Below are 125,082 nucleotides of genomic sequence, written 5' to 3'. Positions count from 1 at the left end.
GAGAGACAGAGAACCCTCCCCCAGAGAGACAGACCCTCCCCCAGAGAGACAGAACCCTCCCCCAGAGAGACAGAACCCTCCCCCAGAGAGAGACAGAGAACCCTCCCCCAGAGAGACAGAACCCTCCCCCAGAGACAGACAGAGAACCCTCCCCCAGAGAGACAGAACCCTCCCCCAGAAAGAGACAGAGAACCCTCTCCCAGAGAGACACAGAACCCTCCCCCAGAGACAGAACCCTCCCCCAGAGAGAGACAGAGAACCCTCCCCCAGAGAGACAGAGAACCCTCCCCCAGAGAGAGACAGAGAACCTCCCCCAGAGAGAGACAGAGAACCTCCCCCAGAGAGAGACAGACCCCTCCCCCAGAGAGAGACAGACCCCTCCCCCAGAGAGAGACAGACCCTCCCCCAGAGAGACAGAACCCTCCCCCAGAGACACAGAACCCTCCCCCAGAGACACAGAACCCTCCCCCAGAGAGAGACAGAACCCTCCCCCAGAGAGACAGAGAACCCTCCCCCAGAGAGACAGACCCTCCCCCAGAGAGACAGAACCTTCCCCCAGAGAGACAGAACCCTCCCCCAGAGAGAGACAGAGAACCCTCCCCCAGAGAGACAGAACCCTCCCCCAGAGAGACAGAACCCTCCCCCAGAAAGAGACAGAGAACCCTCTCCCAGAGAGACACAGAACCCTCCCCCAGAGACAGAACTCTCCCCCAGAAAGAGACAGAGAACCCTCTCCCAGAGAGAGACAGACCCCTCCCCCAGAGAGAGACAGAGAACCTCCCCCAGAGAGAGACAGACCCCTCCCCCAGAGAGAGACAGAACCCTCCCCCAGAGAGACAGAACCCTCCCCCAGAGACACAGAACCCTCCCCCAGAGACACAGAACCCTCCCCCAGAGACACAGAACCCTCCCCCAGAGAGAGACACAGAACCCTCCCCCAGAGACACAGAACCCTCCCCCAGAGACACAGAACCCTCCCCCAGAGACACAGAACCCTCCCCCAGAGAGAGACACAGAACCCTCCCCCAGAGACACAGAACCCTCCCCCAGAGACAGAACCCTCCCCCAGAGAGACACAGAACCCTCCCCCAGAGACACAGAACCCTCCCCCAGAGACAGAGAACCCTCCCCCAGAGAGACACAGAACCCTCCCCCAGAGAGAGACAGAACCCTCCCCCAGAGAGAGACAGAGAACCTCCCCCAGAGAGAGACAGAGAACCCTCCCCCAGAGAGAGACAGACCCTCCCCCAGAGAGACAGAACCCTCCCCCAGAGAGAGACAGACCCTCCCCCAGAGAGACCCTCCCCCAGAGAGAGACAGAGAACCTCCCCCAGAGAGAGACAGAGAACCCTCCCCCAGAGAGAGACAGACCCCTCCCCCAGAGAGAGACAGACCCTCCCCCAGAGAGACAGAACCCTCGCCCATAGAGACAGAGAACCCTCCCCCAGAGAGAGACAGACCCCTCCCCCAGAGAGAGACAGACCCTCCCCCAGAGAGACAGAACCCTCCCCCAGAGATAGACAGACCCTCCCCCAGAGAGAGACAGACCCTCCCCCAGAGAGAGACAGAGAACCTCCCCCAGAGAGTGACAGAGAACCCTCCCCCAGAGAGAGACAGAGAACCCTCCCCCAGAGAGAGACAGACCCTCCCCCAGAGAGACAGAACCCTCCCCCAGAGAGAGACAGACCCTCCCCCAGAGAGACAGAACCCTCCCCCAGAGAGAGACAGGACTGAAGAGTTATTGTCGAGTTAAGCTGCGAGCTGGAAGGCTTTTTGATTGGCTGTGACATCCACCCAAGACTTTAACCAGAGGACCTTTACTTTGTTAAGAAAATCTACTTAAATATCAAAGTAAAAGTATGCGTTCAACATCATGACTTATTTCTGTATGAAGATCCATCCGTCTTTGATGCATTAACATCTATATGTTGAGCTATAAGGGTTAGTGGTCCTGATGGCTTCCTCTTTAACACATTCCCGCCCAAGCACGGAGATCTCCGTGTTTCGAGTCCATGCGTTGTGGACAGAGGCACGGATAAATCCGTGGGAAGTTGTTATTGCTTTTATTCCATTTTAATAACCTATTCAAGGTCGCCGAGCGGCACTGCAGATTTACCCTACTCTATGAATTCGACAAGGTGCAATACCGGCCAGATCCTCTTAGGGGCGCTATCGCGATAATGCAGTGTGCCCTGTGGCTGAACGGATCAGTATTTTTTTTTTCTTTCAATGGAGATTTCAGTAGCAGGATTCTGGATAAGATAAGATAAGATAAGATATTCCTTTATTGATCCCCTTGGGGAAATTCAGGCATCATGTGCATGTGCAGCATGTAGCTTGGATTACGTTTCGGATCACAGATTTCACCATGCAATAAGGGGATTTATCATCAGCCAATGGACATATCGATCTACCAGATGACGATCGATAACGGGGAAATGCTCGGGGGGGATCAGCCCGGACCACGGTAAGATCTTTTTCACGTAAATTACAGCCCGATCAGGCATTATTTTGATAGCCATCCAGGCGATCGGCCTATGTGGCTAGTTAGACGAACGCGGTTATTGGTAATCAATAATAATAAACGACATCCCCCGCCCCCCCCCCCCTTTCATGCATACATGCTTTGGGAGCGTGCCGATCATATGCAGTTTGAGTTATTTCTGTAGCATCTGTAAAACGGAAATGCCATTGGATATAATGTTAGTAGCTATTAGCCCTATATCTAGCCTTCCAGAAAATATACTAGTCCCAAATCCCGTATAACGCTTATATTCACGGCGCTCTAAAATGAGAACCTATTGATGAATAATTTTTTTCTTTAAGCCATTTTGAAGGGACGGTTTATGGACTCAATTGACAATGAGAATGGACAGATAGAAATACTATAAAGTATAGATTTAGCTGTACAAACAGCCCCACGTGTTGTTTACATTCCCCGGTCCTCTTGACATTAATTAGACTCAGCCCAATGGCCCCGAATGTGTTAAGTTCTAAGTAAAAAATATATATATATTTATATATATAATAAAGTCAGGATGTAACCTATGCTTTGAAAAATGGAGTTTATATGTACAAGGTCTCCTAATATGAAAATGGTCAAGTAAACCACAGAAGCCTAGGGCTGGGCGATATATCAAGTATACTCGATGTATCGCGGCTTGTTCTACATGAGATGTAGTAAATTACTATATCGTGAACATCGAGTATATGTTGTCACGTTGCGGCTGAGATGAGACTTGCTTTTGCGCAGAGCTGTCCTCTCATTTGATTATAGACACATGACCAGCGCGGACCTTAAATGACATGCAATTGTAATTTCATTAGACAGACCAGCGCGGACCTTTAATGACATGCAATTTAATTGACACAAGCAATGGGCTAACGTTAGCTGCTAACCAAGTTATCCATGATGACTATGCTAAGCTAACTAGCGTTAGCTGCTAATCCTGGAAAACGCTCAAAGCGGACTCCACAAGACTAGTTCCATTCGTGAGGAAAGGGGGTGGGTTATATTGACGACGCTTGACAACAGAAGTTTAAACATAACTTCATATTTATTGGTTATTCGTTTCTTTATATCATCCAGTTTCCATCTCCGTGTGTTAAACTCTTCCTGTTTACATTCGAGTGTGACATCATCACCTATGGCAGCTTAGACGATCAAAACGCAAACCTAGAACAAAACCTGAGGGGGGGGGGGCTGGCTCTCTCTCGCTCTCGCTCTCTCTCTCGCTCTCTCTCTACATTCTATGATTTAAAGTAGCCAAACGTTACAGTATAAATACTAACTGGATAGTTGATGATATAAAAACCACCATATGCTGTGATATATACAAAGATGCTTTAACTACTTATAATAAAACCATCCGCTTAGCAAGGAAAGACTACTTCTCTAAAATCATTACAGAAAACGCTGGAAACTCCAGAATCCTTTTTTCCACTATTAATATACTACTCAACACTGCCCCTACACCTCCTCAGTCATCAACGGTTAAGTGTGAAGAACTTGCACTATTCTTTAACAACAAAATAACCTTGATCAGGGCCAGCATTACTCATGATGGAAATAAAGCTGATTGCAGCAAACCACGCAATGTAACCATGAGAAGATTCACATGCATCACATTAGATGTACTCTGCAAAACTGTCTCAGAATGTAACTCCTCCACCTCAGACATTGACCCTATACCTACAGCCTTCTTCAAACGGGTGTTTAATAGTGTTTCAAGCCATGTGCTAGATATCATAAATACTTCCCTTAGAACTGGTATTTTCCCAGATGCCTTTAAAACAGCAGTTGTAAAGCCATTACTAAAAAAAACCTAACTTGGATAGTAATGTAATGGCAAATTAAATAAAATAAATTCCTTTCTTGAAGAAAACAACATCTTAGAAGAATTTCAGTCGGGATTCAGAAAATATCATAGCACTGAAACTGCCCTCACCAAAATAATCAGTGACCTCAGGCTAAACTCTGACGAGAATAAGATCTCCATCCTTATCCTGCTAGATCTCAGTCCAGCATTTGATACAATCGATCACGATATTCTAATCGATCGTCTTGAAAACCTTGTCGGTTTGTGCTAGGCTGGTTTAAAACATACATCAGAGGGAGGAAATTCTATGTTAAACTAGGAGATCACATGTCTGATATATACGACAACAACTATGGAGTTGCACAAGGGAGTTGCTTAGGTCCTTTACTCTTCTCCCTTTACATGTTACCGCTGGGTGATATCATCAGAGAACATAATGTAGATTTCCATAGCTATGCGGATGATACACAACTGTACATATCTGCTGAACCAAATGATACAGCGATTAGCTCCATTACAGACTGCTTACTGGCAATAAATAAATGGATGAGTAAGAACTTCCTGAAACTAAACGAGAACAAAACTGAAATTCAAATTATCGGCCCCAAAACTAAAACAGAAACGTTAATAAAGAACCTTGGAGGACTAACCCCTTGGATCAAATCTGAGGTCACTAGTCTCGGGGTTATCATAGATTCAGAACTGAACTTCAATTCTCATATTAGCAAAGTGACGAAAACATTGTTCTTCCATCTCAGAAATATAGCAAAAGTACGACCATTTATTAATCAGAACGATGCTGAGAAGCTAATTCATGCATTCATATCTAGCCGGTTAGACTACTGTAATGCACTTTTCACAGGTCTCCCTAAGAAAACCACAGAGAGGCTTCAGCTAATCCAAAACTCTGTAGCCCGACTGCTAACTAGAACCAAAAGGAGAGAGCACATTAGTCCAGTCTTAGCTGCTTTACACTGGCTTCCTGTGACATTTAGAATTGACTTTAAGGTCCTTCTCCTTACATACAAAGCTCTAAATGGATAGGGACCTAGCTACATCGCCAACACTCTAATAAATTACACGCCAGCAAGAACACTGCGATCATCAGCTGCTGGACTACTAGAGGCTCCCAGAAACAGTCAAAAGAGGATCGGTAATGCAGCCTTTATCAACTATGCCCCAAAACTGTGGAACAAACTATCCCAAAACATCAGGGAAGCCAACTCGCTAGACATCTTCAAAAGACAGCTTAAAACCTATCTCTTTGCTCAGGCATTTCAATGACCTGCACTATTCTTACCCTGCCTACTTTTATCCACTGCCTATCAAATTCATGTGTCGGTTCTATGCTAATTTTATCTCACTACCTCCTACTGTATGCACTGTAATTTTAAGAGAACTATTTTATCACACTTTTTACTTCTTACTGATGCACTGCTGTTGTATGTTAAATACCCTGTTGTATGTCCGTTCTATTTTATAATTTTTAGACTATTTTTAAACTGAATAATTTTAAACTATTTTTATTATTTGTATTACTGAAAACTGTAAACAGAGAGCCTATTGGGATGCTAGATCCTAATGTGAAACACTGTAATTTTAAGACTGAATCAAACTGTAAGCAGAGAGCCTGTTGGGATGCTAGATCCTAATGTGAAACACTGTGATTTACCATACCTTGCTATATTAAACTTAACTTAACTTAACTTAACTATATTCTTACCCTACCTACTTTCATACACTTCCAATGAAATTCATATGTCGGTTCTATGATGTTAGAGTGATGCTCTGTTGTGAGGAGAGGATGACTTTTGACCTATATCTTTTCCTCTGCTAGCAAAGTTGTTTAACATTCCAGTTACTATTATGCATCGAACATTGTACATATGTCTATACTGAACACTGTGACCTCATTTATTACTTCTAATTTACATGCTATACTATGTTATTTTATTTCATACTTATCTTGTCTTGCACAGTCTCTGGAGCATAACAGTAAGAAGCATTTTGTATAAAAGTATTCTGTACTTCTGTATGACAACTATTAAAGAAACTTGAAACTTGAAACTTGAGTTACATCGTGAACATCACCGCCTAGCCAAGGTTGATTCTCCTAACTGGGCCATTTTCATCATCATATCTGATGTATTATGTGTTAAGAGCGATGGAAACTCAAAGTACTAAGAGCGATACACTGCTCTGTTATTATATATTTTTCTTTATTGAACAATCTTATCACACTTTTTACTGTCCATTCTATCTTATTATTTTTAGCCTATTTTAAACTGAATCAAACCGCACTTTTTTACTCTAGCTAATCTATTCTATTTTATTATTTGTATTGCTGAAGAACTGTGATTTGCCTAACCTTGCTACCTCTCTATCTCTTTGTATTTACATTTAAAAATGTTATGCTCGCTTATGCCTGTATTTGTTACTGTTGTTGTATGTCCGTTCTATTTTATAATTTTTAGACTATTTTTAAACTGAATAATTTTAAACTATTTTATTATTTGTATTACTGAATGAAACTGTAAACAGAGAGCCTATTAGGATGCTAGATCCTAATGTGAAACACTGTGATTTACCATACCTTGCTATCTGTCTATCTTTTTTATGCTCGCTCATGCCTGTATTTTTTACTGTTGTGAAGCACTTTGAACTGCAACCTCTGTATGAAAAGTGCTATACAAATAAAGTTATTATTATTATTATTTAATTTCATTATCTGAAATATTCTAAAATCATTAAGTCTGCTATAAGCCATTATCCCTTTGTGTGTGATTATTATTTTCTCACAGTAGTGTATATATATATATTTGTGTGTGTGTGTTTGGCTAAAGTGGATAGAAAACACAGTACTGTGCAAAAGTCTTAGGCACCCAAGAGTTTTTATATAAATTGTCTTAGATGTAAATAATTTTTTTTATTGGTGTGTCAGTAGACTACTCTTAGTACATTTTCATAAAATTATTTTTTAAAGCATCTTCATGGTTTAATAATGCAAACATATGTTGCAGGGACTTATTATAATCATCATATTGGCGTGACTGTATGCATCAAAGGGTTAAATCAAGCATTTTTAAGTGCTTTAGAGGAAATGTCAAAATATCAATAATAATAATAATGCAGGACCTGTTCAAAGGTCTTTAATTGGCATGCAATTATCCTCAACGTTTTTTAGCGATTAGCACACACGGTTAGCACACACACACACCGGAACACACACGCATGCATTGTCTTTTTGTAGGATCGCCGATGCGATTCGTCTCTGCGATTAACCCATCCCGTCGTCCTTCCCCCCAAGGGCAGCCGGGAGCAGACAGGCGTCGGCGAGGGCCGCGCCAGGGGACCAATCCAAGTGCTCCTGCCCGTCTTCGTCAAGGACACCACAGCGTTAGCGATCTGTTGTTGTGCATGTTTTTCCATTGGGTTTTATCTTATCGGGGGGGAAACCCTTGCGAGCACGGGGAGAACATGCAAACTCCACACAGAAAGGCCTGGGAGATACCCCACCTGGGTACCTGGCATCATGGAAACCTGGTCCCCAAGCGGGAATCGAACCCTGGACCTTCTTGCTGTGAGGCGACAGTGTTAACCACTACACCACCGTGCCGCGATATATATCGTGTATCGTGATATGGCCAAAAAATATCGCGATATCATTTAGAGGCCATATTGCCCAGCCCTACAGAAGCTTCCTATACATACAAGTGCTGAACTTGAGTAGAAAGTCACTCTTGAAGACCAGTAACTTCAGTAGAAAGTAACTCGTGAAGACTAGTAACTTGAGTAGAAAGTCTAGTAACTTTCTACCATTTGAAACTTTACGGTCCGTATTTTCTTTTTTTAAATACTAACCTTCAAGCTGTCTTTTACTATTATGCACTTTGCTACTAAGTAAGTAAGTAAGTGAATGTGTATGCATGTGAATGAATGTTGGTGGTGGTCGGAGGGGCCGTAGGCGTTGATTATTCGCCACGCTTCCGTGAGTCTGCCTCAGGGCAGCTCTGGCTGCAATTGTAGCTTACCACCACCGGTATGACTGTGTATGAATGAATAATGGACTCTGTGAAGCGCTCTGGGTCAGTGAAGAGCGCTATATAAATCCAAGTCATTATTATTATTATTATTAGTAACTTGAGTAGAAAGTAACTCGTGAAGACTAGTAACTTGAGTAGAAAGTCTAGTAACTTTCTACCATTTGAAACTTTACGGTCCGTATTTTCTTTTTTTAAATACTAACCTTCAAGCTGTCTTTTACTATTATGCACTTTGCTACTAAGTAAGTAAGTAAGTAAGTAAGTAAGTAAGTAAGTAAGTAAGTAAGCAGGGAACAAAATAAGTACCAGCCAACCGCCAATGGCTGGTAAAAAATCTGCCTGGCTGGTAGTTTTTAAAATCTACCAGCCAAATGGCTGGTAAGTCAAAAAGTTAAGTTTGTTCCCTGAGAGCAGAGCTACACAGCAGTGCGCCTATTTTGCGAGCCGAAATAAGTCTGTGGTTTTTTCTTCTCACAACGGGTCAAATGCATCTAACATGCATTGCATCGTCGCCATTCCTTTATGCCCACATCGCCCGAAATGAACGTTATGTTAGCGTAAGCTAACAAGCTAATCCTGATCAGCGGCAGAGCCATAGAGAACAGCAGACAGTGTGGACTGGGGAAAGGGAAATGGGGGGGGGGGGGGGGGGGGGCACTCTCCCTTTCTCTGTGTGTGTGCGTGCGTTTGGAAAGACGATGAAGTCACTAGTCAGGACTCAGGAGAGGAGTATATTGTAGTAAACTGAGGATTACTGAGGATGCACAGATAATGTTGATATTCAAATATAAAAAGGTTTCGAGAGGAGTGGAAGTTTGAAGACAGACTAGACTACAATATGATGCGGGGGTGGTGAGTTGAAACAGTGTGTGTGTCCCCGACCCCACTTCTATGTTTCAATAAATTATTTGCATTTAAAACTATTAACGCTGACTCATTCCTTCAGTCCACTCAAAATTATGCTAATATTCCTTATGTTGTTTATGATATTAATTGAAAATAGCATATGAGAGTATTATATAGTAATAATAACACATGGCGATATACTAAAAAGCTATTTTAAATTTTTGGCTGGTAAAAAATCTGCCTGGCTGGTAGTTTTTAAAATCTACCAGCCAAATGGCTGGTAAGTCAAAAAGTTAATTTTGTTCCCTGTAAGTAAGTAAGTAAGTAAGTAAGTAAGTAAGTAAGTAAGTAAGTAAGTAAGTAAGTAAGTAAGTAAGTAAGTAAGTAAGTAAGTAAGTAAGTAAGTAAGTAAGTAAGTAAGTAAGTAAGTAAGTAAGTAAGTAAGTAAGTAAGTAAGTAAGTAAGTGCCAGAGTTGTACCCTTCCTTCCTGCTGACATGTCGTACAGAACTTGTAATTCACTTTGGATAAAAGCACTCAGCTAAATGACTGAATGTAAAATGTAAATGTGAAACATTTTGATGACGGCTGAGAGAAAAACAACATTGACGTTCTGTTACCCAAAACCACTGTGGTTTGGTTCAGCTGTTTCTGTCCTTATTTGGTCATTGTTTCAAGAATATCTTCTTGGCCAGAGCTGAGTGACTCAATGAGGCAGAGTGTACACTTGGTTCATGGTTGGTGAGTGAGTGTACACTTCAGCAGCTTACTTGTTCCCTCTGAAGTAGTACGTCTGTCCGGTCGGAGTGTAGAAGAGTGCGGCGTCTATCCTGTCTTTGGGAAGCCCCGCCCCCATCTCCTTTAAGTTCTTAGGGTAGCCAACGTCCAGGATGGATTCACTAAACACCCAGTATCTGTCCCCTTAGAGAGAGAGAGAGAGAGAGAGAGAGAGAGAGAGAGAGAGAGAGAGAGAGAGAGAGAGAGAGAGAGAGAGAGAGAGAGAGAGAGAGAGAGAGAGAGAGAGAGAGAGAGAGAGAGAGAGAGAGAGAGAGAGAGAGAGAGAGAGAGAGAGAGAGAGAGAGAGAGAGAGAGAGAGAGAGAGAAAGAGAGAGAGAGAGACAGGGTGGTAGAGAGAGAGAGAGAGAGAGAGAGAGAGAGAGAGAGAGAGAGAGAGAGAGAGAGAGAGAGAGAGAGAGAGAGAGACAGAGACAGGGTGGTAGAGAGACAGGGCGGTAGAGAGAGATACAGAGACAGAGAGAGAGAGAGACAGGGTGGTAGAGAGACAGGGTGGTAGAGAGAAAGAGAGAGAGACAGGGCGGTAGAGAGAGACAGAGACAGAGAGAGAGGGAGAGAGATGAGTTTTTTTTTTTTTTAATTTATCCACTTTTTCTCCTCTTTTTCAATTTTTTCTCCGATCCCAATTTTAGCCGTGCCAATTCTCCCCTCCCCTGTCTTGAACGTTGCTCGCATGTGCCCCCCACTGGCCGGTTTGTAGGGAGGATAGAAGCCTTGCATCACATGTCCCCTCCGATACATGTGTAGGCAGCCAGTCGCATCTTTTCACCTGCCAGCGCGGACTCTCAGTGGCGAGGTGTAACCTGTGGGAGGCTCACACTGCCCCTGCCATTTTCCTGTCTCTGCTGTGCAGGCGCCCCAACCGACCTGTAGGAGTCGCTGTTTATAACGTCCAGATTACCACCCATCGACTTCCCACCCGCTAACTCTGCCAATTGAGTCAGTTTGACGGCCGGCCCAAGCCGGAGGCAACGCCGACAGCCGGATTCGATACCAGTGTCTCGTGCGTTGGTGACGAGCGCAATGTCCGCTGCGCCACCCAGTAAACAATGGATTGAGTTGGAGAGAGATGAGGGTTTTATTACATTTAGTAAACAATGGATTGAGTTGTTAAAGGAAGACGCCAACTCGTCTTATCCAGAGTCAGACAAGAAGATAGATACCAATTTCCTCTGCGTTCAGTAGAAAGCTATCCAGCTGCAAGCTAGCCTAGCTTAGCACAAATGAATGGAAGCAGATACAGACCACTAGCCTAGCTTAAAACTCCGGGAGAGGTGTTAGGCTAGCTAGCGGCCGGATATCTTCCTACAGAACGCACAGAGAGGAAATTGGTATCCGTCTTGTTGTCTGATGCTGTGAATGTTGGCCTGCCCCTTTTAACCCTTTCACTACCACACTACCAAAGGGTTAACCTTCTGTAGTGTGGTAGTGAAAGGGTTAAGGGAGATAAGCGAGACAGAAGGTGACCGAAGGTGGATCAAGAGTCATGAATGCATTTTCAGCTAAATGAAAACCGCTCCAGACACCAGACGGAGCTCGTGGCGACGGCTGTCTGCACGCAGTGAGCGTGTTCGGTCCAGACAGCACAGCTAGTCTCACCTTTGAAGAAGGCGAACTTCCCGTCGTCCTGTTCGAAAGCGGCGTTGATGTGCGTGGGCAGGCCCCTCCAGAAGTGTCCAATCGGCATGGGGTATCCGTCCAGCACCTGGTTGTTACGCACTCGCCAGAACCACTTGTCCTACAGAGGGGAACAGAACGACAGATCCGTCGGTGTTACATCTATACATCATCAAGGTTACTTAACCCTTTCCTGTTAGGGATGAAACATGTTATTGTTTTCTGTCTCAGTGGGACCCAGGCTCAATGAAACACATCACAAAGATATTACTACTGTTGTCATGTGACCCAGGCTCTGTGTGGCCAAGTTCAGCTCCAACTCCATAGTGAAGTTTGCGGACGACACGGTGGTGGTGGGGCTGATCTCTGACAACGACGAGAAGGCCTACCGGGAGGAGGTTGATGCACTGGCATCAGGACAACAGCCTGCTCCTGAACATTGGTAAAACCAAGGAACTGATCGTGGATTTTTTTTTTGCAGGGTGAGCAGCTTTAAGTACCTGGGGGTCCACATCTCAGAAGACCTGACATGGACAACACACATAGACTCAGTCGTAAAGAAGGCGAAGCAGCGCCTCTACCACCTGAGACAGTTAAGGAAGTTCAGAGTATCGGGGAAGATACTCCAGTCCTTCTACTCAGGAGCTGTAGAGAGCATCTTGACTGGAAACATCACTGCCTGGTATGGGAACAGCACGGCACAGGACAAGAAGGCCCTACAGAGAGTGGTGCGCTCAGCTGAGCGTACTACGGGTATTGCGCTAATACAGGCCTGTACAGTGCGACATATATATCGCATGTGCGACACTGACGTCAGTCTGTGCGATGAATGAATTGACTTTAGTAGCACTGGTGCGATGGCCCGTGGCGCAAGCAAAAAAAAAGAAAGTGTGACGGTAAATTGAATGGACCACAGCGCCACGCTATCCACTTGGTACTTGTAGTCTCGTGCGATTAAAAACAATGTCCCGTCTCGCGTAGAGTCCATAATCAAACACCAAATCCCATAATCCCTAGCGAACAATATCCCCGCGACTAAATTGCGAGCTCAATGTACACTGACTGGGTGACTTCGACAAGATGAAGCGCTTTTTTAAGGTATTAAATCCAACAAAAGAAGTACAAGATCAAAACCCCAAACGAGCCCGAGAGGGACCACCGTTAATAGAAACGAGACAAAAGGAGGAGATTAACAAGATGTACAGATATAACGCAGAGTGGGAAAATGATTTTCCGTGGATATTTTTTAATGAGGAAGCGCAGCTATTATTCTTCTGTCACTGGTGCCGGGAGACTCCGGAAAAGATCCGATCAGAGAATCCCTATGTCGCGGGTAACAATATCCTAAAAAGGGATAACATTAATAAACACAATACGTCCCATCGACACGTTCTTGCCCGGGATGCCTTCAACGCTAAATAAACTCCTGAGCGGGCCGGCACCCTCTTGCACTCGCTGACTAAACACGACCAGAGCGGATGATGCTGATCTCCGTGAGGTAAAGTTTAAGATGAATGTGACATATTGCATCGCCAAGGAAGAAATGCTGTTCACTAAATTTAAGCCGCTAATTTTACTCTGTAAAAAGAACTCCATCGTATGGCTACTTAAAATTCCCCTCCGGGATCAATAAAGTATTAATTATCTATCTATCAATCAATCTATCTATCTAATAACGAGACAATATGCAAATAAGGTAATAATAATAATAATAATTCATTTAATTTATAAAGCCCTTTTCATTCATGCAGAGTTCCTTGTACTTAGTTCTGATTAATGCAATAGTGTGTGTGTGTGTGTGTGTGTGTGTGGATCTGAAAAAGTGGCCAGCAGACATGATGCTGGAACTGTGACACGTGTGCAGTGCACACACACGCACACACGAATAATTATAATAATAATAATACATTTATTTATTTGGTTCCACAAATATGTACAGGTGTTTGTATGCATTATATCTATTTGTTATGTTGGTTTATAGGTGTTTCTAGGTTGGTTTCTAGCTTTCCCTGTAATCTGAGTCCACACCAGCGCTGCCTGGTCTCGGACTGCTTCATATCGGTTATATGGTTATGTCCTTGTTCTTTTTGTTTTACATTATGGGCAAATAAAGAAAGAATTTGTCTAAAAGCATTTCTTGTTAAAGTTTGGATTTTGTGTGCCCTGTATGCAAGTTTCATGTCCCTTGCCAGTCACATACCTATTTAAGTAATGAACTGCACTACTTGTGGTTGTTTTTAGAGATTTTAGAGACGTTTTATACTCGTGCTACAAGATTTTGGCCTGTGCTACAAAATTATCAACCTCTGTAGCACCAGTGCTATGTGCAAAAAAAGTTAACGTACAGCCCTGCACTAATAATAATAATAATAATAATAATAATAATAATAATAATAATAATAATAATAATAATAATAATAATAATAATAATAATAATAATAATAATAATAATAATAATAATCATAATAATAATAATAATAATAATAATAATAATAATAATATTAATAATAATAATAGATCAGATTTATATAGCGCCTTTCATAGAACTTCACAATCAGGACAAAAAATAGGGCTAGGGAAATAGGGGGGGGAAAAGGGGGATGAGGGAAGGTAAGGGATAATGGACCTAATCTAATCTAAACTAACTGATGGGGAAAAGCCTTGGTGAAGAGGTGTGTTTTTAGAGCAGATTTGAAGGTGTCCAGGGTTGGGGCGTTGTGGATTTCGGGGGGGAGAGAGTTCCAGAGGGTAGGGGACGCCACGCTGAAGGCTCTGTCCCCAAAAGTCCGTAACCTGGTGCAAGGGATGAGAGGAGACCTAGATCAGAGGATCGTAGGTTCCGGGATGGAGTGTGCTGGTGGAGGAGATCAGACAGGTATCGGGGGGCGAGGGCATGGAGGGACTTGTAGGTGAGGAGCAGGAGTTTGAAGGTGATGCAGAACTTGACTGGGAGCCAGTGGAGGTGGATGAGGGTGGGGGTGATGTGCTGCCAGGGCTTGGTGTGAGTGAGAACCCTGGCAGCTGAGTTCTGAACATACTGGAGCCTGTCCAGGGCTTTGCTGGGTACCCCGAACAGGACTCCGTTACAGTAGTCCAACCGGGAGGTGATGAATGAGTGGATCAGGGTCTCAGCCACAGAGTCTGAGAGTGAGGGTCGGAGATGGGAGATGTTTTTGAGGTACTACTACCACCCCTGCAGGTCTTATATAACAAGAGGTGCAAATCCAGAGCCTGCAGAATAATGAAAGAGAAAGGCAAACGCCTGCGCACACCAGCAACTAGGACAGAGAGACTTCGGCTCAGCTTCTTCCCCCAGGCCATCAGTCTTGAACACTGAACTCTCCACACACAAGCACACATGAGCACACACACAACACACACACTGTATACGCTCACACACTAACAGTCACTTTAGCATGAACACACACACACACATGCTGCACATGCTCACACTCAACGGTCACTTTACACAATGAAAAGGTCACTTTAAAAAATTAAAAAGAACGGGAGTGGTTCTTGTATAGTAAATAGATGGATATAGCAAGATAGCATATAGTATAGTATAGCATTGTATAGTAGTGTACATAAGACCCAGTGCCTCATCCATAGCTAACATTGTATTGCACTATCGCAGGACCTTAGCATGTCTTACCATGCTTTTTGTAAACTTTATGTACATTATACCTGTTATGTCTTATTCTTATTACTTGTATTATTGCACAAATGTCTTATTCTCATTCCTATTCTTATTAATGTATTATTGCACAATCGCTGCAGGCATGACCTCCCGCATTTCACTGTATGCTTGTATGCCGTGACAAATACAAATCTTGACTCTTGACTTGACTTGACTCATTGAAACACATCACAAAGATATTACTACTGTTGTCATGTGACCCAGGTTCATTGACATATCACAAACATATTGCTATTACTACTGTTGTCATGTGATCCAGATTCATTGAAACATATCACAAACATATTGCTACTGTTGTCATGTGATCCAGATTTTTTATATTATATTGTATTTGTATCTATACTTTAAGTGTACCTACCTATAGTGTATATAGGACTGTGAAGCTATGCATCAGCGACGACACTTTAGGATAGCCACGTTAGCGTGAGCTAACGTTAGATGGAAAGCCAATGTAACGTTACTGCCAGTAACTTACTGGTGAAAAAGTGATTTACCTTGGAATACTCATTTGCCAACTTGCTGTACTTTGCTTGCAGGTCTGCAGCCATTATTGCTGGATTATGAATAGATGAACTTAAAGATAAACGTTAAACGTTAAAGATAAAACTAGCTTTTCAGCTAGCGCTTCAGCTAATGCTAATAACACCAGCAAGCCCCGCTCTGCCGGGACGATGGCATTTAAGAAAGTATCTGCTGTTAAAATGACAAATGGCTCAGCATTCAATACCATAGTCCCCTCCAAACTCATAGCCAAGCTCAGGGACCTGGGCTTGAACTATGACCTGTGCCAGTGGGTCTTGGACTTCCTGACGGGCAGACCCCAGGTGGTAAGAGCCGGCAACTGCACCTCCTCATCCATCACGCTCAACATAGGGGCCCCCCAGGGCTGTGTTCTGAGCCCCCTCCTCTACTCCCTGTACACACATGACTGCGTAGCACAGCGGAACAACAACACCATCATCAAATTTGCTGATGACAAATTTGTGGTGGGCCTGATCTCTGCCAACGACGAAAGGGCCTACCTGGAAGAGGTAGAGAACCTGTCACAGTGGTGTCAGGAGAACTGCCTCTCCCTGAACGTCAGCAAAACAAAAGAGATGATTGTGGACTTCAGGAGGTCGGGGGTCAAGGACTACAGCCCCCTCAGCATCGACGGGGCACCGGTTGAGAGAGTGAACAGTTTCAAGTACCTCGGAGCCCACATATCCGAGGACTTGACATGGACCACACACATTGACAGTGTTGTGAAGAAGGCACGACAACACCTCTACTTCCTCAGGCGCTTAAGGAAGTTCCAAGTCAGTCAGAAGATCCTTAGGAACTTCTACTCATGTACAATAGAGAGCATCCTGACCGGCAACATCACCTCCTGGTTTGGGAATAGCACTGCACAAGACCGTAGCAGACTACAAAGAGTGACACGTTCAGCCGAACGCACAATTGGAGGGGGGCTTCCCACCCTCCAGAACATTTACAACAAGCGGTGCAAGGGGAAGGCTAAGAGAATTATTAAGGACTCGAGCCACCCGAACAACTGCCTCTTTGAACTGCTGCGGTCAGGCAAGCGATACCGGAGTCTTAAGGCGAGCACAGAAAGACTCAGAAGAAGCTTCTATCCCCAGGCCATCAGGCTGCTAAACGAACAATAATCGCTAAACGAACAATAATCACTATGCAACAACCATCAAATGCACACAGCACACACACCCACACGCACACACTCACTCAAACAAACAACACACTGCAGCACCCACTCTCCACACTTTAGATCACACAAACACACTTACACTTTATATTTATTGATAAAGGATTTGCACTACAACTCGTACACCTACTGTGAATTGTACCTAAATTGCACCTCGTCCCATTTCTCCATTTCTGCCTTGCACTATATAGTATTGTATATTAGTACACTGCACAGTATTGTATATTGTATGGTAACTACGTCTATTCTGCATCGAACATTGTACATATGTCTAAACTGAACACTGTGACCTCTTTTTTTCTACTTCTAATTTTACTATGTTTTTATTTCATACTTATCTTGTCTTGCACAGTCTCTGGAGCGCAACAGTAAGAAGCATTTTGTACAAAAGTATTCTGTACTTCTGTATGACAACTATTAAAGAAACTTGAAACTTGAAACTTGGCATTGACACTTTAATTCACGGTCGATTAAAAACACGTTTGTTTTATAATGCTGACTCTCAGCAGGAGGATACCGCACCTGTTGTTGATATATTGAATGAATTAATGAATTTATTCACACACACACACGATACATTACATGTGAGTATCCTCATGTGATAACAATGTCGCAAATTGTGTGCATGTGCCAGGTCTCCCAAGAAGCTATTTAAAGCTTTTGGAGGGAACCTGAACACAGATACAAACAGAATATAAACAACAAAACAATAAACAAAAAACAAAACAAAACAAAAACAATACAACGTGGGTAGGTTTACACACCTACCTACTAACTGACATATAACAGAGATACATAATACAGACAATTGTATTCCTACGTTATAATTTTAATTAGAGCTATGATTTAAGCAGTTCCTCTTTCAGTGATTTTTTAAAGGTTTTAAAGGTTTTAGTAATTTTTTGATTTTCGTCAAGCTTGTTCCAGATCTGTGGACCCCTGCATGCTATGCTTAGGCTAGCACAATTGAGCCTTCTCCTCTTGCCAAATATAAGATGCTTATTTCTTGTGTTGTGGATGTGCAGTGGTTGGCAGACTGGGACAAGCTCAGACAGTCTGTGATTCATGTTGTTGACAACTTGATACATAATTGATGCATTTTGATGAATGTTAAATTCAGCAAGCCTCAGGAGACCAAAGCGATGGAACAGAGGCTTTGAGGGCGCTCTATACCCGGACCATGACAGCACTCGTAGTACCCTCTTTTGTAAGCTTTCTAGTTTCTTGAGATGGCTGGGGTATGTGTTGCACCATATGACATTACAGTAATTAATGAGGGGTTCATACAGGGTTTTGTATAAAGTGAGAAGGGCAGGCAAGGGAAGAAAATGACGTAATTTGGAGAATAAGCCAACATATTTGGACAGTTTAGTTTGTAGATATTTTATGTGGCATTTGAAGTTGAGTGACTCATCGGTGATGACCCCCAGGAATTTTGTGGACACCACTCTTGACAGCTCCTTTCCATTTATTTTTATGCACATGTGATGTGTGCGCATCCAATTTGAGTGAAAGACAATAATAATAATATTACGTCATATGGGATCGGAGGCTGGACTTTCGGCGTACTCGCCGATACCAGAATTTTAGGCAGTATCGGAGGCATTTCCGATACTGGTATCGGTATCGGAACAACTCTAATTGAAACACATCACAAACATGATATACCGTTGTCATAGTGGGACAACGGTAGTAATATTTCAGTTCAAGTATGCACAACACAATTTACCATATTTATCGTCAGGCCATAAGTCTTCGATGTGCTTACCTTGAAGACAAACATTTCACCTCTGAGGATGGCGATGGTGTCAAAATGTCCCTCACAGATGTTGGGGCCATATGTGGGGGGTCTGTCGTCGGGGGGCTGGGTGGGCTCGGGGTGGTAGGGGGTCTGCGTCACGGGGGGAGGGTGCGGCCCACCGGAGTGAGACCCTGTGGGACAGGTGGAGGTTAGAAACATGGTGGATCAATCAATCAATCAATCAAATTTATTTATATAGCACATTTAGACATGACACTTGTCAACCAAAGTGCTTCACATAGCTAAGAACAAAGAAAAGTGCTAAAGTATAGAATAAACAGAAAATAAAAACAACCAACGGATAGACAAGGAAACAAAACAACACGTCAACAAGCAAGGCAAGAGTCAAAGTGAGTCAGGGAAGGCGCCAGGCAGTATATCCAGTTGATTACTTATATTAAGACAAGACTTTTTTGTATTACAAGTTTTCTGAAATTGTATGTTTAAATATGCAAATGAGGCATGATCTACTTAAATATGCACTAATTTGCATATAATTCCAGCTATGGAAACTATCAAATACATTTCCCAACACTTCCCTTTCCTTTCCAGACCTGCATATGAATCAAATAAAATCCAATGTATTTGTAAAGCCCGAAATCACAAGGTAATGCCCCCATGGGCTGTACAAGTCTTCTTGAACAAGTGAAGAAGAAACATCACAATAAATCAAGAACAAAAAGAACACCATGAAATCCAAATGTGCGACACTCCCAGACATTCCCAGACGAAGATGAGGAACAACTCACTAAAAACTAGGGCTGACCTTCGTTTTATTTTTTTGGAATTCGAAGCTTCGGCGCCGATTCGATTTTAATTCGAAGCTTCGAAATTATATATATATATTTTTGTATATACTTTTTTTTTTTATGTTGTGGGACTTGTTCAACTTTGTCAGTGCTGTAAAGTTTAAACCTTTTTTAACACTATGGTCACCAAAAACGCCATACCACGTTATTCCCCGCCATGCTCATTCTGCCAAAGACGCTGTACCACGTCTTTGATATCAATATTTCAAAAATCTGTGATCGAAATCATATTTCTCCCCCGGAGACTTGAGATCTACTGTTGATCCCCTCTCAACTCTCCAACGGTTCAAGAGCGCCATCTGGTGGCCGATCGGCGGATCGCCCAGAGCGGAAACAGGAAATGGAAGCTGGTGCTCATTTCAATTCGGTCCGATCACTCGCTAATAGTCCCAGGACTCGAGCTAGACACAACGGATAGCAATCCGTTACCAATAACTCGATAAACAACATGATTTGGACGTATATACTATTATACAACCTGGAAATGGATCGCATATTTCTACATCCCATAATAGGAATATTTCTGCTCCACGCTCATCGCCCAACGCTATGAGGAAGCTACGGTAAGATTCAGCGTTTTTTTTAACGTGTTCGATATAAACTGCTCTGATGATCATATCACCCACACTAGATGAATCATCTAACGTTGGCCACGGAATTATAAACGACCCCCCCCCCATCCGGTCAACATCAGATGATCAGTAGTAACTTCTAGAAGCACGTCCATTTGAAATGTTCTATCTCGCGCAGATTGCTATCAAACTGTATTTGATCATCAATATAATGCTTTTAGGTCTATAAATCACGTTCTGGAGAAAGCTGCAGAAAACGATAAAAACATACTTATACTTTAGACCATATTTTAGTATGAATATGTGAATGAAAAAGTATAACGTTGCTACACCCTGAACAATAGATACTTGATGTTGAATGGGCCATAGTAATGTCAATTTAGCAATACAATTTAAAAAGTTATAGCCCTGCAAAGAAGGGGAACTTCTCCATAGACAAATAGAGCTGGCGGAGGATGGTATATTAAGAATATAAGCCTGGTGACCAAAGTGTTAATCTTAGACCAACTAAACACTTTGCTTTCATGAAATATTGTAAGCCGTCATTTGAGGCTTTATAAAAGCAGCACAATGAACACAAATCTGTCAGTGCCTTGTCCGACCTCATCTTAAATAACAAACAGCATTGCTTGTTGTAATTAACAAAGAGAGGCAGAGATGATTTTGCACAAAAAAAATTTAAACACTTTTTTTATATATATATATATATTTTTTTACATAATCACATTTTCTTTTCATATTCGAATCCCATGCCCATCGAACGAAGCTTCGGAGCTTCGAAATATTTAAGACAGCCCTACTAAAAACCTAGCAAAAGGAAAGAAGCACCACAGGCGACGTGGAGGAGATAAACCTCAGATGGGATGTTCAAAGGGGGATCCCCCAACAGGATGTCGTGATAATATAGTGTTGCTACGGATGATAGATGGATGGAGAATAAAACAGGCGAATAGTTGGTATGTATATACATATACATGTAATAAAACACATATATGTACATGCAATAGCAACTGAGGTACATAAGAACATTTGTGAAAAAGGATATAGGTTGCTATGGTAACCCACCATAGTCGATATAGGTTGCTATGGTAACCCACCATACAGTTGATATAGGTTGTGGGACCCTCTCGAAAACGAGATACTGTATCTCAATGTGGTTATCCCAATAAAATAATTTCAATATAACCCACCATACAGCTGCTGAATCCCGCGCCGGTCGTCGTTGGGCAGCACGAAGTTCTCTGTGTCCATCCACTGGTAGAAGGGAGCCATGATGGCCGACGGGTCGCTGGAGTGCTCCAGGCCCAGGGCGTGGCCCAGCTCGTGCACGGACACCAGGAACACGTCGTTACCTGAGGGGGCACGGTGTCATCGTCAACGGTGCGTGACATCATCATGTCTGAGCGACGGCTCGCCGCGTCGTTACCGTAGTGACCGGGTCGATTCCAGATCAAAGGGATCCGATCGACGTTATCATTTTGATTTTAGAATCGGTTGGAACGAGGACAGCGTTGACACATCCACATACGATTACCTGGAAAAATGACATCGTTTAACCTTCTGTAGTGTGGTAGTGAAAGGGTTAACCTTCTGAAGTGTGGTAGTGAAAGGGTTAACCTTCTGTATTTTCACAGTGAAAGGGTTAACCTTATTTTTCTGTTTCTTTTCTGGCTTAAACATCTAGCCCAGGGACTACAACTGAAAACTAGCAACCCTGCTAATGTTGGCATATTTAGTTTTTTTTTATTATTTGTATTCATTTATAAATGTATAACTGTTGATTGATATGCACTGTCCCTGATCAAATAAACAGAGTAAACTAAACTAAACTTGGTAGTGTGGTAGTGAAAGGGTTAATGGTTGAGTCTATGTGGTCTTTCACCACTTCCCCTCTAGCATCTTATTCAAAGTGTATATTTACAATAGATTGAGCACTGTGTTATTATAGAGCCATCAGAAGCTATTGTAACACACTGGGGACACGTTATGTCTCTTTATAGTCTGTCAGTTTTGGGCAAATATGGGGTCAAGGCTGCAAATGATGATTAACATTTGAGCCAATGTTTTTCTGTTCATTTAGGGTCCAATAAAGAAAAAAATGCAACGAGCCCAAAAAAATTGGTAGGCGAAGTCTCTGAAACGGCCACGCCCACTTTTTAGACCTGCAATTCTGTATCTAAGCTCCTGAAAGTCGCACAGAGTTGGGAATGACACATTTATATTAGTGTTATGAACAAACATATGCCCTAAAACCTTTACTTTTTGAGATATTCATGAAAAACCTTTTTTTTATCTCTGAATTGATCAGCGCCCAAGCCACTTCAGCCAAATCTGCTCATGAAGGCCATGCAGTTAGTTTGGGCCAAAGTTCTAAATCTACTCATGGGGCATACTAGTGTTTAGGTTTAGGTTGAGGCTTTGTTAGAAGATGAGGACCCCAACAACCACCTGCGGAAACTGTGCTCCACTTGACGAAGAGTTCCTCCCCATCGGTAGTCCATCTTCGGCCTATTTATGAATCGTTTTCAAATAAATGCTAGATTATCGATAGTATATGTGTACTTATGCACGCTATAGAAGCGGGCTGAAAAATCGATTATCTTATTTCCTGATCAGCTACACACACTCACAGCCACACACACACATATGGGACACGTTGATATATAGGTGAAAACAGCTCTGATTATCCCAATACTGGTCAAATAGATTCCTTACCTCAGATCAGATGTTCTCCAAAAAGATTATTCCAATTCCTGATCGCCATTCCAAATATCGATCGCGTTTATTGATCCAACGCTGGGTGGTCGAAAGACATATTCCACACTGTTCTGATGGTGGGCAATGACTGGGGTCATCTCCGGTTACTTGCCTGACAAGTAAAATGTGGAATCCGGACTCTTTTTTCCCCATGCGTTTCATTCAATCCAATCCAATGGGGTGCAGTACCATCCGGAGAGACGATAGGGGGCGGTATTTTCCCTGTTCGAGCTCAGACAGATCCCCACTGGTAACATGAGGCTATATTGATGAAATATGAATGGAAATCGCTAATAAAAAAAATAACGATTGGCACTCAACGGTTGGCATGAACTAACGACATTTCCCGTCATTGGCACTGAAAGTGTTAAGGCGAGACAAACCAGGTGAATAGGCAAATATACTTTTTTTTGTTGATTTTGAGATTTTGTTATACTGTTACGTTCTGGACACCAACTGAGGTCGGTGACCACCCACATTCCTGGCATATGTCACTGGGCTTGTCACCTGTCCTTTCCCTGTCAATTAGTGCTGTCACTTAGGGGTGGTTCCTGATTGGCTGTCACGGGGGTGTGTGTGGAATGTTGGTATTTGGTGTCTATGTAACCTACCTGTCTTCTGCTTGTTCATTGTCAGGTCTTCACTAATTGCGTTCGGGGAAAACGCGGACGGTTCAACTCTGGACCTCCAATAAGCTCCTATTTACCTTATTTCCTGCCTGTGCTATTTAGCATTTATCTCTCTTAGAAATTACTCTTGTGTTCTTACTATTAAAGTCGAACCTGTTCAAGACTAAACACTCTCCGTCTCTGTGAGTGCCTTCACCCATTGGAACTCACCTACCTCCATTCCTGACAGAAGACCTGACCATCAGACCATCAGAGTTCCATGGAGGCAATCATGGAGATGCTCCAGGCGCAGAGGGCGGCCCAGGAGCGGATGGAAGAACATCAACAGCTGGTCAGCGCCGAGTTAGTCCGACTCAACGGGATCGTCGGCTCATCCCAAGCGGTGGCGCAGTCGGCGTTGGCCACAGCCCGACAAGCCCAAGAAGGAGTGGCTGGAGTTCAGTCGGCGACGGGAGAAGCAGCGGTCCACGCAGAGGAGAGTCGGGGGGTGTTCGGGGTCCAGGAACGGTCCCACGAGCCACGACTGCAGGCGCCCGCTCGCTATGATGGATCACCAGATGGATGTCGGGAATTCATCACCCAGTGTCTACTCGTTTTCCGGCTGCAACCACGATCATTTCCATCGGAGATAGCACAGGTAGCGTATATTATCACGCTACTCACCGGTCAAGCTCTCTCCTGGGCTACGGCGGAATTAGAGGCGGGAGCGATAATCTGCGACAGTCTGGACGCCTTTACCCGGGAGTTGAGAAGAGTATTCGATACTTCCCGGGTACTCTCGATCTTCGAGGCTGGCGATTGTCTTCTCGACTGCCGGCAGGGCCTCCGCACGGTCGCAGCTTACGCTATCAATTTTCGGATCTTGGCTCGGGAGACAGCTTGGTCGGAGAACGTCTGCCTGGTTCTGTTCGTCAGGGGACTCTCAGCGCGGATGCGAGATGCGCTCTCCGCGCGTGAGATCCCCGAGCAGCTGGAAGTGCTGATCAACACCGCCATCAAGATGGACAATCGGCACCAGGAGAGGGAGAAGGAGCGTGTCAACAACACCCAGGTATGTTTTCCTTCTTCTCCTGGTGATGATACATCCATGCATTATACGAGTGGGCCACTGGGTGATGAATCCATGCAGCTTGGAGCGCTGTCGCTCTCGGACGACGAGAGGCAGCGCTTCATCAAAGAGCGACGCTGTTTCCGGTGCGGTCGCACCGGTCACCGCTTCGGCAGCTGTCGGGTCCAGGCTGTATCAGCTCGGTGCCAGTCGGGAATAGAAGGTGCGCCGTCAGGCTTCGAGAAAGCGCCAGCAGGTGGGCTCATTCCTGCCAAGCCCACTGATTCACGTACATTTTTTGAGGTGGCGATCAACTGTGGGGGTGACATTAGGGGAACTAAGGCTCTCATTGACTCAGGGGCGGCGGGCAATTTTATTCACGTGGGATTGGTGAAGGAGTGGGGAACCCCAGTGGAGGATTTAGGGGTTCCCTTACCGGGTTACGCCCTGGATGGTCGGCCCCTGGGCAGTGGGAGCGTCACCCAGCGCACGGTTCCATTACACATCCGGGTGGCGGGTGGGGAGTGGGAATGGGTTACATTTTTTGTCATCTTTTCCCCCTATTCTGTCATGGTGTTGGGTCATCCCTGGTTGTCGTCACGTGTTCATATTATTAATTGGAGCACGGGCGAACTCTCAACGGCGGCCGACGTCAAGTCGATCGTCAGCGGGAGTTTACCCAAACCCTTGTCTTCCCCCCCTCTTCCCTTTTGTCTCCTCCCTCTTTCTCCAGGATAGTGGGGAGTGTGGCAGATTCTGATCTACCCTCTAATCCCGATTTGATAGGGGTGCCTGAGATCTATTGGGACCTGGCGGACGTTTTTAGCAAAACGCGTGCTAAAGCACTTCCGCCTCATAGATCATACGACTGTCCCATTAATCTTCTACCCGGTACCTCCCCGCCTCGCGGGCGAATGTTCTCTCTCTCATGCCCCGAAACCTTGGCCATGAACACCTACATAGAGGAGGCATTGCTTGCGGGGCACATACGCCCGTCCACTTCCCCTGCCGGCGCTGGCTTCTTCTTTGTTGATAAGAAAGATGGGGATCAGCGCCCGTGCATTGATTATAGGGGATTGAATGACGTTTCCATCAAGAACCGATATCCTTTACCTCTCATGGACACGGCCTTTGAGTGCTTACAGGGGGCACAGGTCTTTTCTAAACTTGACTTACGTAATGCATACAATCTGGTCAGGATTAGAGAAGGAGACGAGTGGAAGACTGCATTTAACACACCCAATGGGCACTATGAGTATTTGGTCATGCCCTTTGGTTTGGCTAATGCTCCGGCAGTCTTCCAAGCCCTAGTTAACGACGTGCTGCGAGACTTGATTGGGGTGTCGGTGTTTGTTTACTTAGATGATATTCTGATTCTTTCTCGCGATATGGTGCAACACCAACTGCACGTTCGGGAGGTGCTAGACCGTCTCCTCAAGCATCAACTATTCGTTAAGGCTGAGAAGTGTGTGTTTCACACTGACACCGTGTCCTTCCTGGGCTTTGTGTTGACAAAGGGCGATCTGCGCATGGATCCAGCCAAGGTGAGTGCAGTTTTGGACTGGCCACGGCCTTCGTCGCTCAAGGGGTTACAACGTTTTTTGGGCTTTGCAAATTTTTACAGGCGCTTTATTCGCAACTTTAGCGCCTTAGCCAATCCATTAACAGCTCTCACTAAGTCCTCTCTCCCTGGCTTTGAATGGTCGCCTAGGGCAGAGTCGGCCTTCTGCGATCTTAAACGTCGATTTACATCCGCTCCTGTATTGATCCGCCATGACGCAGAGGTTCCGTTCATTGTGGAGGTGGATGCCTCTGACATCGCGGTGGGGGGGGGTGCTCTCTCAGAGATGCTTAAAGGATGGGAAAGTGCACCCGTGTGCTATTTTCTCTCGCCGTCTGTCACCAGCCGAGCGTAATTACGACGTGGGTAATCGGGAGTTATTGGCGATCAAATTGGCACTGGAGGAGTGGAGACATTGGTTAGAGGGGGCGACACATCCTTTCATTGTTTGGACTGATCATAAGAACTTGGCTTACATCCAAGGGGCTAAACGCCTTAACGCTCGCCAGGCCAGGTGGACGTTGTTCTTCACACGATTTCAATTTACCATCTCCTATAGACCCGGCTCCAAGAATATCAAACCTGACGCTTTGTCGTGCCAGTTTGATCTTCCTGGTCGGGAGGAGCAGCCCCATCCCATTATTCCACCGGCCTTGATTTTGGCACCCGTGTCTTGGGGCATAGAGAGGGTGGTAAGGTCGGCGCTAACGCGGGAGCCCGATCCGGGTGGGGGTCCTCCGGGACGGTCGTATGTTCCCAAGGCGGCGCGCTCACGCTTGCTACAGTGGGCACATGCGTCATCCCTCACCAGCCACCCAGGGGCAACCAGGACCCTGGAATTTATCCGTAGGAGGTTCTGGTGGCCGACAGTGGAGGGGGATACGCGTTCCTTTGTGGCGGCCTGTCCGGTGTGCGCACGTAGTAAGACCTCTCGACGGGCACCGGCGGGTCTCCTCCGACCACTTCCTATTCCTAAACGACCCTGGTCACACATATCTCTGGACTTTATTTCTGGTCTTCCCCTTTCGGACGGGTTCACCACCATTTTGGTGGTGGTGGATATGTTCTCTAAGGTGGCTCACTTTGTCCCTCTCCCCAAGCTTCCATCGGCCCGGGAGACTGCTGATTTAGTTATACAGCATGTCTTTCGGGTCCACGGGCTGCCAGTGGATATCGTGTCGGACCGGGGTCCTCAGTTCGCCTCCAGGTTCTGGAAGGCGTTTGCCGCCGGCCTCTGCGCCTCTGTCAGTCTGTCGTCTGGGTTCCATCCGCAGTCGAACGGGCAGACGGAGCGGGTCAACCAGGATTTGGAGGGGGTCTTGAGATGTTATGTTGCCGGTAGTCCGGCAATGTGGAGTAGGAGGTTGGCTTGGGCTGAGTACACGCATAATACCCTTCTCTCCTCTTCTACCGGTATGTCTCCCTTTCAGTGCCAGTATGGTTTTCAACCTCCTCTGTTTCCCGAGCAGGAGCAGGAGGCGGAGGTGCCCTCGGCCCAGGCACATGTGGCTCGCTGTCGCAGGACGTGGAAACAGGTTCGGAAGGCGCTACAGAAGGTTTCGGTTAGTACCCAACGGCAAGCTAACCGTAAGCGTCGTCCGGCTCCAGTTTACCATCCAGGGCAGCGGGTTTGGCTTTCCACCCGGGATCTCCCTCTCCGGGTGGAATCCAAGAAGCTGGCTCCTCGCTTTATAGGACCATTTAAAGTGATTCATCGGGTTAATCCAGTGGCTTACAAGCTACGACTTCCGAGCTCTATGAGGGTTCATCCGACGTTTCATGTGTCCCTGTTGAAGCCATTCCTCTCATCGCCCTTGGCCCCGCCACTGCCTATGGTTCCTCCGCCCTGGTTTATTGGCGGTCAACCCATTTACACGGTGCGGAGGATACTGGGTTGTAGGCGGAGGGGTAGGGGGTTTCAGTTCTTGGTGGATTGGGAGGGGTACGGGATAGAAGAGCGTTCTTGGGTGCCTCAAAGGGATATTTTAGATCCCAGCCTGATCGTTGATTTCCGGCGGCTGAATCCCGAGGCCCCTAGGTGAACGTCTGGTGCCGTTCGTCGGGGGAGGGTACTGTTACGTTCTGGACACCGACTGAGGTCGGTGACCACCCACATTCCTGGCATATGTCACTGGGCTTGTCACCTGTCCTTTCCCTGTCAATTAGTGCTGTCACTTAGGGGTGGTTCCTGATTGGCTGTCACAGGGGTGTGTGTGGAATGTTGGTATTTGGTGTCTATGTAACCTACCTGTCTTCTGCTTGTTCATTGTCAGGTCTTCACTAATTGCGTTCGGGGAAAACGCGGACGGTTCAACTCTGGACCTCCAATAAGCTCCTATTTACCTTATTTCCTGCCTGTGCTATTTAGCATTTATCTCTCTTAGAAATTACTCTTGTGTTCTTACTATTAAAGTCGAACCTGTTCAAGAGTAAACACTCTACCGTCTCTGTGATTGCCTTCACCCATTGGAACTCACCTACCTCCATTCCTGACAATTTTGCTTCCTAAACATGTCTTCTATGAAACTAGTGACAATAAAACGTCAATAACACACATTTAGTTGTTTATTTTACTTCATTCTGCCTTATTGCATCCATAAATGTGCACATATTTAACACATACACCGCCATCCACGCTTTAAAGCGTTATTGCCCGCCATGCTTTGACCGCCAGATCTCGCTGTACAGCGTTATTGAGATCAATATTTCATTTTCTCGCCATGGCATTCATAATTCATATATACACCTCCGACGCTGCAGCTGGACCCTAAAAGTGAAGGCAACGACGGCTCAATACCGCCGCCTGGTGGATGGTCGGGCGAGTTACACTCGGAACAACAGGAAGTGGCTGCTGTGCGTCAATTAAATTCATCCGGCCGTCAGACATTGTTGCAAGGCTCCCGACAGACACTATGTACATAATGGATCGCTTTATAAACTTAACACTTTGGCTGCCATGGGTTAAATTAATGATATACCATAGATTGCCAGCGCTATTTGTCTATGGAGAAAGTCCCCTTCTTTGCAGGGCTATAACTTTTTAAATTCTATTGCTACATTGCCATTATTAGGGCCCATTCAAAGTCCTATATGTATTGTTCATTGTGTAGCAACGTTAAACTTTTTCATTCACATATTCATAGTAAAGTATGGTCTAATGTATAAGTATGTTTTCATCTCTTTCTGCAGCTTTCTCCAGAACGTGATATATAGCCCCAAATGCATTATATTGATGATGAAATACAGTTTGATGGCAATCAGCGCGATATAAAAAATTCCAACTAGACGTACTTCTAGAAGTTACTACACGTCATCTGATGTTGACCGGATGGGCGAGGGGGCGTTTATAATTCCGTGGGCAGCGTTATACCAATCATCTAATGTGGGTCAAATGTTGATAAAAGCAGTTAGTATCGAAGATGGTAACGTTACACGCTGAAACTCACCCCAGTCTCCGCGCGCCGTTGGGCGATCATCGTCGAGCAGAAATTTTATCATTATGGGATATATTATTACCCGGTCCATCTCCAGCTTGTATAATGGTATATACGTCCAAATCATGTTGTTTATCGAGTTATTGGCAATCGATCGCTATGTAGAGTGACGAGCTAGAGTGCCGGAACCTATCCCGAGTGGCCGGAAGCAATACAGACATCTAGCACAACCTCCACTGTGCTTCCTGTTAAGCGGTTGCGCGATCGGCCACCAGATGGCGCTCCTGAACCGCCAGAGAGCTCAGTGGGTCCTGCTGGTGGTTCTCAGACCAGCGGAGGGACATTATGGATCAGATCGCAGATTTTTGAAATATTGATATAAAGACGACTTACAGCGTCCCCCGGCAACTTTAGCATCGCCAGCAAAGACGTTGTAAATCGTTTTTAGGCAGTCAAAGTGTTAATAATCTATATGATTTCGGCGTTTATTGCGACATACAAACCGGAAATGGACCTAGGCGATCGATGTCCTATACTTGGGATATTTCACCGCCAGTCTCTTTGACGCACGGTAAGAGGACACTAACGTTATTTTCAGCCCAATTGTTTATTCATTTCACTGCAAACCATCTGATCAATATATCACCCATACTACATAGAGCCGTTACTGATGATCAGGGAATTATAAACGACCCCCCACCCCCTTTCCTCCACGCATGATGAATCATAACGTATACGATCATATACAGTTGAATTTTTTTATATAGCGTGTATCGGGAATAAACGCAATCGATAATCTATATTATGCGTTTAGGCCTATAACTCACGTTCTAGGAATTACTGCAAAAAACGATAAAAACATACTTATATTCTAGAAGGTATTTTTGTATGAATGTATGAATGAAAAAGTATAACGTTCCTACATCCTGAACGATAGATAATCGATATTGAATGGGCCATAGTAATGTCGATATAGCAATACAATTTAAAAAGTTATAGCCCTGCAAAGAAGGTACACATCTCCATAGGCTTACAGTGGTGGCAGACTAGGTATATTGATGGGTATAACCAATGGCAGGGAATGTGTTAATGGGGAAGTGCCTCATTTGCATATATAAACATAAAATTCAGAAAACTTGCAATATATGTTTTCTTAGTTTATATGTACATAACAAACTGGGAAAGTTTCATAGTGATATCTATTCAAATAGTTTTTGCCTATTAGGGGGTACTACACTGTTACTACACTGTTTGTAGCCTGTGTGTAGTTCTGTTCAGTTCAATAACATCATTATTATTATTATTATTCAGTTATCAGGCATGTGTTTAGGTTGTCAATTACTAATGATTTGATTAGGTATTGTGTTTCAAAAAAAAATTATGGCATTTTACATTACAGAACTTTGAAGGCGTTTTCCCAAGAATGAGTTTTTATGCGTTTTTCTTACACACAAGGGTAGACATGTACCATTCCATAGCACCTACACACACCATACTTTCCACATTTCTTCCTATATATACCCTGCATCTTTTTACAAAGGGGTTTGTTGATATATCATTCATAGCCTGATTTATAGTACATTTAGACCAAAAAACATGACGAAAATAGATTTTCTTATGACTGTAGTCAGCATTTCCTGATTCATGGGATGATAAAAAGACATCACAATCCCTTCACTGTGTTATGTGTCAACATAATGAAACCATTTTTTTTTTTTTTATCTGGCATCATCCAATGTTGGTCATATGCAAATTAGTGCATATTTAAGTTCAAGTTCAAGTTCAAGTTTCTTTAATAGTTGTCATACAGAAGTACAGAATACTTTTATACAAAATGCTTCTTACTGTTACACTCCAGAGACTGTGCAAGACAAGATAAGTATGAAATAATATAACATAGTATAGCATGTAAATTAGAAGTAAAAAAAAAGAGGTCACAGTGTTCAGTATAGACATATGTACAATGTTCGATGCAGAATAGACGTAACTGAGTTACCATATAATATACAATACTATGCAGTGTACTAATATACAATACTATATAGTGCAAGGCAGAAATGGGATGAGGTGCAATTTAGGTACAATTTACAGTAGGTGTACGAGTTGTAGTGCAAATCCTTTATCAATAAATATAAAGTGTGTTTGTGTGATCTAAAGTGTGGAGAGTGGGTGCTGCAGTGTGTTGTTTGTTTAAGTGAGTGTGTGCGTGTGTGCTGTGTGCATTTGATGGTTGTTGCATAGTGTTTATTGTTCGTTTAGCAGCCTGATGGCCTGGGGATAGAGGTAATGAGGTAATGCCTATTTTGCATATATAAACATAAAATCTCAGAAAACTTGCAATAAATTTTTTCTAAGTTGTTATGTACATAACAAACTGGGAAAGTTTCATAGTGATATCTATTCAAATATTTTTTTTGCCTATTCACCTGGGGTGTCTCACCTTAACTGAGTGCTTGAACAGCTGGAATCTGAGTCCATCTATACTTGCACAGTCGTACAGTCCAGCCTTGTTGTACCAGCTCATTACCCAGGGTTCAATAACTTCTATGCTGTTCTTAACAGTCTCGATACTAGGGCAGCAACTTAGTCCTCTCAATGCAGCAGTGAGCTCTGTCAACTTACTGTGGTTCATCCAGGCTTTGAATTGAGCATTCTTTGAGTGGCCAAAGAAGGCACTCACAGAATCACAGCCGCTGAAAGAATGGAACACAGGCATGGCATCAGCCACATCTCCACCAAGCTTCTTGTGTGCTTCTGTGATTGAGTAGAACTGGCGTTTGTCCGGAACAGCAAAGTCGACGATAAGTTGCAAATCACAATAACATACTGACAGGAACTTTGTAGTGAACCTTAGTAGGATGACAACTACATCGGAGTCGACTGTTCTAACCGTAACTGACTTCATCCCATTGTTTAGCATGTCCATCACCTGGCAAATGATTGTCAGTTGTCAGCCTCCTCAAGCATCTCTATGTGGTCATAAAGCTGGATCTCAAAGTTTTCGCCAAAGTTTGCAAGGATCTTCCTGCCATAGGTGATGCTGAACTCCTTGCTCCAGTTCCATGCATGTTCCTTAGCAATCCTGGCGAACATTAAATTCAGGGCTACCTTGTTGTCTTGATTAGACAGAAAACCTTCAAAGAATTGCTTAGATTCCGGCATGGTGTCATTCTCGCTGAAGGCCATCTGTGAACTACCTGCTGACCCCCGATTCTTCCTAGTTGCAGTCTTAATGCTCATAGTCTGGTAGAGGACAGCCACAATGTCAATACGATTTGCTCCCTTCTCATGACCAATCTTGGCAATGCTGTTCAACACTTTTTTATCCACTTTTTCTCCCCATTTTTCTATTTTTCTCCCATCCCAATTTCGTATTTCCAATTCTTCCCTCCCCTGTCTTGAACGTTGCTAGACTATGCCTCCCACTGGTCGGCTGTAGTGAGGATAGAAGCCTTGCATCACGTGTCACCTCCGGTACACGAGGAGGCAGCCTGTCGCATCTTTTCACCGCAACAGCTCGAATTCTCAGTGGCGAGGAGTAATGCGTGGGAGGCTCACGCTGCCCCCGATACTTCCTGTTTCTGCCATACCGGCGTCACCCAACCGACCTGTAGGAGTCGCTGTCCACAACGTCCAATCCCCACCCACCGGCTTTCCCACCCTCTAACACTGCCAATTGTGTTAGTATGACGGCCGGCCAAGCCGGTAGCAACACCGAGAGCTGGGCTCGATACCAGCATCTCCTGCGTTAGTGGCGAGCGCCTTGCCCACTGCACCACTCAGCCGCCCCACTGTTCAACACCTTGATGACAAAGCCCCGGAATGTCATGCCTTTGGTGAGAGACTTCGCCAGGATTCGTACTTGCACAGATAGATCTATCACAAGTCCCTCTGAGGCTGTAGATTGAACTTGTGCTCCGATGTCCTTCAGGATTTGAGACTTTTGGCTGTGATAAATGTCTTCATCCTTTGTTGACAGGGCTTCTGGTAAACCTGTGATTGAAATGAATAGTTTTACCAAAACTAAATTAGCACTGTCAAATCAATTCACTTATAAAATGAATAATTGAACTTCACTGTATCGAGAATCGGGTAAGACGAAAGTTGCCTGCGTCTAAAACATTGAATAACTTTGAAATTATATCAACTAGATTTACCTGTGAATTCACCACCAAAGAGCCTCCTTGTCTCTTCTCTTGATCTGCAGGCCTCCTTCAGCTTTGCAAAGGTTCCTTTAGGTGGCTTGATTGCAGGGCTAGCAAGCTGGACTTTAGCACCTGAACTTGGGAGTTTCAGGGCATTTCAGGAGATTTTCGCACTAACATCCTTCTGAGCATAATACAAATCACTCCTGCACAAACTGGTCATGCTGTGTTTTGCCAACTGTAAAAACAAGGCTGGCATCTTTAGTTACCACATCTGGGAAGGGAATGGATGAGTTCAACCTCATGAACTGAGCTTGGTTGAAGGGGTTGGTAAGGATCCCCTGGTACACCTTGAGAGTGTGGCTTAAAAACGTTTCCTTGAAGGAGTCCAGCATTTCTTTGTGTCCGTGTGCTAGATCTTGACCTTCGACCTCAGCTAGGTAGCGCTGGATTTCGGGTAGGGCAAGTTCGAGTTTCCTGAAGAATTCCTGATCTTCCCGATTGATGATATCGACATATCCAGTGTCAGACTTGATGACCTTTATATTATGCTCCTGCTTTTGATCACATGCAATCTTCTAAAATCGGTTACCCCTGGTGTTTACTGCGAAAGAGCCTGATAGAAATTCCTTGAACAACTCTGGGTGTCTCCATTTTAGCTCTTTGAGATCCTGAAGAAACACTGATGTCCATCTGGCATAGTGTGTATGATCAAGTGCAAAGTAAAGAGGAATGAGCTGCTCAAGTGCACTGATTTTTCACAAATATCTGAAAAAGTAAAGGTTTTAGAGTATATGTTTGTTCATAACACTAATATAAATGTGGTGTTTCCGCAACTTGAGCCCAAAATCAACTCTCTGCGACCTTCAGGAGCCGAGATACAAAATTCCAGGCCTAAAAAGTGGGCGTGGCCGTTTCAGGAACTTCGCCTAGCAAATATTTTGGGCTCCTTGCATTTTTTTTGTTTATCAGGCCCTAAAGGAACAGAAAAACATTGGCTCAAATGTTAATCCTTTTTTGCAGCCATTCTGCCTAAACTGACCAGACTATTATTGATACATAACATTACGAGATGTATCAGTTAATAGTGTTGTATGTATAACCTATTATGCTGCATTATAAGTACCTATGTATGATGTATTCTAGGTGTACTGTGTGTATGTAATGTTTTACCCAATTATCTATTTTTATATTTTTAGGTTACGAACACTAACAATCACATGATCTCTCATGTGTCCAAATCGGATGACGTCATCTGAAGGTCATGTGATGTTTTTGTCTCTTAACTGCTGACACAATGTGCTCCAAGACCTGGTTTCCCTTATAAATAAACCACTTACACATTTCTTCAACATCAACAAAGCCCTCAGGCCTCAGGACACTCGTTTACAAAAACACACCAACACACGTCTGGGCCTGTTGTTTCTTTCTGGGTTTAACCCTTTCACTACCACACTACAGAAGGTTAACCCTTTCACTACCACACTACAGAAGGTTAACCCTTTCACTACCACACTACAGAAGGTTAACCCTTTCACTACCACACTACAGAAGGTTAACCCTTTCACTACCACACTACAGAAGGTTAACCCTTTCACTACCACACTACAGAAGGTTAACCCTTTCACTACCACACTACAGACGGTTAACCTCATCTAGTCTCATCTCACTTAATCTAGTCTCATTCCAACTCATAGACTCATCTCACCTCATTTAGTCTCATCTAGTCTTATCTCATCTAGTCTCATCTAGTCTCATCTCACCTCATCTAGCCTCATCTAGTCTCATCTAGTCTTATCTAGTCTCATCTCACCTCATCTAGTCTCATCTCACCTCATCTAGTCTCATCTCACCTCATCTAGCCTCATCTAGTCTCATCTAGTCTCATCTAGTCTCATCTCACCTCATCTAGTCTCATCTAGTCTCATCTCACCTCATCTAGTCTCATCTAGTCTCATCTAGTCTCATCTAGTCTTATCTAGTCTCATCTCACCTCATCTAGTCTCATCTCACCTCATCTAGTCTCATCTAGTCTCATCTAGTCTCATCTCACCTCATCTAGTCTCATCTAGTCTCATCTCACCTCATCTAGTCTCATCTAGTCTTATCTAGTCTCATCTAGTCTCATCTCACCTCATCTAGTCTCATCTAGTCTTATCTAGTCTCATCTAGTCTCATCTCACCTCATCTAGTCTCATCTAGTCTTATCTAGTCTCATCTAGTCTCATTTCACCTCATCTAGTCTCATCTAGTCTCATCTAGTCTCACCTAGTCTCATCTAGTCTCATCTAGTCTCATCTAGTCTCATCTAGTCTCATCTAGTCTCATCTAGTCTCACCTAGTCTCATCTAGTCTCATCTAGTCTCATCTAGTCTCACCTAGTCTCATCTAGTCTCATCTAGTCTCATCTAGTCTCATCTCACCTCATCTAGTCTCATCTAGTCTCATCTAGTCTCATCTAGTCTCACCTAGTCTCATCTCACCTCATCTAGTCTCATCTAGTCTCATCTAGTCTCATCTCACCTCATCTAGTCTCATCTAGTCTCATCTAGTCTCATCTCACCTCATCTAGTCTCATCTAGTCTCATCTAGTCTCATCTAGTCTCACCTAGTCTCATCTAGTCTCATCTAGTCTCATCTAGTCTCATCTCACCTCATCTAGTCTCATCTAGTCTCATCTAGTCTCATCTAGTCTCACTTCATCTCATGTCATAATAACCTGGCCTCATCTCAGCAGATCTATTCTCATCTCACTTTATATCAGTTAATCTCCCAACAACAACAACAACAACAACAGCAGCGCCCCACTCACCGGACAGATCCGTGTTCCCGATGGTCCAGGGCTCGGCCGCGTCGAAGTGGGTGTCCCCCCCGAGGCCGTTGCCAGGGAAGTAGGCGTGTGCCAGGAAGCCCCCCTCGCCGTCGAAGGGGCTACTGTCCCCGTGGAACCCCTCAGAGAAGAACAGCATGATGTCAGCGAACTCCTCCACCTTGTCCCGTATGTGGCTGTAGGGGATCTCCCGGAAGCGCAGGGGCGTGACGCTCTCCCACACCTTGAAGGCCTTCCTGATGGCCTCGTGAGTCTCATACTCGCCCACCTTAGGGGTGTAGTTCTGGATGCTGAGGGAGAGAGAGAGAGAGAGAGAGAGAGAGAGAGAGAGAGAGAGAGAGAGAGAGAGAGAGATGAACAATGGATTTTATTATGTTAACCCTTTCACTACCACACTGTAGAAGGTTAACCTTTTACTACCACACTACAGAAGGTTAACCTTTTACTACCACACTACAGAAGGTTAACCTTTCACTACCACACTACAGAAGGTTAACCTTTCACTACCACACTACAGAAGGTTAACCCTTTCACTATCACACTACAGAAGGTTAACCTTTCACTACCACACTACAGACGGTTAACCTTTCACTACCACACTACAGAAGGTTAACCTTTCACTACCACACTACAGAAGGTTAACCTTTCACTACCACACTACAGAAGGTTAACCTTTCACTACCACACTACAGAAGGTTAACCTTTTACTACCACACTACAGAAGGTTAACCTTTCACTACCACACTACAGAAGGTTAACCTTTCACTACCACACTACAGAAGGTTAACCCTTTCACTACCACACTACAGAAGGTTAACCTTTCACTACCACACTACAGAAGGTTAACCTTTCACTAACACACTACAGAAGGTTAACCTTTCACTAACACACTACAGAAGGTTAACCTTTCACTACCACACTACAGAAGGTTAACCTTTTACTACCACACTACAGAAGGTTAACCTTTTACTACCACACTACAGATGGTTAACCTTTCACTACAGTACCACACTACAGATGGTTAACCCTTTCACTGTCACATGACAAAGGGTTAACCCTTCCACTACCTTCTGTAGTGTGGTAGTGAAAGGGTTAACTCTTTGTAGTGTGGTAGTGAAAGGGTTAACTCTTTGTAGTGTGGTAGTTAACGGTTAACTCATTAATTTACCCATGTCACTGTGCACAAAGCCGCTCTCCCTCCCTCTCTCTCCCTCCCACTCCCTATCTCTCTCCCTCTCTCTCTCTCCCTACCTCTCTTTCTCTCCCTCCCTCTCTCCCACCCTCTCTCCCTCCCTCCCTCTCTCTCCCTCCCCCTCCATCTCCCTCCCTCCCTCTCCCTCTCTCTCCCTCCCTCTCTCCCTCCCTCTCTCTCTCCCTCCATCTCCCTCTCTCTCTCTCCCTCCCTCTCTCTCTCTCTCTCCCTCCCTCTCTCCCTCCCTCTCTCTCTCCCTCCATCTCCCTCTCTCTCTCTCTCCCTCCCTCTCTCCCTCTCTCCCTCCCTCTCTCTCTCTCCCTCCCTCTCTCTCCCTCCCTCCCTCTCCCGCTGACTCACGAGAAGGTAACGTCTCTCTTGTTCCACTTCAGGCCCTGGATGGCGTAGCGTTTCTTCCTCAGGTTGCTCTTCAGCTCAGCGCCAAACTTGTCCGGCACCCCGCAGCGCGGCCTCTTCATGGCCCTGCGGAGACAAGGCACGCTCCGTCACAACAGGTGAAGAAAACACTGTCTGGGCCCCGTCTGGGACCCGTCTAGGCCCCGTCTAGGACCCGTCTGGGCCCCGTCTGGGACCCGTCTGGGCCCCGTCTGGGCCCCGTCTAGGACCCGTCTGGGACCCGTCTGGGATATTAGCGGACACTAAAAATGTGAAACTAAGTTTGCAGTGATAAAAATATGCCGACTGTGATTCGTGTTTCAAAGAACATGGTTTTTCCGTTACAGCAAAATGTAATTATCAGTAACCTATAATTATAAAATGTTCATAACGGTAAAGTATAATTGTTTATAAGATAAGATAAGATATTCCTTTATTGATCCCCTTGGGGAAATTCAAGCATCATAGCAGCATGGGGGAGGAGGAGGGTAGGTACAGGTAGAAGACATGATACAGGTCATAGAATTATAGTACAGTGGAGAAGTAAAAAAAATTATAATAATAAAATATTTGAAAAAAAAAATAGGCAGTGTAAACAATATAACAATATAATTTACTCTGGACATGCGCATATGGGCAAGTAGGCATAGGCAGTGTAAAAAGGTCAATGTGCAAGATGAGGGTATGTATGCCCTCTCAGTTATATTTGCCCTACAATAAATATAGTTACAATATATATATATCATCTAATAACTAATATCTAATCTAATATATTATAATCTAAAAATGCTAAATGTTAAAAATGCTAAATATATGCTCTGATGAAGTAAGTATACAGTATTCACATACGGTGCAGTATGCTAATCTAATCTATATATAATCTAAAAAAGGGCTCTCACTCGATGGTGTTGGTGTCGATGGAGCCAGTGATGGTGAGGCCGTAGAAGCGCTGCATGGCGGAGATGGCGGAGGTGATGGAGTGGGGTGAGCGCATGGCGTGGGTCCTCATGTCACCGGGGGGCAGGTAGCCGTACTGCTGCAGCCACGACTGAGAGAGGAGAAACAAACACACGTGCAGGGTTCAAGTTTGCTTTTATTTGTCACGTATAACCCTTTGTCGTGTGGCAGTGAAAGGGTTAACCATCTGTAGTGTGTTAGTGAAAGGGTTAACATTCTGTAGTGCAGTTGTGAAAGGGTTAACCCTTTTATCGTGTGGCAGTGAAAGGGTTAACCTGTTGTATTGTCGCAGTGAAAGGGTTAACCCTTTGGTAGTGTGGTAGTGAAAGGGTTAAATGTACATTACAGTGAAATGCTTGGTTCTGTATGAGCCCCCTGAGAATGTGCTTCATACAGTAAAAAAAAGTAAGTAAAAGAGGAATAAGTCCCAACACTATACAAATTAGGGATGCCCCGATCACGCTTTTTGCCACCGATACCGATCACCGATCGTCTTGAGCCATATCGGCCGATACCGATCCGATATCGATCGTTTTTGATAAAAAAATATATATATATATATTTTATATACTATTTTTATTTTATTTTTTATAAAATATATATATTATATAATCATACTTGTAGTTGTATTATCTGCAAGACATCGCCACCACGCAACAAGTCAAAATGCTCGCTATCTGCAAACAGCTCCCCTGTCTGTGTGTACTCGAGTAGCCCCCAGCTACGACCAGGATTCTACGGAGCTGCAGCTGGACCCTATTGATCACATTCAACATGCCCTCAGCTCGAATACGCATCGAATCAGTGTTATAAGACATTGATATCAGGAGCTATCTGTAGCTACTGCTAGCCGGCTAGATAACGTTAAAGTGGAGATGAAGCAGTGCGATAAATACATATTCATAGCATCACATTAGTATTTAGATAAGCCACAGAAGAAATCACGTTATAAAAATAAGCAGTTTCTAAGAAAAAACGATTTGTTGTGTGCATTTCTGAAGCATTTAGCATTATGGGCGCGGCCATTTTGTTGCTGACGTCATGCCACTGGTTGGGTGTATACACTGCTGGTACACTGCCTATAGTGAATGGGTCAGTCAGTAAATAAAATGTTGCCTACAAAACAACGGGACCGCTGTGGTTCTGTTTGTATTGCTCCTGGCTGTTCAAACTAATTTTACCATGTGAGAGAGAGGAAAGTTGGTTAATTTCCACAAACTACCAGTGAAAAAAACAGTGTTGTTGGCATGTTGGCTCGGGCTGGCTGCACTCAGGCGGCGCGACCAGCCTGTTGGACAGGGAAGGAGGATCTGCAGAGAACACTTCATTGCCTCGGATTATGTTGTTGGGGTGGGATGTTTGTCCAGAAGACCACTAATCAGCTGAAGCCGGACGCGGTTCCCTCGGTCTTCGACAGACAGACCGGCGTTAGCTCTCGGGAGCGATCGCTAGCTAGTTGGCACCAGCCGGGGACTGGTGTTAGCTCTCGGGAGCGATGGCTAGCTAGTTAGCACCAGCCGGCGACCGGCGTTAGCAACCGGAGCGTCGCGGAGCATTCAGCCTGCTGGCTACCTAGACCCACTTCAACCAGCGTCGCGGAGCATTCAGCCTGCTGGCTACACAGCTTGTCTGTGCTGGAGCCTCTGCAAGCTAACGGTAGCTGGCTACACAGCTTGTCGGTGTGCTGGAGCCTCTGCAAGCTAACGGTAGCTGGCTACACAGCTTGTCGGTGTGCTGGAGCCTCTGCAAGCTAACGGTAGCTGGCTCCAGGCTCCAGCACACCGACAAGCTGTGTAGCCAGCAGGCTGAATGCTCCGCGACGCTGGTTGAAGTGGGTCTAGGTAGCCAGCAGGCTGAATGCTCCGCGACGCTCCGGTTGCTAACGCCGGTCGCCGGCTGGTGCTAACTAGCTAGCCATCGCTCCCGAGAGCTAACGCCGGTCCCCGGCTGGTGCCAACTAGCTAGCGATCGCTCCCGAGAGCTAACGCCGGTCTGTCTGTCGAAGACCGAGGGAACCGCGTCCGGCTTCAGCTGATTTGTGGTCTTCTGGACAAACATCCCACCCCAACAACATAATCCGAGGCAATGAAGTGTTCTCTGCAGATCCTCCTTCCCTGTCCAACAGGCTGGTCGCGCCGCCTGAGTGCAGCCAGCCCGAGCCAACATGCCAACAACACTGTTTTTTTCACTGGTAGTTTGTGGAAATTAACCAACTTTCCTCTCTCTCACATGGTAAAATTAGTTTGAACAGCCAGGAGCAATACAAACAGAACCACCGCGGTCCCGTTGTTTTGTAGGCAACATTTTATTTACTGACTGACCCATTCACTATAGGCAGTGTATACACCCAACCAGTGGCATGACGTCAGCAACAAAATGGCGGCGCCCATGTTGAAAACAGGGATATTATATTTGATTTTTCAGACAAATAAGATAGATTTCACATTTGATTATAGAACCCTGTCTTACACAAGGTACACAACAAACAAACTAGGATCACATTGCTCACTGCTTCATTTCCACTGACAACGCCACAGTGAACTATTTCGTTTAATGGGACGTTTCGTTTTGAACAGTGAGCTAACGTGAGCTAACGTGAGCTAACGTGAGCTAACTTGAGCTATCATGCACTACTAGACTTGCTGGAGCATTTGTTGATATCAGGAGCTATCAGTAGCTAGCCGGCTATATACCGTTAACAATGCCTCATGTATTAAACTAAAAGTGAATAGTTGACTGGGTCATTTTGTAACGGTAGCTAACGTTAGCTCACAGAGGTCCTAGACTAGACTAGACCTGTGTTACAGAACTCAGCAAGTGAGATCTCCGCTAAGAATTGGATCATGTTTTTCGATCGATTTTGACGATCGGCGAAAATAAAGCATTATCACCGATCACCGATCGCATATTTATACTGATTATAGGCCGATAACGATCGGTGGCCGATCGATCGGGGAATCCCTAATACAAATATACAATATACAAACTAAAGTACAACCTAAGGGTGCTTTCACACTAGGCATCCGGGGCCGCTTTCGAACACAATTGCCCCAAAAGTCATGTAGTGTGAACGCTGCGTTCCGTCCCCGGGAACGGATAACCGTTCCGTGGCCGGGATCACTTGAAAAGGTGGTCTGGGGAACGATTCAGGCGTCCCCGGGCATGGAACGGGCGCGGAACGATTCAAGTGTGGACACAACTGTACCAAAACACAAAAGAGGCTTGCTGTAACAAGTGCTTCTGTCTGAGTTTAAGGAGGATAATGCCAACCTGCTTGCCTAGAATAGAGTTGTATTCATACTTCAATTTAAAAATATTATTTAGGTCCGTTTGGGATTATTAGAGTCTGTAAACCTGCTCCAACGAGGGAAGCTGTGTTTCAATTTCAGCCAAGCGCTTACGTCTTTCTCTCTTTTCAGAGGCTCAACAGACTCCCACAATGTAGCGTCAGAGACATCACCGGTATCATTCGTTTCCATAAATGCTTTCTCAGAGAGCAAAGAAGGGTTGAAGCGCCAGCTATAGCGCGTCTGTGGCAGTGCCAGCTTTACCAACATCGGGGTGTTGCTCCCTCAAGTGTGCTCTGGAACGAAACGAGATTGCTAGTGTGAAAGCTGGCCAGCGGGGGAGTGGGGAGGGGGGACTATCGTTCTCGGGAATGTAACGGAACGGAGGCAACCGTTCCTAATGTGAAAACGCCCTGTACAATGAAGTAAAAAGTACAAAGAAGTAAAAATGCTGACAATTAGGTACAAAATGCAGACAATGAGGTACAAAAACTATTTTTTTAAAGGCAAGATGCTAAATGCTAAATCAGGTAATTCATATATAATATTCATAACAGAATAAGGTTGAGACCATCTGCACTTCAACTGGTAGTTAAGTATTTCATATTGAAAAAGAAACAGGCTCTAACACTGGAGACCACGGTAGAAAGCAAGTACGTGGAAAAGAGAGTTGAATAACACGTCATATCTTGATGGATTGCCTCTTATGTAACAGAATCATGCTTGTCAAATCATACGTGTCAAAAGGAATGATTCAGTATAAAATGGATAGACTAAGCCTGGCAGTTGCGTATCTAGGTGATATGGTTATCTCTGCAAACAGGTGACTGCAATAAAGATCCAATTCCACATAGACGGAGAAAACAAGCTCTTAAATCTCCGTTTCTCTCTTGTGTCTCTTGGGCCTAACAAAAATAATGGTTGGTTTCAGGTTGCCGACCGACCCTGCCGATTTAGGTGCGACCCAATATATTTTATGAGTTTTAAAAAAAAATTATATATTAAAAAAAAAAAAACATAATTTTTTTTTTTTTTTTTAGAATAAAGTTTCATAGAAATCTTAGTCAAACATTTAGTATTATGGATATTAAACATGCTGGCAGAGTACATGCATCCATGTTGTTGTGAACATTTTAACCCTTTCACTGCCACACGACAGCCGGTTAACCCTTTCACTGTGACAATACAGAAGGTTAGCCCTTTACTATCACACAACCGACGGCGATGCTCCATCATTAGCATCATTAGCTCCGCGGATGCGGAGCTAATGATGCTAATGATGGAGCATCGCCGTCGGTTGTGTGATAGTAAAGGGCTAACCTTCTGTCTTGTCACAGTGAAAGGGTTAACCGGCTGTCGTGTGGCAGTGAAAGGGTTAAAATAAAGAAATTCCCTATCCATAGTCGCCGTGGGAAAGAATAAAAAAAAATAAAAATAAAAATAAATTCCCTACCTACCCATGGCCAAACTGACAACCAACCTGAAACCAACTATTATTTTTGTTAGGCCCTAAACACAAAGCTATTCAGCTAGCGACAGAGTGCAGAGACTACAACTGAATGAAGTTAAAAGGTCAAGCGCACATAACTGGGCCGAACTGAAGCCAAACTGAAGCCAAAATGAAGCCAAACTGAAGCCAAAATGAAGCCAAACTGAAAACAAACTGAAGTCAAAATGGCTTCCAACAAAGACGGCTCATGTTTCACAATAGCCCTTCCAGGCAGGATTTGAACAGGAAGATTCCTTCAGTAGGTCACAGATGAACTCTACATCGTGTCTACAGTGACGTTATCCAGTGCCAGTAGCTACAGTATCTATTTGGGTGTCATTGTTGTACACAGTTTCATGCCTACGATCTTCTAGCTCGTTCCAAACAATGAGTTTGAAGCATTTGAAGACTTATGGCAAAGGTCTCGTCCACCGTCCTCAGATCCTTTCGTCTAGACGGGTTCTAAGTGTTGACCTTACTTCCCCCTTGGAAACCCGTCCGACTGTGGTGGTGAGGGTTTAACATCTGGCTCGGAGCCACTGGTCTGCTTCCATATTCCTCCCACACGGTTTCTTGCTCACCTCCTTCAACCAGGATTCCCGAACAACACACACTACTGTGAGACGAGTGAAAGCAGAGAGACCGCTTTGATATTCTCTTTCATACACATGCCGACTTGAACACGCGCAATGAGCCGCGCACACACACACACACAGGACGTGTTTTATGGCTTGGAAACACAATGCACTTGACTCATTGTTAATGTTACAGGGCGGCTCTCTTTAAAGGAACACGGCAACATTTTGGGAAATTAGCTTACCGTCTTCTCCAGAGAGAGACAAGAAGATAGATACCAGTTTCCTCTCTGTGCGTTCAGTAGAAAAGCTATCTGGCTGCATGTTAGCCTAGCTTAGCACAATGAATGGAAGCGGACATGGCCGGTTAGCCTTCAAGAGAGGTGTTAGTTGGACAATGCCTAGGCTAACCGGCACTGTCCGCTTCCATTCATTGTGCTAAGCTAGGCTAACGTGCAGCCAGATAGCTTTCTACTGAACACACAGAGAGGAAACTGGTATCCATCTTCTTGTCTCTCTCTGGAGAAGACGGTAAGCTGATTTCCCAAAATGTTGGCGTGTTCCTTTAACACAAATCCTTTCCAGGTAAAAAAAAATAAAATAACCGCTGGGATGAAGAGAGCGTCATATTTATTTTATATAGTATAATATCTACACCCTGTTCCATCTGCACTGCACACTTTTTTAGAACTGTATAGTCATCTTGCTGTTATTTTATCTTATTTATTTTTACTCTATGCTAGTTTTATTTGATATCATATTGGATGCTGCTGCGGTCGAGGAACCACAACAAAGTGAATTTCACTCTTTTTTGCTGTAAGGTACTGAATGACGTGACGATAAAGGAACCTGAACCTGAACCTGAAGGAGGATGGTGTCTCTGCTCTGTCCGTGAGCGCTGCTTGACGCGTGTGTTATTTACTGTTTATTTGGTTGCCGGGCGGAGGAGGGAAGAAGATCACAGACGTAGTTTGAGTAGTACAATTTGAACTCTTCACACTTTACGTCAACAAATACCAAACCCGTACATATTATTATTATATGTGCTACAATGGCGCAGGAGACATTTTAAAGTTTATGTTTAGCTTCTTCAGATGTATACAGATGGGAGTGTAATGGGGACGTGTGTGAGAGAGGGGGAGGGAGAGAGGGAGGGAGAGAGAGAGGGAGGGGAGAGAGAGAGAGGGAGGGAGAGAGAGAGAGAGAGGGGGGAGAGAGAGGGAGGGAGAGAGAGGGAGAGAGGGAGGGAGAGAGAGAGAGAGAGAGAGAGAGAGAGAGAGAGAGAGAGAGAGAGAGAGAGAGAGAGAGAGAGAGAGAGAGAGAGAGAGAGAGAGAGAGAAAGGGAGAGAAAGGGAGAGAGAAAGGGAGAGAGAAAGGGAGAAGGAGAGAGGGGAGAGAGAGAGAAAGAGAGGGAGGGAGAGAGGGAGAGGAGGGAGAGAGAGAGGGAGGGAGAGGGAGAGAGGGAGAGAGAAGGAGGGAGAGGGAGAGAGAAAGAGCGGGAGGGAGAGGGAGAGAGGGAGGGAGAGGGAGAGAGGGAGGGAGAGAGAGGGAGGGAGGGAGAGAGAGAGAGAGAGAGAGAGAGAGAGAGAGGGAGAGAGAGAGAGAGAGAGAGAGGAGGGAGAGAGAGAGGGAGGGAGAGAGAGAGGAGGGAGAGAGAGAGGGAGGGAGAGAGAGAGAGGAGGGAGAGAGAGAGAGAGAGAGAGGAGGGAGAGAGAGAGGGAGGGAGAGAGAGAGGGAGGGGAGAGAGAGAGGGAGGGAGTGTCACGGGGTGAGACTGCAGGGTGTTCAGTAAACCCAGTGTCTCCAGCCAGAAGAGCCTGCAGCATCCGTTCGGTCATTTCATTGGGAATTTCTTCTTGATCCTCCCAAACCTCAAATTCAACCCCCCCCCCCCCCCCCCCCCATCTCTCTCTTATGGAAAACCCAAGGGTTGGGGGGAAATGAACCACACCGAGAAGCACAGTAAAGTGGCTCAATCATTATTACTGTACATACAACACTGTCATCATTATTACTGTACATACAGCACTGTCATCATTTTACTGTACATACAGCACTGTCATCATTATTACTGTACATACAACACTGTCATCATTATTACTGTACATACAACACTGTCATCATTATTATGTACATACAACACTGTCATCATTTACTGTACATACAACACTGTCATCATTATTACTGTACATACAACACTGTCATCATTATTCAACACTGTCATCTTATTACTGTACATACAACACTGTCATCATTATTCAACAGTGTCATCATTATTACTGTACATACAACACTGTCATCATTATTACTGTACATACAACAATGTCATCATTATTACATGTACATACAACACTGTCATCAATTATTACTGTACATACAACACTGTCATCATTATTACTGTACATACAGCACTGTCATCATTATTACTGTACATACAACACTGTCATCATTATTACTGTACATACAACACTGTCATCATTATTACTGTACATACAACACTGTCATCATTATTACTGTACATACAACACTGTCATCATTATTACTGTACATACAGCACTGTCATCATTATTACTGTACATACAACACTGTCATCATTATTACTGTACATACAACACTGTCATCATTATTACTGTACATACAGCACTGTCATCATTATTACTGTACATACAGCACTGTCATCATTATTACTGTACATACAACACTGTCATCATTATTACTGTACATACAACACTGTCATCATTATTACTGTACATACAACACTGTCATCATTATTACTGTACATACAACACTGTCATCATTATTCAACACTGTCATCATTATTACTGTACATACAACACTGTCATCATTATTCAACAGTGTCATCATTATTACTGTACATACAACACTGTCATCATTATTACTGTACATACAACAATGTCATCATTATTTACTGTACATACAACACTGTCATCATTATTACTGTACATACAACACTGTCATCATTATTACTGTACATACAGCACTGTCATCATTATTACTGTACATACAACACTGTCATCATTATTACTGTACATACAACACTGTCATCATTATTACTGTACATACAACACTGTCATCATTATTACTGTACATACAGCACTGTCATCATTATTACTGTACATACAACACTGTCATCATTATTACTGTACATACAACACTGTCATCATTATTACTGTACATACAGCACTGTCATCATTATTACTGTACATACAACACTGTCATCATTATTACTGTACATACAACAGTGGCATCATTATTACTGTACATACAACACTGTCTCATTATTACTGTACATACAACACTGTCATCATTATTACTGTACATACAACACTGTCATCATTATTACTGTACATACAACACTGTCATCATTATTACTGTACATACAACACTGTCATCATTATTACTGTACATACAACACTGTCATCATTATTACTGTACATACAACACTGTCATCATTATTACTGTACATACAACACTGTCATCATTATTACTGTACATAAACCTGTCATCATTATTACTGTACATACAACACTGTCATCATTATTACTGTACATACAACACTGTCATCATTATTACTGTACATACAGCACTGTCATCATTATTACTGTACATACAACACTGTACTCTTACTTACTGTACATACAACACTGTCATCATATTACTGTACATACAACACTGTCCTCATTATTACTGTACATACAGCACTGTCATCATTATTACTGTACATACAGCACTGTCATCATTATTACTGTACATACAACACTGTCATCATATTACTGTACATACAACAGTGTCATCATTATTACTGTACGTACAACACTGTCATCATTATTACTGTCATACAACACTGTCATCATTATTACTGTACATACAGCACTGTCATCATTATTACTGTACGTACAACAGTGTCATCATTATTACTGTACGTACAACAGTGTCATCATTATTACTGTACATACAACAGTGTCATCATTATTACTGTACATACAACAGTGTCATCATTATTACTGTACATACAACACTGTCATCATTTATTACTGTACATACAACACTGTCATCATTATTACTGTACATACAACACTGTCATCATTATTACTGTACATACAGCACTGTCATCATTATTACTGTACATACAACTCTGTCATCATTATTACTGTACATACAGCACTGTCATCATTATTACTGTACATACAGCACTGTCCATCATTATTACTGTACATACAACACTGTCATCATTATTACTGTACATACAACACTGTCATCATTATTACTGTACATACAACACTGTCATCATTATTACTGTACATACAACACTGTCATCATTATTACTGTACATACAACACTGTCATCATTATTACTGTACATACAGCACTGTCATCATTATTACTGTACATACAACACTGTCATCATTATTACTGTACATACAACACTGTCATCATTATTACTGTACAACAACAGTGTCATCATTATTACTGTACATACAACACTGTCATCATATTACTGTACATACAACACTGTCATCATTATTACTGTACATACAATACTGTGTCATCATTATTACTGTACATACAACACTGTCATCATTATTACTGTACATACAACACTGTCCATCATTATTACTGTACATACAACACTGTCATCATTATTACTGTACATACAACACTGTCATCATTATTACTGTACATACAACACTGTCAGCATTATTACTGTACATACAACACTGTCATCATTATTACTGTACATACAACACTGTCATCATTATTACTGTACATACAACACTGTCATCATTATTACTGTACATACAGCACTGTCATCATTATTACTGTACATACAACACTGTCATCATTATTACTGTACATACAACACTGTCATCATTATTACTGTACATACAACACTGTCATCATTATTACTGTACATACAACACTGTCATCATTATTACTGTACATACAACACTGTCATCATTATTACTGTACATACAGCACTGTCATCATTAATTACTGTACATACAACACTGTCATCATTATTACTGTACATACAACACTGTCATCATTATTACTGTACATACAACACTGTCATCATTATTACTGTACATACAACACTGTCATCAATATTACTGTACATACAACAGTGTCATCATTATTACTGTACGGATACAACACTGTCATCATTATTACTGTACATACAAAAGTGTCATCATTATTACTGTACGTACAACACTGTCATCATTATTACTGTACATAGTCAGCTTGGACTCATTATTACTGTACATACAAAAGTGTCAGCTTGTACTCCGTCCATAAGACTCAGCTATAATGAACATGTGTCCTTTTTGTACTCTCTCGTTTAGCGGTGTTGCTGATGCTGTTTCTGCAGTTTTTTTGTTTTGTTTGTGCGATGTGTCAAACTTCAGGACTATAAAACATACATGTACTTTTTCCACTGATACACACACACACTGTAAAAAAGAAAACTGTAAAAGAACTGTAAATGTCTGGCAGCAACGGTTGCCAAATACTTTACTATCAAATGACAGTCAAATCAAATACATTTACAGATTACAACCTTTATTTAATGGTTAATATTTTGATAAAAAGGTAATTTACTGTATTTTTATGGCATTTACACTTAAAGTAGAAAAACAAAAGTAATCTGTAAAATATTATTTAATTTTTTAATTAATTTCCTGTGAATTATTATAATTAGTTTACAGTGCAGGGTGCGTTTGTATCAATGCAAATGTAAGTAAGCGTGCTCTTTGCTTCCACACTATCTCTGAACACGGCGCATGGCTGTAGACTCAGCTACACTCTGACTGAAGCTCCTTGATGCTCCTCCAGGCGTCCCCTCATGTTGGAGCGGAACAGCAGGGAATGGTTTATGAGGCCCTCTCTCTCTCTCTCGCTCTCCCACCTCACTCTCTCTCTCACCCCCCCCCCTGTCTCCCTCTCTCTCTCTCTCTCTCTCCCACCTCACTCTCTCTATCACCCCCCCCTCTCTCTTTCTCTCTCTCCCTCTCTCTCTCTCTCTCTCTCTCCCCCCTCTCTCTCTCCCCCCCCCTCTCTCTCTCTCCCCCCCTCTCTCAATTCAATTCAATTCAATTCAAATGGGCTTTATTGACATGGGAAACATACGTTTACATTGCCAAAGCCAAACAAAACAAAACAATCAAACAGAGAAAACAAAATAAATCAGTACATTACAGAAGGAATTTATTGTACAGTCTTTATGGTGGTTGCATTCCATTGGATGTCCGTTTCTTGTCACAGCAGCTCACAAATCTTGCTGCTGTGTTAGCACATTCTTTTATTTCTCCCAGTAGGTATGGGATTTTTGAGTTATTGTCCATGTTTTCAAAGTCTCTTTGGGTGTTTGCAATTTGTGGGAAGTATATGTCTCTGATGTCTTGGTATAGTGGGCAGGTTGTTAAGAAGTGGAGCTCGGTTTCCACCTCATCTTGTGTGCAGTGGGTGCATAGTCTGTCTTCGCTTGGGAGCCAGGTCTGCCTATGGCGGCCTTTCTTGATGGCTAGGCTGTGCTCGCTGAGTCTGTACCTAGTCAAGGATCTTCTTAGTTTTGGGTCAGTCACAGTGCTCAGGTATTCTGCTACTGTGTACTCTCTGTTTAGGGCCAAATAGCATTTCAATTTGCTCTGGTTTTGGGTTGTTTCTTTCCAATGTGTCAGATAGTTTTCTTTTTGTTTTCTTATAATTTGATTTAGTCCAGTGTGGTTTCTGTCTGGTGGCTCTGCTTGTGTTTGTGAGCAGAGTCCCAGAACCATCTGGCTGAGTGGGCATCTATCGAGGGTCTCTCTGTGGGTGAGGGCTATGTTGTGGAGTGTGTCTGGGTCACTTTCTTTTAGGTGATTGTGGAATTTGAATGCTCTTTTTTTTAATTTTGATGATTAGTGGGTATCTTCCTAGTTCTGCTCTGCATGCATTATTTGGTGTTTTCTGTTGGGTGCGGAGAATGGATTTGCAAAATTCTGCATGTCTCAATTGGGTGTTTGTCCCATTTGGTGAAGTCTTGGTTTGCAAGTGGGCCCCAGACTTCACAACCATATAGGGAAATCGGTTCTATGACGGAGTCTAATATTTTGAGCCAGATTTTGATTGGAATGTCTAACTTGATGTTCCTTTTTATGGCATAAATTCTTGCTTTGTCTCTCAGGTCGTTTACAGCTTGGTTGAAGTTCCCTGTAGAACTGATGTTTAGGCCGAGATAGGTGTAGTTTTTTGTGGTTTCTAGGGAAATTGTGTCTAGGAGGAATTTGTGTTTTTGTTGTTGTAGGCTGGGCCTTTTTTGGAATATCATAATTTTAGTTTTGTTTAGGTTTACTGTCAGTGCCCATGTCTGGGAGAATTTGTGCAGAAGGTCAAGGTGCTGTTGTAGCTAGGGATGGGTACCAAATTCGGTACTTTTGAGGTACCGAACCGAAACACGTCGGTACTACCGAGTATCGATTCAAGTGAGATACACACAAAAAAAAAAAAAAAAAATAAAAATTCATGTCAACGTTCACACGCACAATATATGCTTACCTAGGATTTTACTTGATTCAACAACAAAGCAGTCGGAGCAATGGCAAGCCGAAAACTGTCGAAATTGTAGTTATTTGAAGTTTGGATTTTTTTTCACGACTGAGGTAGGTAAATTAAATTTCTTGAGACTAAAGTACAGAAAAAAGGTACCGTTGGGTACCGGTATCGATTCACAGGTACCGGTACCGTATCGGTTCAAATGTGAAAGGTACCCATCCCTAGTTGTAGCCCTTCTTTTGTTGGGGACAGCAGCACCAGGTCATCTGCAAACAGTAGGCATTTGACTTCTGTGTTTGCTAGGGGGATGCCAGGTGCTGCAATTTGTTCCAATGTTTTTGCCAGTTCATTTATGTATATGTTGAAGAGGGTTGGACTCAAACTGCACCCCTGTCTAACCCCGCGGTGTTGAGGGAAGAAGTCTGTGTGTTTTTCCTCAATCCTCACAGCACATGTGTTGTTGGTGTACATTGACTTTATGAGGTTGTAGGTTTTCCCTCCAATGCCACTATCTAACAGTTTGTACAGCAGACCCTCGTGCCAAATTGAGTCAAATGCTTTTTGGAAGTCAACGAAACAGGAGTATACTTTGCTTTTATTTTTATTTATTTGGTTGTCGATTAGGGTGCGGAGGGTGAGAATGTGGTCTGTTGTACGGTGATTTGGTAGGAAGCCAATCTGTGATTTGCTCAAGGTATTGTTGTTTGTGAGGAAATGTATGAGTCTGTGGTTAATGATCATACAGAGGATTTGTCCAAGGTTGCTGTTGACACTCTTTCTCTCTCTCTCTCTCTCTCTCTCTCTCTCTCTCTCTCTCTCTCTCTCTCTCTCTCTCTCTCTCTCTCTCTCTCTCTCTCTCTCAGGGAGGACCTACAGGTCTGTGTTTTGTGTTTAGTGTTTAGACTTCCCCCCTGAGTGAGTCCCTTCTGGCTGGGAGTCACCTGGCGCTCCACTGGTCACATACAGACTCACTGTTAAAGACAGTGTAGGAGAACCATCCACATGAGAGAGAGAGAGAGAGAGAGAGAGAGAGAGAGAGAGAGAGAGAGAGAGAGAGAGAGAGAGAGAGAGAGAGAGAGAGAGAGAGAGAGAGAGAGAGAGAGAGAGAGAGAGGTGGGGGGAAAGGGGTAGAGGGAAAGAGAAAGAGAGAGAATGAGAGGTAGAAAGGGGTAGAGAGAGAAAGAGAGAGAGAGAGAGAGAGAGAAAGAGAGGGAGAGAGAACGGGTAGAGAAAGAGTGAGCTGGGTTGTGAGAGATAGAGAAAAGGAGAATGAGAGAATGAGATATAGAGAAAGAAAGAGAAAAGGAGAGAAAGGTGTAGAGAGGGAAAGAGAGAGTGAGAGGGGTAGAGAGATAGAGAGGGAAAGAGAGAGTGAGAGAGAAAGAACAGGGATAGGAGGTCATAATAATCATGAATGATGAATGACTTAGTTGGGCGTCGTGTCCACCGGGGACGTTTTTTTCAAGACGGACCGCTTTGAAAAGCAAAAAGAAAAAGCTCAGAGCGGTTTCCTGAGTCTCGCGACTGCCACGGCTCCACCACTTGCTCGATGTTGATTGGTCGGTCGAAAAAAGTTACCTTGATGAGCGCGCTCCTCTCCAAAAGTTGAACTAGTTTCAACTTTAGGCGCTGGGAGCGCTCCGCCCAAAAACGCTGGCCGCAGAGAGCGCTAAAACGCGAGGCGCGGCGCTGGGAAAAGGATTGCGCCTGTCGCGTCTGTAGCATAGAAATTAATGACAGAAAGGAGCTGACAACTCATAAAACGTCCCCGGTCGACACGGGCCCTTACTTGTGATTACTTGGCAAGTTTGGTTTAGTAAAAAAATAAAAGAGGCATTACTGATCCAGAAAGGTGAGTTCGCTGTCATGCTTTGAAACATGTTAGACAATGAACATAGAAAGGATAGTCTCTCCGTCTCTCCTGTCCAGCTTAAGCCTTTCACTACCACACTACAGGTTAACACTTTCACTGCGACAATACAGAAGGTTAACCCTTTCACTACCACACTACCACATGGTTAACCCTTTCACTGCGACAATACAGAAGGTTAACCCTTTCACTGCCACATGGCAAAGCGTTAACCCTTTCACTACCACACTACAGAAGGTTAACCCTTTCACTAACCGTCTGTAGTGTGGTAGTGAAAAGGTTAACCTTCTGTAGTGTGGTAGTGAAAGGGTTAAGTTATTGAGTTAAAAACGTTACTCTATCTCCCTCGTTTATTTCAGTTGCTAGATCCTAACTTTGCCCTCAGCCCAGTCAAAAGACTTTTGTTGAGTGACAATAAACTCCTGTTTCAACTGTAAGGGCCCCCCGCGCCTCCTCCAAGGTGACTTGACAAGGTCTTATTCACTCCTGGGCTCTGCTATTTTCCACTACAGTAATTGGTTGTGTAACGAAAGCAGTGGTAAAAAAGAGGAAACGGTTTTTATTCATAGGGGAATGAGAAGAGTTGGCAAAGTCAAACCTAGGACAGGTTTTGAAGTGCACTCACAGAACTGGCTATTCCCATTCAAGTCATGAAAAGAGATGATTGTGGACTTCAGGAGGTCGGGGGTCAAGGACTACAGCCCCCTCAGCATCGACGGGGCACCGGTTGAGAGAGTGAACAGTTTTAAGTACCTCGGAGCCCACATATCCGAGGATTTGACATGGACCACACACATTGACAGTGTTGTGAAGAAGGCACGACAACGCCTCTACTTCCTCAGGCGCCTAAGGAAGTTCCAAGTCAGTCAGAAGATCCTTAGGAACTTCTACTCATGTACAATAGAGAGCATCCTGACTGGCAACATCACCTCCTGGTTTGGGAATAGCACCGCACAAGACCGTAGCAGACTACAAAGAGTGACACGTTCAGCCGAACGCACAATTGGAGGGGGGCTTCCCACCCTCCAGAACATTTACAACAAGCGGTGCAGGGGGAAGGCTAAGAGAATTATTAAGGACTCGAGCCACCCGAACAACTGCCTCTTTGAACTGCTGCGGCCAGGCAAGCGATACCGGAGTCTTAAGGCGAGCACAGAAAGACTCAGAAGGGGGTGCTCCAGTAGCACACCATGTTACCGCGCTCGCGCGGGACTCCGTGCTGCGTCACGGATCTGGTTGACTCCGAGTTCGATTCCCGGACTCGCCGTCATTTGCCGAATGTCTCCCCCTGCTCTCTCTCCCGTTTCACCCTGCAACTGTCGGTCATGCTTGACCAGGAAAGCGATAAACGCTAAAAAATAAAGTAAAAATAAAAAATAAAGACTCAGAAGAAGCTTCTATCCCCAGGCCATCAGGCTGCTAAACGAACAATAAACACTATGCAACAACCATCAAATGCACACAGCACACACACCCACACGCACACACTCACTTAAACAAACAACACACTGCAGCACCCACTCTCCACACTTTAGATCACACAAACACACTTATATTTATTGATAAAGGATTTGCACTACAACTCGTACACCTACTGTAAATTGTACCTAAATTGCACCTCATCCCATTTCTGCCTTGCACTGCATAGTATTGTATATTATATGGTAACTCAGTTACGTCTATTCTGCATCGAACATTGTACATATGTCTATACTGAACACTGTGACCTCATTTTTTTTTTTTACTTCTAATTTACATGCTATACTATGCTATTTTATTTCATACTTATCTTATCTTATCTTGTCTTGCACAGTCTCTGGAGCGTAACAGTAAGAAGCATTTTGTATAAAAGTATTCTGTACTTCTGTATGACAACTATTAAAGAAACTTGAAACTTGAAACTTGAATGCCATGCCAGAATCCATGCTCCTGCTTTGGCTTTCTCCACTGCCAACTGACCTGTGCTGGTTTTAGCTACTTGTCTGGGGAAGGTAGCAAAGGTACTATCCATGCTGCTATGCTATACTGCAGCCTGTTGATTGGTCAATAGAAATCCCACCATCCCGCCCTCATTGTTCACCAGCACCAAACGCCATCAGGGATTAAAGCAAAAAAATATCTTCTGACTGAACTTTTTTTCAGGCCAAGTCATATTCTTATTTTAACCTCCACTGTATTTATTTTTTTTAATATCGTTAGCGTTTTAAGGGAGCCTACTTGTAGAGCCTATTGTCCTGACTGTGACTATAGACCCTACTGTTGTGGTTGTTGTGCCAGGCAGGGAGGCTGTGTGCTGGAGAGCGTGAATGCAAGTCTTGTGGCTAGCTTCTGATTGATGGCGAGCTAGCACCCTTTTCCCATTACTTTGAACCATGAACTAAAAAGCTTGTTATCATACAAACAAGGGACTAAACACGTTTCGCAATTATGCCACAACAATGTGGAACGCCCTACCCACAGCCGTAAAAAAATTTGAATCCTCAGTGTTTCCCACAGGATTTAGTGAGACTGTGGTGGTGGGTGAACCTCGGCCCCTCTAGGGGGGGGCTAGATGAACTTTGTGCTCAAAACACAAAATCGACTAGACACTAGAGGATACATTTGAGCCATCAAAGAAATTAAGCAAAAGTGGTTACCTGTGTTGAACTAGTTATTTTTTTAGAAAATAAAAGAATAGACTGGATTACTATTACTACTACTACCACTGCCAATACTACTGATACATCCCTATTGGCAAACTTTATATTAAAAAAAAAATTAAAAGATTTAATTTTTTTTAATATAAATCAAAGTATTATATAAATATAATCAAATTGACGGAAATTCGTCTCAAGACGGAACGCTTTAATGCCTGCGCCATTTTTAAATGCCACAACAGCAGTAAACTTATCTTTTTCCATGTAAACAGTTTGCTAAAATTCGGACAACATTTTAGGCGAGAACTAAGATATGAAATTGCCGGATCTTAATTCATATTTGATCTGCAACTCCTAGGTTGACAGTTTGATCTGAATTCCGTGATCCACGTTCAAATACAACACAAAACTAAATGTAGAGGAGGCGCAAATGCGTACAAAGTCGATTTAAAGACGCGATGGGAGGTAAACTGGCACAGCTTCGCTCTAGGCTACGTGAACGGCATTCAGTCGAATTGGAGATATTTCAACTTGAGTGAGAAATTTGCCAGGCAGCATGGAACAAATATAGGTATATATTAATGCTATGAATGTTCTGTAGCATATATAGATATTGAATATTACTTTTAGAAATGGTCTGGTGTGGGGGCGGTCAGGTGGCGTAGCGGAGATTGCGTTCGTCACCAACACCGGAGATGCTGGATTCGCCTGTTCGAATCCAGCTCACAGCTCCGCCGTTGTCACCAGCTTGGCTGGCCGTTCACACTAATACAATTGGCTGTATTAGAGGGTGGGAAAGCTGGCGGGGTGGGTCCGGGTCGTTGTAAACAGCGACTCCTAAGGTTCGGTCGGGGCGCCTGATAAGCGCAGATAGGATCTAAGGGGGGTAGTGTGATCCTTCCACACGTTACACCCTCTCAGTGAGAGTCCGCGCTGCCAGGTGAAAAGAAGCGGTTGATTGGCTAGACGTGTGTCGGAGGAACCACGTGATAGCCTCCACTCTCCCAGACCGACTGTGGGGGGTAAGTGCGCAGCGACCAGGAAGGGGATTGGGAATTGGCATAACGACTAACATTGGGATGGGAGAAAATCGGAGGAAAAAGGAGGGGGGAAAAATATCAATAAAAAATAAAAATAAAAAATTGTCTGGTGTTTGTAATGTCACTGGACTCTTAAATCATTGTAAGTATTTGTATTTCACTTAAATAAAATCTCCTGGTTATGATTCTCTCCTTCCTTGGAGACTCGCTGCCAGTGGTCCTGTAGAATAGTCTAGTGAGGAAGTTCTCTCAAGCAGTCTTGTTTGGCCAAACAGCGAACATTATAAATACTTTGCCTATAAACACTTCTAACACAATCTTGATATAACTAAGACATTTGCTTAAAAAAAACATTGTTTTCCTGCATAGATCACTAGATGTATCGACTTATACAAGTTTCACGTAAACTCCAGGGAAGCCCTGAGCAGATGGGGTTATCTTAGTGGCCCCAACCACATGCTACGAAATTAAACTTTCAATTCACCTTTATTTTCTATTTTATCTTAGGGTTAAGGTTAGGGTTAAAGGAACAACATTTTGTTCCCTCTCAAGACCAGTTTCCTCTCTGTGCGTTCAGTAGAAAGCTATCTGGCTGCACGTTAGCCTAGCTTAGCACAATGAATGGAAACGGACATGGCCGGTTAGCCTTCGGGAGAGGTGTTAGTTGGACAATGCCTAGGCTAACCGGCCATGTCCACTTCCATTCATTGTGCTAAACTAGGCTAACATGCAGCCAGATAGCTTTCTACTGAACGCACAGAGAGGAAACTGGTATCTATCTTCTTGTCTCTCTCTGGAGAAGACGGTAAGCCAATTTACCAAAATGTTGGCGTGTTCCTAAGGTAAGAGTTAAGGTTCATAAACAACTTTTCAGGTGGAAATTAGGATGAATTCCAGCATCGCAAAAAGCATCACTTTGGTAAACAATCCAGTGGCAGATGGGATGAATCTGAATAACTCACTTTAACACACTTTATATTTATCTATTATTAAAAAGATTTGCACTACATTCATACCTCATTTGCACCTTACCCAAGTTTTGTACCACATCTCATTTCTGCATTGTACCTCACTGTTACTCATTTTACTCTGTGTTGTATATGTATATGTTATATATGTATATTGACTTTACTTACTTTTACTTACTTCTTAATTATTATATATATTTTTTTTTACTTACTTTATTTTTTACTGTATGTAGCACACTCCCAGGGGCTCTTTCAGAAATAAGCATATCATATAAAGTATTCTGTATTTTGTTGTGACATATAATAAACAAACTTGAACTTGAACATTCCAACTTCCATGCACTGTGTCCACATATGAATAGGGATGGGAATTTATAGGATTTTATCGATACGATTCCATTATCGATTCTGCTTATCGATTCGATTCTTTATCGATTCCCTTATCGATACCTGATCAATTTATGATTTAAACAAATAAATTGGAAATGCAACAGAACTACATTTACATTTACATTTAGTCATTTAGCTGACGCTTTTATCCAAAGCGACTTACAAGTTCTGTACGACAAGCCATCAGGAAGGGCACAACTCTATCAGCTGAGCAACAATGTTCATCAAAGTGTTGAGTGCTACAGTGTAGGTTAGTTTATTAGGACAAGTGCATGACAGTACGGTTAGTTAGGGTTAGATATATATTTTTTTATTCAGATAATGGTTGAAGAAGTGCGTCTTTAGTCGACGGCGAAAGATTGGACGTGATTCGGCTGTCCTAACTGGGGTGGGTAGTTCATTCCACCATTGTGGGGCAAGGACTGAGAATAGGCAACTTCTCTTTGATGACCCTCCCGGAGCTTGGATATGGTAGGTCTGAGGCGGCCAGAAGATGCAGAGCGTAGGGGTCTAAGCTGGTTAGAATAACAACATGCAACTTGACATTTCTGATTGTCATTTATTGTTGAGCCCCCATGTCAGAAAAATACAAAAACTGTAAAAAATAGAACATTAACTATAGCCTACACACTTAAATAAAATAATGTATTTGAGATTCTCTTTAAATGTATTATTTTTTTTTTTTATTCTTAAACTAATTTAATCTATTGAATAACAGGTCGTTATTCCTCTGACTTCTGTCTCTCTCACTCACACACACACACACACACACACACACACACACACACACACACACACACACACACACACACACACACACACACACACACACACACACACACACACACACACACACACACACACACACACACACACACACACACACACACACACACACACACACACACACACACACACACACACACACACACACACACACACACACCCTGAACTAAATCAATGACTAGGTTCTAAAGCATTCAAGTAGAGCTGCCGCGATAACCGCATTACCGCGGTATCGCTGTTGCATCACGCTCACCGCAGAGTTAGGCTGAATACCGCGTCACCGCTGTTTTTTATCATAATAATAAAGTTGGCTTGCGGCTTGCGGCTCTGCAGATATACCCTACTCGGTTCCAAGCGACCCTATTGGGTAGAAGTGGTACCAGAAAAGGCATGTGAAACATTGCAGACCACTGACTGGTCAGAAGAGAGACGCGTCACACTTTGTAGCCTCTGAACGAAAACAGAACGCCGCGCCGCCATCTTTACTGCCTCGCTAAGGATGCATTTCATTCAGGATTTGTTTGCGACAGAACCAAGTGCAATAAACAAAAAAGAATGGATTCACTGTGTATTCTGCCTTATTTATTGATGAAACAAAACCGACATCAACCCAATTTACCACCGAGCGGAGAGTTTAGTGTCACAACAAGATCGCTGATGTGTTAAGTTTGTTGTTGTTATTAGCCTAATGCTACCGTCAGCCGATATACACGAGAGGTAACGTTAAACCCGGGTTTGCTTGGTAGAATACACAATGAGAGGTAACGTTAGCTTTGGCAGAATAGACGCAACGAGAGTCTGGTTAATGTTGTTATTGATTGATTGATTGATTGATTGAAACTGTGTTAAACTCTGGCTTGCTGCAAGCCCTCGGACATCTATGCCCACGGAGCTTTCAGTGTACACAAGCGGCGCCGCCTGCGTCCCCACACGGAGACAAACGGAGTAGTACCTGGCTGCAGTGGAAAAGGAACGAAGTACCAGGTGCCTAAAGCGGGTCGAGTCGAGTAGGTACTATGCAGTGGAAAAGCGCCATTAGACTAGAGGCAGGCTATAAGAGTAGACTACTAAAAAAAAAAAAATGCATTCAAACTTTTTTTTTTTTTTGTGCGCACTGTGCGGTAATACCGCGGCGGTAGAAAATATTTCGCAAATTCGTGCGGTAAGGAAAATATCAATACCGCGGCAGCTCTACATTCAAGTAGTTTTCACTGCACATAGAAGTAGCCAAACAGCGGGAGCATTTCGGGAGCATATTACCAAAAGCTAGAGCCATATGGAATCCGCGATCACGGAATCGCGGACGGAATCGCGGAATTGAGCAATAAAAATGGAATCCACTATAATTTTTTTTTTTTTTTACTTTTTTTTTATGTTGTGGGACTTGTACAGCACTTTGTTCAACTTTGTCAGTGCTGTAAAGTTTAAACCTTTTAAAATCTTAGACAAACAACACTTTGCTTTCATGAAATATTATAAGCCGTCATTTGAGGCTTTATAAAAGCAGCACAATGAACACAAATCTGTCAGTGCCGAGTCCGACCTCATCTTAAATAACAAACAGCATTGCTTGTTGTAGTTAACAAAGAGAGGCAGAGTTGATTTTGCAAAAATATATATAATTTTTTTTTTCAAATTTTATTTTCATATTCGAATCCCATGCCCATCGAACGAAGCTTCGAAGCTTCAAAGTATTTAAGACGGCCCTATTAAATGGACTGTTATATCTTATTAAATTGTGGACATTTATTCATTCCCACTTATTAGACACTATTTCTGATGGTAAAATTAGCGTACAAAGCAAAATACAGAATTCTGAAATATTAAAACGGAAAAAACGGAATTTGGAAAAAAATAAAATGGAATTTGGAAAAAAAATTAACGGATTTCATATGGCTCTACCAAAACCCAGGCAATTTCGAGCCCTTAAGGAATCAAATAGAGTCTGCCATGGCTACATGCTAACGTTATTGCGCAACTGTAGGAAAAACCTGGCAGCGATAAGGGAATCGAAAGTCACGGGAGCCACACGGTTCCAGGCATCGGCCAATTAGGAACCGGTTTTCGATTCCCATCCCTACATATGAACCTATGTTCATTCCCTTGTAAACATGATCACAATTCTACGAGTGTACTACTCCAACTGCCGAAGGGCTCTACGCTAACCCTTTTCCTAAGGAGCACATGTGCTCCTAAATGAAAAAATTTAGGAGCACACAAAGAAATTTAGGAGCACCCAAAAATATTTAGGAGCAGTGAAAATATTTCAAGTAACAGAGTTAATTTTTTTTTCAAAAATAAATGTATATTTGTACTGTGCGTGCATGTGTGTAAATTAGCTCTTGCTACAACCCTGCATGTTTACATTTTGTATTTTGTACTTGATGTTCATTAACATGTGCTGTCCCTATCAAATAAACTATCAAATCAAACTACTGCTACAAAAGGTTCAGTCACTTAACTTTAGCTTTTGCCCCTTTTATGCATACAATGCTTATGTTTTGGCTGTGTTGCTCTTCTAGAAAAATAATCCTTTCAGGGTTGCCTATTGAAATACTGTACACCTCCAGTACAGAAACATTGTTTATGAGTTTGCGTGTCAGGTAGACCATTGATTGACAGTCGAGTCTGCCAATTACATCACACCGCTTGCACCCCTATTGCCCATCTCTGCTGTTGATAACGCTAGCCAAGTTATTATACACACAGATACACAGTGGGCCAGTGACTTTGGTGTAGGGGTGTAACAATGCATCGATCCTAAGGGGGAAATTCAACTGCATCGATTTGAAAATGTTAGAATAGATTATCGCAATTTTAATGTGTACACGTTATGTTATTGTCATGTCCATTACAGCCAACACACCGGCATACGCTACTGCATCAACGTTATGATTAACAAAGCAAGGCATTCGTTTTATTGCATTAACGTTATATTACTATTGCTATCGATAAATCTAGGTGTTCTAAAATCTATTGCTATTGGTAAGAGAGAGACTATAATAAGTTAGTGTCTCGGAAAACGAGAGCCCTGATCGCAATGGCAGAGTTTCAGGAAGTAAACAAGCTAAATGAAAGCTTCCGATTAGTCATTTGCTTTATTTCCCATGAAACCAGTCACTTCACTCTACTGTGATTGGACCGTTGGCTTGAGTGCAATGTGGGACTTGTAGTTTTTTAACGATTCTCAGCGGAGAAATAAAAAGTACGACTTAGGCTGTCATCAGCAGTTCGCACACTGTGTGCGTAATAGATTTTTGAGGTTCGCACACACATATTTTTAGGGGCATATGCTAGCAATATGGTCGCACTGTAGAGCCCTGACTGGGGTTCTCAAAACCGCCGTTAGCACAAGTGTCATTGTTCTTCCATCGACTCAGAGTCAAACGAAGTGGTAAAAATCTATTCGTTAACTTACACCCAGTAAGTGAATGGAAGATCGACAAGAACAAAACAACAGCGGTCGGCGGTTGCTATGTACTTTGTGCGTTTGAGTCGGTGCGAGCGAGCACACGATTGCATAGGATGAGAGAGAGAGAGAAGGATAGCATTTCAGAACAGAAAAAGAGTCAGTTGTTCCGTTTGGTGTGGGCCAATGGAAAATAACTCCGGTCAACAGCGAAGGAAGTCCCACTGAGGATCACACACACACACACACACACACACTGCTCCTCGTTACTAATCCACTGTCCCAAGAGTTACACCATTATGTCAAATATCATAAAACATGGAATTATTATTGCTCTCAGTTTACTTGTAATAACTCCTAATGGTTTAGAGCTGGTGGTGTGTTTTTGTATGTATAGCTTAGGGGTGTAACGGTACACAAAAACCACGGTACGGTACGTACCTCGGTTTTGAAGTCACGGTTCGGTACGGGTTTTCGGTACAGTGGGGGAAAGTTTGGCTTTCCATGTTCCACTCTGGGGTGATGTAGTGTGCAGTAACTAATTGTACTTGTAGGGCTATCAACGAATATTCTATATTGAAATGAATAATCGACTTGTAAAAAAAATATATATAATTAATTATATTAGATTGTGAAAAAAAACAGCCCCCGGTGGGCGGTCAACATACCGTTGTATTAGTTTGTTACACAGATGTTCGGTACGGTACGGTACACAACTACACACTGAAACGGTTCGGTACGGATACGTGTACCTTTACACCCCTATAGCTACATGTGAGCATCTGTTTCTGCATGTGTGTTCTTGTATGTGTACGTGTGAGCATCTGTTTCTGCATGTGTGTTCTTGTATGTGTACGTGTGAGCATCTGTTTCTGCATGTGTGTTCTTGTATGTGTACGTGTGAGCATGTGTTTCTGCATGTGTGTTCTTGTATGTGTACGTGTGAGCATCTGTTTCTGCATGTGTGTTCTTGTATGTGTACGTGTGAGCATCTGTTTCTGCATGTGTGTTCTTGTATGTGTACGTGTGAGCATCTGTTTCTGCATGTGTGTTCTTGTATGTGTACGTGTGAGCATCTGTTTCTGCATGTGTGTTCTTGTATGTGTACGTGTGAGCATCTGTTTCTGCATGTGTGTTCTTGTATGTGTAAGTGTGAGCATGTGTTTCTGCATGTGTGTTCTTGTATGTGTACGTGTGATCATCTGTTTCTGCATGTGTGTTCTTGTATGTGTACGTGTGAGCATGTGTTTCTGCATCTGCATGTGTTCACTGTGATTCGGTTTAGAGCTGAGCTTGTTCCTTTGCTGTAGATAATCTGCAACATACCAGTTTCTTTCATCTATAAAGATTTTTTACAATAGACCGTTCCAGGGGCCTTATGGGCCAGGAATCTCTGAAAGGCATATGTATGGAAATATAACTGTGTGCGTGTGTGTGTGTGTGTTCCCTAGCTGCTGCCTATGAAAACAACCCTCTCTATCCGACCGAGATGAGATCGAGCAGCAACAGGAGGTGAGATTCCAAAAACACATGTCACTGCACAAAGTCATCTGAGCGATAATCCAATTTCTTCGACACAAATCTTAACGACGAGACTTGGTCCGTGGTAAAAAAGATCTTTGCATGAATGAATACCTTCTCGTTTTTGGTGAAACTAGTCAAATGTGTCACTTCCTTTGTGAACAGGAAATGAGGTAATTGCTATAATGTATTATCTTATTTCCTGCAACACCTCCCGTGTTTGCTCAGGGGGGGTCTGGGTTCGGACCACCAAGGTGACGGATGTGGCTTTGTTTGAATACTACGTATGCTTCCTTCCTTCTGTCCTTCCTTCCTTCCCTCCTCCCTCCCTCCCTCCCTCTAGCCTGGGCCGATAAAAACAGACTCTTGCTTGACAACAGAAAGAAGAGCGAGTCTGATGAGTTTCTTTGATGTAGCCGGCCTGGACCAGTACCAAGCATCTTAACCCTTTCACAACCACACTACAGAAGGTTAACCTTTTACTACCACACTACAGACGGTTAACCTTCTGTAGTGTGGTAGTGAAAGGGTTAACCGTCTGTAGTGTGGTAGTGAAAGGGTTAACCTTATGTAGTGTGGTAGTGAAAGGGTTAACCTTCTGTAGTGTGGTAGTAAAAGGGTTAACCGTCTGTAGTGTGGTAGTGAAAGGGTTAACCGTCTGTAGTGTGGTAGTGAAAGGTTAACCGTCTGTAGTGTGGTAGTGAAAGGGTTAACCTTCTGTAGTGTGGTTGTGAAAGGGTTAACCTTCTGTAGCGTGGTTGTGAAAGGGTTAACTGTCTGTAGTGTGGTAGTGAAAGGGTTAACCTTCCGTAGTGTGGTTGTGAAAGGGTTAACCTTCTGTAGTGTGGTAGTGAAAGGGTTTACCCTGTCGTGTGGCAGTGAAAGGGTTAACCTTCCGTATTGTCGCAGTGAAAGGGTTAACCATTTGGTAGTGTTGTAGTGAAAGGGTTAAAGACAGTAGCTGATCTGAGACCAGATTGGCTCATTGGTATATATGGTTATGTTATGTGACCTGAACACTGATCCGAGGACCTGTTTTTCTTTATGAGACATCTGGTCGAGGTTCTCTCTTTCCCACGGATCTGACCTGGGATCAGTGTTTTATAGACAGTTTCAATGGACCCGGGTTTATCTTCTGTCAGTTATTGATATTAGTAAGCACTGCGAGGGGAAACACACGTCGGGTCCATTTAACCCTTTCACTAACCACACTACCAAAGGGTTAACCTTCTTTCACAACCACACTACAGAAGGTTAACCCTTTCACTACCACACTAGAGAAAGTTAACCCTTTCACTGCCACACGACAAAGGGTTAACCCTTTCACAACCACACTACAGAAGGTTAACCCTTTCAAGTTCAAGTTCAAGTTCCTTTTATTGCCACACGGCCAGGCCGGTGGAATTCGAGCACAGTGCAGGTGGTAGCTGCGACATGGAACATAACATAACATAAACATAACATAACATACATAACATAACAGCAGGGGGTAAAATTAGGAGGAGTTGGAGTTAAGTAATTGTATGGCCTTGGGGAAGAAACTGTTGTTGAACCAAACTGTGCGGCTGCCCAGTGACCTGAACCTCCTACCAGAGGGGAGGAGTTGGAAGAGGTGATGAGCTGGGTGCAGGGGGTCACTGATGATTTTGTGTGCGCGTGTGATGGTGTGATGTTTGTGTATGGAGTCCATGGTGGGGAGTGTGCAGTTAACGATTTTGGATGCCCTTATGATGATCCTGTCTAGTCTGTGTAGTGTGTGTTTGGGTGTGTTGCCGTACCATACAGTGATGGAGAGTGAAATGATGTTTTGTATTATGGCTGTGTAGAATTGAATCATTAAAGTCTTCCTAACCTTGTACTTCTTGAGTTGTCTCAAGTGGAATAATCTTTGATTGGCTGTTTTAAGTAGATGAGTGGTGTGATGATCTCAATTGAGTTTATTGCTGATGTGTGTTCCTAAGTATTTAAATGTGTCTGTGGCTGAAATGGGTTGGTTATTGATGAGCATGGGTGTTTTAGTGGGTGTGATTTTCCGAAAGTCAATGATGAGTTCAACGGTCTTGCTTTCGTTGAGTATAAGGTTGTGTTCTCTGCACCATGTTAGTGTCCGCTCCACCTCCAGCCGGTAGTCATCCTCCTTGTTGTTGGAGATCAGCCCTAGGATGGTGGTGTCGTCCGCGTATTTGAGGGTTTTGACTGAGGGGGATGCTGATCGGAGGTTGTTAGTGTAGAGGGAAAAAAGCCACGGGGAGAGAACACACCCCTGTGGTACCCCAATGTTGGTGGTCAGAGGGAGAGAGGTGAGCTTGTTGTAGCGGACTACCTGTTTGCTGTGACAATACAGAAGGTTAACCCTTTCACTCCCACACGACAAATTGTTAAACTGTTTTGAAACCAATCAATCCCTGTGCTTCGCGGCACCGGACTGCAGACTGTTAGCTAGCATGACTCTAGCTCGCTGCACCGGCGACACCCTGCAGTTTAACTGTTCGGGACGGTTGGACGGGTACGAAGCTACACAAGGAGGCCTATCCATGTTTAGTTAGATCTGTGCGATGGACCTCTCTGTGCCTGTGCATGAGAACGCTGTGATCTACATCCTGTCCCGTTTAGGGATGCCCCCCGGACCCCGGTTCTAAACGGGAACCGGTACTGAATTAGAAAAAACCGGAGTATTAATAAGCTCCGACGTTATCGGTACTGCTATCGATACTCGAGAAAGTATTATTATTATGAGTTTTTTTTTAAACGTTGCAAACTATCTCTCCTCTCTCTGTCTCTGCACGAGAAGCGAGCCGTAGCAAGCCATTACACACACTTGTCGCGAGCCGCTCACACTCACACATACACGGGTAGGGACTGGAGGTGCCTGTCCGTGGCTAGCTACGTTAGCTACGGAGCTAATAGTCAGTTTCAGTGTTGCTGGATGGTACACTCTAACGTTAACGTTATGCCGAGTTCATACTACACTACACGTATGAACTCGACATAGCGTTAACGTTACTCCGTTTCCATGAAGTGTTTAATTAGCAGCAATCTGTTGTTGAAAATTTAACGTTAACGTGGCTAGCTACGTTAGCTACGGAGCTAATAGAGTGTACCATCCAGCAACAACGTTAACGTTATGCCGACTCGCCGAGTTCATACTACACTACACTTATGAACTCGACATAGCGATAACGTTAATCCGTTTCCATGAAGTGTTTAATTAGCAGCAATCTGTTCTGTTGTTGAACATTTAACGTTAACGTGGCTAGCTACGTTAGCTACGGAGCTAATAGAGTGTACCATCCAGCAACACTGAAACTGACTAACGTTAACGTTATGCCGACTCGCCGAGTTCATACTACACTACACGTATGAACTCGACATAGCGTTAACGTTACTCAGTTTCCATGAAGTGTTTAATTAGCAACAATCTGTTCCGTTGTTGAAAATTTAACGTTAAGGTAGGTATCCGATGCACTTCCAGCGTGGACAGGAAAACGTAGTGAAATTGTTGTAGTAATTTTGTAGTCTTATTAACTAAAAGATTTTAACAAAATAAAAAGCAGCAGCACTATTGCATAACTGAGTCATGTTTTCTATGTATTTCTTTCTTTAGGGGAGTAGGACATTTGTTTCACAGTTTTAGCACGATGTTTTATAGATGGCCAGGTTAAACACAGGTTTTTGTTTTTTAAGAGGGGGGGGGTTTGATTTGATTGAAGTTTATTTCAAATATGCAACACAACAAACAAATATCAAGTACAGATATAGCCTTATTAAGCCGTTCAAATAATAATTTATAATTTTTTTTTTTATTTAAATATATTTAAATAATAATCTAAAAGAACCGATAAGAGTATCGATAAAGTACCGAACCGTTAAGCAGTATCGATAGGAGTAGTAGTATCGATAAAATCCTAACGATACCCATCCCTAGTCCCGTTCAAAAGGGCTAATGGCTTCACTCACTGACAAACTGACCAAGTTGCATCATCACCGCCACCATCACCACAATGCCTCTTATTCTCCTCCTCTCTCTGACAGACAGCCCCCCCCCCCCCCCCCTCATTTCCGGTCTCCCGCTCATCTCAGTCCCATTTCCTTCTGCCCACTCCCGTCTTTGTACTAGATGACCTCCACAAGGTCTTTAAATTAATGTGTGTGTGTGTCTCTGAGCCTGTACTGCTATATACATGCATGCTTGTAAAATGCATGTGTCTGTGACTCCGTAGGTTGTCACGGTCAGCTGGTCGCTGACACATCAAGGTGTTTTTAGGGCGAGGAGGAACCCCCCCCCCGCAGCCACTTCCTGTCTCTACCGCAGATCACAGGATATGACACGCCTACCCCTGGCCTGACAACCCCAGGACTGTGTCCTGCTTCAGACTCCCTACCTCATCCTCCCTAACCGGAATCCACACTGACCATTACACTTAGACACGACCACTCACCCCCATTCAAACGCGCTGTTCATTTGAAGTACAAACACACTCAATAGCTGACTTGAGCTTTAGTCAAATCTCCGATGTGACTCCCTTGAGTCGAGTAAATAAAAGGACAGGATGCCTTTGGGTGGTCGGGTTGTTCAAACTATGTACAAACTAAACATGGGTTTATAGAACTATGCGCACAGATGATGGTGTAGCATGATGGTGGTAAGACCAATGCTTTGCTTACCTGGGATTGAATCCCACCACCACTTTCTCTCTTGTGTCTCCCCTATTGTCTCCCTCTCAGCCTTCCTGTCTCAATAAGGAACCTTCTCTCCTGTGTGTCTCCTACTCTGTCTCCCTCTCAGCCTTCCTACTGTCTCAATAAATAACCTTCTCTCCTGTGCCTCCCGTATTGTCTCTTTGAGTATTCCTACTGTCTCAACAAAGAACTTTCTCTCCTGTGTCTCTCCTACTCTGTCTCCCTCTCAGCCTTCCTACTGTCTCAACAAAGAACTTTCTCTCCTGTGTCTCTCCTACTCTGTCTCCCTCTCAGCCTTCCTACTGTCTCAATAAAGAACCATCGCTCCTGTGTCTCCCCTACTCTGTCTCCCTCTCAGCCTTCCTACTGTCTCAATAAATAACCTTCTCTCCTGTGTCTCTCCTACTCTGTCTCTCTGTCTCAATAAAGAACCTTCTCTCCTGTGTCTCCCCTACTCTGTCTCTCTCTCAGCCTTCCTACTGTCTCAATAAATAACCATCTCTCCTGTGTCTCTCCTACTCTGTCTCTCTGTCTTCCTACTGTCTCAATAAAGAACCTTCACTCCTGTGTCTCCCCTACTCTGACTGTCTCCCTCTCAGCCTTCCTACTGTCTCAACAAAGAACCTTCTCTCTCCTGTATCTCCTACTCTGTCTATCAGCCTTCCTACTGTCTCAAAAAAGAACCTTCTCTCCTACTCTGTCTCCCTCTCAGCCTTCCTACTGTCTCAATAAAGAACCTTCTCTCCTACTCTGTCTCCCTCTCAGCCTTCCTACTGTCTCAATAAAGAACCGTCTCTCCTGTGTCTCCCCTACTCTGTCTCCCTCTCAGCCTTCCTACTGTCTCAATAAAGAACCGTCTCTCCTGTGTCTCCCCCCTACTCTGTCTCCTTCTCAGCCTTCCTACTGTCTCAATAAAGAACCACTCTCTTTTAGGATAAGAAAAAAAGCAATTAAACTAACGCAATAGCTAAATCATTCCAGTCTAATTCTATGGCTGCTTCAGTGGGGCCTTCTCTGAGAAAGACGATAGTCTTTCCACTTAAGTTGTCTAATCTAGGTCAGTGAAGGGCTGTTTTTCCGTTCCCATTGGCGCATCTGGAAATACGATTTGGAATCCATAGGCAAAATAAAACACTATGTGACCCACCAAAACTATTAGATATCTATGTGTTGATCTCTCTCTCTCTCTCTCTCTCTCTCTCTCTCTCTCTCTCTCTCTCTCTCTGTCCTTCACACACAAAATAGAGACTGAAAACCATTTCACCAACAAAGACTCAACTACATTTCAATGGCACTCTCTCCTTTTTATAGTTTTGCCTTGTATTTTTATTGTGTATTTTTTTTTTTATCTAAACGTTGCAGCATGTACTCCAGTCTAATTGTAGCTTTCATATAAGTTCAACCAGGGGGGAAAAACATGGCATACACACACAGTGTAATGATGCTAGTTTATGCAGAGCTCAGCAAGTCTGTGTGTGTGTGTGGGGGGGGGGTCACAGCACAGTAATTTCCTGCAACATAAACAAAGGCCTCCCTCTGATTGGTCAGATTGTCTGGGTTTAGCAGGAGTGGTTAATCAACTGACGACTAGACTCATGGTCATGGAGCACCGATCCCACCAACTTACCTTCCAATGGTGTTCACAGTGGAATATAATAGATTTGATTTAACAGGGGCATCCTAGACGTCACCTCAGCTAGTTTATATGACTACTGCCATTTCATTTTCGTTTCATTTCGCTTTTCAGAACGCTGCGTATTGGCAGGCAAGTAAGAGTTAAGTTAGACGTCGTTTTGTCTCGTCTACTATATACATGTAGTACAATGCCAAAGCAGTAGGTGGCGATGTAGTTCATACATGAAGGCCATTTTCAACCAATCAGAAAGGTTGAACGAGACACTCCACATCCTGCTCAAAATCTCAAAAGCCACCATCTTTATACCTTGCATGAGCCATTTAGCCACATAGCATTTATTTTTCAGCAAGAAATAAAGTGGAATAAACAAAAAACGGATACATTCACTGTGTGTTCTGCCTCATTTGTTGATGATTTGTTGATGAAACAAAACTAACATCAACACAATTGACCAGCAAGAGCGGAGTTTAGTCTCACAAAAATATCACCACTAGCCACAGTGGCTAGTGAGCCAAAAAGTTAATGTCAAGCCCTGAATACATGTATGCACTTCAGTATCACATTACAAGAGAGATCACAGGGTTCATGTATCTTAACTCTATATAGCCATATAACCTCTAGGAGTCGGTAGGTAATTTAACAGCATGTTGGATTGTGGTATTCTTCTATAGAGTGATTATGAGTATAATAAGCAATTAATACACAACACTATTGTGTTTTTAATACATTAAATGCTTATATTTTGATCAAAATGAATACATTATGTAAACATGATTATTGTATACATATTCATTACTGTCCCGCAATTTCTAAAAATGTCCCGCAAAATCGACACGCTGTCCTGCATTTGGATCATATGGATTTGGTCACCCTAGTGTGTGTGTGTGTGTGTGTGTGTGTGTGTGTGTGTGTGTGTGTGTGTGTGTCTCTGAAAGACCAGAGACAGAGAAGTCAGAGGAATAACGACCTGTTGAATGCAACTACGGTTCAATAGATTAAATTAGTTTAAGATATTGAACTGTAGTTACATTCAACAGGTCGTTATTCAATAGATTAAATTAGTTTAAGAATAAAAAAATTCAGAAAATAAATAAATTTTAAGAGAATCTCAAATACATTATTTACATTTACATTAAATTTTTACAGTTTTTCTGACATGGGGGCTCAACAATAAATGACAATCAGAAATGTCAAGTTGCATGTTGTTATTCTAACCAGCTTAGTTCTGTTGCGTTTCCAATTTATGTATTTAAATTTATCAGGAATCGATAAGGGAATCGAAAAAGAATTGGATCGATAAGCAGAATCGATAATGGAATCGTATCGATAAAATCGTATCAATTCCCATCCCTAGTCTCTACTGCGCATGGGCATTGGGCAGAACGGTTCCGTATCCGGCTCGCGCAAATTACATGGCACCATTGTCTGCCAGTTTCCAAAACGAAAACACCTTTTCAGCGTTCCCGCTAGGGAAACGTGTTTTCCTGCCAAAACGGCGTTTCTTTTTAACATGCAAACGTATTCATTCAGCAACAAAAACAAAAACCCCAGTGTAACCATGGCCTGAGATGCAACAGAACCCTTCACACTGACCCCCCCCCCCCCCCCCCCCCCAGCCATAACTCAGGACAGATGTCAACAATTACATATTAGCATCCCTTCGAAAATAATTCTGGCCGCAGCTCTGAAATCCGCCCATCCTCACAGAAATAACCCTTGTCTCCGTCTTGACCACAATAGGCATTTCTAACCGTTCAGACTTCAGACTCTCTTGTTCGGCTGCTTTTTTTGCCCTCTCAGCATTTTTCACAGTTTTCAGAGGGCGATCATCATTATGCCAAGCTTCCTCTAACCTCTCAAAACCCGCCCCGACTGGTTTTTTTGGGGGGGGGGGGGGGGGGGGGCAACAAAAGGTCTGGCACATGATTTACAACACATGATGTAAATTATCGTATTTCATTAGGGCCGTACTACTAGGCTATAAAATAACCATTGTTATATTTCTAGTATTGTTAATTAATATGCCATGTTCTGAACAATTCGATGAAAGGTTATCCACATTTTACAGTATTCGTCATGAAAATGGCAATGCCAATAATAATAATGATAATTCTCGAACATGCCCGTTGTTTTCACATTTGGACCTTGCAGACTTGTTGGGATCTCACCTCCGGCTTCATCTCGCGCTGCGTCTGCGTCCCTCCCTGCGCGCGCGGCTCCCATGGCAGCAGTAACAGCAGCGCGAGCGTTTTCAAACCAAGTGCCATTCCTTGACAACGACACCCCTTCGAAAGTAATTAAATGGACACGGTTTCTCACTTAACACTTAACTCTCACCCTTGACGTTGCTATTTGTGTCAAAACATCTGGAGAAATCCTATAAACGAATTATCCGGGACCGGGATGAGTTCGACCAAACACTGATTTGGACACACAAAAAACGCCTCCAAAAGTTACAAATCTCTGTCTCTGCGATGTAGATAGAATCGTTTAAACATCAGCTGGTATTTGTTAAATTAAGTATGTGCAGTGTGTCCTTGTTTCATCGAATTTTAACCAAAGTAGGCTATCAAACATGAATCGAGGAGGAAGTAAAATAAAAAATAAATAAAAAGTTCTGCAGATGTGCGTGTATTTATTTTTCTCCTCTCTTGTGTCCAAAAAGCTCACTCTTCGCTCCAAATGGTGACTGTTTTAAACCAGACCCGTCGCCCTCAGCCTCGCTATCTCTTGCTATCCTCCCTTTCCTTGTTTTGATCCCCCTCTTCTCTCCCCTCTTGCCCCGCTGCAGACGTGGTAGGTTGAAGACTCCCTGGAGGCCTGGGCTGTAGGAAAATAGAGGCTCCAAACCTCCCCTTTTCCCACTTTAGCCCATCCCTCTACAACACGGAGGGGTAGAATCAACTTGGTGACCTTGGCATTAGGTTGGGCACGGCTGGCGTTTACCCGTTCTTATGACCTGTAGTCTGAATAGGCTGAAGCTGAAGCTATTGATTATTATAGGTAATTACAAGGTTATGAAAGCTGAATGCTGTACAGGCTATGCAAAAGTATACCTGTAGCTTAGTTACCACAATGGTCCAAAGTAATGGTGATAATGGGGGACCCTGATGTAAACAAGACAAACGTCTTTCTCTGGTCTGCATCCCCTTAACAATTGTTTGTATTGAGCTGTACTGTATTGTACGTTTGTACCCATTCTGCAATCTGTTAAATAAAGTTTTCATTCATTCATAGTAAACACTTTCACACAGAGTTTAGACTTTTTTTTGTCTTGAATTATTTTGATAGTCTACTATTTATTTTTTATATACACCATTTACATACACTATGACTTCACCCACACAAACAAACATTAATATAACATTTTCAATAATGTGACGCTTTTTCCTTGCTTTAAGAGTGTAATAAATGCATAACGAAGCGAGTCCTGTTTACATTGTAAATGTCATGAGCAACACTACCGCCCAAGAGCCGGCAGGATCAGTTTAGGATTATCCTCCTAACAATTTAATGCCTGAAAAAACGTCATTAATTGACTTCCCCCAACTGTTTCTAAGTGACAGAAATTATGATATAACAATTATGAAGAATTGAAAATGGTATGATGAATTGAAAATGGGGGACCCTGATGTAAACAAGACGAAAGTATTTCTCTGGTCTGCATCCCATTAACAATTGTGTGTATTGAGCTGTACTGTATTGTACCCATTCTGCAATCTGTTAATACAATTTTCAATCAATCAATCAAAAACAGAAAGCACTTCTGCGCATGCAGATTTCTTTGTGAATTACAGGGAAATTGCGCCCTCTAGTGGGCACACACTGCACATGCACATCAGAACATTGATTGATTGATTGAAAAGTTTATTAACAGATTGCAGAATGGGTACAGTACAGTACAGCTCAATACATACAATTGTTACGGGAATGCAGACCAGAGAAAGACTTTCGTCTTGTTTACATCAGGGTCCCCCATTTTCAATTCATCATAACATGACACACACGACATACAGATAGACAGTACTGCTACATCTATACATTTATGACATACCAGATTTGCAAATACAGTACTGTTTGTGATACAAAAAGTGTCCAGAAAAAGAGTGTATATACATTGGAGGAGGTTGGGTAGGTGGGGTGGGGGGGCTGTACATTGGAGGTGGGGGGGGGGTTGGGTAGGGGGGGGGGGCACTGTACACTGGAATACTGACAAAGCCATGCTTGGTCATTTACTGTACAACTGGGTTAGGACATTTGTAGGGGCCAGTTTCGAATTGCAGTCTCCCGTAGGTGTTCTTTGAGAGTGTTTTTGAAAGTGGGTAGTGATTCACATTCCTTTACAGCTTTGGGTAGGGTGTTCCACATTGATGTGGAATAATTGCTAAACGGGTTTAGTCCCTTGTTTGAGCCGAATCTGGGTTTGACATGATTTGTGGAGCTCCCTCTGGTGTTGTGATCGTGGTATTCACTGACCTTTGGGAAGTATTTTGACAGAGGAAGTACAATCCTAGTTTACGCTTTTCTCCCTGGCCTTTGATCAGTTAGCCTGCCACCTGTTCTACGTTTGCTGTTACTCTGGACTTTCTGTATCTATTTTATTACTTCTTGTCTCTTTTTATATTGCACCTTGCTCTTGTTTCTTAGTGTACTATAATTATTTACTGTAATTTAGTGTATTTTATTTGTTACTGTACTGTACGTGTTCATTTTTTTCTTGTGTTCTACCTGTAAAGCACTTAGGGTGGCTTTTAGTTATTGTAAACATGCTATATAAATAAAGCTGACTTGACTTGACGTTGGCTATGGATCACTTTACCTTGCACATGGCCATTTCCATTTACCATCGAATCGCAAAACCCGATCCTGGTTCCATCCTGTGAAAGTGTGGGAAATGGACCGATAGCTCTTTTACCGCTGTTGTAGTTCACAAGGCTCCGTCTGAGGTCTCCGATATTTACGATGTCAAACTCTGTTGCCTTTTTCTTTTCTTTTTTAAACAGTTGTCCGATTATCAATAAACCAAACACACTCTGTGTTGCTTGTAGAGTAGACCACATTGCGTTTACATTTTACTATTTACATCCAGAAAAACAGATCCATGACGTGAGGTTCTTAATTAACTGTATCTGCCATATCCCATATAATAATAATAATAACTTTATTTGTATAGCACTTTTCATACAGAGGTTGCAGTTCAAAGTGCTTCACAACAGTAAAAAATACAGGCATAAGCGAGCATGAAAAGATAGACAGGTAGAATCACAGTGTTTCACATTAGGATCTAGCATCCCAATAGGCTCTCCGCTTACAGTTTTCAGTAACACAAATAGTAAAAATAGTTTAAAATGATTCAGTTTAAAAATAGTAAAAAAAATTATAAAATAGAACGGACATAAAAAATACAGGCATGAGCGAGCATAGCAAGATATGGCAAATCATAGTGTTTCACATTAGGATCTAGCATCCTAATAGGCTCTCTATTCCAGGGGTTCCCAAACTTTTCAGGCCGGGGCCGAGAAAATAAGGCGTCAGAGAACCGCGGCCCAATGCACATCGTCTGGCTTTTTTTTTTTTTTTTTTGTCATGCGACAGATTTTTTAAGCCAAATATCACTTCAATCCTATTAAGTTAGTTCAAGTTAGTTATTCATTTTTATGTGCTATTTATGAGAGGGCTAACTTGTTGCAAAATAATAATGATAATAATAATAGCCTCATTAAAATACTATTGTTTATTCGGTTGTTTTCAGCGTTTTATGTGCATAATCTGTTATTTAGTTTGAAATGTTTGTTGAAATAAGTAGATTTTTCGTTTTTGTTTATTTATTAATTTAATATAAAACCATATAGTCACATTTTAGAATACAATAGAATATAATTTTAGAATACAACTAGAAACACTGTCCTGGCCTGCTTCTAAGTTCAGTGGCCTGACAAAAAAAATTTAAATAAAAAAATAAAAAATAAAAAAATAAAAAAAATGTTTTTATTTTTATTTTTTTTAAATCATCTCGCGGCCCATCCGTGGCTGCTCGCGGCCCACCTTTGGGTCGCGACCCCGACTTTGGGAACCACTGCTCTATTCAGTAATACTCCTGTAATTCCCAACATACTTCTGTAACTTTAGTGATACTAGATCACAGGGACTCGAACCCACACAGGGACTCGAACCCACACTGTAACTTTAGTGATACTAGATCACTGTAACTTTAGTGATACTAGATCACAGGGACTCGAACCCACACTGTAACTTTAGTGATACTAGATCACAGGGACTCGAACCCACACTGTAACTTTAGTGATACTAGATCACAGGGACTCGAACCCACACTGTAACTTTAGTGATACTAGATCACAGGGACTCAAACCCACACTGTAACTTTAGTGATATTAGATCACAGGGACACAAACCCATACTAAATAGTGGGACTTATTGCACAGTGTTTCACATTTGGATCTAGCAAATAATAAAAATAGTTTAAAATGATTCAGTTTAAAAATAGTCATCAGTAAGAAGTAAAAAGTGCAATAACCGACGGACATAAAAAATACAGGCATGAGCGAGCATAGCAAGATATGGCAAATCACAGTGTTTCACATTAGGATCTAGCATCCTAATAGGCTCTCTATTCAGTAATACTCCTGTAATTCATGAACAAATAATCACAGTGTTTCACATTTGGATCTAGCAAATAATAAGAATAGTTTAAAATGATTCAGTTTAAAAATAGTCATCAGTAAGAAGTAAAAAGTGCAATAACCGACACATGAATTTGATAGGCAGTGTAAAAGAGTAGGCAGGGTAAGAATAAATACAAGTTGTGTCAGGATATCCCTGATGTTTCCTCTTGCCACTAGGTGGTAGCAGATATCTATCAGTGAAATGCCTGAGCAAAGAGATAGGTTTTAAGCTGTCTTTTAAAGATGTCTAGCGAGTTGGCTTCCCTGATGTTTTGGGGTAGTTTGTTCCATAGTTTTGGGGCATAGTTGATAAAGGCTGCATTACCGATCCTCTTTTGACTGCTTCTGGGAGCCTCTAGTAGTCCAGCAGCTGATGATCGCAGTGTTCTAGCTGGTGTGTAATTTATTAGAGTATTGGCGATGTAGCTAGGTCCCTGTCCATTTAGAGCTTTGTATGTAAGGAGAAGGACCTTAAAGTCAATTCTAAATGTCACAGGAAGCCAGTGTAAAGCAGCTAAGACTGGACTAATGTGCTCTCTCCTTTTGGTTCTAGTTAGCAGTCGGGCTGCAGAGTTTTGGATTAGCTGAAGCCTCTCTGTGGTTTTCTTAGGGAGACCTGTGAAAAGTGCATTACAGTAGTCTAACCGGCTAGATATGAATGCATGAATTAGCTTCTCAGCATCGTTCTGATTAATAAATGGTCGTACTTTTGCTATATTTCTGAGATGGAAGAACGATGTTTTCGTCACTTTGCTAATATGAGAATTGAAGTTCAATTCTGAATCTATGATAACCCCAAGACTAGTGACCTCAGATTTGATCCAAGGGGTTAGTCCCACCAGGTTCTTTATTAATGTTTCTTTTTTAGTTTTGGAGCCGATAATTAGAATTTCAGTTTTGTTCTCGTTTAGTTTCAGGAAGTTCTTACTCATCCATTTATTTATTGCCAGTAAGCAGTCTGTAATGGAGCTAATCGCTGTATCATTTGGTTCAGCAGATATGTACAGTTGTGTATCATCCGCATAGCTATGGAAATCTACATTATGTTCTCTGATGATATCACCCAGCGGTAACATGTAAAGGGAGAAGAGTAAAGGACCTAAGCAACTCCCTTGTGCAACTCCATAGTTGTTGTCGTATATATCAGACATGTGATCTCCTAGTTTAACATAGAATTTCCTCCCTCTGATGTATGTTTTAAACCAGCCCAGCACATGGTCTGAGAAACCGACATGGTTTTCAAGACGATCGATTAGAATATCGTGATCGATTGTATCAAATGCTGCACTGAGATCTAGCAGGATAAGGATGGAGATCTTATTCTCGTCAGAGTTTAGCCTGAGGTCACTGATTATTTTGGTGAGGGCAGTTTCAGTGCTATGATATTTTCTGAATCCTGACTGAAATTCTTCTAAGATGTTGTTTTCTTCAAGAAAGGAATTTATTTGAACTGAAACTATCTTTTCAAGTACTTTACTAATGAATGGTAGGTTGGATATTGGACGATAATTTGCCATTTCATTACTATCCAAGTTAGGTTTTTTTAGTAATGGCTTTACAACTGCTGTTTTAAAGGCATCCGGGAAAATACCAGTCCTAAGGGAAGTGTTTATGATATCTAGCACATGGCTTGAAACACTATTAAATACCCGTTTGAAGAAAGCTGTAGGTATAGGGTCAATGTCTGAGGTGGAGGAGTTACATTCTGAGACAGTTTTGCAGAGTACATCTAATGTGATGCATGTGAAACTTCTCATGGTTACATTGCACGGTTTGCTGCAATCAACTTTATTTCCATCATGAGTAATGCTGGCCCTGATCAAGGTTATTTTGTTGTTAAAGAATAGTGCAAGTTCTTCACACTTAACCGTTGATGACTGAGGAGGTGTAGGGGCAGTGTTGAGTAGTACATTAATAGTGGAAAAGAGGATTCTGGAGTTTCCAGCATTTTCTGTAATGATTTTAGAGAAGTAATCTGTCCTTGCTAAGCGGATGGTTTTATTATAAGCAGTTAAAGCATCTTTGTATATATCACAGCATATGGTGGTTTTTGTTTTTCTCCATTTTCGCTCCGCTGCACGACATTTCCTTTTTTCTTTGTTGACCGTATTATAGTTCAACCAGGGCGAGGCTCTAGTTTTCTTCTTTTTCGTTTTTAATGGGGCGACAGAATTTAATATAGATGACATTGCATCATTGAGATTTTCTACCATTTCATTTAGAGAGCTGTCATGATTGTGTGGTTCATGTAGTCTGATAAGATCAATGAACTTTGATTCAGCTTTGTCGTTTAGGAGCCTCTTTTTAACTATGATTTCTTTTTTTGTTTTAGTAAGGGTTATTTGAGTATCAAAAAATATACAGTGATGGTCGGAGAGAGGTAATTCAGTTATTGAGATATTTGTTATGCTTAGCCCAGTTGTTGTCAGTGGCGTCGCGTGGGTAAAATAACAGGGGAAGACAAAAAAAAATTATTAAAAAAAAAATTATTCAATATTTTTATTAATAATTTTTTTTTTTTCTTTTCTTTTTTAAAGTCAAGCAGTCACCATGTACACTACAGTATGGCTCGGCGGCCAGTCAAACGTTATTTTTATTTATTTAACAGATTGCAGAATGGGTACAATACAGTACGGCTCAATACACATTTACGATGAATTGAAAATGGGGGACTGAATGAATGAATGAATGAAAACTTTATTTAACAGATTGCAGAATGGGTACAATACAGTACGGCTCAATACATACAATATGGGATGTAAACAAGACGAAAGTCTTTCTCTGGTCTGCATCCCCTTAACAATTGTATGTATTGAGCTGTACTGTACTGTACCCATTCTGCAATCTGTTAATAAAGTTTTCATTCATTCACACACAATTGTATAAGGGGATGCAGACCAGAGAAAGACGTTTGTCTTGTTTACATCAGGGTCATTAATACTGCTGGAGCATTGGTTAATTTTTGGTCCGATTTTTCCTTGCGCGATTTTGCGCGCCGCGTGGGAGCAAATTCGAGACACATATTCGGTTGCAAAAAGGTGTCCCACGGTCTCCTCTATGGCCGTGAATATTTTCACGCGGATCGGAATCACGGCGCGCCCGTGGGACACTTTTCCGTTTCGGCGAGTTTATTCCACGCTTTCTGTTTTCCTTTTCTAAGCATTTTAGGGGCTACATGTGAATCAGTAAAAGTTGCGGGACGCCCAGATGTTTCCACGATAGAAAGCTCGCGTGGATCCCATAATAGGCTCACTTAATACAGCGTTTTTAAAATCACGCGACATTTTCAGGGTCGCGAGCCGACCTTTTCCCCTCGTTTTCGATGATGGAAGTGATTTAGGAAAAGCTTCGGCACGCCGAGAGGTCCCCGTGGATTTAATCTCGCGAGGATCGGGGCAATATTCGGCCCGTGGGAACAGTTACGGGTTAATACAATGTTCAGAGTGCAGAGGGGAAAATATGGCACCTGCCCCGCCTCCAGGTGGAATATTATGCTGAACGTCTTCCTCCCAGCTCCGTTTTAAACTTTTAGGGTGTGGCCAGTGGCAGTCAGCTCGAATCTGATTGGCTAGGATCGGATTTGGAGTTTGGACTCACTCTATAATGCTGGAAGCCTGGAGAAAGAGACCTACCCACTGCTTCTCTCCTATACTAGCTGCAGTAGTGAGCACAGTCTGACAGTGTGTTAGAGGGAGTGAGAAGGAGAAGAGGGAGACATTAAAAAAAAAATAAAAAAAAAACACAGATGCACAGATGAAAATGAATGTAAACTATATTAAAAAAAAATTATATTTTTTTTTTTTTTTTTTTCATATTTCATATTTCATAATTTGATATGAAATGTATAGGGAGGCATGGCTTCCGTTGGCTTCCACAAGGATTCGCCACTGGTTGTTGTTATAACTAAGTCTAGTGTATTCCCAAGCCGGTGAGTTGCATTTGTTATATGCTGTATTAGGTCAAAGCTATCCAGTAGATTTTTTAGTTCCATAGTTTTGGAGTCTGTTTTCTTATTAAAATGGATGTTCAGGTCTCCATTTAGGATCACCTTATCATATCCGGTAACACATAGTGAGATCAGTTCAGAGAGCTCCTGTATAAATATTGGTGAGTGTCTAGGCGGGCGGTATATTGTGACAATAATAGTTGATTCTGTTTTTAGTTCAATGGCAAGATATTCCATTGACATGAACTCGCCTAGTTCTGTGATTCTAAACAAGAGTTTTGAGGAGAAGATTGCTGCAACTCCTCCGCCCCTTTTATTTTTTCTGGGTATTTGAAAAAAGTTATAGTCTGGTGGACAAGCTTCTATCATTATTGATGTAGCTGTGTCATTATTTAGCCATGTCTCTACTAGGCAGATGCAATCTAAGTTATTTTCTTTAATCAGATCATTTACTAAGAATGTTTTATTATTCAGTGATCTGACATTTAGGAAAGCTAATTTTATTTGTTGGACTTCTTTAGAGGAGGTCTGCTTTGGCTTGACCGTGATGGCCCTGAGGTTAATAGCAGGTAAACGCATTGATGGCGTATATTTTTCACCATGCCATTGGCTGGTTATGATTACTTGTATGTTTTGAGAGATGGCATGGCAATTGTGCTATTCTGCACCGTACTGACTGCACTGTGCTTTCGGGGACATTTGATCAGACGAGATGGCCTTGTGTGATATGGGGGGGGGGGGGGGGGGGGGGGACGTCTTGTGCTGCTGTACTTCGTGGTGAGATTGTGTCCTTCATGACTATCTCTCGTGCTGGTATGAGCTTAATATTCTTGGAGGCCATCAAGGCATGACGCATGTTTGCTGATAGGAGCTTTGAACCTAAGCGATTTGGGAAGAAGCCATTTCTTTGAAAATGTTCTGGGTTATTCCAGAAAACATTGAAGTTGTCAATGAATTTCAGGCCGTGTACGAGACATGCAGCCCCTAACCATGAATTAAAATTTAGGAGTCGACTGAATGCTTCCTGTCCTCTGCGAAAGCATGCAATTGGTCCACTGATGGACACATCAGTGTTTGTGTACACAGACTGATGTTTGTCTAGTGTGTTCATTAAACGTGTGAAATCGTCTTTCAAAGTCTCTGTGCCAGTCTTCTTTCGCAGGATGTCAAACGATCCAGAGTGAATGACAATTTTTGTTATTCCCGGTCTGATTAGTGTTGGAAGTTTTTCGGCCAGCTCTTTCACAGATGTATTGTCTAGACAGATATTTTCTGTGTTTGCCATCTCCATATACCTTGTTGTGGAATCTCCAATCAGTATACAGTCTATTTTCTGTGTGAGGTTAGCATTTTTCTTTCCAACAGTTTTGGGGCCGTTTGTTTTTGGGCTAGGCCTAGTCTGCCGGTTCTTTCCACAGTCCTGTGGCCTTGGTGAAGCCTCGTTAGCCTTCTCAATAGCCGGCATGTTAACGCTGGTCCCGTACCTTCGGCGTTGGCTACCGCGACGTTCTCGGCGCATGATAGTCTCTTCGCTGTTAGCCGTTCGCTCGGTCTGGGTCGTGTTTGCTAGCCGTGTCGCTAGTGGCTGTTTTCCTCGTCGTCTCGTCGTTAGCGTGTGCTCCGATGTGCCGGCTGTTAGCTTCGCTAGCATTAGCGTGAGCTCCGGCATGCCAGCTGTTTGCTTCGCTAGTGTTAGCGTGAGCTCCGGTATTCTTGCTATTAGCGTTGTTAGCGTGAGCTCCGTTTCGCTCGCTGTTTGCTTCGTTAGCGTTGTTAGCCACGCTTCTATGTCTCTTTGCTTTGGGTGTTGATATGCATGTTTCTGAGAGTAGGTTGAAACTATTTCCTGGCGGTACCGGGGGTGAGGTCCTGGTTCGTTTTTTTCTCCTTTTATCCTTGACGGTGATCCACTGCTTTGGTCTAGCTCCTTGGTTGTGCCAAGGACCGTCTTTTGGGTGGTGCTGTTCTGTAGCTACTAGCATAGGCCAGGTCTCAATCATGGTATTGTTGGCTATATTTGTAGTAGCTTCAAACATAGAGTCAAGGAATTGCTCATTCTGCTGTATTTGGTACAGGGTAGAAACCCGAGCCTCCAGCTCTACAATCCTCATACTCATCTTCAAGCAATTAGTACATTCTGTGGGAGAGCCGAGTCCCGGCATCTTCCCTTATTTCCTGTCTTTTCAGGTTAGGCTAAACTGAAGCTAAGCTAGGTACTTATATATATTATGCTTTATTTTTTAGCGGCTTTTTAACACCAGGCCCAGGGACAACAGTTGAAAATTAGCTTTGGCTAACACCGTCTCACACATTTACATTTATGTTCATTAATATGTGCTGTCCCTGTTCAAATAAAGTCTAAACTGAAACTGAGGTGAAGTGAAGAGGGCACAGCAGAAGGTAGGAAAAGGAGACCACTGGCTACTTGTCCAGTAGTTTTTCTCCCCTCCTCAAACAGTGTAGACTGCCACCTGCTGTACAAGTACACAGTTCTTATTGACTTAGTGCGGTCATTGATATGCATGTAGCAATGTCTACATATTGCTGGTAACGGCAGCTGGAGAGAGGGGTTCACGTCAGGATGATCAGTGGGGCACCTTGTGTGTCTTTCCGTGTGCGACACATAGTATTATGCACATGCAGACGTACTACACATACACTAGGGTATTTTTTGGGGGGGGGGGGGGGGTCATATTGTGATTATCTTGAGATATTGCAGTTGCAATATGATTCATGATATCACAAGAATGATCATTGTTGCTTCATCATCTTCTTTGAAAATAGTATTACAATGATCATGTTGTGATTTTCTTTGAAGGAATCTGCAACCAATTAAAATGTTTCTTTGAGTCTAGAATACGCTGTGTAGCCCAGGGCTTCCTTGCAGCGCCTCAATACTTAATTTAGTGTTTGGTATTTTGACACATATCACAGCCTCCTGCAATTTGGAAATTACACTATTAGGCCCTATTGCCCTAACACAAATTTGGATATATTTAGATAAATTACCCAATTTGTGAGAATGTGGTTTTTGGCCTTGTACAATGGCATGCACTAACAATTCCTCCGTTGCCAATTCAAACACTCATTAGACACACGCGCACATTTCATCTGTTCCACTTTCACGCACACATTAGACACATTCGCACATTTAATGTTGCACGTTCACGCACACATTACACATGCAGATTTCATCTGTTGCACGTTCACACACATTAGACACACGCGCACATTTAATCTGTTGCACGTTCACATTACACACGCGCACATTTAATCTGTTGCACGTTCACGCACACATTACACACGCGCACATTTCATCTGTTGCACGTTCACGCACACATTACACACGCGCACATTTCATCTGTTGCACGTTCATGCGCACATTTCATCTGTTGCACGTTCACGCACACATTAGACACACACACACTTCCTCTTGCCCTTTTGCACGCTCGGGCACACAGCCAGATACACACACACACACATACACACTCGCACAGAGGCCTTGGCTACTGTGGTTGTCATGGCGGAGATGATTAGGGTCTGAAGTGGGGACAGCTGGCCTCTTCCACCCCCCTCTCCCTCTCGGTTGACGTGTCGCACACAGAGGAAGGCAGAGAACTTTAATTGTGTTGGGAGAGAGCAGGGATTAGTGACGCCTGCGTGTTAGGGAACCTAGTGACGCCTGCGTGTTAGGGAACCTGGCAGTTATGGCTGGACACTGCTGTGCACAGCGCACTAACTCACACACACACACACACTGAAGAGAAATTGTGTGTCACGGTTAGAGAAATGGAGGAGATCCAGTACAATAAGTCACAAGACGTGTCGAAGGCATTTGGAACAAACTAGGCTAAAAGAAAAAGGTATTTTTCCAACTCGTTTTTTTTTTTTTTAATGTTTCCCCCCCCCCCCCCCCCATCTCCCTCCCTCTTAATATGTGAGGTTGCAGAAAGTACAACGTACGTACAACAAACAGACATAGACCTGCAATTCTGTCTTTCTTTTTCTTTTTTTTCATATAAAGATACAACATGAGCAAAAACAGTTAGTGAGCGACAGTAAGTTACAGACATCACATTGGGGACCAAACGACAATCATATTATTCACAAAAGTTGGAAGGGGGGAAAAGGTCTCACACACACACACACACACACACGCACGCACACACACAAACTCTCCTCATCATTCGGGCAAACAAAACACTGCCTCTGTGCTTCTACGTCAGCTGGGAGAATATACTGGGAGGTAAACAACATGAAAGAGTTAAGTTATTTGAAAACAACAAGATGGACGTCGAGAGACTCTTTTCCCAAAAGAAACCCTGCTCAGTGACTCATGGGCCTTTCTTTTTGTTCCACAGGCCCGAGTCCTTCGCGACACTCCCCCCCCCCCCCCCCCCTTCTACGTCTGGAACGTAGAACGTGAAGGAACGTTATATATACGTGTGAAACACTGACACAACAGTGACGCTCCTCCGGTCATCCTATCTCCAAACCTGCTTTCTTTTGTCAGAACTCTCGTATCAAAACCTACGAACAACCTCGGTCAGGAGAGCGGGAGCGCTGTTTCTAACGGAATGTGTCTTTTTTCCCTAGGGTCCACAGCACAAAGTAGACTCACCTCATCGCTCCTCCTGCATCTCGCCATCTGTATTCTCACCCTTTATCATACATTTCCTCTTTGAACTAAATAAAATAAAATAAAAATAAAAAAGCACAAGACCGAGCTGGTCACAACGTTCACAAACTAACAATTTTACTCAGACTACCAAACCGACAGACTACTCAAAATGTGTTTTAGGAAGCAATACTATTCAAAAGCCCATATAGTTTCACCAAAAGGTAAACATCAACAGAGAGAGAGCACCGGCACATCGTGCGGCCAATCACATCGACTCTAGGTCTGGACCCTCGTCATCGGACCCCTGTCTGGAGTCCTCTAGGCCCCGGCCCCCCGTGGGCGGATCCATCTGAGCTCTGACGGGTGATTCGGCCAACCGGGGCATCTCCACGTCCTCCCCTCGCCCGCCGCCGCCGGCTGTGCCCTGGGTTTGGTTGTCGCTCGGGTCGGAGCTGGTGTTGAGGAAGGCCTGGTACTGGTTCCAGAACCCCCCCGAGCTCCTGGTGGCCGGGACGTTGCAGGACGCGGTGGCGGCGGCGGGAGGAGGAGCGGACGAGGAGGCGGGGAGTCGCTCGGAGGAGGAGCGGCTGCTTCGGGCCGGGGGCCGCGCCGGCTTGGTGAGCACGCCGTGGTGCTTCATGTGCCCCTGTGGAGCGACAGGAAGTTAACATATTAACCTTCTGTAGCGTGGTAGTGAAAGGGTTAACATTCTGTAGTGTGGTTGTGAAAGGGTTAACCTTCTGTAGTGTGGCAGTGAAAGGGTTAACCTTCTGTAGCGTGGTAGTGAAAGGGTTAACATTCTGTAGTGTGGTTGTGAAAGGGTTAACCGGCTGTAGTGTGGTAGTGAAAGGGTTAACCATCTGTGGTGTGGTAGTGAAAGGGTTAACCTTCTGTAGTGTGGCAGTGAAAGTGTTAACCGTCTGTAGTGTGGTAGTGAAAGTGTTAACCTTCTGTAGTGTGGTAGTGAAAATGTTAACCTTCTGTAGTGTGGTAGTGAAAAGGTTAACCTTCTGTAGTGTGGTTGTGAAAGGGTTAACCTTCTGTAGTGTGGCAGTGAAAGGGTTAACCGTCTGTAGTGTGGTAGTGAAAGTGTTAACCTTCTGTAGTGTGGTAGTGAAAGTGTTAACCTTCTGTAGTGTGGTTGTGAAAGTGTTAACCTTCTGTAGTGTGGTTGTGAAAGAGTTAACCGTCTGTAGTGTGGTAGTGAAAGGGTTAACCGTATGTAACCCCGGGTTCAGATTCATAATTATCAATTACATAAATAGTTCCTGTTTATCTCTGCTACCACTTCCTGTTTTACCATGAGGTCCCACTTCCTGTATATAGCGTATGATGTCATGATTTGAAGGTTCTGGAACCTTTGTGATGTCATCCTATGATGTCATATAGAACGTTCCGGAACATCTTGGTTCTGTATCGTTAGTGGCTTAGCTTGGCATCACTACTGCACTATCTCGCGTACGTGCACGCGTACTGAATAAACCACAAATGTACCTCTAATACCAGTATTAGTCTGACCACACCCCTCATCAGCTTACCTTCATAAGCAGGTGTGTGGTCACCTGCTCTCCTCCTTCTCGCTTTCACCACAAGGAAGAAGTGCCTCGGTAGATCCCCACACTTGACACCATGATGGAAGAAATTGGATTAGGAACAGCTTTGGGAAACAAGGATACGTTGACATCATATCTTTATTTTCTCTCTCACTATTTTCGAGAAAATACGGCGATATTGTCTTCGTACTGGAGGGTCTGGAAGATGATGATCATTCTAAAAACCCTCCACCGGTTTTCGTATTGGGAGCACGCCGCTGCATGCTTCTCAACTGCAGTTCCTTGCTGTGTTTGTTGGGGTGAAACCTGTCAGGCCACAGCTGAACTGTCGGACATGCCGCTGTTGTGAGAAGCGGTGCGTTCCAGGTTGGGTGAGTAGTGTTTGCTGGCGGGCTCCACTTGTCTGTTAGTGCTATGGGGGCTACTTGACAAAGTTTATGGAAACCGGCCCCAGACTAGGGTCCTTTGTTCAGCCACCTAGGCGACAGAAGGCCTTGGTCTGGAGACCATTATAGTTTTAACTAGTGGGCCGCGACCATTGACACTGGTGATCCCTGTGTGTTCTGGACGAGTGGATTCTCTCTGTCACCGTGTTAAGGCCCCATCTTTCATATCCAAATGAGAGTATTCCTTCACGAGGGGATATGTGCATGTAATGTGCGATAGCGGCAGATTCATGTTCAATGTCAGCTACACAGGCCAGTTGGTACTGTGCTGATCCGTCGGATGTGGTAATGTCACCGTTGTGAAGCGGTGCTGACATCTTGTTTTCTCTTTTCTCTTAAAAAGTGAGGAGAGGTTCAGAACGGCGGCCTGTCTGGGTGAGTGTTATGTCATTGTTTACATGTTCATAGCTTACGGTTAGCCGGTCAGCTGTTAACTGCTGCGTTAGCCTGCTGGATCGCTGCATGGCCTGCTTAAGGCCTACTATTAGCCAGTCAGCTGTTAGCTGCGGGGCTAGCATGTCGTGGTCGCTAGGTGACGTTAGCTTGCTGCTATGGCCATGGCCTGGCGCGGGGTAGCTTAGCTTCTCGCGCGCCGCCGGGAGCTCGCTTCTGATCGCGTGCGTCGTTAGATTGGCGTCTCGCGAGCAGAAGCAATAGCACCCGAACGGTTGGAGCAGCCGTTAGCTTGATGCTGTTCTGTTGAACGTGCTTTGATTTTAACATGTTTTACACTCTTGACCACGACGTCATCCTTGACAGGGGATGTTCGTCGACCCTGCCCTGAGCCTGGACGGGGATTGCGTCAACAAAGAGGACTGTAGCGACTGGTTGGAGCGGCGACGCTGCCCGGGTCGAACAACACAGGACGGCTGTGTTCTACGGTGTCTTGTGACTGCACTTCGCTGATCTGCGTTCCGGGTAGGTACGGGGTTGGCCAGACCTCATAACACGTCTTCTGGTTTTACTTTGCTAAATGTATTGTGAATAACGGTGTTTTTCCCAAAACGTGTGTTGCTACAATGCATTTAGGGTACGTTGCGGGTTGTGTGTGAGCTGTTTTTGTCACTGGCAGTTAGCTTCTCCGTGCAAACGGGATGTAATGATCTGGTTGTTGTGTGAGTAACACGACCGTGTACTCACAACTAAGGTAACTAACCTATGAAGCTATGCTTGGTGACAAGTGAGTAAAAGAATATTCTTTCTCAGACTGTAATGACAATGAACAGTGTGTTCACACATTAACAGGTTTTCCTGTTTTAACTGGCCGTATTGAGGGTAAAATAGGAGGATTGTGTTTTCCCCCCCGGTTCCCTGGGGACTTTGTCACCTCCTATCAGACATGTTGTGCATTAATTGTGTCTTTTGTGTGGTAGGGATACGATGTAACTCTTAGCTTGATTGCTGAGGTTGTGCTAAATCTGCTGGAGAAACTTATTTCCTAAAGGGAAATTGGTTTGGTTGCTGTCATGTGTGCTTAGCAAGGCCTGTGGTCGATACTAATCAAGAATGATGTATTCTCTCATTGTGAAAAAAACGGCGTTCCTCTGTTGAGTGTTTTTGCCATTTTTTGTAGGTGATGATGGGTTGTGTGTGTCATGTGACCTACAACTGGGTTGTACTGGCCACAGAAGCACATGTGTATGTTGGACCGGGGTTCTTAGAGCCCTCTCTATTCTGTGTTTTTCCTTAGTAAAAATCAGATGGCAGGTTGGCTCATGCGCTGTGTGGAGCTGTGAAACGCTTCATAGAGCTGACTATGACTGTGTCATATTCTCTTTTTGTCGTTACGTCGTATCATGGGTGTGGGGTCGTAAAGGGGTGAACTGGTAACCTTTCCTCTCCCCATTGTTCTGTCGGTCAGGGGTACACCCCCTGTCCTTCAAGGTTCCCGTCACGTGGCGGTTCGGCACGTTACGGGGGGGGGGGGGGGGGGGGAGTTCCTGGTCCCACGGCCTGGTATATTGGGCGTGTGCACCGCAGGAATTCCCCCGCCATAGAGTACGTCACCGTGCGCGTCTCTGTTGGTAGGACTTCCGTGTGCTGTTCAGGTCCATGTGATGGATCTGTTTTCAGGGGGGGTGGTCAGGGCTCCTCCTCACCAAGCGCCTATTCAGGCCTTCTGTGAGTTCGGACTCCTTCTTCCATGTGAGGAAGCCTCCATCAGAGTACAGAGCCTTCCTCCTCAGATTGTCAAAGTGAGTGGACCCTCTAGAAGGGTCCTTTTCTATTGTATGTATATTCGATTCAATTCGTTTATTGAGTGTGTATGGGTTCAGTGCCTCTTCCCCGGAGGCCCTAAAACCAGTTTTTTACATGGCTCAAGGTGCAATATATTCTTTTCAATCTGTACAGCTCGCGTGGGAAGTCTCTCTGGGGATCCCCGTCTCTTCCTATGGGAGGGTGGTGGGATGTAAAGATGTGAAAATTTTTTACCCCGGCTGTGTAGACTGGGATACATACTGTTGATGCTTCCTTCTTTCTATTCCAGAAGTGTTGGAGTTAGGGAGTGTCACACCCCTCTTGTCGTTCCCCTGGGCGCCTTGGGGATTCAATGACAGGTCTAAATAGCCTGTTCATTGATGGGGGTGTGTCCCGACGCACGTATAGTGCTAGCTCGCTGTAAACAGGCGATTGACTGGCACGCCTTGGTTGCTTGTGGTTGAAACAGCGTTTTTATAAAGCAACTGAGATGGGGGTTTTTCCTCTTCCGGCGACCACATCCCATGACCTGGGTGGGTTGTCGACGGATTCTCGTTCATGTCTGGGGGATGATGACGGGATGGATCTGAACATATGTAGTGGGGTCTCACGCCCTTGGGGTGGGCCACCAGGCGCGGTTCGTCCGAACGTCTGGGTGGCGCCTTCTTTTCATGTTAAGATCAACACGCATATCTGCCCTTCTCCTGGAGTAGGCATGTCGGCGTGGTTAGGGCACGGGACTGGTTCTGGTCACGCTGGTCCAGATCAGTTGAACCCGTTGTCCGCCGGGGATGCAGATCTGCTGTTCTGGTACCCTGAGGGACTTGGGCTTTTTTCAGGGGGAAAAATGCCGGGTCGGTCTGGGTGTCACAGGGTTAAGCGCTATGGAGACCCTGGTTGGGTATGTTTTTACTCAGCACTGTCGTCATGGCTTACAGCCATGCCATTCTGTACGCGCTCGATCTCGTCGGATCTCGGCCGCTACACAGGTTGGTCCTGGTTAGTACTTGGTTGGGAGACCGCCGGGGAATACCAGGTACGGTGTGCTTAGGGGCTGGTTCTCCATTATTTTTCGCTCCTCTCTCACGCATGGCGAAGAGGGGCCTGTGGGGGTGGTTTTTTGACCTCCTCTGGTGACCCTGTGCTTCCCGTACCGCCAGGCCCGGTCCGAAGTGATGTTTGCGACCCGTAGGCCTGGGTTAACCCTTTTTGGAAACTGAAACACTTGTACTGCGGTATAGCCGGTGTATGCCCGCAGGTGTGTTTTGGAGTTTTTTCTTGAGGGGTTATAGGAACAACCACCGCATTGGGTAACACCGAGGTGGTTGATTCCCTGGTGTGTTGGAGCAGTGTCAACTCCCGGGTTCACCGTTTGAGGGTGCCCCTGCACGTTCATGACGTCTGCCAATCGTGTCAGCCTTCTCTGCCTCGACCCCTCTGGGTGGGGGTTTTTAAATGGAGGCTTGGTCATGCAACACCGCCAGCTTACGCTCCTTCCGCCGGGGCGGCTGTGTTCAGCTGTCCCCTCTGGCGCCTGTCTCGTCCGCAGTCTCCAGGCTAGGGTTAACAGCCTGTTGCCTGGTTTTTCCCCGGTGCGCTGCCTGCTTGGGTTGGGTTTGCCCTTGGCCCCGTGATTCTGGGGGCAGTAACGAGGTTGTTCCTCCGTTCGTTCCCGGGTGGCATGCGGGTTGTGCGTGTGTGTAGTCGTGGGGTCAGGCCACGGTCTGCTCACCCTGTGCGTTAAGTTGCTTGAGTGCCTCTTCGCACGGTCGGGTCCGTCGCCTTCCCGTGAAGCCTCTAATAGGGGGGATACCCTCCATTAGGGGGGGTCGGGGGGGCTCGGCCCTCCCTGTTCTGATGGTTTTGGGGGGCTGTCAGCGGGGTGTATTTGTCAGCCAAGTGGCTCCGCTTGGCCTCCCTTGTGCAGTAGTGATGCCAAGCTAAGCCACTAACGATACAGAACGATAGGTTATGACTATAACCAAGTTATTAGGGGCGATGCTTGGCATCAGACGGCCGCTGCAGCCCTTGTCCTCACCTTGTGGTGAAAGCTTGGGAAGGAGGAGAGCAGGTGACCACACACCTGCTTATGAAGGTAAGCTGATGAGGGGTGTGGTCAGACTAATACTGGTATTAGAGGTACATTTGTGGTTTATTCAGTACGCGTGCACGTACGCGAGATAGTGCAGTAGTGATGCCAAGCATCGCCCCTAACTAACAGAACTTGGTTATAGTCATAACCTATCGTTTCCTATATATTCAGCCAGCTCTCAAGCAGCCAGTCTCTTTCTCCTCGACCACTGGACCCGCAACATCACCCAGACGGACCGGACTAACCAACCGACTGGAAGCCGCAAGTCTCCACCAGCATCCCGGAGCAGTCCAGACCACCCATCACCAAGCGTGCTCAGCTGGATAGATACCCGATGGCGAGCCAACCCCGGAACATTTGATAAGACTAATGCCAGCCTGATGTGAATACCCATGATGCTCAACTAGTGCTCAACTATTGCTACTCCACTAGTCCGGTAGGATTGAACTGAACGAGACTACAAGGACTTCCAAGGGAGGCGATCCCGTTCATCTTATGTTATTTTGATATTGTATTTTGTATTTGAATTGATTTAACTGGATATATGGATACAGATATTCTGCCATTGTATGATGTTATAATAGAACCTTCTAGAACATAGAACCTTCTAGAACATAGAACCTTCTAGAATATAGAACCTTCTACACCGGTTGTGGTGATGTCATAATAGACCTCGATTATCGCCGAATCACTTCCTGGTTTAAAGAGTTTAACGGGCCAATTCACCTAATAAGGTATTTGCATTCCCTGATAAACTAATATAGAGTTACCGATGATAACCTCAGAGACGTCTGAATGAACCCCAATGTGTTGATCCAATCGACCTAGGCCTTGATATCGACCTAACCCTCCCGCAAGGAAAGGTTACTGACCTAATCTAAAAGGGATACTTCAAAGCATAAGTTGTACTTTACGTACGTATGTATTATTACTGTTTAGCTAGCGCGCTTTTAATTAAAACACCGGTTATTGTTATAACTCTGCCTCTGGTCTACAATTCTTTTAATTGTGTATATTACTCCTTGTCGCATTCGAACCTAGAACTGTGCCCGTGGCAAACAGCTGTTACTGGTATTAACACAAGTGCTACACGTATGTAGTGTGGTAGTGAAAGGGTTAACCGTCTGTAGTGTGGTAGTGAAAGGGTTAACCATCTGTAGTGTGGTAGTGAAAGGGTTAACCTTCTGTAGTGTGGTTGTGAAAGGGTTAACCGTCTGTAGTGTGGTAGTGAAAGGGTTAACCTTCTGTAGTGTGGTAGTGAAAGGGTTAACCTTCTGTAGTGTGGTAGTGAAAGGGTTAACCTTCTGTAGTGCGGAAGTGAAAGGGTTAACCATCTGTAGTGTGGTTGTGAAAGCGTTAACCATCTGTAGTGTGGTAGGGAAAGGTTAACCATCTGTAGTGTGCAGTGGTGCGTTCCTGAAATCAACTGGGATTGCACTCGCTATTTGCATATCAATAGCGCCGGTCGTCAGGTGTGTTAAATACGACCGGCGCTATTGATATGCAAATAGCGAGTACTTATCTGGGCTTGCACTTAGTGCACCCCCATCCCATGAAGAACGCATGCCTGGTAGTGTGGTAGTGAAAGGGTTAACCATCTGTAGTGTGGTAGGGAAAGGTTAACCTTCTGTAGTGTGGTAGTGAAAGTGTTAACCTTCTGTAGTGTGGTAGTGAAAGGGTTAACCGTCTGTAGTGTGGTTGTGAAAGTGTGGTTGTAAAAGGGTTAACCTTCTGTAGTGTGGTAGTGAAAGGGTTAACCCTTTGTAGTGTGGTAGGGAAAGGTTAACCTTCTGTAGTGTGGTTGTGAAAGGGTTAACCCTTTATAGTGTGGTAGTGAAAGATTAACCTTCTGTAGTGTGGTAGTTAAAGGGTTAACCGTCTGTAGTGTGGTAGTGAAAGGGTTAACCTTCTGTAGTGTGGTTGTGAAAGGGTTAACCCTTTGTAGTGTGGTAGTAAAAGGTTAACCTTCTGTAGTGTGGTAGTGAAAGGTTAAAGGCCAACTTGCAGGTTAAACCCTACTCTGCAATTATGGGTAGTTTACATCATTGGTATCTAATTTAATTATATTTTTTTTCCATTTGACGCCGGAACTGCCACTCAGAAAGGGTTAAAAAGGTCCACGCACGAATAACATGCACAGAGCAAGTCAAAAAGCTTATCAGACACTAGCACGGCCGTGATGTCACTTCAGGCAACTTATGCCTTATGCCCGTCCGGGTCATAGTACTACTGGCTATATGGCGCTGGCTAACGTTAGCATTATGTCTACTGTCGTGAACCATTTTAGATCGGGGCATGTAGAGGAGTTTGGGGAACGAGTAAAATCATGTGCAGGTCCTCTTCTCAGACCTGTGGGGCAAAGCACTGCACACGCATCATGCACGCTACACCTCGCTGCATGTTGATCAATAGTAGGCCACTCGGTGCATCACAGTCAGTGACTGTGATGCACCGAGTGGGCTACTATTGTGCTAACAACATACCGCAACGTCTAGCTTGTTAGCCGGCATGAATGCCCGATTTAAAATGGTTCTCTCCTCTTTGTATACCTTTGTCCTCACAAGTATTCTGCCAGGGAACTTATGGACACGACAATAGTAGTAGTTATAAGGTGTTTGAGCTTGTAACGTTAGTTAGCTCATAGCTACGATAGCTATGAGCTAACTAACGTTACAAGCTCAAACACCTTATAACTACTACTATTGTCGTGTCCATAAGTTCCCTTTAAATGATGGGTGACATTTATTATTATTATTATTTTTAAACCTAGGCCCTATTTAAACATTGTCAGGCATGATGTTGACTAGTGGGACGATAGTGGCTCGGTAGGTAGAGCAGTCGTCTGGTAATCCGGAGGTTCCCGGTTCGATTCCCGCTCCTCCCGGGCAGCGTGTCGAAGTGTCTTTGAGCAACCCCCTAACTGCTCCCGATGAGCAGGTCGGCACCTTGCATGGTCGCCTCCGCCCATCGGTGTGTGAATGTGTGAGTGAATGGGTGAATGTGAGGAACAAATTGTAAAGCGCTTTGGATAAAAGCTGCTATATGAATGCAGCCATTTAGCATTTAATGTCCATCATTTCAGGACGTGTGTCGTGGATTTTTAAGGCTAAAACACTTGCCCCATTGGACTGTACTAATTTAGCCCCATACTAATTTTAGCCCCTGTACTAATTTTGCCCCATTTAGTTTCTCAATACTAAAGAGATGAAATTATGGACTCCTCGTGTATCGGAGGGGACACGTGATGCAAGGCTTCTATCCTCCCTACAACCGGCCAGTGGGGGGCATATGCGAGCAACGTTCAAGACAGGGGAGGGGAGAATTGGCACAGCGGGTAATTGGGATGGGAGAAAAATAGAAAAATAGGAGAAAAAGTGGATAAAAAAAGAGAAACATCATCTATGTCAGGGCAACAAGAACTTGCATTGTTCTGCATCGAGACCCGCATCTCTCCAAACCAACAGAGTAGGTTTTGATTCTACACGTCTGAGCCAATTTCAGCCTGACTTTTATTTAATTTTGATTTGATTTGGGCTTTTTCACAATTCCCATGTCTCTGTGAGAACGAGCCTAACATGGATTGCGGTTAAGAATATATACAAGTTTATACCAAATGAGCTGCACACATTTTCTTTAATTCCTATAGTCCATCTTTTCTTTACTCCAGAAAAGATGGACACTGTGAGAGTCTGCAAAAACAAGCTAGCAGAGTACACACTTAAATAAATTCTCTTTTTAGTTTGCCGGTGATGTGAATCTCTTTTTGTTAACCTATCAAGGTTAGGATAGGGCCCTTCCTCCTGCCCCATCCACTGACAAGTCACTGTAAATGGTAAGAATAAATTCTAGAAAGAAAAACTGGGTCGTGTCTTCTCTGGCTCAGGTTGGGCTGGGCTTGAATTCTTGGGTCTGATCAAAGCACTATTTCAAGGTACGCAAACATGTACCAAAAGAAGCAAGAACAAAAGAAAATGTGGCATTGGTGTGTGTCTGCACTTTATGTGCTCATTGCATGTCTATTCTATTCTACTACCTATTGCACTGCACTATTGCACTATTTTCCTCTGTCTATTCTATCTTACACCTTTTTATTATTGTCTATTTTTAAAACTGAATCAAACCATAAACAAGGTGGCCTGTTGGGGATGTTAGATCCTAATGTGAACAACTGTAATTTTATATGCTCATTATATGCCTGTCCTTTTTCTGTTGTGAAGCACTTTGAGCTGCAATTTCTGTATGAAAGGTGTTATACAAATAAAGTTTATTATTATTATTATCATTATTATTGGTGATTACTTTCATACCACAGTGAACCAGATTGTCCCTTACCTTTAGTCCACTGCGACTGGCATACTCTTTCCCACACTCGGCACAGCTGTAGGTCTTCTTGTCGGGGCGGGACATGGGCGGCGGGAGCGTGGGGGCGAGGCTCATGGGGACCGAAGTGTCCAGTTGTTCGCTCGCAGCCGATCCACCTGGCCTGGCGTTCTCCATCCTGTCCTCCCGCCCGTAAGAGCAATAATGAAGGCTCTGACGCGTCTCCCTTATGAAGGTGCCGGCTTTCTGAAGCGCGGCCCTAGTGTCCACGCCGCCGGAGTCCGCGGCCCCTGACGGGGACAGCGCGTCGGGGTCCTCGTCGGGCACCGTCGCTTGGTCTTGCTTTGGTGTCGCGGGTAGAGGGGATTGGACTTTGTCCTCCTCGTTGGGTTCAGGGGTTTGGGACCTTGGAGAGTGCTCTGAGTCAAAGGTGGACAGTGCGTGTGTGTTTGGGGATTCTGGGCTCAAGATAGGGGTAGGGGAGGAGATGTTGTTTGGGCAGGAGTGGGCGAGAGGGGCAGGTGTGCTCAGCAAGTCCTCCAGGTTGGATCTAGCGCCTGGGAGGAAGTCCTCCAGGGTGGATCTAGGGCCGGGGAGGAAGACATCATAGGAGGTGGAGGCTTCATCCTCGGGACTGTCTGGCATCATGACGCTAGATGACACAGCGGTTTTGGTAATGGCGGAAGGAGTCGGCGAGGGGCTGGACTTTGGGTGGTGCACATCGGTCGAGTCTAGTGGTTCAGCTTGTTTGTTCTCGCTAACTGGGTAGGCCGGATCTTCCAGAGGAGGGGCGGGGGAGGGGGCACTGACACACAGCACCGGAGGCTCGGCGCCGCTGGGAGATGGGATCTGTGTGGTGGGGTTCAAGGACGGATCTGGGCTGAGGTCAGAGGGAGGGATCGGGTCAGGACTTCCGGGATCCCTGGCACACTCTGATGACGTCACATTGATTGAGTCTCCCACGGGTGGTGTTTGGAACTGGATAGGTGGGTCTGGGCTGGTCGACTGCCTGGCTGGAGGAGGGGTTTTAGTCGACATTGTCGGGTTGGGTGGTTCAGTGGGCTGGGACTGAGGCAAAGCCAGGGCATCCGATTCCGCCGGCATCTCGCGCAGAGAGTCTTCCACGCCGTCCGGGGGCAGCTGCCCGCCGAGGTGCATGCGGATGTGGTGCTGCAGCACCAGGGCGTTGGTGAACTTGCGCTGGCACAGTGGGCAGGAGTTCTGGGTTCGGGAATTGGGAGGCCGGGCGCGATGGGTGGCCAGGTGTGACCGCAGGCTGCCTTTGGTGGAGAACGACCGCCCACAGAGCTTACAGGGGAACGGTCGTTCGCCGAGGTGGGTGGCCTGGTGCAGACGCAGCGCCCTGGGGCAGCTCAGCACGCGCAGACACACGCCACACTGGTTGGGCGCCAGGCTACTACCGCCGCCCATGATGCCCAGCGACGGCAGCATGGCACCGGCCAAGATACTGGCTCCGTTAGCGCTCATACCGAGCGCGGCCACCATCTCTCGGGTGAAGTTTGAAACGGAAGTGGAGGCGGACATGGAGGAAGGTTGGGAGGCCATGGCGTACGTGCTGGAGGTGCTGGCGTTTGTCAGGCAACTGCTCATCAGTCCCGCTAAGGAGGTGGCCATGCCGCTAGCTGACCCGTGCCCCATGGAGGTGGAAGCGGAGGCCCAGGGAGACAAGGAGCCGGGAGGCTCCTTCTCCAGCTTCTCCACCAGCCTCTGCAACTTGGAGGTGTCAGAGGTAGGGGTGGAGGAGGCCAGGGAAGAGGTGGATGCACCCGGGGCTTTGGGAAAGGGAGAGAAGGGGAAGGAGAGCTGAGAGTGAGCAGAGGAAGAGAGGTGGTGGGAGCCTGCGGTGGAGGCAGGAGGGGGGCGTAGTAGTCCCAGGGCAGGGTGGTGGTGGGGGGAAGAGTGGGAGGAGGAGGAGGAGGGAGCAGAGGGGAAAAGCAGTTTTGGTAGGTGGGCCAGCTGGGAGTAGGCAGAGGGAGGAATCATAGGAGCGTGAGGAGGTGTATTCTCGTCAAAGCGCTGCTGCTTGGCTCCCTTGAACAGCCCGGCAATGGTGGAAGAGGAAGACAGTGAGGGGTTGGAGAGGAGGGAGGAAGCCAGAGAGGAGGAAGAGGAGGAGGCTGACGAAGAGGAGGATGTGTGAGATGAAGAAGAGGCAAGGGAGGCTGCGGCGGCCGCGGCTGCAGCCCTGTTGAGTTGCAGGAGGGAGTGTGAGATCAGAGCCAGATCCACACTGGGAGGGAGGGGCAGAGTGGAGGGGGCCGCTCCTTCTGAACCCCCCAGAGAAAAGCTACCGCCGGAGCCACTGACCTCCAGACCGTCTCCAAACAGATCGTCCTCAGGCCGGCGCTTACGCCTCTTCTGAGCCATCATCATACTGCTGCTGCTGCTACTCCCGCTCATGGACTGCCCGAGGTCTGACCCCTCGCTCGCTCCTCCTAACCCTGCCCCGAACAGAGACGGTGGCAGGAGGGAGAGCGAGAGCTCTGGGTTCTGCTCGCGGTGGCGCAGGAAGTGCACCTTCAGGTTGCCCCTGGTGGTGAAGCGGCTGAGGCACACGGGACACTGGTAGGGTCTCTCGCCCGTGTGCGAGCGGAGATGTATCTGGAGCGACGAGTCACTGCTGAACATCTTCCCGCAGAAGCGGCAGGCGTGCTGGGGCCGGCCGCCGGAGGAGGAGCCGCCCAGAGCCCCTCCCGCCGAGAGAGAGTGCAAGGCATCCTGGGAGGGCGGGGCCATGGACACAGAGGTTGGGATTGATGGAGTTAGGAAAGACAGGCCACTGTGCCCACTGGCCGAAGTGGTGTTTGGAGATTTCTCGTGGAGATAGCGGGCGGGCAGGGCCAGGGAAAGGGCTAGCGGGTAGTTGGAGGAAGCCATGCTGGAGATGGCAGACGAGGCCGAGGAAGGGCCAGACGGAGCGGAGCAGTGAGCACTAGCCCCGGGGTAACCGTGAGCCCCCCCTGCCCCCCCTGCCCCCTCCATCTGGGGCTTGTGCGGCCGCAGGATTTGGGATAAGGGGTGGATGGGCTTCGAGGCCTTGGCGGTTGGCTGAGGGGGGAGCAAAGAGGAGAAGCATGCCAGAAGAGGTGCCACGGAAGCGGGGGGTTGTGGAGCCGAGGGGGGCTGCGGTGGGGGGCTGTAGGCACGCTCGCTGCCCTCCAGACAGAGCTGGGGCAGGGGGGGTAGGAGCATCTGCGAGGAGGGCGTGTCCATGGTGTACGAGGCCCCGCCCAGCCGGAGCACCTGCCTGCAGATCTCCTCCGTCATCTGCATCTGGTGGATCTGCCTCTGCTGGAGCACCCTCAGCTCCTCCAGGATCAGGGCGATGCTCAGCTGGGCCCGGGGTGGGCCGGCCGACACGGAGGTCACCCCGGGGCTGGGGGAGGGCGTGACGGGGCTCGGGGGGCCCTCCGGCACGGGACTGGGGCTTCCAGGGTGGGGCGGGGGGCACAGAGATGCGGAGGAAGAAGAGGAGGAGGAAGAGGTGGTGGTGGTGGCTGATACCCCCAGCTTGGGAGAGGCCATGTGGGTGAGATCACTCGCGGAAGACGCGGGGTTGCAATCGGAGTGGCGCGGGGCGAGCGGAGGACGCGCCTGAGAGGAGAGGGAGGGGTGCGGGAAGTCGGGAGAGAGGGAGGACCGGGAGGTTTTGAAGGTGCGTAGTGGGCAGGGGAACGGCTGGCTGGGAGAGCGGGAGAGGGGTGGACCCTCTGTGGGCAGGGAAGGGTTCTGAGGCCCCCTGAAGGGGGGGCGGGGAGCCAGGGGAGGGTGGAAGCTCTGAGGAGACGAGGATGGAGAGGAGGACGACGAATCCGTGAGAAATGGGAAGGTGGGCAACTTCACTGCCAGGTGGTCATCTGAGGAAAGGGAGAGAAAGAAAAGATAATTAAACATTTTAAATTTGTATCATCGTCATCATACCAGACAAATAGTACCTTTTTACATTTACACTTAAGGTTCACAATCTAGGGAAGTCCTCAACTCCCATTTACAGTATAACACTGATTAACTGATTGAGATAATCTCACACCAGCACACCAGAGAAGTAGCAGCTGACAAAAAGCCAACAGTTGCCTTAAGGCAACACCTTGAACACAAGAGAGACCCGTCAAAAAATTTAAATAAATTTACCTAATCTCAAACCATGCCCTCTTTCTTTTGATCCTCCAATCACGACTGTTGCTTCCCTCGGACGAAAGAAGCAACCGTTGTGATTGGAAGATCAAGGGAAGGGGGCGAGGTTTGACACTGGTCCATTGATAGAGAATGAACATCCCGTTCAAATCGACACTCCTTAAAATGGCTGCCAAACGACGTCATGGAAATCAACGTTGGTTTTTTGATGCATGAGACTCTGAATGTTGATGTGTTGCCATGGTGACATCACTAACACATTACTGAATTGACCCATATTCAAGGTGGGAACAGGGTGGAAAGGAACCCAACCCCGAGCGTGACATAAGAGCAAAATGGCCGCCGTGTGAATATGGTAATTTGGCCCGGCATGCACATGGTTAGAGCGGCCGTCACCATCAATCCTATTGGAAGAAGGCGGATTCTATCGGAGAGAACCTAGAGTGCTTGATAATGTCCTGGGAATGCATGTTGGTTTGGTGCACGAGAGTCAGAAAGAAGGGGTGTAAAGTACTTGAGTAATTGTACTTCGTTACAATACTTAAGTACTGTTTTGGGGGATGTGTACTTTACTTTGTATTAGGTTTGTATACTTGTACTTTTACGCAATTACATTTCAGAGAAATAAAACATACCTTTTACTCCTTACATTTAAAATGCAGACCTACAAAGTACAAATCTCTCAGGTCCAACCATTTTAATTAGTATATTTGTTTCTCTGGCCGAACTAACATTAACGCTATTAATCCTGCGGTCGCACTTTATTTAAAAACAGCCAATCAAATCCCCATCAATGGAAAATGAACCCGCCCATACCCATGCTGATTGGTCCTTGTCCTTGTGCAAGACTAGAAAGCGGGGATCTTTGATTAAAGACCTGCTATCAGAAGAATAGACAGTCAGAAAAAAAGTCTTTACTTTTACTTTTTAGTACTTAAGTACATTTAAAAGTAGAAACTTTTTTACTTTTACTCAAGTGTGTTTTTAGCCAGATACTCTGACTTTTACTTGAGTACGATTTTGAGACGGTACCCATACTTTCACTTAAGTATAATTTCTGGGTACTTTTTACACCCCTGTCAGAAAGCTGATGTTTCACCGGGGAGAAATTAAGTAAGTAATGAACATTCATTCATTTTTTTGTCTTGTTGTGCACTGGTTAGTGCCACTGGTTAGTGGCCACACAGCGATGCTCTTTCCCATAAGAGGATAGGAAGCCATCTTAGGTGTCACTGCCCAATCCTCTCGGCCCGCCCCGAGTTGTCTGGACTTTTATAAATTCCTTGACAGACACCGGACTGTCTTTCTGTGCCTGCGCAGAACGCCCACGTCTACGCCAGAGACTTTAGAACGAGTGAAAAGTTACACCTCCACAACCAGATTTGCAGTAAGCTAGAGTGTCCTAGATGTGAAACCATAGAGATGAAATACATATTTAACCCTTTCACTGTCACTCTACCAAAGGGTTAACCCTTTCACTGCGACAATACAGGTTAACCCTTTCACTGCAGCATGACAAAGGGTTAACCCTTTCACAACCACACTACAGAAGGTTAACCCTTGAAAGGGTTAACCATCTGTAGTGTGGTGGGTTAAACACCTGCACAACCGACAGAGACGGAGGGGGGGGGGGGGCAAATCAGGACAGAGCGTGAACATGTAGCAGTGACAAGTTGTACAGAGAGAAATGATGACCACGCCTGCAATTATAAGACCGGGATTAGTGAGTGTCGTCAGAAAGCCACTGGAAAATGGCTTCCCCTTTAAAGGAACACGCCAACATTTTGGGGAAATTAGCTTACCATCTTCTCCAGCAAGAGACAAGAAGATGGATACCAGTTTCCTCTCTGTGCGTTCAGTAGAAAGCTATCTGGCTGCACGTTAGCCTAGCTTAGCACAATGAATGGAAGCGGACAGTGCCGGTTAGCCTTCGGGAGAGGTGTTAATTGGACAATGCCTAGGCTAACCGTCACTGTCCGCTTCTATTCATTGTGCTAAGCTAGGCTAACGTGCAGCCAGATAGCTTTCTACTGAACGCACAGAGAGGAAACTGGTATCTATCTTCTTGTCTCTCTCTGGAGATGACGGTAAGCTGATTTCCCTAAATGTTGCCTTGTTCCTTTAACCACTGGGAGAGTCTCCTGGTCCCGGTACCGGACATCTGCTGTGAGGGGGCGTGTCCTTGTGATGTTGTTCTGGTCTGTCCCTCTGGTTCTGGTTCTATTGGCCGACTTTGTTCTTCCGCTCTTAACTTGCACCACCTTGTCTTCTGTCCTGCTTTCCTTTCTGTCCACTTTCAACTCCACCCCCTCTGCCCAAACCCCTCCCCCGGAGCACACACGTCATGCATGCACACACAAACACACACACATGCATGCACACACGCACACACACACACTGAATACCGCTGGTCTAGAGACTACACTGCTCTCCAGGAGAAGAGTCTACCTTGTTTCCTGGGCAACACAGGACAATGGACTTTACCTAAGAACCCCCTACCCCAAGTTGACACAGACACACTCACACACACACTCATATACTCCTCCTTGTCTTCCTCCTCTCCTCCATTCATCCTGTCTTTCATCTCTTTAGAGAGAGCCCCCCCCCCCACCCCCAGTAACCTGGCGGGGTGCTATGGGGGGGGGTCAGGTCCCGCTCGGGGACTGGACACTGTATTGAGCCCCTGATTGGCTGGCAGACTTGACCTTAAGAACACCGGGGTCGCATTCCTGCTCCATTTAGGGGCAGCCAGAGGAAGAGAGGTGGGCCGTAAAGAAAACAAACAGCCTATGGCAGACGGACATGACGACTCACAGAGCATCAGCCCTGAGAAACGCACACACACACACAGGCTATAGATTAATATACAGATATACACACACGGTTAGACGCACACACAATATATACGTGTGAATAATATACAGTGCATGCGTATAAGCGGACGCACACCGAAACTCAACACACGTGCAAACACACACAGCCGCAGCGCGCATACTACAGTTTGAAATCTGCATTTACAACACAGTATACACACACACCCCCACCCCCACTGTAACTGGAGTCGCAGATGGACAGACACAAGTAACCTAGTACACACACACACACACACACACATGCACAAAACAACACACACACACACACATACATGTGTGGGCATGTACACTACACACACACATACACAACTTCTTGGGTATGCCCATGCTCCAGTGCCCGGCAACAAAGCTCAAAGGGGGACAATGGAGTTTAGCGCTGTTGCGGTTAAAACACCTTACGCAGCCTCTCCGCCAAGTGTAGCTTTCTTTGACCTTCTCATTCTCAGCTATTGGCTTATTCAACCAGGACAAAATGCTGGCTTTCTTGCACTCTGTAATCATTTTGACAACTTTTTGACTTGAATACTGTAGACCCCAAATCCCCCCCCCCCCCCCCCCCCCCCCTGCTCTGGCCTGGGTGGTCTGTGTCTTTGAGGAGTACGAGAGAGAGAGAGAGAGAGAGAGAGAGAGAGAGAGAGAGAGAGAGAGAGAGAGAGAGAGAGAGAGAGAGAGAGAGAGAGAGAGAGAGAGAGAGAGAGAGAGAGAGAGAGAGAGAGAGAGGGGCACTATACGGTTCTACATTGAGTATAAATCAACCAGTGATTTGGATCCGAAGAAACAAATCAAAAACGTTTGCACTTGTACCTTCTTTGGCCTATGGAGTTGAAATTCACACAATCTAAACCTAAGTAGAATCAATTAAATAATTGAATACCCGATCACACAAATCATTCTATAACAATCAATTTGGACTCGGCCTTGTATATAAAAAAACGAGTTAATCATAAAACAACTTGAGGCAGAGAACAAAACTTTTTCTTTTCTTTCTTTATTTTTTTAAGGTCCAAATAATAATAAAAAAGTTAGCATCCAGACGTTTTATATTCCACTCTAACTGAAGTCTATAGCAGTAATTGTTTTTTTTAAGGTAATAGTCCATTTTCTCACCATGTTCAAGACTCCGAGAAGCAAGCTGCTGGGGCCGTTTCTGTTTCCGACGAGACATGCTTCGCCAGGTCGGCTCTGGTGCAGCGGCGCATTGGCCAACACAGTACTTATAGCCTCTCTCCCTGCACACTGGAAAAGTAGTAGGCAGCTATATTACTTAACGAGGAAAATGCTAAAAGACTATATTCACATGTAGTGACATTATTGGATGCGACGGCGGGGAATAAAACCAGTCCATGGGTGCCATCGTGGTGCGAGAGAAGAGAACAACTTGTGAGGACTCGCCAAAGGGGCATGTGTGACAATCAACAAGTCCCCCCTTTTCTCAAACTCACCGTTGCCTCCCTTCCTCCACCTCCACACACACACACACACGCACGCACGCACACACACACACACACACACACACACAGTCCACTTGTTCATCGACTACTTTGCATTCAAATGGCGAATGAACACCCCTTCTTTTGAGCCAGAGTCCGCCCGTTGCCTCCATTTAGTGAGCCCTCCTCATACATTGATGCTGCTATAATGTGCATCACGTAATCAAATGATATAGTATAGGCCTACGGTCACAATAACTTGTTTTTGTTTTTTTATCGACTGGAAAAACAACCAACACAGTAAATACAAAATACAGATTAACAATAGAAATAGAAAAAGAGAGGAGTATAATACAGACGCGCGTGTATGCACAATGCACTTTTTATTTAAAGAACAAATGATGCGCAGATGGAATTGGTTTGACCTAATGTAATGTTACAACTTAATTAGCATACTTGCTGGTCACCTGCACGGGTCACACAGGTAGCATACACAACCACTACGAGGGGGAGTGTGTGTGTGTGTGTGTGTGTGTGTGTGAGTGTGAGTGTGAGTGTGTGTGTGAGTGAGGTGACGTTCGCGACAGGAATCATCAATACTCGGCGCGCGAGATCAATAAACAGTCCGGTGAAAATGAGCAGGAATTCGCAACAATGGCGCGAGGCGGGCAGCAGCACAGCTGAGTGAGCGTCACCCCGCGCGAGCCTCTCTCTCTCGGACACTGAGGAGCCACTGACGCGACGCACAATGCTTCCTTTTCACCCTCCAGCCCCACTGCTCAACCACGTGGAGGTAATGAAGAAGAAGACTGCCAGGCTGGTGAGGAGGGGGAATACTTTTCCACTCGGTCTCTGTCTGACTGTATATGACATCTGTATCGCATATACATACGTAATAATATGTATGCATGTTCGCAACGACCGACGTATTCTCTCTCACACACACTCACACGAGTTGAACAAATATTTTACACAAGGCTCCATATAGGCTGGCCAATAATATAATTAATTAACCATACTCGCACGTAGATTAGATGTATATAGTCAAGCAATGATATGTGACTATATTGATATGTATTTGGATTAGGCTAGTATAAGCATTATTTAACCTATAATTAACTTTATCTGGAATTATTTTAAAATGTCTTCTCTTGTGGCAAAGCAATCAATTTAAAATACAACGGTTATAAACTGTTTCTACCAAGATGTACCAAATTATTGTAATATTACAATTCCATGTTCCAATTTCTAACAAAAAAAGGCCAATTTCCACCGAGTAGTGTAGTTGTACACCTGTCTAGGCGGGCGGACAGTGATGCCTTGATTTGTTTGGGATGATGTGGCCTTGTGTTCCTTGTGGAGCTGCTGTTATACGCATAGCGTTGCACATGCAGAAGGGTTTTTAAAATCCCAATAATTCACGAGTATCACTTCATAGACGGCGGCTATGGCGATAGCATCGGCAAAAACAAAGAATTTAAAAACTCTTGACAGTCGCCCTCGCGTAAATCTAGACGATTTCATGTTTTATCCCCCCCCCAATAGATCTCCATTGTGCCAACAAAGCATTCGTGTTTTCTCTCTGTGCCATCTTGCCACTGTGATAATAAGCCCAACAACGCGACGAGCGAACATTTCATAACAGTCTTGTGGCGACAGGCGCAATAACTTCCACCACACTACTACTGTACCGGCGACCTGTTGCACGCCTGCGCGCGCGCGCTCCTATCATAACAAGTTATGATTCATAAATTATTATGACTTCTCAAAAAAAAATGCTTCCGCGTGGCCGTTATCCGTCGCGCGTCGACCACAAAGCCACAAGAGATGATTACGAAAACGACTTACCATGTTTGAAACGGTGATGTTTGGCGGCGGGGTTATTAAATGACAGGGGAAGAAGAAGAAAAGCTTATGTCGGGCAGAACCAGGAGGCTACGTCTCCCAGCCGGGACACCGCGTTGGCGGAGCGCTTCCCGATTCACTCACACGGATGCGCAGTGGTCCCCGCTGACAGCCATAGCGGAACGCAGCGTTTTTAAATTATTTATCTCCGTCGTGAATTGTATCTCTTTGACAATAATGGTTTAGTATGTTTTTTTTGTTTGCTTATTATTGCCAACTGTCAGAAGAAGAAGGCAACGAGAGCCTGAGATAGGCCGTTAGCATTTTCGATAACGAAAGAGAATGAAACCATTCTTCCTGTCACCCCCCTCCCTCCCCCTTGCTGTTCAAACCTCTTTGTATTTGCCGAGGGAGGGCGGCCTGCTCTGGTCCGACATAGGTCTCTGCTGCAGTGACGGTCTGCTGCTGGCTGTCCACTGTCTGTCTGTCTGTCTGTCTGTCTGTCTGTTATAATTAATGACATCCGTCGCAGACAATCATTGGGGATGCATAGTGATCATGGCTACCTCCAGTGTGGACATTGACTTTGAAGCCAGCTCAGATATACATCAAATGGAACTGAACAGCAATTCGGCTGCGATTTAGACACAGCTTCAAATTATTTTGGACCCCCCCCCCCCATTGCGGTCAAACGTGTTCTTTCATTTCTTAACTCGAGACAGACATGTTTAACCTACAACAGCTCGCCTTAGGCTATAGAGGCCTAATCCCTACAGGTCATTTTGTTGATGCGTTGGATTGGTGTTCATTACATGATAACAGCAGAATGAAAAGTCTGATTGAACCTTGTGAATGCAGTGCAAATACAAGTAATACACAAAACTAACTTTACTTCATATAAATATCACATTGTTTTGCAGATTAGGGGTTCAATAAATGTGCTTAACAGTAGATTCAAGTGTTGTTATTTTGAGTTGCTTTTATTCGTTTTTTGGGGGGCGTATTGGGAAGCCACTTTTTACTATATTTATATGGTACTTAGCATATATATACACCATAACCAAATGTGTTCTTGTTTTTCTTCTTCTTTAAAAAAATAAAAATAAACAGTGTAAAAGGTGTGTCTATGATTGAGATTCAATCAATAAAGTTCAAGGTTTTAATCGGTTGGGTTGTTAAGTTTGATACTAATTACGCAGCATAGCATACAACTGATTTTGATCTCCTGAAGTTAAGAATCTACAAAGAACCACTGGAAAATCATATACAATCACATACATACATACATACATACATACATACATACATACATACATACATACATACATACATACATACATACATACATACATACATACATGTACATACATAGGCTACATACGTATTCACTATGATAATTTGAAATGAATGTATGCAAGGAACACATAGAACAAAGAAGATATGTGTCCAAAACACAAAATATAAATTGAAAAGGACACATACTGCATTACACGACAACTTCATGGCATATATAGTGTCAAACACCTGCTTCATGTGGAACGGCCTTCACCTATAAGTGTTGTCTGTTGGCCTTTCATGCAGAAACTACAAGACCAGATAGAGGACACAGGTCTGAAGTGATCTGCACATGTAATAATAATAATAATAATAATTTGAACATTGTATTAACATGAGGTGGTTGTATTTTCAGAATACAGAAAGGTTTTTCTTAAATTTTTTAAGAAGATCTGTGCCAGGCAGCTTGGTACTAAAACCATCTGAGAGGCATCTGTGGATGATCTGTTGGGTCTTATAAAGTGTGGCCAGGTGGTCAAGGATCTATACAGTCTGCAGGCTTTGAGAAGACATAAGCTTGAGCAGCTTGACTTGGCCACACTGATCCGATGCAACAGAGGTCATATAGCTGCTCACACTGTACACCTTGGTCTTAAAATTAACGGAGTGATTCAGGTTTTCTGACACCGTGGCTGTTGTTCCACATCACGCCACTAGATGTCACTCACGCAGCAGAACTCGCATGGGGAACGGGCGGCTGTTACAGTAGTATACAGTAGAAGTAGCCTACGTCAGCCTTTTTTCTTGACAGAAAATACAAATATTTAATGATAATATGAAGTAAAACATTTTTAAATGATATGGCGGTATCTATAAACTGATGGTGATGGTCGCATACTTTCTCCATGCAAAATATAATTATTTCATTACATAGGCCTAATATTTATTAATAACTTTATAACAAGATGTTTAGGCTGTGACATCTTCAAGGTGCAATTGAGTGTGTGACCATCATATCATATATATGTATTTTTGTACATAAATATGTACATATATATGTTTTTTACTAAAGATAGCCTACCAATAGTCAGCGCCTTTGCTGGTGGGTGGGCGTTCTTCAGATTCAGATTCCTTTATTTACACTTATTTCAGTACTTTACAGCAAGAAGAGGGAAATTCTATTTATTGTGGTCCCTCGACCATAGCAGCTTCCAATAATAAAAATATAATACATTTAGCATAGAATAAAATAAGATGACTAAAATAAAGATTACTATATACAGTTCTAAAAAGTGTGCAGTGCAATCCAAAAACGTGATCTATAAACGGAAACTAATTCTATAGCAACTTCTTTAGAAAAGTGCCAAGCAAAAGGGCGGTCGGGTGGCGTAGCGGAGATTGCGCTCGTCACCAATGCAAGAGGCTGCGGTCTCGACTCCCGGAGTCAGCATTGCCTCCGACTTGGGCCAGCCGTCATACTAACTCGTTTGGCTGAGTTAGGGGGAGGGAAGTCGTGGGTGGTAATCTGGCGTTGTGGAGGTCAGGTCTGAGCGCCTGCTCAGCGAAAGGCAGGAAGCGGTGAAGGCAGCGTGACCTCCCACGCGTTACACTTCACCAGGCGGTAGACTTCAGGGTTCCCTTGTACCGACCAGTAGGGGGAACATGCGCACAACGACCAGGTAGGGGAGGGGGGGAATTGGCATAACGACTAAATTGGGATGGGGAAAAAAGAGAAAAATCGGAGAAAAAGATGATAAAAGAAAAAAGTGCCAAGCATTGTAACGAACAGCCTACAGACAATAATTTACATTGTTATACACACAGGTTCTACACAAGAGACACGTCAAGGGCCTGTATCCTCTCACAAAGCGGTCTCAGTCCGCTCTGCTGCCAATCGCCGACCTTCATCAGTATCGTCTTACAGCAGGGGAAGGCCTCTATTGTCCCTCCTCATGAAGATGTAGAGGAAAGGGTCCACCAAGGGGCTCAGGTAGAGCAGCGCACACATCAGCACCAATCCCTGACCAGATCACCCGTCTTCGCTCCGTCGTCGTCACCGAGAGAGTTGTAATAGAGGTTCCTGAAACTGAAGGGGAGGAACAGAACCGTGTAGATCCCCAGAACCAGACCCAGGGTCCAGACCACCCTCCTCCTCTTGTTCCCTTCCCGTCTCAGGGTCACGCTGCGGTACAGGGGTCTTCACGTGGCCACGAAGAAGCCCGCGAGGAAGGGGACGGGCAGGAGAATGAGCGAGGAGAACAGCAGCATGGAGGGCCTGGCTCGCCTCAAGATCTCGTAATCCAAGAGGGCGTAGGTCAGCGAGAGGACCCAGAGGGAAACGGAGGCCAGGGTGCAGAATTTGGTGATGTTTCTAGCACAGTACCACATGGGCTGGGCCACCAGAAGGTACCTCTCCACGGAGATCAGCACCATGAAACCCAAACTGGCGCACACACACATGCGGAGGAACATCCGGGAAAGGCAGCAGGCTTCAAGTAAGGTCCAGAAAGCGTTATCATAGAACCCGCCGACGACGAAGATGGTTGTGACGGTGATCTGGAGATGGTCTGAGAGGAGGATGTTGATGATGAAGACCGACGCAGCTTGGCCCTTTCTCAGTAGGTTGAGGAGGGCGTAGGCAGCCAGACAAACTAATGGCAGTCCTACGAGGAATCTGAGCATGCCGATCACAGTGTCAACAGTGTTTCTGTAGTATGGCGAATCAGCACACAGAAGAGATGTCATATTGTCGTACAGAGCATGCATCTGGAAGGTGTCGAGAATCGTTACTGTGTTTGGTGTGTTCTACCTGGTTTGTGGAGAGATAAGCAAATATGCTTCTGGACATAGTCCAATGAGGGTGGACTGGGATCAGATATTATCCAAACTATTTACCATTTCCTATGAACAACCTAGGATGAAAATACATACAGTAAATAACATAAAATACAGTTAAAAAGGCTCGGCAATCCGACACGAATCCTATCTAGTAATGACTGAATAAAGCAATAAGCAAATACTTTCAACTGCTTACAAGTTCAAAATGCACTTGAATTAAAATGGTGTTTTAAATTAAACTTAACAAATGTGAAAATACAGCAAATATGCTTTTTACTCCTTTAATTTGTATTAAAGCTGCAGTAGGGAACTTTGGAGAAATTGCTAAACCAAACCCCTTTTCCAAAAAATTATAAATCTTATTTTGACCTTATTTTTAGCATTTGCTTGTATTTAATTTGTTCTTTTTTAGTTAAAGGGGAACTATTTTACTATTTCTTTCACTATTTTGGGCACTTTTACACAATTCCTGTGAGTCTATGGAACACCTCTGTAATATATATATTTTTTTTATTCATTGTTTTGTATTTCTAATCAAGTCCTCAAAAACAGCATTTTTCTACCTCAAGATCTCGAGCTGTTTTGAGCCTGGGCTCCTAAACCAACACGGCTCGGCCCCGCCGCCTGAACATTAACATGCAGCGGTGTCTTTATGACATCACATATCGCGCACATTTTCAAATGACTCAGTTCAGTGAGGGTGAATATTGTGAGAGGAGAATTGGAAGAATGCGCCAATATGAGAATTTTGAGACATAGATCATATTAATATAAGTTCACATAGCTAGGAAACAATGCTAAACACTCAAAAAGGCCATTTATAAGATAGTTCCCCTTTAAGTATTGTGTGAATTTGTGTGAAGATCGGACTAGCAAAGTAAGATTTTCATTGTACGGAAAACTGTCTGTTTAAAACTGTGCACATGACAATAAACAATCTTGAACTGCCAATCAGAGGCTGGGAAATATATATTATTATTTCTATTCAGCTTTAACCCTTTCAGTACCACACTACCAAAGGGTTAACACTTTCACAACCACACTACAGAAGGTTAACCCTTTCACTACTCATGATGGAAATAAAGCTGATTACAGCAAACCATGCAATGTAACCATGAGAAGATTCACATGCATCACATTAGATGTACTCTCCAAGACTGTCTCAGAATGTAACTTCTCCAACTCAGACATTGACCCTATACCTAGAGCTTTCGGGTGTTTAATAGTATTTCAAGCCCTGTGCTAGATATCATAAACACTTCCCTTAGAACTGGTATTTTCCCAGATGCCTTTAAAACAGCAGTTGTAAAGCCATTACTAAAAAAACCTAACTTGGATAGTAATGTAATGGCAAATTATCGTCCAATATCCAACCTACCATTCATTAGTAAAGTACTTGAAAAGATAGTTTCAGTTCAAATTAATTCCTTTCTTGAAGAAAACAACATCTTAGAAGAATTTCAATTGGGATTCAGAAAATATCATAGCACTGAAACTGCCCTCACCAAAATAATCAGTGACCTCAGGCTAAACTCTGACGAGAATAAGATCTCCATCCTTATCCTGCTAGATCTCAGTGCAGCATTTGATACAATCGATCACGATATTCTAATCGATCGTCTTGAAAACCTTGTCGGTTTCTCAGAACATGTGCTAAGCTGGTTTAAAACATACATCAGAGGGAGGAAATTCTATGTTAAACTAGGAGGCCACATGTCTGAGATATATGACAACAACTATGGAGTTGCACAAGGGAGTTGCTTAGGTCCTTTACTCTTCTCCCTTTACATGTTACCGCTGGGTGATATCATCAGAGAACATAATGTAGGTTTCCATAGCTATGCGGATGATACACAACTGTACATATCTGCTGAACCAAATGATACAGCGATTAACTACATTACAGACTGCTTACTGGCAATAAATAAATGGATGAGTAAGAACTTCCTGAAACTAAACGAGAACAAAACTGAAATTCTATTTATCGGCCCCAAAACAAAAAAAGAAACGTTAATAAAGAACCTGGGAGGACTAACCCCTTGGATCAAATCTGAGGTCACTAGTCTCGGGGTTATCATAGATTCAGAACTGAACTTCAATTCTCATATTAACAAAGTGACAAACATCGTTCTTCCAGCTCAGAAATGTAGCAAAAGTACGACCATTTATTAATCAAAATGATGCTGAGAAGCTAATTCATGCATTCATATCTAGCCGGTTAGACTACTGTAATGCACTTTTCACGGGTCTCCCTAAGAAAACCACAGAGAGGCTTCAGCTAATCCAAAACTCTGCAGCCCGACTGCTAACTAGAACCAAAAGGAGAGAGCACATTAGTCCAGTCTTAGCTGCTTTACACTGGCTTCCTGTAACATTTAGAATAGACTTAAAGGTCCTTCTCCTTACATACAAAGCTCTAAATGGACAGGGACCTAGCTACATCGCCAACACTCTAATAAATTACAGGCCAGCAAGAACACTGCGGTCATCAGCTGCTGGACTACTAGAGGCTCCCAGAAACAGTCAAAAGAGGATCGGTAATGCAGCCTTTATCAACTATGCCCCAAAACTATGGAACAAACTACCCCAAAACATCAGGGAAGCCAACTCACTAGACATCTTCAAAAAACAGCTTAAAACCTATTTCTTTGCTCAGGCATTTAAATGACAATTCCTATCAAATTCATGTGTCGGTTCTATGCAAATTTTATCTCACTACCTCCTACTGTCTGTCCCTCCTCTCTGCAGAGACAAGTCGCTTTTCTTTCCTCTAGACCTTCAAGGTCCTTCCTATCGCCGGCCCTCACTGCCTCCCTGTAACCGGTCTTGATGTGTGGATTCTACCTTCTTCAACGGACTTGACTCCCTACTCAAACTACAATATGGATCAACTAGTAAGCTGGTCATTTGCAGCGGTTGATCTTATTAAGGAAGCAGAGTGCAGCTGATCCGCTGTGTCCAGTCGGGACATTTCAATTGGGATTTGCTATTGACAGCTGGGGTAAATGGGGATCCATCTGCCTTTATTCTCTTGAAATTGAAGATGTGGAGGATTTGTACATCCTCACATTCATGTTGATCGGTATGGGAGCGATCGCTATCTGGATCTGGATCTGTACAAGAATAATTGGGAAAGACTATAACCGTCTGGAGATAGCTGTGGCCAGACTGGAAGCCTCCCACATGGAACTTGTAAAGAGACTTGCTGCCCATCAATCCGACCAACAATCGAGAACACAAGTCATGCTGGGGGTCGCGCAGGAAATAAAAAAGCGTGACAAATCGAATTTAAATCAAATTAGAGCATTCAGGAAGCATTTCCTGCTGCCTGATGCACCCCCCCCCCCCCACACTCTCAAGTCTGCTGGAGCCTGCGGAACTCACAAGGTCACGTCGGGGAGTCGAGAGATAAGAACAGAAGACATGGCGTTCCTTCTACCCAACACCACCTCCCCCATCCAGACTTGGCTCGTTGCACTCACCCTGAACTATTTTATCACACTTTTTACTTCTTACTGATGCACTGCTCTGTTGTATGTTAAATAGCCTGTTGTATGTCCGTTCTATTTTTAAAAATTTAGACTATTTTTAAACCAAATCATTTTAAACTATTTTTATTATTTGTATTACTGAATGAACCTGTAAACAGAGAACCTATTGGGATGCTAGATCCTAACGTGAAACACTGTGATTTACCTTACCTTGCTACCTCTCTATCTTTTTCATCCTCGCTTATGCCTGTATTTTTTACTGTTGTGAAGCACTTTGAACTGCAACTTCTGTATGAAAAGTGCTATACAAATAAAGTTATTATTATTATTACTACCACACTGCAAAGTGTTAACACTTTCACAACCACACTACAGACGGTTAACCCTTTCACTATCACACTACAGAAGGTTAACCCTTTCACTACCACACTACAGAAGGTTAACATTTTCACTACCACACTACATACAGTTAACCCTTTCACTACCACACTACAGAAGGTTAAACCTTTCACTACCACACTACAGAAGGTTAAACCTTTCACTACCACACTACAGAAGGTTAACCCTTTCCCTACCACACTACAGACGGTTAACCTTTTCACTGAGTTTTGTGTTATTGTCCATGTTTTCAAAGTCTCTTTGGGTGTTTGCAATTTGTGGGAAGTATATGTCTTGGTATAGTGGGCAGGTTGTTAAGAAGTGGAGCTCGGTTTCCACCTCATCTTGTGTGCAGTGGGTCTGTCTTCGCTTGGGAGCCAGGTCTGCCTATGGCGGCCTTTCTCGATGGCTAGGCTGTGCTCGCTGAGTCTGTACCTCGTCAAGGATCTTCTTAGTATTGGGTCAGTCACAGTGCTCAGATATTCTGCCACTGTGTACTCTCTGTTTAGGGCCAAATAGCATTTCAATTTGCTCTGGTTTTGGGTTGTTTCTTTCCAATGTGTCTCTCTCTCTCTCTCTCTCTCTCTCTCTCTCTCTCTCTCTCTCTCTCTCTCTCTCTCTCTCTCTCTGGCCTTGTTCTGGTGGAGGGTCAGGGGCATTGCCGGGTCTGTGCAGCGATAACACTGTATATTGACTGTAGAACGGGAGCTCTCTCTCGCTCTCTCTCTTGCTATATGTTGACTGTATCATGCCCAGCCTCGGGCAGCACTATTATTTAAGAATATGTTGACTGTATGAAAGAGGAAAAAAAATTATATAAGGCATTGTCCAACTAACACCTCTCCCGAAGGCTAACCGGCACTGTCCGCTTCCATTCATTGTGCTAAGCTACACTGTAAGAAAAAAAGCTGCAAGAAAACGGTAAATGTCTGACATCAATGGTTTCCAAATACTTACAGTCAAATTACAGTAAAATCAAATACATTTACAGATTACAACCTTTATTTAATGGTTAATATTTTGATAACAGGTAATTTACTGTATCTTTATGGTATTTACACTTAAAGTAGAAAAACAAAGGTAATCTGTAAAATAATACAGTGAATTTCCTGTGAAAAAAACGAAGGTTATCCTATAACCCTAGTTATATGATTAGCGTAGCTGTCTGCTTCGCACTATGGGAATACACTCAGCGTAGGGCTGGGCGATATGGCCTAAATATGATATCACGATATTTTCTGACCTTTCGGCGATACACGATACGCATCACAATGTTTTTCTTTTTTTCCCCAAACAATTCATTATGAGGCTTACCAAGACAGTATTTGAGTTTGCAAGCTAACATTAAAGACAAAATAAAATACCCATGCATTTAGCATTTTTATATTATATATTAGATTTAGATTATTGGATTATTAGATTATATATTGCATATATTTAGCAATGAGATATTATATGATTTAGATATGAAATATGATTAATTGAAAATGGGGGACCCTGATGTAAACAAGACGAAAGTCTTTCTCTGATCTGCATCCTCCAGTCCACTGTTGTTGTATTGAGCTGTACTGTATTGTACCCATGCTGCAATCTGTTAATAACGTTTTCATTCATTCAGACGGCAAACAGAATAATTTTGATTGACAGTCGAGTCTGCCAATTACGTCACACCGCTTGCACCCGCCCTGCTGTTCTTAGCACCAATCGGCAAGCGCGTATAATTTTTTTACTTCCGCCATTGGAGAGCTCAATGACAACAACAATGGTAGCTGTAGCTCCGCGCGGCCGACGTTTAGCTTTTAGCTCTGCAGGATGACTAAACGACTGGAGGCATAATGATTTTACTGCAACGGATGTTATAATAAAAGCCTTTCCATACATCTGTCTGATTGAAAACTTTATTAACAGACCGCAGAATGGGCACAACTGAGTCAGCACGGGCTGAGATATGAACGACTAATGCTTGCTATATCTAGGTCGACCTCGGACATGGCTATGTAAATACACTGATGTTATTGAACGTGTAACTATATAACGTTAATGCCACAAAACGAATGCCTTTGTTATCATAAGTAGTAACTTTGATGCAGTAGTGTGTGTGTGGGGCGGCGCTGTTCAAAAGTTTCAATGTGTGGACCAGATTGACGCGACACAATCCTCTTGGGCAAAACATCACGATATCCACGATACGTTTAAAAAGTGTATCGTTAATGAACTGTACCCGATATTTATATAATATCGTCATATCGCCCAGCCCTGACTCAGCGCCTGTGCGCGTCCAATGAAACTTTTCACATGCACCTCCCATCTGTCCGACCACGTCCACCTCCGGCCACTCAAAGCCCAGGTGTGGCGGTCTACTTCCCCCTTCCGAGTCTGAATTTCAACTAAACACAGCCAAGGGTCCTCAGGGCTGCGTTCAAAGCAGACAGCTACGCGAATCATATAACTAGGGTTATAGGATAACCTTCGTTATATTTCATTAGCTATGCAGTCTGCTTCGCACTATGGGACAACGGGCAAAGCAGGGCGCGTAGCCCCGACAAATGCACCCCCTGAGGTCCCCTTCACGACCATCAGAAACGAGGAGCGGAGGGAAGGACGCCAATCATGCGCAGTGGGGGCAGTTACCCCAAAACGCACAAGGTGAGTAGATCATGCGAAAAACTGCCGTCTACCTCACCATGCACCCCGCCAGTCGTTCGGCAGCGGGATGCAGAAGGGGTTCCAGCTCCAAGAGCCGCACTTCTCCTTTACAGAGGCGGGGCCCTCGGCCATGGCCGCGAGACAGAACCCCCCCGAAGGTTCTGACGAGGACCAAAGGCCCTCACCTGGATTGACGACAGCACCCTACCCCCAGGGCCACTGCGCTACTTAACAAGCCGAGCGCCGAGAGAGGGAGTGCGCACATGCTTGACCGATGAGTCACAGAGGGTGCCACGGGGCCAGCTGTCCGAAACAGCTCCGCCACGGCCCACCCCCCAGGTGGACCCCCCCCCCCCCCATGACGGCAAGCCTGCCCCACCCATTCCCACACCGGAAGCTCCGAGCCAGGCCTGCAGAGGCAGCCGCCAGTGAGCTTCCTGGAATGCTGGGGCCTACAGGTGACCAGTACAGCAGAGCATGGCTGACACCTGGTGGACACTAGGTCAATATAAATCCAATCCATTATTATTATTATTAAGACCGACCCCGCCCGGTGCGGCCAGGATGAGTCCTGTGTCCCCTAACGCAGCCGCACCCCGTTAAACAGACAGGGGGTGTGCGTTTTGGCCGTAAGTCACAGAGGCGCTAGAGGGACTGACAGCCCGAGAGCAGCATTCCACTGGCCCACCCACAGGTGGGGCCCCCCCCCCCTGTGACCACAGGCCTGCCCCGTCACCCTCTCTTGGGGGTCTCTGGCTGCGTCTAACTAGACGAGCCCTCTCACCGAGCCCCCCATGGGTTACAGGGACCTACAGGCTGACCAACACCTTAGTACTGTCAGCCTGGACAAGGGAAACCTACATAAAAAACCCTCCTTCCCATCTGTACACATAGAAAACGCAGTTTCTATGCTGTTCCGACAGATCCGGGGGCATGCCCGGTTCCTAACGGCAGTGTTGAAAAACACCCGGAACCCAGGAGCACTGACCTCCAATTACCAATACGTTAGGCCGTAGGGAGGCAGAATAGGCCCACTACCTCCCCACCGTATTGGGCCGGCACCCCACATTAGATATGTAAATACAGCCCAGGCACCAAACGCGGCAGCAGGCCAGCCTGCCTGGGCGGGACTTCCACGTACACGTCACTACGTGAGGAACGTAGCGCAGTCCCTCCCCAGTGTAACATACAAGTGATACCCGAGTTACACTTGCCACCATGTTTAAAAACGCCAAGCTCTGCCAAGCCGAAAGAGAAACCCCCCTTAGCCTGTTAAGCCTGTAGGTCCCCCAATTGGGGGACCCTGCTTTTCTTTATCATAAATCGATCAATAGAGACCGTATTAGATCCCCAATTATCATATCATGGGGTATCATTGGAAAGCCACACGAAATTTTCGAGATTGCCAAATGATTGACGGAGCTAGAGCCCCTGGAGGTCGGGGGTGGTAATGTGTACTTTGGCGCACGCCTCACATATCGGCATGTAACTCGAGAACCGCTGAACAGATCTTGTCACCTGAAAGGGCAATTGACAGGCAACAAATAGGGCTTTAATTAATTAATCTATATATTGTATTAAAAGAAATGCACACCCAAGCCGCTAGAGATCGGCAAAGTGGCGCATCGCGAATCGTCCTCAAGAGGTTCTGTTTTTTTTATTGTTTTTTTCGTAGCCAAGAGTAAATACCATAACCCTATCAAAACAGTAGTCAATGTGTATATTTTCATTTTTACCGATGTTTTATACGATTTACCGAAAATACGAATTTATCGGAAAAATGCTAATTATATCTCTTTTATCATAAAACCACAAGGAAATGACTATATCCAGATTCAACCCTGCCATTGGAAAGAGGAGCCTTTTCCCTATCCATAGATGTATGATTTGGCCATAATAAGGTCAAGTTCAAGGTCAAATATGAATTTATAATTAAAATCGATTATCATTTATTACTGTATCTACAAATCCTTCTGTTTAATCATCTTCCCTTTATTCATTTGCTTAGATCTTTTTTACACTTGATTTCAAGAAGGTGCTGAATGAGCTCAGTGAGCGAGCTCTGTTTGCTCACAATTGTAACATGGTGTTATTCACCGGCACAGATGCAAAAATAAATCATAATTTATATTCTCCCTTTTTTCATTACAATTTACTCAAGTCTAGTAACAGACACAATATTTCTGACACTGGAAATACCCCCAGGTGCCTAGATGTTCCTAGATACCAAGAACATGCAAATTGGCCTTGTAGAAGTGGAGCAATCTTCCATTTACTTAGGCATGTACCTTTAGGCGAGATTTCTGAAAATAGGGCTACCGCTTAACAGGTTAGAGCTTTCTCTTTCCAGACAGTATAATATCACAATATGTACGAACAGACTCAGGCGGCTAAAACCCCACCGAGTCGAGAGACATACAATATGTCACCACCTACCTCCTCCCAGCGGGAGCAGCAACGCGGCGTGTTGCCCGGGCTCATGGTTGACCAGAGGAGCTGGATGTAAGATATTTAATGAATAAATATAGCACAGCCCCTCACATCAGGCCTTCTCCCGAGGGAGAAGACCGAAACATCATATACACATATGAATAGATTGTAAAGGACCCCCTTCAGGTATAATGCTGGTCCCAATTTGAAAAAATGGGACCAGACACCGCCCGCCTGCATCTGGGCTGAGCGCCACCGGATACAGCGGCTTCACCGTTATTATAAATAACACAGACTAGGGTCACTGAACCATCTAGCATCAGACACAGTCAGAAATCATACCATGGGTATATTCTCATGGGGGATAAGACTAAAACGTCATATCCAACACACACGATTAAGTTCAATGCCCCCGCCGAGTGTAACGCCAGTTCCAAGCCTACTTTTTAAATAAAAAGAAATGGAACCTCAAGCACCGTTCGCAGTCCTCCGGGCTAAACGCCAGGAGGCATAGGGGTCAAATCAGAACCGGTGGGGCACTGACCAAAACTAGCACATCAGACAGTCATTTCTCTTTACTGAAAAAGGACTCGCTGACGGAAAAGGCACGAGACACGCCACCATTTCACCTCACGAGCGAGCCGTCGAGAATCATGTTAGGCATATTCCCCTGGGGGATATGACTAAAAACGTCATATCACAACACACACGATTAAGTTCGAGGACCCCGCCAAATGTGACGTCAAAATCAAGTCTTCAAATAGACAAAAATGGAATTTCAAACCACCGCTCGCTGACCCTCGGATGAACACCAGGAGGCAGCGAGGCCAAATCATATTACAATCAGAAATATGCGGTGGGGGGTCCCGGACAAACTTACCCTACAACAGTCAGTTATGGTAACGGAGGAATAATTGCACGTTTGTTGAACAGAACCTGCCGGTGTCACCCAGGCTTTTTTATTACAAAAAAACAACATAAACAACAAACATAAATGTATATACAGTGCATTGAATAGGGGAATTATGTACAATGTGGGCGAAAGGGGGGAACGCTCTCCAGCGTCCCACTACCAACAGTCGCACCAAACAACAAAACAATATGTACAAAAAACCACTCTGGGCAACGGGGAAAAACACCTGTTACCTCCTCCTACATTTACATTTAGTCATTTAGCTGACGCTTTTATCCAAAGCGACTTACAAGTTCTGTACGACAGGTCATCAGGAAGGGTACAACTCTATCAGTTGAGTAACAATATTCATCAAAGTGTTGCGTGTTACAGTGTAGGTTAGTTTATTAGGACAAGTGCATGACAGTAAGGTTAGTTAGGATTATTATTATAATTTTTTTATATTCTTATTTATTATTTTACTATTCACCTCCTCTGTGTCGCAGCCCGTCCACGGTTCCCCCGAGGGGCGAACCTGTAGTCCCGGTCTTTCGGGGGACATGGTGCGACGCTTGCCGCTGCCGGGCACCCTGACGGCGCAGGGCACTTCACCTCGTCTGCAGGGTAGGGCATGTAGCGCTCTCTTTGGGCAGGTAGAGCGTTGCGCGCAGCCCCACTCTGGGCCGCACCGCGCCCGCTCCACGCCAGGGCCCTCCGACGCTTCGCGTTGGGGCGCATGTCTCTCGGTGCCTCTGCTCCCCCGGGAAAGTGGCGCCCCAGGAGCCGTCGCTGGTCCTCCATCTCTGCGCAGGCCACCGTCACCTCGTCGATGGATGAGCCAAAAAGCCCGTCATCGGAGAGGGGGGCGAGGAGAAGTGGCAGTCTTCTGCGTTCCTCCAGGGAGGCCTGCTCCAACCACAGAGCCCTCTGGGTCAGAGTCGCCAGTGCCTGTATCTTCCCGGCGGCTATGCTCTGCAGCTGTACAAGATGCAGAACAGCCCCCATGGATTGATCCACGACGTCATTGACATCGACATGTACGCCGAAATCTGGGCGATGTTGCTGGTCGCGGCCAGGCTCTGTGTGGCGGCCATGTAGGTTTTGTCAGCCCACTCCGCCAGCTGACGAGCCAACCTGCCTTTCGGCATGGGCTTCAAGCTGGGGTGCCACATCATTTCTGGGCATAGGACGGATGCCAACGGTTTATCAAGCCGTGGCACACCTGTCGCCATCCCCTTCTCCATCCCCTCTACCTGGGTAAAGGGGAGGTAGGCCTTGGCCAGACCCCTAATATGCGGAACCTCACGGCCCGTGGCAACATAGGGGAGGACAGAGGGGAGAAAATTACCTACCAGGTCGTCTTGCGGAGGTCCTGGTGGCGGTACTGGAAAGGGGACGCCACCGCCGCCGCCGCCATCACTTGAGGAAAAATGTTGGCCATCTCTTGGCGCTGGACAAGCTCCTCCTGGGCGATGTCCTGTAGGGACGGGTGGTGTACCTGCCCCGCCTCCAATGACGACACCGACATGGGGACGTCTGCCTCGTCGTAACTGGTCCCAGCGTAGGCCTGGTGAAAGGCACCCAGGGCCCCTCGGTGCGGGTCTACGTCTGGCTCGAAAGCCTCCGGCCCCGCATAGTCGACCTCCACTGAACCTGATGGACCACTCAGGAGGCTCCCCTCCCGGGCAAGACGTCCGGGCGAAAGCCCTCGTCGTAGGTCCACAGTGCTGGACAGGCCGGTGTCCTCCAGCGACACGTGCGGCTCACCGCCATTGCCGCCGCACCCGCTGTCGTCTCCTTCATCCCGTCGGGTAAAAGTAATGGACGGCCGGGGCTCCGTCGCCACGAAACGGCAGTCCAAAGGGACCCCCGGGTGCGACGTGGCGACCTGCCGAACGAAGCGTCCCGGGAGTCCTGCCAAACATCTCGACAAATCCATTTTTTCTATCTTACACAATACTTCCCAGCTAACTAACGTTTCACACTGCCGAAGGCTTATGAGCACCAAGTTTCATTGAAACAATGAGGAAGGGGGAAGTAGACGCCACACCTGGGCTTTGAGTGGCCGGAGGTGGCCGTGGTCGGACAGATGGGAGGTGCATGTGAAAAGTTTCATTGGACGCGCACAGGCGCTGAGTGTATCCCATAGTGCGAAGCAGACAGCGTAGCTAATGAAATCTAAAAAAAAATGTACAGTGTAGGCTAACATGCAGCCAGATAGCTTTCTACTGAACGCACATAGAGGAAACTGGTGTTGAAACAAACTGTTGTTGAGGAAATTGGTATCTATCTTCTTGTCTCTCTCTGGAGAAGACGATAAGCAAATTTCCCAAAATGTTGGCATGTTCCTTTAATGTATATATTTTTTTATCTTTATAGCACATTTCCATACAGTTAACTCTTTCAGGTACAAGTTATTTGGAAATTCTTCTCAGAATTCTTTCTTGGAATTCTACAACTCTACATCTTTCACTGGCCAGTGACGTTCATTCCAATCATCAGTTTTAAATCAAATAAAATCAAATTAAATGTATTTGTAAGGCCCGACAACACACGTTAATGTCCCCATGCGCCGGACACGTCTTCTTTAAACAAGTCAAGAAGAAACATCACAATAAATCAAGAACAAAACAAAAACACCATGAAGTCCAAATTATTTTTTAATAAATGAATGCAACACTCCCACGCATGTAAGGAACGTAAGGAAAAACTCACTAAAACCTAGCAATAGGAAAAAATGCACCACAGGCAATGTGGAGGGGAGAAACCTTAGAAGGGCCGTTCAAGGGGAGGATCTCCCTTCTTAGATGTCGGTGATAGTAGTGTTGCCATGCAAAACGGTTTAGAGTTTTTGGAGATGTGTGATTATGTGCACAACAAATCAGCATTGTTTTTTGGTGAATTGCCCCTTTATCAGAGGTCACCAAGTCATTGTTTTGTAAGACCCAAGTAAGTCTCAAGTCTTTATACTCAAGGCCCAAGACTGGCAATTCCCATGTCAAGTCTCAAGTCAAGACAGGCAAGTCTCAAGCAAGTCACAAGTCTGAAACTTTGGCGTTCCTAATGCGTTCCTTACAAATGAGTAATAGCTACTAGTAGTTACTAGTTACTAGTAACTAATAGCTATATTACATTTAGATGATTCTGACACAACTTCCTTCTGATATGGTTTGAAACCGACCCCAACAGCACGGCACAGACAGGTAGTTCAGAGTTAGCCAAAGACTAGGGCGTATTTATTTCTGAAACAGGAATGAGCGAAATAACAATAAGAACAAACAAAGGGGAGAATGTTCTTGGCAGAGTTGTCTGCGGCTCTGCAGATCGTCCCGGTATTGAGATGGAGAAGCGGCGGAGCGCCACTGCCTCTGCGGCTCTGCAGCTACTCCAGGATCCAACTCGGGGAGGAACGGAGAGAGAGAGAGAGTGGTCAATAAACAAGCCAACGGAATACCGAGGCAGTCCAGTCCTCCTTAGCTGAGTCCAGTATAAACACACGTGACTTAATCTTCAGTGTTACCAACACACAAGTTTAGCTGAGCCCAGTACAATCCCACGTGACTTAATCTTCAGTGTTACCAACACACAAGTTTAGCTGAGTCCAGTACAAAACAAAAACGGCAAATCTTCAGTGTTATCCAAACACACAGAAAACAGAGAATCCAAAAGGTTCAAAACAGAGGATATGGAGAGGGCTTCAGCGTTCTTATTTTGTTTCAGGTAGGTGCTCTTTGGATTAAATCCGGGGTAGGATTCGCTTATAAAAGAAAGGTTGAGATCCAAGGCAGCTCTACAATTTTTTAAAAAGCCTTTATTTATTGGCTTACATTATTTAGAATGAATCCAAAAGGTTCGTTCCAAAAACTCACCAAAGCGTAAATGCGCAAAGCGGGCAACGAGGCACAGCTCCAACGGATGATAGAGATACACAACAGCGGCGACTTCCATGGACGTCCTGAAGAAAAACAGACGAGGCA

General features: G+C 44.5%; 2 protein-coding genes across 2 annotated transcripts; both read right to left on the bottom strand.

Moving 5' to 3' along the window:
* Nucleotides 1–9,973: 9,973 nt before the first annotated feature.
* mmp14b (matrix metallopeptidase 14b (membrane-inserted)) lies at nucleotides 9,974–73,779 on the bottom strand (the record flags this gene model as incomplete). The annotated part of the gene is made up of 8 exons (XM_084328055.1): nucleotides 73,161–73,779; nucleotides 39,095–39,243; nucleotides 38,160–38,282; nucleotides 36,590–36,897; nucleotides 21,394–21,555; nucleotides 18,790–18,953; nucleotides 11,602–11,740; nucleotides 9,974–10,128 (listed from the first exon to the last, which is right to left on the bottom strand). The coding sequence occupies exons 1-8, from the start codon at nucleotides 73,257–73,259 to the stop codon at nucleotides 9,974–9,976; spliced, it is 1,299 nt and encodes a 432-aa protein (XP_084184181.1). The 5' UTR covers nucleotides 73,260–73,779.
* Nucleotides 73,780–86,103: 12,324 nt separating this feature from the next.
* Nucleotides 86,104–105,112, bottom strand: sall2 (spalt-like transcription factor 2). Its single transcript, XM_084328044.1, has 3 exons — nucleotides 104,988–105,112; nucleotides 96,865–100,730; nucleotides 86,104–86,888 (listed from the first exon to the last, which is right to left on the bottom strand). Exons 1-3 carry the CDS (start codon nucleotides 105,043–105,045, stop codon nucleotides 86,508–86,510), a joined length of 4,305 nt encoding a protein of 1,434 aa, XP_084184170.1. The 5' UTR covers nucleotides 105,046–105,112; the 3' UTR covers nucleotides 86,104–86,507.
* Nucleotides 105,113–125,082: the final 19,970 nt, after the last annotated feature.

This window comes from Notolepis coatsorum (assembly GCF_963971535.1).
Source record: "Notolepis coatsorum genome assembly, chromosome: 13".
Taxonomy (NCBI): Eukaryota; Metazoa; Chordata; class Actinopteri; order Aulopiformes; family Paralepididae; genus Notolepis; species Notolepis coatsorum.
The sequence above is the reverse complement of the archived record's forward strand: the minus strand, read 5'-3'. Positions and strand labels throughout refer to the sequence as shown.

Coding starts and splice junctions, on each gene's coding strand:
- sall2 (XM_084328044.1), bottom strand. CDS start 105,045: ATGTCTCGTCGGAAACAGAAACGGCCCCAGCAGCTTGCTTCTCGGAGT. Junction 100,731..104,987: donor TTCTCGGAGTCTTGAACATG/GTGAGAAAATGG, acceptor CCCTTTCCTCAG/ATGACCACCTGGCAGTGAAG. Junction 86,889..96,864: donor CCAGTCGCAGTGGACTAAAG/GTAAGGGACAAT, acceptor GTCGCTCCACAG/GGGCACATGAAGCACCACGG.